Source organism: Sus scrofa, chromosome 3 (genome assembly GCF_000003025.6).
Source record: "Sus scrofa isolate TJ Tabasco breed Duroc chromosome 3, Sscrofa11.1, whole genome shotgun sequence".
Classification (NCBI taxonomy): Eukaryota; Metazoa; Chordata; class Mammalia; order Artiodactyla; family Suidae; genus Sus; species Sus scrofa.
This window is the reverse complement of record NC_010445.4, coordinates 21,841,573-21,976,039: the sequence shown is the minus strand read 5'-3', so window position 1 is coordinate 21,976,039 and position 134,467 is coordinate 21,841,573. Positions and strand designations below refer to the sequence as shown.

Sequence of the window (134,467 nt, the reverse complement as noted above, 5' to 3'; positions counted from 1 at the left end):
TGGGCAAAATAGCCAAGAGCAATTTGAAAGCGAAGAATAATTAGGGAACACGCTGAATACAGATATTAAAATGGACTATAAAATCCCAAAGATTAAAATAGCATAGTGCATAAATATTGAAACATAGATCAATGGAATAGAGCAGATAGCCCTGAGACTATCTTTCATGTACCTGATTTTATTGGATAATAAAAGTGGCTATCCAAGATTATGGAGAAAGAAGAAATATTCAATAATGACACTGGGACAATTGATTAATATTGAGGGGGTAAATAAAGCAAAATTAAATCTTCACCCCACTAGACATTAATGTAAATTCCAGATTGATTAAAGAGTATAAAGTAATTTAAAAGTTAATTGAAACGAATAAACAATCTAGGCAAAGTTTTGCATAACAAGACAACTTGATCACTTGATCATAGGAATCTAATACCTACCTACTCCTTTCTCCCAGATTCTCTTGTTTAAAAAAATAATACATGTACAGATGTTATATATTTTTTATATTATTACTTTTTTAAAAAATTAAAGTGCAGTTGATTTACAATGTTTTTTTAATTTTTTGTCTTTTTCTAGGGCCACACCTGGGTCCATTCGGAGCTGTTGCCACCAGCTTACACCACAGCCACAGCAACGTGGGATCCGAGCCACGTCTGTGACCTACACCTGCAGCTCAGGGAAATGCCGAATCCTTAACTGAGCCAGGTCAGGGATGGAACCCACAACCTCATGGTTCCTAGTCGGATTCCTTAACCACTGAGCCATGACAGGAACCCCTACAATGTTTTTTAAAGAATAGGGGCAAAGCCTCATCTGTGCTGACAGTTATGGCAGGCTGCCATTCGTATATTTGAAAGTTTAAAATATTTATACCCCAAAATGATATGGATGGGACAAAATTTACACATGGATCTTTGGTGATGTTGAGGGTCAATAAAAAAGAAATAAATCTTTGGAGTTCCCTGGTAGTCTAGAAGTTAAGGATCCAATGTTGTTACTGCTGTGGCTTGGGTCACTGCTGCGATGCATGTTCAATCCCTGGCCTGTGAACTTTCACATGCTGCATGCACAGCAAAAAAAAAAAAAAAAAAAAAAAAAAAAAAAAAAAAAAAAAAATTATCAATCTAATCAAGGAGAGAAAGAGAGACAAGCACCATTAAGAGAGAATTACAGTTCAGGAAAATAAATTAAAATGAAGAATTATGGAATTCCTGTTGTGGCTCAGCAGTAACTAACCCAACTAGTGTCCATGAGGATGCAGGTTCAACCCCTGGCCTCTCAGTGGGTTAAGGATCCAGCACTGCCATGAGCCATGGTGTAGGTTGAAGATGCAGCTCAGATCCCATGTTGCAGTGGCTGAAGGCTGGCAATTGCAGATCCGATTCAACCCCAGCCTGGGAACGTCCATATGCTGCAGGTGTGGCCCTGAAAAAAAATTAAAAATAAAATGCAGAAGATATTATGTATAACTTCATCTTGATCAATTAGAAAATTTTGATGAACTAGATTATATTATAGAAAAACATATATACAATGGCCAAAAACTTGATTCCAAAAGGAGAATTAAAAGGTCTAAGTAAAATAAAAAATCAAAGTGAGAAGTGAAAAATGAGTTAAAGAATGACAATTGGTCCAGTTGGTTTCATAGAAGAGATCATACATTTAAACAAACTGAAAGGAGTTGGCAGAACCTATACTTCTATGTGTTTTATTTTACGCCAAGGGTCCTGCTGGAGCCAGGCAGGTGACTTAGGAGTGATGTATTTTATTTTAGGCCAAGGGTCCTGCTGGAGCCAGGCAGGCGACTTAGGAGGACCCTAGGGAGGACTGGAGACTGTGGTAAAATTATGCAGTTATGCCTCATTGAAGGGGCCAGATGCTACTCTCCTCCAACCCGTGGCTGCAGGCACGTGGGCCCATAATTTAATTCAGGGCAAAGCAAATTGTAAAACTAGGTAAGTATAGGAAAACAGCAACAGAGTGAGCAGAGCCAGTGAGCTACCTGTTTGCAAGTTCTCCTGGAAAGGCTATAAATACATAGGATTTAGAAAGTGATGACTCCGTACCATGGTCTGGAATCATTTTGAAAACTGTTTCTCAGAAAAGACACTTACCCCAATCAGTCCTTCAAGGGGGGATGTTTTGCTGAATAACTCTGGGTCAGCACCAAGGCAAACCAATTGAATAAAAGAAAGATTTCATCTTTTGCCTCAGTCTGAGCACCTCTCAGATTGTGATAGAGGAGGGCTGGCTGATTCTGGAAGACTAATTTATTCATTTAATCAACAAATATATATCAAGTACCAACTATGTGTTGGGTGCTATCACCCATGTGGGGATAGAGCAGTGAATGAAATAGAAACACTCTCTGCCCTCAATGAACTTTATGTCCTAGAGATTGTAAAAATAAACAATGAGCAGAACTCAGGGTCTTCTGGTCAGTTTCAACGTGAAGAACCTTAGTTTTGTAACAAGGACTCACCTGCAGGCATTCAGAAGCCCAATCCATATCTGGGACTTGCTTCAAAATAATTCAGTGGGGAGGGGCATATGAGACATAGAGATGAAAGAGGGTTGGTCATGGGTCAATGACTTGCAGTTGGGAATGGTACCAGGGCAGTCATCCATTCATTCTACTCCCTCCCTCCCCACTTTTATATATGTTCGAACATTTGCATGATGAAAATCCTTTTAAAGTCCAATTCAGTTGAAATCAGAATGTGAACCTCCTTCAATTCAAAGTCTTTCCTTCTCTCTGGTCCCAGCCTGACCATGAGTGGAGGGACTCTGTGTGGGAGGGGGAGGGGGTTGGGATGTCCTTCTCTTCTACTCTCTTCTCTTGTTCCTGGGGCTGAGGAGGGGAAGAAGGGCAGATGGAGGGGTGGGATGGGTTGAAATTCTTACTTAGAGGGTGCCATCCATGGTTCTTTTTTGGCTTCCGATGCCCTCTGCCTTGTTAGGATTCATATGCTGTTCTCTCGTGAGTATGGTCCCATGGAGAGAGTTTGAGCTCAGTTAATTTCCTCAGTATCCACCTGTACCCAGTACATCTTTGCAACACTAAACCCTAGGAGTCAAGGCTGCCTTCCTGATGCCCTTTCTCCTCACCCAGCTAGCCTTTTGCCTTCACAGTTCTCCAGGCAGGAATCAGGTAGTAGCCTCTATATTCATGTGTTCAAGCAAGTCCAAACACCTGACAACACATGTCGATTTCTCTCAAGTGCTCCTCCTGGTGCTGGGTTCCAGCACAGGCTGTGTTCCAGGTGCCAGCCTAGAGCCTCCACGTGGAAAAGCACTCACCAGGGAGTGAGGCATCATTTTTCCTTCTTGCAAGTCCCTCTTGCCATCAATGGCTGGACTGGACCTCTTCTTCCTTGGCTTGATGGGGAGGATCGGATGAAAAGAGCCAAAGCACTTTCCTCTCCCAGGCTCATGGCTCCTTGTTTCCCCAACTCACTGAACTCCAGTCTTCAGTCCATATAATCTGGAGAGAGGTCATCAGAGGCAAGACTGCAGGACCTGTCTAGCCAGCTCTTCATGAGCCCTGGAGAGTCATTTGGCAGCTCTTGGACTCTGGATGTGGGAATATTTCATGCTTACTGTTTTCAGCTTTGGGGCTTTGGCCAATGTTCCAAGCCAACAGGAAAAGCCCTAAACCACATCCTGTTCTACTGATTTTAGGAAGGTTTCCAAAGTGGTTTTAAGCCTCTTAGTTATCTGTTGAGGTGTTTATCTCACCTCTCAATAAAGACACCTTTTGAATCTCCAACTGCCTCTTGGGTCATTTTGTTTTCCTGGTGCTCAAGTCTCATGGAAAGTGATTAACCACGTAATAGTCAGCTGTTTGTTATTCTGAAGGAGGCAGATTAAAACAAATCTCATTAAGAGAGCTGGCTTCTTTGGCATCATTGTTTTATTTATAGCTGCATTTGACATTTATTAAGGACTTGTATGTGCCAGGCACTGTTAAGCACTTATGTGTATTATCATATGTAATCCTCACTATACAATAAGGAGGTCTTATTGACTTTAGAAATAGGTCCTATTGTTTTATTTATGAGGAAATAGAAGCACAGAGGGATTAAGTAATTTTCTCAAGGTCACACAGCAAGTGATGCAAGTAGGACTTGAATCCAGGTTTCACTGACTCTAAACTCCATATGCTCTACCAATACTTATTGCCACGCACCAAGTACAGAACCTTATATCTCTTCTGTAGATATAAGGTTCTGTCTCCCAAACCTGTTAGGGATTAGAAAAGAACAAAGTCTCTTTTTCCAAGTTCTCTGGTTATGTTTGTCTGGGACCCCACTGGGGAGTCTCTACCTTGAGTTTGACCTTCTTATTCAGGTCTTGGAGAGAGAGAGGTGCTCCCCTCCCTTATACCTGGACCAGGAAGGTAGAAGGAAAGCAGATGCCCTGGGGAGGCTTGGGGCCAAAGACTCTGTGATTTTCTTGTCATCTTCTTGGTCTCTGCTATCATTTCTATTCCATGGAGCAGAACCAAAGCTCTGATGTACCCCTAAAATTCTACAAACCTGATCATGTCACTTCCTGCTAAAACTTCACGTGGTTTCCCATGACCTTTGGGGAAAAGGCATATTCCTTAACCATCTCTAGCCCAAGTTAATGCAACAGCCTCCTGATTTGTCTCCTGGTTTTCACTCTTGCCCCAGTAGAGTCAAACCACTCGTGACTAGAGTGAAATTTCCAAAGTGAAATTTCAGATCATGTCCCTCCCCTGCTTAACTTGTGCAATGGCCTTACATTGTTAAGGAAGACCCAACCTGTTTACCCACTCCCTCTGTGTAATCTAGCTCCAGCCCACCTCCTTGATCTCTTTGGCTATGATTTTTCCTTGTGCTTATGAGAACCTCACCACCCTATCCTTTCTTTCCTTCAACAAGCCATTTCCTTCATCCTCATTTCACTTGATGCTTCTGCTGGGAATATTTTCCCCAGATCTTCTTCTGGCTGACTCCCCCTCCATAATTGACTTTTCTCAACTCAAAGTCACCCTCCTTGACCATGCTCCTTAAAGCAGTCCTTCTTCTACTGCCCATACTACCCCATTGCATTACCTTATTTTATTCACAGTATTGATCACAAATTGCATTTTTTGTCTGTGTTCACTGGCTGTCTCCCTCACCTAGAATGCAAGTTCCTTAGGTGCAAGGAGTCTGTGTTGCTCACTAGTGCGTCCTACAGCAGGGCCTGGTTAACAAGGGAGTTTTTTTTGTTTGTTTGTTTGTTTTGTTTTGCCTGCCCTGTAGCATACGGAAATTCCCTGGCCAAGGATTAGATCTGAGCTCTTGCAACCTATGCTGCAGCTGTGGCAATGCCAGATCCTTTAACCTACTATGTGGGCAAGGGATCAAACCTATGTCCTGACACTGCAGAGACACCAAACAAGTGGGAACGTCAACAAGTGAATCTTGATAGATATGTATTGAATGATCCAGCCCGGCTAAAGTGTCCTGTGTGACCTGACACCTACCTGTCTGCAGTGCACAGTGGATATTATTTTTTCCTTCCTTTTTCCAGTAATAGCACCTTCAAATTCCTCAAAGAATCACCCCTTTACCCACAATCAGTCCACATGGATTAAGATGAGGCTGATCTTCCTCCCAATGTGTCCAGAGACAGAATAAGAGCACAGACCTGAAAAAATCAGTGAATCTCATTTCCTGGCCACCAAGATTGATTCAGGTTTGTCCGAACCAAATGGGTCAAAGAGAAACCATCCCCAAGACATTTGTTCTAACGGCTGATGGAGATGTGTACTCTTTCTCCTGCTAGGATGCAAGCCAGAACTTCTCAGTAATTGATAAGAGAGGCAGGGTGAGAATGGAGACAGTGGTGAGGGAGATAGGGCTGAGATGGAGAGGCAGATCCATTGTTTGAAGCCCTGGATCCAGTAGCTCTTGAGCTCATCTACTTTTACACTTTTAAGCCACAGATACTGATTGATTGCTTTTGCTTGTTTTACACACCATGAGTTGGGCTGTTGTCAGCTCCGATTAGAAGTTCCATGATTAGTAGATTACCTCTCTATTCCACTTCTCTTCATCTGCGTGATTTAGGAATTACCATTGATCCTAAAACAACATGCGTTTGATCTGCACCAGTCTACTTACATGTTTTTGTTTTTGTTTTTGTTTTTTATCAATAGTAAACCCTACAGTACTATACAATCCAAAGTTGGTTGAATTTTTAGGAGTTCCCATTGTGGCACAGCAGAAATGAATCCGCTAGTATCCATGAGGATGCAGGTTCGATCCCTGGCCTTGCTCAGTGGGTCAGGGATCTGGCGTTGTTATGAGCTGTGGTGTAGGTCGCAGACTTGGCTCAGATCCCGCTTTGCTGTGGCTGAGGTGTAGGCCAGCAGCTGTGGCTCTGATTCGACCCCTAGCCTGGGAACTTCTATAGGCCTTGGGTTCAGCCCTAAAAAAGCAATAACAAACAAACAAACAAACAAACAAAAACAAAGTTGGTTGAATTTTCAGATGCAAAACTGGAAACTTGGATACAAAGGAAGTGCATCTGTGTACAGGAGGGCAGAATGAAAGTTATTCATGGATTTTTGACTGAGCGGAGTGGTGGTACCCCTAATCCTTCCATTGTTTGAGGATATGTTCATCTGCTAAAATTGAAAAGGAGTGAAATAAATTAAGGAATCTATCTTTGTCATATAATTTTGGAGATAAGCAGTCCTGGCCTTGGATGATGGTTCGCATAATGCTATTGGAAACTCAGTCTTCTCCAAGTTTATTTAATTTCCAGCCATCTTGAACATGGGCTTTTCACCTTATGGTTACAGGTCAACTGGTTGACCTAGGGCATGTGTTCCAGTTCCAGGTAGGAAGAAAGAGAAGGATAAGAGCAATACACTGTGGGTTAGCAAAGTATATGACCACCAGTTCCCTTGAAGGAGATTTTACAGACTACATTTAAAAAACAGTGGTGGGATTTCCCTTCGTGGCTCAGTGGTTAACGAATCCAACTATGAGCAATGAGGTTGCGGGGTTCGATCCCTGCCCTTGCTCAGTGGGTTAAGGATTAGGTGTTGCTGTGAGCTGTGGTGTAGGTTGCAGACTGACTCGGATCTCACATTGCTGTGGCTCTGGCATAGGCCGGTGGCTACAGCTCCAATTCGACTCCTAGCCTGGGAACCTCCGTATGCCGTGGGAGCGGCCCAAGAAATGGCAAAAAGACAAAAACAAACAACAAAAACAAACAAACAAACAAACAAACAAACAAAAAACAGTGGTGGAGCTCCCACTATGGTGTAGGGGATTAAGGATCCAGCGTTAAGGTAGCTGGGGTGTAGGTCATAGCTATGGCTCAGATTCAGTTCCTGGCCTGGAAATTCCCATATGCCATGGGTGCAGCCAGAAAAAAAAAATTGTGGTAAAATATATGTAACATAAAATTTGCCATTTTAAGTGTACAATTTAGTGGCACTAATTACATCCACAATGTTAGGTAACCATCACTAGTATTTCTATAACTTCTCATCACATGAAACAGTTCCTTAATCTTTAATCAATAACTCCCCATTACCCTCTCCTCTTAGCCCTGATAACCTCTAATCTACTTTTTTTCCTCTACAAATTTGCCTGTTCTAGGTACTTATTATAAATGAAAGATATATTTGTCCTTTTGTGCCTGGCTTATTTCACTAAGCATAATGTCTTCATTATGTCATAATGTCTTCAAGGTTCAATCATGTTGTAGCTATCCAAACTTCACGTTTTTTATATGGCTGAATAATATTCCATTGTATGTATAGAACACATATGTTTATCCACTTGTCAGGTGATAGACACTTGGGTTGTTCCCACCTTTGGGGTAATTTCCCACAAAACAACTTTTAATTTATGTTTTATTTGTCAGAATTTTGTTGCGGAGCCACCCTTCTCTTCAGGGAAGACTGAAAAATATGACTTTCTTTCAAGTAGACAAAGAGCATCCCCAAACACAGCCGGAATTTTATCAATTAAAATGAAATGCAGAAAGGCCATTAGGGAAGTAACTAGCATCCTCAGCAACAGTCCGCCCCTTTGCCAGCAAATGCCTTTCCATACATAGAACACACTCACATTTTCCCAAAGGAGTCAAACTCAAGACTCGTCCACCAAAATGGTAGGATCTTTGGACTATGCGTAGTCCTCTTCAGCAGGTTAGAGTGTATCTTCTCTTGTCTAAACGAAAATATAACATACTTGCTACAAGCACAACCATTATTCTATTGCCCAGATGGATCCGGATAACCACTAAGAGCTTCTTTTATTTCTTTTTAAGATAGAATATGGACAGAGTTTCACATGTTTCCAAAAGGCCAAACAGAATGAAGTTCATACAATGGCAATTGGATCTGGTAATTAGGAGGCCTGTGGTGACCTTGGAGAAAATGTTTTCAATACAGTGTTGCGTTTAGAACCAAAATAAAACTTTTAGTCAGACTTTTTGGTTTCCATTTAGACAGGCATCATCAATAAAAAGCGGAAAAGGGTGAAAGAAGGTGTAGTATTTTTCTATTGTCGTGATGAGCTTCTTTTAAATGCAGAGATTGAGGTACACAGAGCAGCCACAGGTTCATAGAAAGCGGGAATAACAAAATAACAAAGTTTCCTAGATAGCAAGAAGGAACTCCCTTATCTATTACTTTCCTTCACCTTCTCTCTGCCCTCTGGAAGATTCTTCTCTGTCCATTTCTCTCCCTGGACTCCTCTGAGGTAGAGTTTGGGGAGAACAAGCTTCCTATTGGGCTCAAGGATCTTTTAGAGATTTATCGGTTTAGAGGTGTAAGAGTCACAGGTTGCTAACCCAAGCTTGGGAAATATTTGGCAAAACAGTTTTTCCAAAAAGCTAATAAGCTTCTAATATTTTCTGGAAGCATATTCATGGCCAAACATCTCATCTGTACCTAATACTCAACACAAAGAGTCTGCCACACTAACCCCACATCACACTGCAGCCACATTCAACCCCTTAATTCCCTCAAGCCCATAATGCATCCTGAATTTTCCCATGCAAGTTCAGCTGCCTGGAACACAGTTTTCCCTGATCCTCACTTGGCTACTCATCCTTGAGGCATAGGTTTAAATGCAGCTTCCTCTGTGAAGCCTTTTGCAATGACCCCCCACCCCCAGTGAGAAGAATTGTCCCTGACTTGCACTTCCCTTAGCAAGAGCGCTTACCAGCCTTCGCTGATGTTTGAGGTAGAGTTTCCTAGAAGCCAGAGCCCAAGGCAGGGATTCAGAAGGAGTGCTCTTTAGGAGACATTTGTAAGGGAGAATGGAAGCTGGCATAAGGAGGGGCAGTGATCCTCCATTTTTGAGAACCACAGCAGAAGGGACAAAGTCTATTAGGGATGTGGTATTAGGTATTAGCTTCATCCACGGAGGACTCTGGAGCATTAATTGCACCTGCCTCTGGCAAGAAGGCAGGTTTTTTTGCATTCTGGACTCTAGGCTGTCCCTGTTGGGTGAGGCAGCTTCTTTAAGCTGAGAGCAATTCTCCCAAGAAGGGCAAACCAAGGGCTGACCGAGGGGGTGGGGAGGTCCACGTTGGAGCTTCAAATGCACCAACTATGGAGTAGTATTCACAGCATCTACTCAATTGTCGTGGTTCAATTTTCTCTGTGCTCTCTATTAGACTGAGAGTTCCAGATGATCAAGAGCAATGTCTTTTTGCTTATTTACTTACCAGTTCTAATGCAGTGTGTGAAATATAACAATTATTTATTTGGTTACTTGATTAATCAAAAGCTTATTGAGTGCCTACTATACCCTGGCACTGATGCAGGGTCTTGTAATTTATTTTTAAAATTTTATTGGAGCGTAGTTGACTTACAACGTTGTATTAGTTCCAGGTGCACAGCAAATTGAATCAATTATACATATACATATAAGGATTTTTTCAGGTTCTTTTCCCATATAGGTTTTGCAGAATATTGAGTAGTTTTGTCTGTGCTATACAGTAGGTCCTTGTTAGTTTTCAGGGTCTTGTAATTTAGATGTGAATTTTTTGCTCTAGTGTGGAGGTGACAATAACACACAAACACATATACATATATATGTACATATATGCACATGTACATGGGACAATGTCAGATACTGATAAAGCTACAGAGAAAAACAAAGCAGAGAGGACAGGGAGAAGAATGAGGTATTATTTTAGAGCAATTAAAGAAAGACTGAGAAGGTGACATTTGAGCTGAGATATGAATGAAGTGAGGGGATGAGCCATGAGAAAGAACATCTGGTGGCAGCCACTTCTATGTAAATTCAAAATTGTTTCAAAATAAATGTTTTCTTATAAGAAGGATCTCTCCGAGGAGAGCATTCCAGGCACAGGGAATAGAGGGATGAATCACAGGAAACACCTGGCATTGCTATACTGATAAAGCAGGAGGGGGCTGGGAGAGATGGACAGGTGGCAAGCTGCTTACTGTTTTCATTTACTTTTTAATTGACTTTAAACATTTATCAACCTGTACATGCACAAGATTTTAAAAAATCAAATAGATCAAAAAGGGCAGCTCCTGGTCCCACTCCAGCCCCTCTCCCCAAGGGGGCTACCACAGTTAGCCATTTCTGTCTTAGTTTAACTTACTTCACCCCAAATATCGTTGTTGAAAATGGTTCCTCTATTGGCTATCTTTGTAACTTCCAGTGACATAATCCAACTCTGGTTCTTCCATCAACAATAGACAATATATCGTGGCTGTTCTCTGTGTAATATCAAGATGTGGCATCCTTACCATTCCCCCATTACCTTCAACCATTCAACTCCTATCACTGTTGTAGACAGTAGGAACAGAACTTGCAAGTATTTAGGTATGATAGAGAGTATTTTGGTTACTAGAGAATAAGGCTAAAATTTAAGTATTAATATGAGAGTGTGTTTTATAACCATATTTCATTTCAATGCTTTTTCTATAAAGTTGAATTTAAAAATGGAAAACTAATAGCACCAACACCAAGGGGGAGGTACAGGATGGCAGACAGTACACCATCAGTCCACATCTGCTTGGTTTTCATCATGTCAGCTCACACTCATGTGGATGACTTTATTGCAGAGTTTTTCTTTTTTAACTTATGTTTCTTGGAAGAAGGGCATAGACAAAGGTAAAGCTGGTTGGTACCACTGGAACCCAGCCCAGCTCTGCCTCTAGCAGAGGCTCCAGTGTCTTCAGAGGCCCTACATCCTGCCATGTTGCTGTCTCATTCATGACCATGTTTTACTGCTGAGTCCCTGGGCATCAACAGAATGGCTCCAAAAGTGAATCACATGGACCCTTTGTAGTAGTCTTTTGAGATGTCTCAAAAATTCCTCCTATCCGAGAATTGTTCTTCCCTCCCCAACTCACAGTGGCTGGTCCCAAAAACCACGTCTATACTACATGCTCCTGTCTCTTTGACCATAGCTGGTTGGGCCAGGAAGCAGCACATAACACAGTCAGTTTGCCTCTCCTGGAGGAATTCCCCCCCCCGACATAAATTTTAAATTGAGACTAAAACTTCTCAGTTGGGTCGGGTGGATCTCTTGGATAGAGAGACATAAAAACTCAAAATCGAGCTTCCATTTTGTGGCTCAAAGAGTAAAGAAGGAAAAACACTTTTTTTCAATTAAAAATATGGAAAGAGGCAGAGATGAAAGATGGAGTGACTGTCGAGGCTCCTGATGGCTTTTGTTCCCTGCTTTGGGTTCCTTGCTGAGGCCTGATAGTGTCTTTTCTTAAAGGTTTCTTGAAATAGCACCATATCTTCATAACAAATACTCCAATTTTTTAAACAAGCTCCAGTGAATTTCTGCCATTTGCGGTCAAAATGTACTAACAAAATATCCACTATTATGTAATGGGCTCTTTGGGGAAGTAGGAGCCATATCTTTGTATTTTCCAAACTGCTAAGCAGAATGCCTTGTACACAGTAGGCCCTCATGAAGCATTTATTGAGTTGAATCAGCTATTAGTACTCCTTCCTAAATGACACAACCACAATGAGGGGCACTTGACCTCTACTGAGGTGAAGGTAATTCTGACGTATGAGAGAATGAACAGAAAAAAAGCACAGATGAGCTTTGTTAGCTATGCTACTAGCTCAGAGTCAATGGCTGGGAGTGGGGGAGGGGAAGAAGCATTAATAACAGAATCAAATATCAGTTTCAAACTGTCTGAGTGCCTCCCAGTCTTCTGCCACATTAGTAGGATCAGAGAAGTTCATCACTAAACACAGAGAAAGAGCCTGGCTTCCTCACTCTAAGGAAAGATAGGGTTTGGAATCTCTTGGGTCCCTGATTGATCTGGTGAAAGAGTCCTCTAGTGGTAAAAATGAGCAATTACATCTAGGCGCTGACGCTGATTCTACACACCCATGTACACACACCTACACATTCAATTGAATGAAAGGATGAGGTCACCCCCTAGTAAGTGGGGAGGCATCGCTGGGAACTAACTGCTGGCCTCCCTGCCTCTGCACTCCCACTTCAGTCAGGTGTTCTGACTCGCTCCAAATGCAGGTTCAGGACTTCCCATATTCTGTGATCAGATTTGACCCTGAGCAGAAGTGGCAAAGGATAACTCTGCTTCATCAAGCCAAAGGCTCAGTATGAAGTTCCATTCTTATTATGTTGATCTTTTCTCTCCTTCAGAAAAATTGTCGACATCCTGACCCATGATTGTCACCTTCATCTGCCTGAGCATCTGACCTTTCTCCCCAACCCTGTACTATCTACCTGGATAATTAATTCCTTTTGGAGAACCACACCTTGCCTGTCTAGGCTTATGCCACAGAGCCTAGGAAGTAGAGATGGGGCTGCTTTTGTTTTATGGTGGATCTGGTGAATGAAGTAATCAGAGCACGTTCTCCCAAAGCCCAAAGCCCATTGACCTTCCAATCACATGATCTTGCTTTGGGAAAAGAACTTTCTCACGTCTATCAGAGGAAGGGAAGAAACAAACAGTTCTTGGAATAGCTGCTTTGGTCATTGCTATTTCACATTATTTAAGTTTCTGAGATAGGGGAAAGAAAATTTCACTAATTTGGTAACCCTTCTCAGGTTTACTTTACCTCCATGTTATACATGGCTTTTTCCTTTAAAAAAACAAAGCAATACACTTTGCTGAGAGGACAATTTTCTTTTCAGGAAGGCAAAAACCATAAGTAACTCATAGAAGGCCTTTCACATCTTTCCCCATTATTTCATATCATTCTTCTGGGGTACAGCTAGCTGTGGTCTTGGCCCCAAGTTTATATGTTCCATTTTCATTTCATGGCAAATATTCAATATTTCAACTTCCTGCCTACAAATCAGTGTTTGTATTCCATGAGACCTACATATGTAAGTAAGTGCACACACATGCACAAACCTGCAGTATACCTACACTTAGGCATATACACCCACAAATGCACACAGGTATGCAATGGCAGCAAACATAGCCTGTGACACCAAAAGCAGGTACAGTTACATATTTACACACCAGCTTTACTTCTACAACAAATTCCCAGGCACTCAGAACTCATAACTAAATTGAACACAGCACAGGTAAACATTCAAACATAATCACACAATGACCATATATTCAAACTTACACATGCATGTGCAGGAATATTGAACACCAAGAATCAAGCCTTTGAGTGAACTTAAGACCAATAACAAATGAAGAAGAAGGAGGAGGAAGAGGAGAAGGGGAAGGAAGAAGAAGGAAGAAGGAAAAAGATGAAGAAGGAGGAGGAGGAGAAGAGGAAGGAGGAGGAGAAGGGGAAGGAAGAAGAAAGAAGAAGAGGAAGAAGGAGAAGGAGAAGAATCAGGGGGAAGAAGAAGGAGAAGCAAAGTCACCCAGAAGTTGTGAGCTGCACTTGAGAATTCTTCCATGCATTGCTGCTACTCAGTCATCTGGATAGATTCTCTCAGATGAAGAGCAAGAGATGACACCAGGGGACTGCATGTATCTGTGATTACCTACCATTATATTTTTGTCCAGTTAAATAACATTCAAATGTGACAGTTAGTTATGGACACATCTCAGGGACTGCAGAAACAACCCACTGCCTCAATTCCAAACACTCAACCTCTGGGTATCTGACTAATTATGGCATAGGTAAAAATAACGAGGGCATTCTGTGGATTGTTCTACTCAGTGTATGCTCAAGTATATCCCAGAATACATAGTAATAAGAGGCTGGTTAAATTAAATGCTGACCCTTTGCAAATTGACTATTTTCAAGGAAGAATCTCACTAGCTTTCAGGTATACAATGATATGTGCCCTTTGGACTAACAAGGAAAGTAGACCTAACTTCATCTGTCTCCTGGTCTTAGACAGAAATGTTAACAAATGAACATCCCAGGGACATTTGGAGAGAATCTGACATTTTCAGCGACTCTCCTACATTGAGTCCATCACCACCACAACCACCCCCAAAAATGTAGGATTGTTAAAATGTGTAAGTGTATTCAGAGACCAGTATCTTCCACCCTTGCCCCAAATCCCTGATTTGTATACAATAGAGTGTACATACTTCCAGCTTCGTTTGTCTTTTAGGAATGCATGTTCATTTGTATATGAACAGTTCCGGGTCTGATCTGAGCACGCTGTCTCCGGTGTAAACCAGGGCTCCAGAGAAAGGAGGGTAGACATATTGGTTTGTTTTCTGGGGAACCAAATTGAGGCAGACTCTACACAGATGTGCCTGTGACAACACTTTTTGCCCGCCCAAGCGAGCCATAGAACCATCGCCCAGAGTCGCTGGCCCCTTTAAGAAGACTCGGTCTTCCCCAATGGGCTCCAGCTGCGCCCGCAGCAAAAGGCAAACTTGCCTGGCTCATTGGTGGGGGGGTGGAGGGGGGGGAAATGCCGCGTTGGGTGGGAGCGGAGAGAGCGCCAGAGTGCGCTGCGGGCTCCTTTCCCCTACCCCTTTCCTTAACCCTTCCGAGAGAGGGAGCGGAGGAACAGGGTCGTGCTGCAGCACTAAGGAGCCGGGGCGCTGACTGCCCTGGGCTCCCGAAACTTTGCGCGGAGCGTGGGTTTGACTAGGCAGAGCCCAGACAGCTGCGTGGCCTGGGAAGGGACGGGGGAAGGGCGAGGGACAAGATCGACCCTTCAGCACCCCAGGTCTCTAGCCCCGGCGCCAGAAAGGCGGGGGTGCAGCAGCAGCGGAGGAGCTGTCCCTTCAGCACCACGGACCTACAGCTCGGGCATTGGGAAGGCGGAGGCGGGGCAACAGGCGGGGAGCTGTCCCTTCAGCACCGCGGACCTTTGCCCTCCGCTGAAACCTCCGGTCCCCGCCCCAGGACTGTCTTTTCTCCAGTTTGAGCGGGGGTGTCAGGAGCAGGCGGAGAGCTTTCCTGGGAGGCTGGGGAAGCAATGAACACTCTTCTCAGCGACTCGCCTCCCAGCAGTGCTATTTTTTGCCATCCGCCCTCACCCCCAGCACACGCGCTCGCACACACACGCACGCACGCACACACACACACATAGACCTCACTGGATTTCTTTGCCTTGAGTCTCCCGGGGCTGTGAGGAGCCAGGCGCATCTCCAACCGAGCTGGCAGCTCCAGGCTCCAGAGCCATGCCCTGCACGGACCCTCATCCTTACCAAGCTCCCGAGGAATGAAAGGGACCCAGGGACCTTCAGAAGGCAGCAGTGATGTGGACCAACCCCCTGGAGCCTGCACCCTTTGGAGGGCCATAGGAGACCCAGGGAACTGGCGAGAGCTCCAGACAGGAAACCTCAGCTTTCCCAAAGTCCCTGTGGATGCCGACAAAAGGAGACCGAATTTTTGGAAGAACCTGTCCTAGGTTATCCAGCTGCAGAGTGATTTTTCCCCTCTGGCATTGCACCTCCCTCTCCAACCCCCAGCCGTCCAGAGTACCATGAAGAATTATGAGGATGTGTGACAGAGGAATCCAGATGTTGATCACCACTGTGGGAGCCTTCGCAGCTTTTAGTCTAATGACCATTGCAGTGGGCACGGACTACTGGTTATATTCCAGAGGTGTGTGCAGGACTAAATCTACAAGTGATAATGAAACCAGCAGGAAGAATGAAGAAGTAATGACCCATTCGGGGCTGTGGAGGACCTGCTGCCTAGAAGGTATTTACAAATTCCTCTCAACGGTCCCAAATAATACAGTTTCTGACATTCTGCTATTCCAGTGTGTGGTTGGGGTGAGGGAGACAGTGATGGGGAAAGAGGTATAGTTCAAATTATTGCTGAGAATGTGCAGATGTCCAGACTGTTCTAAGCAAGAATGAGCTGTATGGGATGAGGGGTCGAGTCTTGTTGATTGTTTTTGGTTAGGCTTCATGAGATGAAATTTTGTGGCACTCTAGGCAGCTTCTGCAGTTGAGAAAAGTCTTCAAATCTAAAATCCCTAGGCATATTGTGAACTGCTTTGATCTCTGGCTTGAGATGGGGTCTTTGGCTCTGCTTAAATTGCATTTCAGTGGGGGAAGGATAAAGGAAGGGGGAGGGAGGGAAGGAGGGGGAGGGAGAAAGAGAGAGAGAGAGAAAGAGAGAGAGGTTGATTCTGACCTAGCCTGGTGCACTCTGAGCTATTTCCTTATTTCTCAACATAGTCTTATCAGTTTCTTCTGAGTTTGGTCTAACTAGATATTTTAATGAATATTGCCAACCAGTTTAAGACTAATATACAGGAAACTCTACACACACACACACACACACACACACACACATATTTTAAAGAAAACTTAATCATGTTTCTCCACTTGGGTTCAAAGCAAAACTGAAGTCTTGGTATTTGATATCCACCTGTCTTCTTTCCTAAACATCTGAAAACCCAACAAATACATTTCTATGACATTTGCATAGGATTGGTTCTCCAAGAACTGCAGCATATCACTTCTAAATAAAAAAATATTAAGGATTCATTTTATTATAATGAAGAGATAGAGAAATTTTAGAATGCCAAGCCCTTGGGTAGCCTGCCTCACTATTCAACTTGCTTTCAGTATACCAGCAGTCACTCTCAACATCATTGGGCCATGCCTCGATGTCAGCAGGAGTGAACAGAAACATCAGATGAGGAAATTAAAGCTCTTCAGAGTCTATGTGCCTGAGGGAAGGCACGGGATTAGAGGGGAAGAAGGGAGTTTTCTCAGGCTTCTGAGGAATCCGTGAAGCTTGTCACATTGATGAGCAAGGAAATCTGGGTTTCCTATGTGCTATCTTGTCCTGCTTGCCATTGGTTCTTCATGCCTGCATTCCCACTGGCTGGCATTTGTCAGGGCTTCTTGAGAACTTGCATTTATGTAAATTGCTTAGGAAATCATGCTATGACATCACTTGCTAGTGTAATATTGCATCATTCCCTGGCCTTCCTCCCATGTCCTGACACTCTGAACAACTGCTCCTCTGACTGTAGCACTACTAGAGTTATTCTGTTTCCAATGCAAATTTGCAACTAGTGGAAAGCCCGGATAGGAGAGGACTACTTTAAATGCAACAAGGATTACTTACTTGAAGGCTGAAGACCTGGGTAATGCTGCAAACTATTTGTGTGACCTTGGCAAAGACATTTACCCATCCCTCAGTATATTAATCTGGTAAATGATTAATTTGAAATAGGGGGGCCATGAATTAGCACTATACAATGCTCTTAGTGTATCCAATGAACTCATGGACATTCTCTCCTAAATACTGACAAAAATCTAATATCTAGGATTATTTGTGATCAAATGTGAAGTCATTAAGGAAATTCCAGAATTCCCTTTCCTGTGTTGACAAGAAGGAATTGAGTCATCTTTTATAAAGCTGTGATTTGGTGGCTATTTTGATGCCTACAATGGTTCTAGGGATGGCATTAAAAAATCTGAGGCTCCTCCCAAGCCAAAAAATGGTACACATGTAGACCATGTTTCAGTTATTTCCAATTCTTCTGCTTCTTTGATGTAAACCTGGGAATTCGCCATTAAACTCAATTTGGCTTCCCCCATTAGGGCCTGAAATTCCTGAATCCTTGCTCAGAATTTCTCAACTGATGGTTTCTCTTTTCTCCAACATCATGTCCTACACCCACAGTTTGTATAATGCATTGGAACCCCACCCAGGCATTCTGTGTGCTTAGTGGGAGAAGTGAGAATTTGAATCAAGAAGGAACTGGATGACTCTAAGATTTGTTCTTAGTCAGGTGAATTCTTCTGAGAAAATTTCCTGCAGTTTCCATGCAATTTGGCCATGCTATTTTTTAAAACATTTTGAAGTATTAATACAATAAGATGCATACATTTTAATGAGCTACAATCAATTTTAGCTATGTGTCCACTCATATAATGAACACCTAGACAGGTCTGGCTGAAATCTGAAACCAAGATTTTCTTTCATGTACTAAACCTATTAAATGCTCAAGGAATTTGCAGGAGCCTCTGATTTCTGCATGGGAAGACACATGCAATAGGCAGCATCTGTCCTTTGCTGGAATAAAAGTGTATAGCCATCTCCTGTTCAGTATCACCTGTCTTCCAAAGCCTCAGCATCCTCATTTTTCTGGTCCTTTAAGTGTCAAAAGATAATAAGGAGGGGGCATCCATACTTTTTAAGAGTCATGAGAGAACGTGGCTATTTCATCCAAAAGAAGAGACTGCTCCAGAGGGACATGACAGCTGTCTGCAAATATCTGATGGGCTGTCATATGGAAAAGAGATTCAAAATGTTCTATGTGGCCTCAAGGGATTAGAAGTAGGAGCTAGAAGAAAACAGGTTTTACCTCCATATAAGTAACTATCCAATATGGCATGGAAAACTTTCGGAGGTTATGAGTTGCTACCACCAAAGATATTCGAGTATAAGAAAACTACATCAGTGGTGTCCCAACTTAACTAGTCATCAGAATCACATGGGGAGCTTTAAAAAATAGATTATTAGGCCCCACAGGTAGGTTCTTTGCCTCCATAGGTCTGTGGTGGACCACTTGGAACCTTAATTTTCTCAAAGTCTTCCAAGTGATACAATATTAAAGCCAACACATATTGACTCTTTACTGGGAATGGCCACATGTGTTAAGGAAGGATCAGGTCTCTCAAGTGATGAGAAGAGATGTTTCCAGCTTTCATTTCTACAAGTCACCAGAATGTCATTTATAGGTAGCCCTCGAGGTGCTAGGATTGTGCTAAGAATTTTAAAAAATTAACTCTTTCATCTTCAAAGGCACTCAATGATGTTGGAAAAGCAGTATCCTCACTCATAGATGAGGAAACTGAGGCTGGGAGAAGTTACGTAACTTGCCCAAGGTCACAAACCTAAATTCAGCAGACACTACTTCACCTAAGCCATGTTGCTTCACCGAGCATTTGCTAGAGGACATTAATTCATGCTCTGCTGGATAGGTTGCTACTGGTACAAACATCAGCTGTGAGAATGCCCAGACACATGGGTTTTTCCATTCAGAAGCCCCAGATCCCAGAATACTCAGCATGCCTGTGCAGTGTCTGCAGGGGTGCAGGAACCACCAGACAGGCAAAAACTCAGAGGCAGAAAAGGACATCCTTTGAATGAAAAAACAATCGACCTATGTAGAGACACCCACACTGAGAAACCCGAACGAATGCCTGACTCAATAGCTGGAAAGCAGGCAAGGCATTCACAGAGCAGCACTGCAACCTGCTGCGTGCTTTCAATGGCAGCATGTGAATTTGAATGAGAACATGTTCGATACGTGATTCTCCCATTAAGAAAACTCTTAAAGTCCTAAATATAATTCAAGTGATGTATTTAGATAGTGGAAAGACCACTGGGCTAGTAGTAAGGAACCCCGGGTGCTACTCACATTTCTGTCTCCAACAGCTCTGTGAACTGTGCATGTTAGTTCTTCCTTTGAACCTCAGGTTACCTGGTTCTAAAATGAGAGCTTCAGATAATATTAGGAAATATCAAATCCAAATGTCCATGTGAACTCGGCTGGTAACATGTGAAACATACATTTCACAGTCCTCTTAACTCAGTTGTATTGGTTGGGGGTGGGGGGTGATAGTGCATTTGAGAAGATGCATGATAACCAAAACTTGGTCTCAATATGGGGGCAACAGGGAGTGGTGGGGACTGTGGCAAGTTGGAAACAATTACTATATGGCTAATTTTTACTCTGGGGAAATGTGTACTAAGCCCAACCAAATATTCTGATTTTTAAAAAGCCAAATGAAGTGCCCCTGTGGTGCAGTGGGTTAAGGATCTGGCATTGCTGCAGCTGTGGTGCAGGTCCCAACTGCACTACAGGTTTGATCCCTGGGCTGGAACATTCACATGCTACAAGTGCTGCCAAAAATAAAAAAAATAAAAAAAAATTTTTTAAGCCAGATGAGTTTAAAAACATATGCAACTAATTTTACTTAAAAAAAAAAAAACCAAAAACACAGTTCCAGCCAAACTTAACTCACCTTATAACTGAATCTGACCCATGGACTTCCAGTTTTGAGCCCTGGAAATTATCTAAAGGGCCCTTCAGATCCAAATTTCTGATATTTTTCATTTTGTATTACTACATTACTCTTTATTAGTTAATAATCACTTTTTCAATTCATTAAAAAAATTCCTACTAAGAAAAGAAAGCCCACTTAAGATTTTAGGACCGGGAACTTAAAATTATGGAAAACAGGTTCAATAAATTGCTATTTCTGCTACAGATGGGCCTGGATGACATCAAACATCTGGCTAAAAAACCGAAAAAAAAAAAATTAGCCAGTCATTAGAAGTTCTCCCATATTTCCAAATCTCCAGATGGTTGACTTTTTCTGCCAGATGGGGTTCCAGCTTTATTTATGTGCTCAGAAGCCTTCAGGGAAGCTTCAATGATGTGGTTGAGGACAGGGGTGGGAGAAGGACATAAGTATTTCCTAGGGGCCAAGCCAGGGCTAGGTGCTTTTACACATATTAGCACATACTTTTCATATCTCCTATCTGCCCCCAGAAGAACAGAGACTCCATAAGGACAGGAATTTTTTTGTCTGTTGGGGGCACTACTGTATCCCTAGAGAAACAGTACCAAGTAGTCACCTTCTGGTCTTCCTGTTCTAGACTTAGTGCTCCCTCTTCTCTTAGATGCGGGTACAGAATACATTAGAACTCTCCAACTCTCTTCCTACTTCTAACCTTCTCTTTGTTCCTTTCCCACCATTCTTCTTCCTTGATCCTAAAGCCTAAGAGGCAGATAGAAGAGAGAAATGGGCTGGAGTTTTGAGGCAGGATGGGCAAGAGTGGCCATGACGGTGTTTGGGGTGGGGGAGGGTCAGGACTCGGAAGGTGCAGAGGTTGAGGTGTGAGCATGACTAACATTTAGCCAGAACACGCTTGTATAGATATACCCGTTGTTAAAATGAAATACTTCCCTACCTCTTGGTTAACAGCCTCCAGTCCACGTCTCTTGCCAAACCCCTGCATTAGCCCTAGCCCTTCATGGAACCTGCCAAACAGCCACAAGATCCACCAAGTAAAAGGTTGAATCCTGGCTCAGCAGAGCCATCACAATCCTGTTTTAGCCCAAGGGAGGCGTCCGTTCTAATGGGCTGGTCTTTGTCCTATTGGTGGTTAAATATATTTCAGCCGTACTCTTAAGTGTGTTATCCTTGATGGAAAGGACTTACTCGTCTTTTTTTTTTTTCTGCTTCACACGTAGCCTTCCATCCTCCAATTCTAGGATTCTACTCATTTCATCCTTTGAAATTTTATCTCTGGACTGCAATAAGGGCAGCCACGGTTGGCTGACCAATATGGGTTATTAGCATGGATGACTAGTGTGGGTTATCAGCATGCATCAAGAAAAACTAAAACTGGGTGTTCCCTTCATGGCTCAGCAGTTAACAAACCTGACTAGGATCCATGAGGATGTGGGTTCGATCTCTGCCCTTGCTTAGTGGGTTAAGAATCCAGCGTTGCCGTGAGCTGTGGTGTAGGTTGCAGATGTGGCTTGGATCTTGCATTGCTGTGGCTGTGGTGTAGACTGGCAGCATAGCTCTGATTCAACCCCTAACCTGGGAACTACCATATGCTGTGGGTGCTGCCCCTAAAAATCAAAAAGAAAAAAGAAAAAGAAAAACTAAAACAAGAAAAAAGGCAGAAAGATGAACGTGTCCTTTTAATATTTAACGTCATAGAGCAGTGTCTAACGAGCTTACCCAAGTGGTCATCTAATTAGCTGGGGGAACGTAACTTTGTTTGCCTTAGCTTTTATTATAAATCCAGGCCCAGTTGTACAGTTAGATGTTTACTTGTTAAAAACTTGGGAAGATGCACATATATTTTTTTGTTTGGTAGAAGTACAAACAATTACTGTTCACTAGAGGATTTAAACCCAAATCTTGTGGACTATTGCCCACCCTCTAGAGCATTAATCAGTTTTACGTATAACTTAACAATCTTAGTTCAGATTTTTTTTATTGAAAAAAACATACAGCATCTTCCTTGGAATTAGCTTTGTCATTCTGCCGGTTCCCTCACTGATGCATTGACTAAAGTTTAACATGAGCTCACTGTGTATGTTAGAGGAAATTATTATTTTAACAATTTGAACATTATATTCTGACATGTGGAAGTACCCCCAATGAAACCAATGTTTCTGAGACTAAAGAGAAGCCTAAAGGTTGTTTTTCTTTCCCTCCACCCCACAACTCTGCCAGAACCCCCCACACACACTTTTCTTTTTTGCTTTTATTTTTGTTACGGCCGCATATGGAAGTTCCGAGGCTAGGGTAGAATCTGAGCTACAGAGAGACAGCCACGCAGGATCCAAGCGGAGTCTGCAACCTAGACCACAGCTCACGGGCCATGCCGGATCCCTAGCCCCCTGAGCGAAGCCAGGGATTGGACCCCCATCCTCATGGATACTAGTTGGATTTGTTTCCACTGCGCCACAACGAGAACTCCCCAGAGCCCACTTTTTTTAATGGAAGAGCAAATGGGCCTTTCATAATTTATGGGAGACTACAGAGAATATCAGACAAGAGCAGGGGCTTTGAGGTCAGGTGCACCTTACCTTAATCCTGCCATTTACTGGCTATGAGGCTTTGGAAATGGCTAAATTCCAGCACGAGTTTTCTTAACAGTATAAGGAAGGAGCAAAAGTAGCAAGTGCTTTCATTTGTTTCTGTCTTACATCTTAGTTTTTCTTGTGATTCCTTCATACCTCTAAATGACCTATTGACCAGTAGCCCTTGATTCATGCATTTTAGACATTTCACACATGGCTAAGACAAGTAGGTGTGTTTTTTACTTTTTAGCTTTTTAGGGCCACTCCTGTGGCATATGGAAGTTCCCAGGCTAAGGGTTGAACTGGAGCTGCAGCTGCCAGCCTACGCCACAGCCACAGGAATGCCAGATCCAAGCCATGTCTGTGACCTACACCACAGCTCATGGCAACTCTGGATCCTTAACCCATTGAGCAAGGCCAGGGATCAAACCCACGTCCTTATGGATACTAGTCAGGTTCTTAACCCACTGAGCCACAATGGGAACTCCAAGTTTGCTTTTTTTGTCTTTTTGTCTTTTTAGGGCTGCACCTGCAGCATGTGGAGGTTCCCAGGATAGGGGTCTAATCGGAGCTGCAGCCACTGCGGGCCTGGGCCACAGCCACAGCAACGTGGGATCCAAGCAGCATCTGCGACCTACACCACAGCTCATGGCAATGCCAGATCCTTGACCCACTGAGCGAGGCAGGGATTGAACTTGCAACCTCATGGTTCCTAGTCAGATTCGTTTCTGCTGTGTCACTACGAGAACTCCCCAAGTTTGCTTTTTTATACCACTGCTCTTCCTCCCAATACTTTTAGCTCCTCACTGAGTTACCTGTGATTCCAAGAAGAATCATTCATATAGGTTGAGGGTGGCTGGCATCTCACACCTGGATTGGATACCAGTTTAGGCCATCAGAGCTGCTCATCTGCTCTTGTGTCTATTTCAGCAATGAAGTGGGGAGGTAAGACCAGGACTGAGAGAGGGAATGGCAGCGGGGCAGCCTCTTTGGAAGGAAGGGGTCTATGAGTTGAGTGTATCTGGGGGTGGGTAGCTGAGCCCGAGCCATTTTGTCTGTATCCCACTCAAGAGAGCAGCTGTTAGGTAAGGACACCCTGCCCAGGGCTACATGCTACTCATGAAGATGCTGCCCCTGCGCAAGGCCACTGGCCTAGAGGTCAAGCAAGGGCAGGGTGTTTGTTGATCCAGAACTGAGTCCATCTAAAGGGAGGGTGGCCTTTTAAAAATGTGCACAGCATAGGAGTTCCTATTATGGCACAGTGGTTAACGAATCTGACTAGGAACCATGAGATGGCGGGTTCGATCCCTGGCCTTGCTCAGTGGGTTAAGGATCCAGTGTTGCCGTGAGCTGTGGTGTAGGTCACAGACTCTGCTCGGATCCCTCGTTGCTGTGGCTCTGGCGTAGGCCGGTGGCTACAGCTCTGATTAGACCCCTAGCCTGGGAACCTCCATATGCCACGGGAGCGGCCCTAGAAAAGGCAAACAGTCAAAAAAAAAAAAAATGTGTACAGGGTATTGTATGGACCAACTGCAGGCCCAGCCACTTGGAGTTGTAAGTTCTCAGTGATGGGAACCAAGGTGGGATGGGAAAAGCTGACCAGATTCAGGTATTTCATATCAGGGAAGGAAGCTGCAGTGGGAAGGCCCCACAGGGCCTCCAATAACTGGTGCATGTGCCTCCTAGAAAAATCAACATCTCAGAGTTCCTGTTGTGGCTCAGTGGTTAACGCATCTGACTCGCATTCATGAGGATGAAGGTTCAATCCTTGGCCTTGCTCAGTGGGTTAAGGATCCGGCATTGCTGTGAGCTGTGGTGTTAAGTCGCAGACCTGCCTTGGATCTGGCATAGCTGTGGCTGTGGTGTAGGCCAGTAGCTGCAGCTCTGATTTGATCCCTAGTCTGGGAATTTCCATATGCTGCAAGTGCAGCCCTAAAAATCAAAAAAAAAAAAAAAAATCACCATCTCAACTTCTGCATTCAGAAAACCCTGATGACCTGTTAGCTGGAGGAACAGTATCAATGAACAATAAAGGTCTGCACCTTTATTGTAAAAGATGCAGCTGACTGCAGTTACCCAACGAAATGAATCGGATTTGGGCCTTTTTATTCTTCCTGGTCTTGGCCACAGCACACGGCACTTACTCCCCTCTGAAAGAAGGAGGGAGAGGGATACAGGTTTACAATTGGGTATGCATGTGGAAGTTTTATTCACCAAAAGTGACTGCAAAGATGTGAAACCTTCCCAACATATTAATAAGGAAATGAGGGATTGGACGTAACACAGTCGAAAGCCAAAATAAAACAGATGCCTGTTTATAGGCCCCTCAGAGGAGATATTTCAAGAAACAGGGTATTTCTCTAAAATTCTAAAAGTTGAAAAATTCAGTGAGGTGTATGTATGATGATATATAATTATATCTCAGGGGTTAGCCAAGTACTGCCCATGGGCCGAATCTGGTCCATGGCCTATTTTTGTGCAACCCACAAGTAAGAAGTTTGCACATTTTCAAATGGTAGAAAAAAATAAATACTATCCAAAGATATTTCATTACATGTAAAAATGGTAAGAAATTCAAATTCCAGCATCTGTAATTCTGACTCTTGTCAATTTTAAAATTATGCAAATTTGCTTTTCCCTACTATTGTATTAATACCTTCACGGTATCCTCAATTCTGCTGCTTGGCCTGCAAAGCCTAAAATATTTACTGTCTGGCTGTTTAAATTTTCTGTAGATTTTTCGGTAGATTTTTTTGCCTATTCCTGTTATATCTCAAAGCAGAGAGTAGGAATCTACAATTGCATTATTTCTAGAAGTCCCTCTGTTTTCCCAAGAGTGTTGAATTGCTTTCTTTTTTTTCTTTTTCTTTTTTTTTTTTTTTCACCATTTGACTTTATCATAGACTCTTCACCTGATCAGGTACACTGTTGGGTCTTCTTTTCTTTCCTGAAGCACTCTCACTTAGCTCTTTGCCAGGCCGTCCTTGTCTTCCTCCAGACTCATGAAGAGGTTAAAAGAAAGTCAATGACATATGGATGGCTAGTAGGCACATGCAAAAGAGCTCAACATCACTAATTATTAGAGAAATGCAAACCAAAACTACAATGAGGGAGTTCCTGTCATGGCTCAGCAGAAACAATTCTGACTAGTACTCATGAGGACACAGCTTTGATCCCTGGCCTCGATCGGTGGGTTGAGGATCCAGCGTTGCCCTGAACTGTGGTGTAGGTTGCAGATGCGGCTTGGATCTGGCATTGCTATGGCTGTGGCTTAGGCTGGTGACTACAGCTCCAATTAGATGTCTAGCCTGGGAACCTCCACATGCTGTGGGTGTGGCCCTAAAAAGACAAAAAAAAAAAAACAAACAAACAAAAAACCAAAAAAACCCAAAACTTCAATGAGGTACCACCTCACACTGGTTAGAATGCCATCATTAATAAGTCTACAAAGGGTATGGAGAAAAGGGAACCCTCCTACACTGTTGGTGGGAATGTAAAGTGGTACAGCCACTATGAACAGTATGGAGGTTCCTTAGAAAATTAAATATAGAACTGCCATATGACCCAGCAATCCCACTCCTGGACATACATCCAGACAAAACAATATTCAAAAAGGTACATGCACCCATTTGCTCATAGTAGCACTATTCACAATAGCCATGACATGGAGGCAACCTCAATGTCTATGAACAGATGAATGGAGCAAGAAGCTGTATATATATATACAGTGGAGTACTACTCAGCCATAAAAAATAACAAAACAATGCCATTTGCAGCAACATGGATGCAACTAGAGATTATCATACTAAAATAAGTAAGTAGTAGAGATCCCATCATGCTCAGTGGTTAGCGAATCCGACCAGGAGCCATGAGGTTGCAGGTTCGATCCCTGGCCTTGCTCAATGGGTGAAGGATCCGGAGTTGCCATGAGCTATGGTGTAGGTTACAGATGCGACTCAGATCCCACATTGCTGTGGCTCTGGTGTAGGCCGGTGGCTACAGCTCTGATTCAACCCCTATCCTGGGAACCTCCATAGGCCACAAAAGTGGCCCTAGAAATGGCAAAAATACCAATCAATCAATCAATCAATCAATAAAGTAAGTAAGAAAGAAAGAGAAAGACAAATACCATGATACCACTTATATGTGGAATCTAAAATATGGCCCAAATGAACCAATCTATAAAACAGAAACAGACTCTTGGACATAGGGAACAGCTCTGTGGTTCCCAAGGGGGAGGAGGGGAGGGAGAGGGATGGATTGGAAGGGAGTTTGGGGTTAGTAGATGCCCACTATTACACTTAGAATGGATAAGCCGTGAGGTCTTATTGTTTAGCACAGGGAATTATATCTAGTCTCTTGGAATAGACCGTGATGAAAGATAATAGAAGAAAAGGAACATATACATATGACTGGGTCACTTTACTGTGTCGTAGAAATTGGCACAACATTGTAAACCAACTATACTCTAATAAAAAAAGAAAGAAAGTTAATGAGATCTTCCTCTCTCTAAAGGTTTCTAGCCCCTGCCTGTATACATGGGGAACAATATATGTTGGAGCTAGCAAAAGAAGAAAGCTTTGGTAGCCAGTGTTCTGAGGACAATTAAAAAAAAAAAAAAAGACCTATAGACAGATTGAAGACAGATTCGATCAGACATGCCTCCTTGGGGGGTGAGGATGAAAAAATTGAGGTCCATAACAGGGAGTTGGTATTGGGTCTCTAGATAAAGGTACCCATCCATGTAGTTTTATGGATGAGGTTCATATGAAACTTCATGAAAAATACTCTGTGAATGGGCATTTTTTTTTGGGGGGGGAAGGGTTATCTGTTAAGAATCACTGATACAGGGGTTAGGACACAGATGAAGCCTGGGTTGACCCTTAGGATCATCCAAGCATAGATGGTAACTAAAAACAGGAAAACACACAAGACGTGCCAGAGAAAACCCAATGACTAGAAAAAAGGAAATTGACAGAACCTTAAGCAATATTAACACTACGGGGCAAGGACCGGAGGAACCTATGAAAACTGAAAAACAACAACAAGAATCCAGAAACAAAAAACGGAAACAAGATGAAGGAGGAGAAAGAATTCAGGATTTAAGGATCATTTTGAGGGTCCCCTGAAGTTGGCTCCAAAGTAGTGCAGATGAACAGAAATGTCTGGCACTAGAATCTCTCTGGCTTAAGAGAGCTCCTGGAAAGGCAGAGACTCACCTGTGGCCTCCTTCCTGGGTCTGCATGAGGGCACTGCTTCCGGGGGAGGTCTGCCCTTCGGTCCTGGGATGGGTGAGCAGGTGAGATGCCCCTGGGGATCCTGGGGGTTTCTTCCGAGGAAGCTGCAGCCGGAGAGACTGGGTCATGAGAACCCCAGAAAGAGGTGCCAAGGAAATAGTAAAAATAATAATTAGCTAACACTTAATGAACACCTTCTGTGTGCCAAGCTATGATTACTGGGGCAGATTGAGCATTCATTTCTGGGCTAAATCCTGAGCATTTATTTATTTAACAGACACCTCCTCTATGCCAAGCGCTATGCTAAGTGAGCACTTGACAAACATTATTTAATCCTCAGGGCTTCTCCAGAAAGTGGACACTATTATTATCCCCATTTTATAAATGAAGGCATGGAGACCCAGAGGGCACATGGTTAGTCAGAGGCAGAGCTAGGATTCCAACCCTACCCTGTACTGCCTTTCATGTCTGTACGACACTTTCTGGGATAAGTACTTAGTATAAACAGATGCAATCAATTCTCATAGTAGCCCTGTGCATAGCTAGCAAGTCTGTTCTACCAATATGGAGACTGAGGCTTGGAGAATTGCAGTAGCTGTACTTCAGCTGAAATAGCATGAGATCCACCTGCTAGGTGGTGGCAGGACTGGACTTGAACCAGAAGCTTCATCCTAATCCCCACACAGCACTGCCTTAATTTAAGAGCCCAGACCTGGTGGGGGCCAGGTCTTCTCCACTTTGCTCACTCTTGTATCCAGGAGTTTGATGTCCGTCCCTGGCTCTGAACCATTCAGCCACAGGAACTGCAGTGAAAAATAATTCACCCAGCCTCTGCCAATTTTTATGCCAAATCCAGAAAGCAAGGTCAAAGAAAAAATAGGGTAAAACCAGCAAGATTTTGGAGCTCCCATTGTGGCGCAGTGGTTAACGAATCGACTAGGAACCATGAGGTTGCAGGTTCGATCCCTGGCTTTGCTCAGTGGGTTAAGGATCTGGCGTTGCTGTGGCTGTGGTGTAGGCTGGTGGCTACAGCTCCGATTCTACCCCTAGCCTGGGAGCCTCCATATGCCACGGGAAGCGGCCCTAGAAAAGGCAAAAAGATTAAAAAAAAAAAAAAAAGCCAGCAAGATTTAGACAATGTAGCAGGAGGCAGCAAAGAAACATCACCTCTGGAGATCAAATGTAAATTAAAAAAAAAAAGACAACAGCAATCATTTGGAAGAGCAGAGTTTCTTTTCCAAAGAAACTGGATGCAGGTGAGCAAACTATTGGAGATCCTTGCATCTTCTACATTGGATTTGGGGTGTTTCCAGACTGGAGGGTGCCATTAGGTTCGTGGCTGTCCCACTTTTTTTTTTTTTTTTTTTTTTTTTTGCTTTTCCTCCGGCCAGATCCACGGCACATGGAAGTTCCCAGGCTAGGGATCAAATTGGAGCTACGGCGGCCAGCCTACACCACAGCCATAGCAACTCAGGATCCGAGCCACATCTACGACCTGTACCCCAGGTCACGACAACATTGGATCCTTAACCCACTGAGCAAGGCCAGGGATCGAACCCGCATCCTCGTGAATGATAGCTGGGTTCATAACGCACTGAGCCACAACAGGAACTCCTGTCTCACTTCTTGAGGACTAGACTTGGGTTTATCATTTATGTGACTTCTTGGAGCTTCATATTCTGTGTCAGGCAAGAGTCAAGTTTTCTGGCTTGGATAACTCTAGTACTTAGGGATCTGCAGCCTGACTTTCATGCAGCACTTAAAACCAAATACATCTTCAAAGAGCACCCAACCCCCACCTCCTCACCCCCCACCCCCACCCACCAGACTTGCCATAGTCCAATGTACCACCAGGTCTGGTTCTTAGTGACCTTGGGCCTAAGGAGGCTAGTTGGGGAAGGCAAGGTTTAACATCACCTTTCCACCTTTTAACCTGTATGTTCTTTTTTTTTTTTTTTTCCTTTTGTCTTTTTGCCTTTTCTAGGGCTGCTCCCACGGCATATGGAAGTTCCCAGGCTAGGGGGCTAATCAGAGCTGTAGCCACCAGCCTACACCACAGCCACAGCAACATGGGATACGAGCTGCATCTGCAACCTACACCACAGTTCATGGCAACGCCGAATCCTTAACCCACTAAGCGAGGCCTGGGATTGAACCCACAACCTCATGGTTCCTAGTCGGATTCGTTAACCGCTAAGCCACGATGGGAACTCCATAACTTGTATGTTCTAAGAAATATTATCACATATCTTGTGCCACCCAAATACTCTATCCGCCACATTTCCCTGAACAACTAGTCTTGAACCAGAGCCTGGCACATAGTAGATGCTTAGTAAGTATACACTGAATGCTTGAGGGTGGGTAACTTAATTACCTTAAGCTTCTCTTAGCGAATCCACGCTAATCCCTAACAACCATTGTTCTGCTCTTAAGTGCTTACAAACTGCTTTTTAAATAATAGATCCTCTAATTCCTGCCACAATGGATGGTAATGCAGCAGCGCAGCAGCCTGCATTTTGACCGCGTCTGACTGGAAGATCTCAACATTGCTTGTCCATCCCTTATTTTCCATTTTTTTTCCCTCAAAGATTACCCAGAGGCAGTTTAACAGTCTCCTTTAAAAAATTCCCTCAATACCTTGGGTGCAAACTTGGGGAAAGAATAAAGAAAATACATGTTGTAGGGGACATATTGTGGACAGATCCAGCAGGCACTGTTTCTCTTCTCTGTGTTTCAGATGCTGAATGTATTCAGTTACCTGCACGTTTAGGAAATGGAATTTCCACTACTCTGTATTCTGCAGCAGATGCTATCAGCATCATGCATTGCTGCCTTGGAATATAATAATACCTACCTGTTAAATTAAAGTGATTCAAAAACCCAAGGGTAACTGTTGAGGTGTCTTCCATAACCTCGTCTATTACAAAACTCTACTGTCACCTGTGGAAATTGATTTTGGCATTGAGCAGTTAATACAGATGCATATATACCACAAATCATTGTGACCCTTTGCAAATCACAGGACAGCCGAACCAATTAGCTGCGTATCAGTGTACAGTACCTTAAAATATATCTTACCAAGGAAGTCCTGGTTTTACAAAATATTGCTTTTTACCAAAGACGAATCTGGCTTGCATTCAAAATGCCCTAAGTGTTTGGAGAAAAATAAAAAGATCAAATCAAGAGGCAGTGATGTTAATCTGAGTCAAAGGTCTGACGCACAGCATAATAATTGCTCTTTTCTGCAATTTCACTCTGTGGTGAGTGATGGCTTCGCTCTGAGCAGTGGGGACATGGCAGGGGTTGGGTTCTAAGAGATAATAAGGTCTGAACCAAGGCAAATTCAATCTGGGCCACCCCCAAAGATGATTTTGCAGGTGGAGTCCCTGGGGCTAAACCTAGGACATGAAGTGTCCTCACTCTGGACGTCGAACTTTTTCCAAACTCTCCTAAAGCAGGTGGGGAGGGAAGGGGGATGCAGTTGTAGGTAGTGAGGTCAAGGTTAGCTTCCCTGAGAAGGTGACGTGTAACCCCAAAGCTGAAAGACGTATGGAATCAAGCCAGGCGGGAAGAGCCTTCCTTCCAGGCAGAAGGAACAGCCGGGGCAAGGGCTCGGAGGTGGGGCTGTCCCTGGGGTGTTTAAGGAGCAAGGGAGCCAGTATGGCTGAGCAGGATAAGCAAAGGAAGAAAGGAGACCAGGTGAGGGTGTTGGAGGCCAGGCGGAAGCTGTAAGAACTTTGGACTTTGCCTGACCCAGAAGCCTTTGGAAGCGTTTAAGCCCGGGGAGTGACGTGTTCTTGACTTTGCCCTGTCTGAGTCTTCTCCACAACGGCATCATTTGCTGCTTGATAGAAGGGGCACTTTGTCCTGTGAGCTTCCTGCATCCTGCAGGCAAGACCTTCAGCCCTAGCCTCTAAAACTTTCATTTCACCTTGCCTTCCTGCTTCTTTAAGACTGAGCACAGTGGAATAGCGTCTCTTCAGCATGGTCTTCTTTGCTCCCTGAAAACAAGTCATTGGCCCTTACTGTTTTCAGGATTGCGTTTCTCATTGTGGGGAAGTGGGGTTTAAACAACATGACAAGGATGTGGAAGCTTCTAATGCTTTACGGTATCGTACCAAGCTCTTGGAGTCATCATTCCTGTTGGGCAGCCCTTTTTCAAGCTGGCGTCTTCTCCAGTGCTGGCCCCTCTTCTCAGCCTGGAGATGCAATAGGAGCTGGGCAGTAAGCAGTTTGCATTAGAGGGGACTGCCCCTCCACCTCCTGCTCTAGGAGGGCTTACTTAGCACCTATGTGCCAGACCTTGAATTGGGGGCTGAGAATTCAGCACAGAATAAAGTAGACAAGTTCCCATTTTTGGAAAGTTCCAGTTGTATAGGAAGATGCTGAGTGGACCCTGGTGAACAGTGCAGGATGCTCCTTAGGCAGAGCGCAGGGGGACCTCAATAAGTCAAGGCGAGAGGCCACATGTCACGGAAACATCTTGGGGCTTGTGTGTCTCCAAGGTGCCCAACCTCTGGTAGGTGCCCAAAACACATTTGTCAAATGCACCAAAAGGCTGGTGAAGGGCACACGGAGGAGAAGTGACCTCTCCCAGGTGCTGGGGGCTGGAGTGGAAATGAATTCAGAGCCTCAGGCTTCTTATCCTTAAGCAGAGGGGAAAGACAACAGAAAAACAAACTTCCTCTAGAGGTCCTTGGAGACAAATGGAGTGATGACACATGTCTCTGTCTTTTTAAATTTTTTGAAATTTCCTTCTTTCTTTCTTTCTTCCTTCCTTCCTTCTTTCTTTCTTTCTTTCCAGATAATCCTGGATATTTGACTTCTGTCATGTTGTTTCACATGGCGTGTCTTTTCCTATTGTATTTTTTAATTAAAACACTTTTAATATAAAAGGAATACAAAAAATCCAGTCTCAATATCAATTTTTAAAATAAAATAGATGGGGCAAGGCGTTCCCCTGAACTCTTCTTTTCTTTTTTCTTTTTTTTTTAATGGCCGCACACACAGCATATGGAATTTCTAGGACCAGGGCTCGAATCTGAGCCTCTGCAGAGACATGAGCCATTATAGTCAGGTTCTTAACCCACTGTGCCACAGAGGGAACTCCCTCCCCTAGACTCTTACAGCGATCTCATCCCCTCGCCCCCAAAACTACTACAATGCCCAGTTCGGTGAATCTCTAATAAATATCTTTTCCCTGGTTTTTTGCTCTACCGTGTCAAGAGATTAGAAAGGGTATATTTTTCTCTTCCCGTTCCAATTATTCATAATTTACTCAAAAGCTTTTAAAAATATGTTACAATTGATTAAGACATTTAATCATACACCCTATTAAAAAATCAAATCATATTGAAGGGCTTTTACATAAGCATCTGCCTCAAGGGGGTTCACCTCGTCCCATTCCAGCTCCATTTTTTTTTTTTTTACCACACCCAGAGCACGTGGAAGTTCCCGGGCCAGGAAATTGAACCTGTGCCACCGCAGTGACCCAAGTCATAGCAGTGACAATGCCAGATCCTTAACCCTGTGGGCCAGCAGGGAACACAAATGTTGTGGGTTTTTTTTTTTTTTTTTTTTTCCGAACCATTTCTGACTTGGTTCCCCTGGTAGTTATATCCACATCTCTAAATGATATGTCTATCTTCTATTTCTTAATTTATAATCTATTGACTTCCTGCCTTAATAGGTGAGGATTTAGCCAACACACTCCACCCTCTGAATTGATTACCTTTCTAATTTCTAAAAATAATATTAATCTTGGTTTCTTTTTCCAACTACCTTGGGTAGAATGTCTTCGCTTCCCACTTTGTAGAATGAGGATGTTTGCATAGCCCCCACTCCTACCTACCCATGTCTGTTGGTGGTATTTTTACTTTTTCATGGTCCAAATTCATTCCATTTGCATTCTATTCTATAAATATGCTAATGTCTCCCATGCTGGGGCTATAGATTGATTCTGGAATTTGAAAACCAATGAATAGAGTTCCCATTGTAGCTCAGCAGGTTACAGATCTCACTAGGATCCATGAGGATGCAGGTTTGATCCCTGACCTTGCTCAGTGAGTTAAGGGTCCAGTGGTGCCATGAGCTGTGGTGTAAATTGCAGACACGGCTCAGATCCCGCATTGCTGTGGCTGTGGTGTATGCTGGCAGCTACAGCTCCAATGTGACCCCTAGCCTGGGAACTTCCATATGATGCAGGTGTGACCTTAAAAAAAAAAAAAAAAAAAAAAAAAAAAGACTTAAAAAAAAAAGCAACAAAAAAAGAAAGAAAACCAATGAAAAATATAATAATTATGAAGGTAACGTTTGATGCAAAGCTAAGCTGTCTTCTAGGATTACGTGTTTTTCCTTATGATTTCAATGTCATTGCAATCTCCTGAGTCATTCAAAGACAAATGTCCACATGGAGTCTCCATTCTAACACTTACTGACTTGTTCAAAATTACGCCATGTATTTGCTTGGTCCAGTTTTCATTTTTCCTGGAGTTTCTGATTGATTGACAGGGTTTTTTAAACAGGTCACTTCAGAGCCAAATTAGGCTTTTTAGACAGAAGCCCTGTGGTGGGGAAAGGAAAATTTTGGAAAATTCCCCACCCCTTTCTTTTTCCTGTTTCCTCAGTATGGTGTAGTTGTTAAGAACTCAGCCTCGAAGGTCAGATTGCTTGGGCTTGAATCCCACGTCAACCACATACACTCGTAGGACTGTAGGCAGGTTACCTAATCTCTCTGTGTTTCAACTTCCCCATCTATAAAATGGGGATTACTGCATGTACTCATAAAGTTGCTATAGGGATTTAATGAGCTAGTCTTTGTATAGCACTTAGAACGGTGCCTAGCACACACACGTAAATACTAATTTGGTATTGGTTGTTACCCATCTTCCAGACAGAACCTTCCCATTTGCATTATCCTGCCAACAGCAAGGACTTATCCAGTTCTGCTAGTCCCCAAGAAGTTTTTGCTTCCCTGAACCAATGATTTGATTGATGGCGACCTTACCAGGAAACGAGATTCATGCTCTTTGGTGATACATCTTCGGCCCGATTCCTTTCATACTGGTTGATGAAGGTGGTCAAAACCTTAGGGAATATGGGAGGTCCTGTTGTGGCTCAGCGGTAATAAACCCGACTAGCACCCATGAGGATGTGGGTTCAATCCCTGGCCTTGCTTGGTTGGTTAAGGATCCGGTGTTGCCATGATCTGCAGTGTAGGCTGAAGACATGGCTTGGATCTGGCATTGCTGTGACTGTGGTGTAGGCTGGCAGCTGTAGCTCCTATTCAACCCTCAGCCTGGGTACGTCCATAGTCTGCAGGTGTGGCCCTAAAAAAAAAAAAAAAAAAACCTTAAGGAATATGTATTCTAGAATATCCTCCAGCTGAGTTCCATTGAGCCATTAGCACTTGATAAATAACAGTAGCAAGGGCATACTGCTTATCTCACTTAGTCCTCTCAAGAGCCCTATGGGGTATTACACCCATTTTACTGGTGAGCAAATGGAACCTAGAGAGGTAACAGTCCCAAATTCTCACAACTTCATGAGTGATGGTAGAAATAGGGTTTAACCTCGGGGCTTTTAAATTAGAAAACGAATGCCTTTAATGCAGATGTTATAGCCTAAGTTTCTCAAAGTCTGTTCTTTTAAGGGGACCCTCCCAAGACCATTTCACAAGGGTCTGCAAAATCAAAACTATGGCATAGGGGTAATAAGACGTATTTGCCTTTTTCACTGCGCAGATGATGCAAAAGCAATGGTGGGTAACACTGCTGGGAGCCTGATCATGAATAATGTTGACGGCGCCAAATCGTCCAAGGGTCATCGTCTCCACCACCACCACTCACAGCGAAAGAAAGGGCTGATTTCACTCTGAAATAGCCTGTCCCAGTGAAGTAGTGAAAAGGCATTTGATTCTATTACATTGTATTGTCTTGAACTTTGTATGTAACAAAATGGGAAGGACAGGTAAAGCACTTCGCTATAAACCAAAAGGCACTGCCCGCCTCCAGCAAAAGCATTTGTGCAACTGAGTTGTGAGCTGAACTTTTTTTTTTTTAACCCTGAAACACCATATTGACTTGAAAGAACGACTGACAGGCAAATTATGGTTATTCAGGCTTGGGTGTTTGGCAGATATTTTCTCAAAAATGAGCTAAGTGAGCCTGTCACTTCAAGGAAAGCAACTGACAATGTTTACTGCCAAGAAAAAAAAGTCAAGGTTTCAAGTAAAAATTACAATTTTGCTTCGATCTGCCCTCGTGAGTGAATGGACTTTTTGTTTTCTCTTGTGCAATGAAATGGGCCACATTTGGAAGGTCTGTGTGTAACTCCATAAGTGGATATTTTCCAAATGACCAGTGCATTGATGTTAAAAATGCTTCTTGGGTAAAAGATTCATGCGAATGCAGGATTAGAAAGAGCAATGGATTTTAAGGTACTGCAACACAAAATTCACAGATATGTTTTCAGATTCCATGTTGCAACTGGCCATGAGGAAATGATCACTGGTTGAGTTTTGGTGTATTATCAAAGCACAATATCCACCATTATCTTCAAAGTTTATTCAGATGCTTCTATCTTTGCCAACCACCTATTTGCATGAAACTAGGTTTTCTACATAAACTTCAACAAAACTACATTTGGCCGCAGATCAAAAGTAGAAATAGGTATGAGGATCTATCTGCCTTCTTATGAAGCTAGACACCAAAGAGATGTGCAAATATAGAGAACCAAACGCCACTTTTCTCACTCTTTTTGCCTGAGACAAATCGCTACTTTTCTCATAAATACATCACTTAGGTTAGCATGCAATTAGGTCTATCATTATTTTCAAATGAGTTTTTTAATATTTAAAAATTTTTGGTTTTATTTTTCCTTTTTTAATGTTCTTATTTTTAAAAGATTTTTATTTTTTCTGTTATAGTTGATTTACAATGTTCTGTCCATTTCTTCTGTACAGCAAAGTGACCAAGTCATATATATATTATATGTGTATATATATATATGTGTGTGTGTGTATATATATATTCTTTTTCTCACATAATCCTCCATCATGTTCTATCACAAATGGCTAGATATATTTCCCTTGCTATACAAGCAGGATCTCATTGCTTAGCCACTTCAAATGCAATAGTTTGCATCTACTAACCCCAAACTCCCTTCCAATCCATCCCACTCCCTCCCTCTCCACCTTGGCAACCACAAGTCTGTTCTCCAAGTCCATGAGTTTGTTTCTTTCTATAGTTAGGTTCACTTGTGCCATATATTACATTCCAGATATAAGTGGTATCAGACGGTATTTGTCTTTCTCTTTCTGACTTACTTCACTTGGTATGAGCGTCTCTAGGTCCATCCACGTTGCTACAACAACTTGATACTTTCCGCAAGTTTATACAAAGGAGTCCTGAGGCCCCCACATTGGAGAATCTCTCTACAGCTGAATTTCACTCTGTTGACAAACCTCAAGTGGTTGAGGAGAGCAACTAAAAGAGCCCTTTTCATGCTTTTGTCAGAAGATTTCCTTCTAGTTCTGCCTTTTCTTCTTCCCTGGGAACTGAAACCCAGTCCCTTGGGGGTGATCTCTTTGGTAGCAGCTAAGCTCAGCCATTGTTCTGCCATCACTGGGATGTAAGAGGCTATGTGAGAATCCAGCCGGCATTGAAAGAGGTGTCTTTGATTAAAACGCAACCCTGCTGGTATCAAGTTTGACAGGGCCTGAAGGATTCATTGCGTCTTGTGCCTTTGTCACAGACACCGCTAAAGCGTAACTACGTCTCCTCAAAGGGGCGAAAGCTTGGCATTTGTGGTGAGATTCCTTACATGTCAGACAAAGAACAGGGTAGGAAAACTGAGCTGGGTTTTTGTGGATGGGGCTTTAAATTGATTGTCTACCTTCTACCTCACATTGACAAGAGAATGGGTGTGAAGGTGGAAAGTTTAGGGAATGGAAGGGATGGTTGGGTGGTCACCAAACAAGTCTTGTGCCTAGTCCCAGAGCTCGGCACTGGGAAACAGAGAGAAATGGGGGATCCAAGAGAGGCTTGGGGATGCTGCCAGGAAGGTCTGATCCTGTTTGTGTGCTGTGTGGCCAGCCCCGCATCCATCCTCCTTCTTCTGGTAACAGGACTCTGATTTTCCTTTTTGGTGACCATGTCACCCTGCCACTCTATTTTCTCCACATGTGGTTTGGGTGGAAGTGACTCTAGCCTGGCCCATGGGATGAGCATGTGACCCAGGAACAACCTTGAGGATCATCATAAGGCATCAGGAGTGTAGACTAAACCATAGTCCTCCATAGGGGCTAATTTTGCCCCCCTGGGACATTGGGCCATGTCTGCCAACATTTTTGGTTTGTCACGACTTGGTAGGATGTGGAGGAGTGCTCCTGGCATCCAGTGGCATCAGGGATGTTGCTAAATATTCTGCAATGGACAGGACAGCCCCCACAATGGAATTTTCCAGGGCGGCATGTCAACAGTGCCAGGCTTGACAGCCCTGATGGAAAGGGATTGAGAAGCCATGGAAGGGTTTTAAGAAGAGTGATGTGATTTGAACTGATGCTTTTCAAATTAAAGTCAGGTGTCATGTAGAAACAGATTTTAAAGATTTGAATGGAAGGGAGAGATACGCCAAGGGGGCTATTTCCATAGGACTCTGGATGGTTGAAAGGAAGTTTGATCTGGAAATACACATTTGCAAATCATCAGTGGCATATAGGATAAAACTGTGGGTGAGAATAAGAGTATCGAATAAGGGTGTGAAAAGGAAGAGACTAGAACCAAAGAACCACGTATGGTGCTAAAATAATGGTAATATCTAGGAGTTCCCCGTCATGGCTCAGTGGTTAACGAATCCAACTAGGAACCATGAGGTTGCGGGTTCGATCCCTGGCCTTGCTCAGTGGGTGAAGGATCTGGTGTTGCTCTGAACTGTGATGTAGGTCACAGATGCGGCTCAGATCCCCATTGCTGTGGCTCTGGTGTAGGCCGGTAGCTACAGCTCCGATTGGATCCCTAGCCTGGGAAACTCCATATGCTGCGGGAGCGGCCCAAGAAATGGCAAAGAGACCAAATAATAATAATAATAATAATAATAATAATAATAATAATAATAATGGTAATAACTATTATTTGACAGTTTATGTGCCAGCCACTATGCTGAGTGACTTACATGATCACATTTGATCCATTTCACAATGCTGGAGTTCCTGCTCCGTGGTAATGAACCCAACTAGTGTACGTGAGAACTCGGGTTCCATCCCTGGCCTCGCTCAGTGGGTTAAGGAGTCAGCGTCGCCATGAGCTGTGGTGTAGGTCACAGACACGGCTTGGATCTCATAGCATTGCTGTGGTTGTGGTGTAGGCTGTCAGCTGTAGCTCTGATTGGACCCCTAGCCTGGGAATTTCCATATGCTGAGTGAGCGGCCCTAAAAAGCAAACAAACAAAAAACAAGAAACAATGCTTATCATCACCATTTTACAGATTAAAAAAAACTTTAGGCACAGAGAGGTTAAGTAACTGGCCCAAGGTCACACAGCTAGCTATTGTCAAGATAGAATTTGAACTCAAATTATATTGACTGCATAGCCTTTTCCCTTAACCACCAAACTGCCTCCATGGACTAAGAATTTTCCAAAATAAGAATTACAGTTCTCACATGAACTGAAGGATGAATGAGAGTGAGTGAGATGAAGGGGTGGGGTAGTGCTCCAGGGAAGAGGGAATAGCCCATATGGATGTCTGGAGGCTGGAGAGAGAATGGCATATGAGGGGAACTAAAACATTCAGCATTAGCTGGAGGAAGGTATTCATTCCAAGGTGGGGTGAGTGCAGAGAATGGCAGGGCCCATGTCATGCAGATCCATGATTAGACTTTATCTTGGGGCAGCATGAATCCTTTGGAAAGTTTAAAATGGGAGTTTAAAAATCTGACATGGAGTTCTCATCATTGCGCAGCAGAAACAAATCGACTAGGAACCATGAGGTTTTGGGTTCGATCCCTGGCCTCGCTCAGAAAGTTAAGGATCCGGTGTTGTCATGAACTGTGGTGTAGGTTGCAGACACAGCTCGGATCTAGTGTTGCTGTGGCTGTGGCATAAGCTGGCGATTGGACCCCTAGCCTGGGAACCCCATATGCCACGGGTGCAGCCCTAAAAAGACAAAAGACAAAAAATAAAAATCTGATATGAGGAGTTCCCACTGTGGTGCAATGGGTTCGGTGGCATCTTGGGACACAGGTTTGATGCCCGACCAGGCACAGTGGGTTGACAGTCCAGAGTTGCTGCAGCTGCAGCTTAGGTGGCAACTATGGCTCTAATCTGATCCCTGGCCAGGCAGCTGCTGGGGGGTGGCCAAAAAAGAAAAAAAAAAATCTGACCTGGTAAAGTTGTCATTTGTGAGGCTCATTGTAGATGGAGTGTGGACAATGGAGGCGGGGGGGTGGAAGAATATTTGAAGGCCAGTTGAGAAGTTGGTTTCTTTTTTTTTTTTGTCTTTTTGCCATTTCTTGGGCCGATCCCGCGGCATATGGAGGTTCCCAGGCTAGGGGTCGAATCGGAGCTGTAGCCGCTGGCGTATGCCAGAGCCACAGCAACAAGGGATCCAAGCTGCATCTGCAATCTACACCATGGCTCATGGTAACGCCGGATCCTTAACCCACTGAGCAAGGCCAGGGATCAAACCCACAACCTCATGGTTCCTAGTCGGATTTGTTAACCACTGAGCCACGATGGGAACTCCGAGAAGTTTTAATGCAATAATCCAGGAGTAATAATGGATTCCCCTAACAGGGAGGTGACCATGATGTTTGGAGAGGTTGACCGTCACTTTGGGAGGCAGGTAAAAGCTGGAATCAACTGAAGTTCCTGTTTGTTGCTTGTCAAGGGTGAGGAAAAATAAAATCAGGGGACTCTGGTATTTCTGGCTTTCGCCTTTGGTTGGGCAGTCATGCCTCTTACTGATGGAACATTTGGAGAGGGAGATGGTGAGTTAGATTTTGAACATGTTGAATTTACGGCTTCCTGTTTAACATTCAAGGAGGGGGTGGTAGTGTTAAGAGGGTCACTGGATACTCTGATCCAGAACTCACATGACAGGAGTTCCCGTTGTGGTTAACAAATCCAACTAGGAACCATGAGGTGGTGGGTTCAATCCCTGGCCTTGCTCAGTGGGTTAAGGATCCAGCGTTGCCTTGAGCTCTGGTGTAGGTTGCAGACACGGTTCGGATCCTGCGTTGCTGTGACTGTGGCGTAGGCCGGCAGCTACGGCTCCAATGAGACCCCTAGCTGGGAACCTCCATATGCCGAGGGATCGGCCCTAGAAAAGGAGAAAAAAAAAAAAAAAAAAAAAAAAAAGACAGAACTCACACGATATTTCCTGTCGAATTCCTTCCCCACATACGTAGCCGTGCTTTTTGATCAGGAAACAAACATGTCCATTCCAACCTCTGCTGATTCTAGCAGAGGCAACCAGTGACAGGTCTTTAGATGAGGTTCGATGTGTTCAAAGTCTGAAGGCAACATCCGGAGGTCACTGCCAGTCTAACTGGGCACAGACGGAGTTTACTGGGTCACGGGAAGTGTGTGACCATCCTTTCAGCCCCCACTCTCTTTCCATCTCAGACTTGTCATCGGGTTTGGGGTGAACATTTAAGAATCTTTCCATAAATGGTGACCTTTTGAAATGTGAAATGATGGTTTCTGGTTAATTTCCATTGCAGCCCTGCCTGAAGGTCATGAGCTCGAAGCTCTAAACTTGCCTCTAGCCCCGTGCTCGCAACCAGAATTGGAAAAGGGCAGTGTTGTTTTTATCCTTAAAATGCCCATCATTTGGATAGAGGATTGTCATTCATAATTGTGTGATCACACACTGAGGATGAAAAAGTGCTGAGTTTTTGTTACTAACAAGATCCAATCTGCTCTTTTCTGGAGAATTGGGGAACGACGTGTTTGAGGTCACACCATAATACTATTGTAACAATCGTATTATAATAATACTGCAGCATCACCTAGAATTCATTCAATTGCAAGTGACAGGAAACCCAATTCTAATTGACTTAAGGAAAGAGAGAGAGAGAGAAGTATCTACTGGCTTATATACCTGGACAGTAAAGGTATGGCTTGACACATCAGATTGACAAATACACTGTTTCTCTTGCCATTCTTTCCCCTGCTTCCTCTCTGTTGATTGCAGAGTGATGGATGAGAGATTCAGAAATAAGAGATACATAACAGCAGCTCTCAGGGCTATATACGTCTATGCTTGGATCGACAGAAGAATATGAGTTTATTTCCCAGCAAGTATGTCTCATTGCATTTCATTGGCTCTGATTAGATCCATGTCTATTATTGAACCAATCACTGTAGACAAGGGATCCCCAGGGGCTCATTGGCTTAGCCCTGAGTCATGTGCTCCATCCTTGGAGTTGGAGAAGCATAGATCCCCAGAGATAATTATGATGATGAACAGCAAGCTCCAGTGACTACTTGTCAGCACTGTTCTAAGCAGTAAGCATGCTTTTTCATTTACTATTTGGAACAACCTTTGGGGTCGTACTACTGATATCACCTTTTTTCTTTTCTGTGTGTGTGTGTGTGTGTGTGTGTGTGTGTGTGTGTGTGGTGTGTGTGTTTAGGACTGTACCCATGGCATACAGAGATTCCCAGACTAGGGGTCAAATCAGAGCTACAGCTGACTGCCTATACCACAGACACAGTAACATGGGATCCAAGCCTCATCTGTGACCTACACCACAGCTCATGGCCACACCAGATCCTTAACCCACTGAGCAAGGCCAGGGATTGAACCTGCATCCTCATGGATACTAGGCAGGTTTGTTAGTCCTGAGCCATGACAGGAACTCCTGATATCATCCTTTAAATGATGAGGGAAGCCCACATACAGTGAAGTTAAGGAACTGGTCCAAGGACCTACAGTTTAAAGGACAAAATCCAGGTACAAAAAAGTGGAGGAACATTCTCCAAATTCCACCGATGGTGGATGATGAAGCCACAGTGCAACAAACTCAGGCAGCTTCTCACCACAGCCTGGCTCCTAAGTCCTGTGATAACACCCTAAATTAGGGTAGGTTGTGAGATGTTCCCTACCATTCAACACTTCACTGTTACAGAGAGCTTTCGTATGGAGTTCATTTTTCCTTACGTATGGAGTTCATTCACAGCGTAATGAATGAATCGGGACCTGCGTGCCTTATCCCCATTTTCTGATGCAGAAATTGAGGATCCCGTTACCTGAGTGATTTGCTCTAGGTCCAACATCAAGTAAATAGTGGAAGGGGGATCTGAATCCCATGCCTGCCCTTTCTGACCCCGCATTAATGTAGCCTGAAGGGTTTAGTAATGTTTAGGGAGCCACATATTGGGCCTGGAGACTCATCTTGGGCTCATTGCAGGCTGATTCTGAGGACTCACCCCTCAGCTGCCACCATGTGAATTTCCTTCTGTCAGTTGTTGGCAGATGGAAGAATCCCAAGAACCTGGATGCGAAGTAGCCCTCCATAGTTAAACTGCAGATTAACCTATTGATGAAATAATTCTTCCACATTGAATTGACTGGTGACCTTTTTCTTTGACTGCATTCACACACACATGTAAATGCATGGGCACGCATGCACGCATGATGGATCTGTTCTGTTTCTGGACTTTTATTATTTATTTATTTATTTGTCTTTTTGCCATTTCTTGGGCCACTCCCGCGGCATATGGAGGTTCCCAGGCCAGGGGTCTAATCCGAGCTGTTGCTGCTAGTCTACGCCACAGCCACAGCAACTCAGGATCCGAGCCGAGTCTGCGACCTATACCACGGCTCACGGCAACGCCAGATTCTTAACCCACTGAGCAAGGGCATGGATCAAACCCGCAACCTCATGGTTCCTAGTCGGATTCGTCAACCACTTGCCACGACAGGAACTCCTGTTTCTGGGCTTTTAAATTTTATTTTATTTTTGTCTTTTTAGGGTGGCACTCACAGCCTATGGAGGTTCCCAGGCTAGGGATCGAATAGGAGCTATAGCTGCTGGCCTATGCCACAGCTATAGCCATAGCCATGCCACATTTGAGCACCATTTGCCACCTATACCACAGCTCAGGGCAATGGCAGATCCTTAACCCACTGAAAGAGGCCAGGGATCGAACCTGCGTCCTCATGGATCCTTGTCAGATTTGTTTCCGCTGAACCAAGATAGGAACTCCTCTGTTTCTGAACTTTTTATTCTTTACTTTTCATCCATACTTCTGTTTCTGAGGCTCTATCATACATTTGTTTAAATTAATACCACAGGTTTTTAAGACTCTTAATACCAGAGGGGCATGTGCTTCTTTACCAATATGATCTTAGTTCTTTTGCTTTTCCTAGTGAATTTCCTGACCCTTCTGTCAAGTTGCCAGATAAATGGAATATTAATAAAAATGTAATTAATAGACTTTCTTGGGCACAATCAACCTCTTTGGAATAGCGAATCCTCCTCCTTTAAAAAACATAAAAATCTCCTGTGTATTGACATTTCTTTTTATGTCTTTTAAAGAAGTTTTGCCATTTTCCTCATTCAAGACTGTATATTGATTGGGTATATTATTTTTATTATTTTTGTTTTTTATTTTTATTATTTTTGTTTTTTTTAGCGGGGCACTTGCAGCATATGGGAGTTCCCAAGCTAGGGATCCATTCTGTGTCTCTGTCTCCCTCTGTCTCTCTTTCTCTATCACAACACACACACACACACACACACACACACACACACACTCTAAGGCTTTGGAATCAGACTTCCTGGGTTTAAATTTCTGTATTTCTGTTCCACCGCTTCCTAGCTGTGTACCCTTGGGCCAATTACTTTGCCTTTCTGTGCTTTCTTTCCCCATTTGAAAGTAATAGCGGTAATTGAGTCGTAGGGTGGTTGTGACATTAAGTTAATTAATATAAGTGAAGTGCCCAGGGTCTGGTGAATAGTAAGCACTCAGTAAGTGTTAGTCATTATTGTTAATTAATTAATAGGAACATAGAAATAAGAAAACAGAAAATACTATCAGAATCTCATTGCCCAGAGATAATCATTCTAGAAAAATATGTTTGGAGATTTTCCTTTCTTTTTTTAAATTTTTGCAGCTTTATTTATTTATTTATTTTTCACTTTTTAGGGTCACACCTGCGGCATATGGACATTTCCAGGCTAGGGGTCAAATCAGAGCTACAGTTGCCGGCCTACACCACAGCCAAAACAACGCAGGATCTGAGGTGCATCTGCGACCTACACCACAGCCCATGGTAATGCCGGATCCTTAACCCACTGAGTGAGGCCAGGGATCCAAACCCACATCCTCTTGGACACTAGTCAGGTCCGTTAACTGCTGAGCCAGGAAGGGAACTCCAGGATATACTATTTTTAGGTAGTTTTTATATTCCTGATTGTTAATGGGTAGTGTTTTCCAGGATATTTTCTCAATGGTTAGTATTACTGATATGTGAGGAAGTTATTGATCTGTAATTACCAATTTTTTTTTTTTGGTCTTTTTTGTCTTTTCTAGGGCCGCACCCGAAGCATATGGAGGTTCCCAGGCTAGGGGTCCAATCGGAGCTGTAGCCGCCGGCCTACACCAGAGCCACAGCAACGTGGGATCTGAGTCACGTCTGCAATCTACACCACAGCTCATGGCAAGGCTGGATCCTTCACCCACTGACCAAGGCCAGGGATCGAACCTGCAACCCCATGGTTCCTAGTCGGATTCATTAACCACTGCGCCACGACGGGAACTCTCCCGGTCACATTATTTTATTTGCTGTTTGGCTAGGGGTCCAATCAGAGCTGTAGCCACCGGCCTACGCCACAGCCACAGCAACGTGGGACTGAGCCAACAGAGCCACGAAGGGAACTCCCTTTGATTATCAGTTTGTCAGCAGCTTGAACTTCCTTATTGGTGCCAATTGCGTTGTCATTAATTTCACTTGGTTCCCAAGTAACAGTCATATCGTCTGCAGATAATATAGAACTTATTTTCTTCCTGCTGTCTTTCCTTTGAGCCTTAGAGAATCGTGGTCCAAAACGGTGGTGCTTAAAGATCACTTTGCCTTTCTCCTCACTGTAGTTGTGATAACTATGGACTGTGTTTCTCAAAGTGTGGTTACAGATCTAGGTTTCAACCCTAGAATTTAGGCAAACCTAGTCATCGGCATTTTAGCAACCCCCAGGGGGATTCCTGCTTCCCTGAAGTGAACAGCTGTTTCAGGGTTTCAGCAAGAAGCATGGTACTGGCTATTGGTTTAGAAAGGTTTGCATCCTCATGCTAAGGGAGGCATCTATTGGATGTCTAACTAAAATTTTTAATTGGGTATGGAAGCTTATATTTTTGGATCACGAGTTTTTTCTTTGGTTCGTTAATAAGATGTGTTCATCCCTTTCATAATGGTCACTTTTGTAACAAGTGCTTTTGAACTAGATTTTATTCTTGATAGTACAATGCTGAAAGAGATCCGCTACTATGTAACTTAGAACTTTTCTCTATATCTGTCAATAACATTTTTCTATAGTTTGCCTTTTGTATGCTATTTGTGTTAAGTTTTGATATCAGAGATGCAGGAGCTTGTTAAAATGATTTTGTGTGCTCTGAAATAGATTCAACAGCATGGCAACTTTCATGTAAAACCCTCTGGTCCTGGAGCCTTTTTAAAAGTCATTTCTTTGACAACTTCTTTTGTATCCTGTTTGTCTGTATCAGGCTTTTTTCTGGAGTCATTTTTGTTTCCTAGAAAATCATTCCCTTCATAGAAAAGAGTAAATGTTTTAGTATAGAGTTGAAGAGTGTCATTGCTCATAGATTATGTTCTTCCAAGTCTATCTGTTTTCTTTATTTTCTCATTTTGTCTCCAACTGCATTTACAGTTGGTGTTGTGGCTTCCAAGATTGTGCCATTGAGTTGTCTTTCAGCCTTCAATTTTTAAGCTTGGAGTTTTCATCTCTTTCTGGGTTTTTATGTATTTTTTAAGAAGCTGGGAAAAGCTGTTTGAAGGCATCTAGCCAAATGCATTTTGAGCAACATGCTTTTGCCCTTGGGACTTTTTAACCCAGATTTAAAGTTTTATCTTGTTCGGGTTGGCAAGTTTTAATGCGAAGATGTCCTTTTGGGGATCCCAGCTCTCATCCAGCCAAGGCACTGGAGTTCCCAGCTAAGTGTCATCGGCCAGTGTGATTGACTGGAGGCCACTCCAATTCGCACAGAGGCATTGATAAAAGGATTGAAAAGAAAAAGTTCAAGAACATAGCTCTGCGGTAATAATAATAATAAAAAAACCATGCTAGTTTAAGCATGATCATCATCAGAAGACTCATCTGCATATAAACTCACTTCAAGTTCAATGAGCTCACTGAACAGCCAGAGCCCCGAATGCTAAGTAATAGCTGAGTAAATGTTATTTACTCATATTTCACACTCACTGAGTAATCTCTCTGGGCAAGGAAAGCACCTTGCTGGTCTTAGACATACAAAGTGGAAAAGATGTGACCCCTTTCCTTAGGCACTTAGGCTGTGAAGAAAATCCTTCCTCAGTTCTGGGATCTCCCAAGGTTACTTCGCACCATTATTTTTTGCCTTACATCTACAAACGCAAATTAAGGCCCCTCTTCAGAATGCCAAGATTAATGTGTTTACTGGCACCAGTGAAATTATCCAAAAATGGAAAGAGAAGAAGTAATAATACACCCTGTTCTGTTCCTACCCTGCCCCCACCCCACCCACTCCAAAGTAACCAATGTTCACAGCTCAATATGTTTCTTCTACATTTTCTGCACCCTCAAAACACACACATACAGGTACACGGAGTGGGCATGGTCTGATTTTTAAACTGGAATCACACTGGAGATATTATCTGTCTCTTGCTTTTCTCCTTCAAGACATCACGGATATCATGCCAGGTCAACAGACACAAATTAACTCAATCTTTTTAATAACTACATAAAATTCCATAGAATGGAATCACTTCAATGTATTCAACCATTTCCCCATCAATGGATATTCACCTTATTCCTGGTTTTGCTTTGTTTTGGTTTGGTTTGGGGCATTCTTCTGCAGGAGTGCTTATATCTTTTATAATAAAAGCACGTGTTTTATTTTTATAGGCTAGATTACCAAAAGTGAGATGGCCGGATCAGTAGAGATATGGGCTTATAATCTTAGGTGATACTGACAGATTATTATCTTGAAAGAGGAGTTCCCACCATGCAGCAGAAGGTTAAGAATCTAACTTCAGGAGCTTGGGTTGCTGCAGAGGCACGGGTTTGACCCCAGGTCTGGTGCAGTTGGCATTGCTCCAGCTCTGGTGTAGGTCACAGCTGCAGTTCGGATTCAATCCCTGCCTGGGTATCTTCGATATGCCGCAGGTGTGGCCATAAAAACAAACAGCAAACTTGAAAGATTTTAGCAAGTGGGGTGGTTACCAAGCAAATATCTTTGCAGTTTATTTTTTGTTTTGTTTTTTGTTTTGCTTTTGCCACACCTGGTGGCATTCAGAAGTTCCGGGGTCAGGGAAGAAACCCAAGTCCCGCAACAACCAGAGCACAGCAGGGACAACAGCGGGTCCTTAACCTACGGATCACCAAGGAACTCCCCAAAAGTCTTAATTATTAAAATAAAAAGCCAGCCCCCCACACAAATTCAAATACTTTTGCTTTGAAAGGAGACTCACTAGAGTGGGTTGTGTGCAGAAACAGCCCCGAGGGTTCCCTAGCACCAGCTGTTGCCCCCTCCATGCAGCCCTCCAGGGTGTAATGCTCTGAGAATAATAAAACAATAGCAAAGCCATTTACTGAGCGCTTCCCAGGTAATCAGCCAGTGCCTTAAGTGTACATCTTTCACTTCACTCTCACGGCTATAGAAGAGATTGATGCTATTCACTGCCATCCTCACTTTACAGAGATGGAAACTGAGGCTTAGAAAGTTCAAGTCACTTACTCAAGCTCATACATCTAGGAGGTGGTGTAGCAGGTAAGACTCCCGTTCTGCACGACGCCAAGACCTGTGCTTGCAACCACTGCGTGGGATTTCTTCCAAGGATGTCATGGCCCAGACTATTTTATGAGAGCCCCCAGAGGCCATGAGCTTTGACATTCACCTTGAAGAGGTCAAGGCATGCCTCCTGCTAGGAAGGAGGAACACGGAAGGAAGTCGAACCTCTAGTAAGAGGCCCAATTCAAAAGGAGCTGAGTGAGCTCATGGCCTCCCAGGACAGGAGATGGACACATCTGTTTGCCCCTGAACACAACTCCAAAGCCAGCTTTCTCCTCTTCTCTCTCTTCTCTCCTTGCCTCCCCTTCCCCCCTTTTTCTTTCTCAAAACAGAGAATTGAGGAGTTCCCATTGTGGTTCAGTGGGTTAAGAATTCAACTAGTATCCGGGAGTTCCTGTCGTGGCTCAGTGGTTCACGAATCCAACTAGGAACGATGAGGTTGCGGGTTCGATCCCTGGCCTTGCTCAGTGGGTTAACGATCTGGCATTGCCATGAACTGTGGTGTAGTTCGCAGACGAGGCTTGGATCTGGCGTTGCTGTGGCTCTGGCGTAGGCCAGAGGCTACAGCTCGGATTCGACCCCTAGCCTGGGAACCTCCATGTGCTATGGGGTCGGCCCTGAAAAGACAAAAGACAAAAAAAAAAAAAAAAAAAAAAAAGAACTCAACTAGTATCCATGAGGATGCAGGTTCAATCTCTGGGCTTGTTCAGTGGGTTAAGGATCTGGCATTGCCATGGACTTTGGTATAGGTCACAGATGCGTCTCTGATCTGGCATTGCTGTGGTTGTGGCTGGCAGCTGCAGCTCCGATTTGACCCCTAGCCTGGGAACCTCCATGTGCCACAGGTTCAACCTTGATTAAAACTAACAAACAACAGAGAACTGAAGCAACTAAGAGAACCTGGGGAAACTTTTGGCCTCTCTCCATCTCTCACCATAGCCAACAGATAGTTCTGGTTAAAAGTGTTGACTTTGGAGTCAGGATGATCTGGGTTAGAAACCAACTGGCTACCCTTAAGCATATTTCATGAGATGCTCTAAGTCTCTTGGAATCCCTGGCAGCATCACCATCCCACTCAGTGTCTTGTCTTACCTATTAGAGCATTAGCTCCTTGGGACACGTCCATGTCAGTGCATCTCAGTTTACAAGTCCTGAGGGAACCTGCACGATGCTGGGCAAATATTGATTCTCAAGACCTGAATTCAATGATGTTTTAAAGTATGGCTGAGGAGGAGTTCCCCTTGTGGCTCAGCAGAAACGAACCCGACTAGAATCATGAGGATGAGGGTTTAATCTCTGGGCTCGCTCAGTGGATTAAGGATCCGGCATTGCTTTGAGCTGTGGTGTAGGTGTCAGAGGCAGCTCAGATCTGACATTGCTGTGGTTGTGATGTAGGCTGGCAGCTGTAGCTCCGATTCAACTCCCTAGCCTGGGAACCTCCATAGGCTGTGAAAGCAGCACAGCCTTGGGATTTAGCAAACATGAACTCAACTCTGTGAAGTGGGCATCATGAGTCCCATGGTAGACAGGAGAAAAATGAAAGTTGGCAGAGCCAGGATAATTTTGCAAGGATTTCAGAGCTAGAAATGATGGTGGTGGTGGTGGTAGCTACTATTTCCTGAGCATCTGGTGTGTGTAGGAACGAGGCTCAGCCCTTTGTTTTTACTGTTATGTAATCAAAACAACCACCCAACAGGCAAATTCTAGTCTTACCCCCTTTTACACATGAGAAAACTGAGGCCCCCAAAGGTTACGTGACATTTCAAGGGCACTCAATTAGTATGTGTGGGAACTGGGATCTGAACTCAGGTCTTTTGGATTCCTTAGGTGTATATCTTGGAATTCCCTGGTGGTCTAGTGGTTAAGGATCCAGGGTCATCGCCGCAGTGTTGTGGGTTGGATCCCTGGCCAGGGAACTTCTGCATGCCTCGGAGGCAGCCAAAAAAGAAAAAAAAGAGAAAAAAGAAGGCATGTCTTGCTCTTGCTTTGTTAGTGAAGGCCTGGGTGGCAGTTATTCAAAGGGAAACATTCAGCTTCTTGGACCATTTCTGAAAGGAGGGTCATGCAGCTGTACCGAAGGCCAAGCCTTTTGGAAGACGCAACAGATTCCATCCCATCCATCATCATTCCTTCATCTTCGGTGGTGTGTGGGCATCCTTTTCATGGCAAGATTCTGCATCCTGTCACGCGGCCACGCGGACCGTCTGCGCTTGGCACAGCCTGCTGCCTCCCTGGAACATCTGTGGCTCCCTACTACTGTGAGTGATTCTATTTTGCACACATCTCCGGCTCGTTCGAAAGCAAGGCTCCTATTTGTTGGTGGATGTTTGCAATCTGAAGCCGAAACACTGCAAAATGATGATTGAGCTGATTCACACCAGGGGAGAGTCTGTGACACATAAACACACACACTCACACACACATACATACACGTGCGTGAGACACTTCATTAGTGAGGACTGAGCTAGCACCTGGTCCAGTGGGTGCAAAAACATTGTCCACTGAGGCCATCTGGCTCCGGGTGACAGTTGCTAAGCTGGAAGCTTCTCAGGTAGCCATGGTGGTTGGTTTTCCGTGGTCAGGGCTGCCGTCCCAATGTCCTCAGGGCCGCCAGACTAGCTGAAGCGTCTGTGTCCTAGAGAAATACCCTAGGACCTGTCACCTAAAGTAATGAAGGAAGCTGAAATAAACAACATCCACCCCCCGCAGACCCAGGGCTCAGCAGAGAAGAAAGAGCTTCCCCTCTGAACGCATCTTAGAACTTCCTCGGTGTTCCTCCCAGATTCTCCACTTCTGGTCTTTGGCCAAATGCAATCTTTTAAAAATACACATTTGGCAAGAATCTGCGAAAAAAAAAAAAAAATCCCTTCAGATTGTTATATGATGGTGGGGAAAAGACACATTTTTTTTGAACTCTAAAAAAAGCACCTTAGCATTTGTAGGCTTTTATAATTCTGAAACAGCTGAAATGCTAAAACTTTCAAGTTGGCAGGATTGAAGCTGAAATCTGCAAAGCCGGTTCAATTTGACAAGAGTGGGAGCCTTGCGTTTCAGAGGGATTTGATGAAGGCTGTAGGCCTGAGCCATCAACACAACGGGTGGCCACCCACTCGCAGGGACCCCTTTGTGCCTGGGTCCTCGCCTCGCTTCCGGCTTCCGACAGGGCTCATTCTCAGGGGCTTAGTCCACCAGGGCTGCCTGGCTGCCCTCTCGGAGCGGCTGGGAGCCCAGCACCGCACTTAAAAATTTGGGCTGTGGGAGTTCCCATTGTGGCTCAGTGACAATGGATCCAACTGGTATCCAAGAGGATACGGCTTCCATCCCTGGCCTCACTCAGTGGGTTAAGGATTGGCATTGCTGTGAGCTGTGGTGTAGGTCACAGACGAGGTTTGGAGCCTTCATTGCTGTGACTGTGACATAGGCCAGCACCTTGTAGCTCCAATTCAACCCCTAGCCTGGGAACTTCCATATACCACACATGTAGCCCTAAAAAGAAAAAAAAAAAAAAAAGATTCAGGCTGTGAAGCCAGACTGCCTGGATTTGCCATGCTGATTCTGCCACCTACAAACTGTGGGACCTTACTAAGATTCCTTAATTCTTCTGTGCCTCAGTTTCCTCATCTGGAAAATGGGATTGCTGTGAGTTATGTTTTGAAAGTGTCTTAGCACAGAACCAAGTCCACAAGAAATGTTTAATAATGTTGGTTGTTATTTATTAGCAGAGAAAACTCAACCACACAGAAAGATTTGGGATCGTGGCTAAGAATGGTGGGAAGCCCGCTGCTGGGGGATTAGACAGGCTTGGGATCTAGCCAGTCAGGAGCAAAGTTAGGACAAAAGTCATCATAGATTATAATCAGGCCCTACTATGTGTCAGAAGCTCTCCAGGGATTCAAAATGATATTTAATATATTTGTTGACTTCTGGCCTTCTTCCATAAAGAACTTAAGGCAGTTTCTAGGTACACAAAATAAGAAAAGAGAGATCCAATTTTTCATTTGACCCAAGAAAGAAAAAATGGGGACAGGACGGAGCCAAGCCTGAGAGTAAAATGCATCTCATAATGAAATATGTTCTTGCCAAGGGTCGTTTGTAAGGCTGCCTGTCAACCAGGCTTCGTGGAAGACCCTGGACTGGGGGAAGCCAGGTAAAATGCATGGCCACAGAGCTCAGAATGCAGGTCAGCCCTAAGCAGACCTCCAGTCAGGCACCCCTGGGCTCCCAGACAGGCTCCATGGCTTGTCTCTAGGCATATGACTTAATCTCTCAGAGTCTGAGCTCTTTAACCTGTCCTGGGATAACATGTGTAGTCATGGGGTGATTCCGGGGGTCAAATGAAATAATAGATGGAAAGCATTTATCACAGAGCCCGCCACTTAGTGTTTGATACATCACTGTTAAAAGCAAGAAATTTCTGCTACATACCACTCTCTTTGGTGCCAAGAACCGATAGGAACATCTTCCTATCCGTCCCTCAATGCAGGCGGATGGCACATCCCCAAAGCCACGGAGCACAGCTGAGGCGCACAACCGAAGTACAAGTTCACGTTCAAGCTCTACGGCTTCCTGGCAGTGTGACCTCAAGCAGGTCGCTTCACTTTTCCTGGACTCAGGTTACGTGTCTGTAAATGGGCAGAACACGAGTACCTCCCTTTTATACAGTGGTTATGGAAATTAAATGAGATAATCCTTGAGAAGGTCCTGGGCACAGTTTGGGCTTGCAGGTAGCGTGCTATGGCCACGCTGTGGTTTGCTGCTGATGTTGACAGCGGGGGGATTCATCGGCGCTGGTCTGGCTTCATCCAGCGCGACACGTGGCATACCCGGGAGATGGAAGGTCTGTGTATCCTTCCGCCCTTGTTGGATATTCTCCTCTGCGTGAGGACGCCCTTCCTGCCACCACTTTCAGGCGAACGTTGAGCTAGATTATCTTGTCAACGGAGGACAAACTGGATAGGCTTAAATACTCAAGCGAGGGGTAGAAGAATCCTTCAGGAGATGACTCTCTGAGGCCCTGGCCTGAATGAAAGGCCATGTTTGTATCCTCCTTGGACAGAACGATTGGGTTGGTGAAAACTCGCTGCGCAGGGTTGAGGTATTACGGCTTCACGGTTAGGAAGGAGCATTGCAGAGGGGTCAGACTGCTCTGGGTTCAAACCTGCTTCTGCCACTTACTGGCTGTGTGACCTTTGACATGTGACTTAACCCCTCTGTGCCTCAGGGGCCTCATCTGACCAGTAAAAGGGGAGAGACAATAATAGCACCAACCCCACATGGTCATGATAGGGTTAAGCGCTTGGTACACAGAAGAGGCATCGATCAGGCACACCAGTAAAACCAACCTCCGTGTTAGCTATTATTATCACAGAGGGAATGGCAGGTGAGAACCTGAAGAGGGTACGGCGGTGGAGGAAAGGGTTAAGGAGGTTGCCCTTCCGAAGGGAAGCAGAGTGGTGTTTCAGGGTGAGCCGATGGAGAGAGATTTGGTAAACGAAGGGAGGTTATTGATGAGGTAAGGACTTGGGGGCGACAGACGAGACGGTCTCCTGGGCACAGGTGGAGCGGATAATCGGGCATGCGGAGGTGGAAGGCATTCAGGATGAGCAAGGTGGCAGCTAAGTTTAGCTCTGGAAGGGAGGGATTTGAATATGCATGAACTGTCCTCCCGCTGAGCCAAAGGAATGGCTGGGTTTCTCAATCATTCCTCAAGGGGACTCATGAATGGGGGAACAGAGTCAGCAGGAATCCCTCACTTGGAGGGTTCTCTGGGTCATTTTCTTCTGGGGGCTGGCTTCCTGCTTCCCACCCCCCTTTAGGAGACCAGAGTGGGGATGCGCGAGGAGCAGGGCATCCTCTTGGACATTAACCAGCCCTGGTCTTGGGTGGTAGCTTGAGTGCGTCCAGAAATGGGGAAGGGTCCTGGCTCATTTCCCAGCATCTTCCGTGGCGCTCCCATCCCCCTCCTCCCTGTCCTGCCCCCACCTCCTCTTCTCTCCCCCACCCTCCCCCAGCCTCTCTCTTCTCCCCTTCTTCCTCTCTACCCCTCTTCTCTGGCTCCCTCTTTATCTCTCTCCCACAAATCTATATTCAGTTTCTGTCTTCCAAAAAGAAAAAGTGAGTAGGAGGACAAATTGTTTAAAAGCAACGCATCTATTTTAACAAAATGCTTTTTCCTTTGAGTCAGTCCTAAGAAATTTGGGTATAATCTAAGCCAGAAAGAACCAAACAATAATCCTGAAAAATGAAATGGGATAGGGGAAAGAGCCTCAATGCCCCCCAAAGGATGGGGAACAAGGAAGGACCAAGAAGATGTCCCTTTAGGGTGTTGGAGAGGAAACCAAGCCAAGGTGTTTGATTGGAAGACCTGAGTATCAGGGAGAGCGTAAAACATCTATCCAGTCTTTGGGTTGTCAGGTCCATCTGGTGCCAAACATCCAAGCTCTTGGAAACATTTGGATGATTTCTCGTGTAGACCTGACCTTTCGGATCTTGGCCGCTCTGGACATGGGGCCCCATCCAGGTCAAGAAGTCCTTCTCCCCTGGATTTAGTTTCATTTGTTTCATTTTTTAAAAAAAGTTTTATTGAAGTGTAGTTCATCTACAGGGTTGTGATCATTTCTGCTGTACAGCAAAGCGACCCAGTCATACCTATACACATATCCATTCGCTCTCAGATGCTTTTCCCACATAGATTATCACAGAAGACTGGGGAGAGTTCACTGAGCTAGATACAGTAGGTCCCCGCTGGCCTGGCATTCCATATACCTCAGCGTGCATGTGCCAATCCCAAACCCTGATCTTGGTGCTGTCAGGAAAATATTAAAGTCTTCTCCAAGTTCCCATTGTGGTGCAGTGGAAACAAACCCAACTAGAATCCATGAGGATGAAGGTTCGATCCCTGCGTTAAGGATCTGGCGTTGCCATGAGCTGTGGTGTAGGCTGGCAGCTGTAGCTCTGATTCTACCCTAGCCTGGGGACTTCCATATGCTGTGGGTGTGGCCCTAAAAAGGAAAAAGAAAAGAAAATATTAAACTCTTCTCTATTGGAAAATCCAGAATCTTTGTTCTAGTCTCAGCTCTGCCCCTGCTTTGCTCTGTGCCATGGAATAAACCATGCCCCTTGGGAGCCCTGTTTCCATCTTTACACAATGAGATGCTTAGGCTGGATGACCTCAAGGGTCCTCCAACCATCCCCTTTAGTCTCTGGTTCTCTGTGACCTTGGCACTCCACTTGACAGCCGGTTCAGAGCATGGACTTTGGAGCCACGCCGCCAGCATTTGAATCTTGCCTCTATTCCTGGCAGCCGTGAATCTGTACAAGTTACTTTGAGCTCTCAGCATCCTCGGTTTCCTCATCTGCAAAATGGTTAACCGGGGGTTGTTGACTTCACTTGTCTTTCCTGCTCCACTCCGAGAGCATATCAGAAAGCAACTGAGTAAGAACAGGACCTGCCTCAATTTATAAAAATAAAAAGTATATCCCTTGCATATTTTGGGGCTTACACCGCCATTGGTAACAAGATTCTTGGGGTATCCTCTACAGTCGGCAGTGAAATATTCTGCAGCTGAGGTTTGCTGGCTCCCCTGATTGGGTTCCCTTTCAGTTTCAGCTTGAGAAAGGTGGGGACCAGAGAGACAAAACTATTTGCCCAGCATTGGCCAGCAGATGTTTTTGAGTGCTGGCTGAGAGGGCCAAGGGAGAGCTAGAAAGTGGAAGTTCTCATTCCTAGACCCTGCATCTGGTTCTGGGATTCCTATTGGAAACATTACTGGAGGTGGGCAAAAAAAAAAAAAAAAAGACCCTTGAATCAAGAGCTTTCCAGTCCTCCCGCCTCTTATCCCCATCCATCTGTTCTGCTGCTGCTGCAGGAATGTGGTCCCATAGAAAACTGCTCTTGCCTTATCTCCCTTCTGAAAAAAATTCATTGCTTCTGAGAAGATATATTCTTCCCACAAGCTCTGTTTTGTGCACCTTGATCAGAGATGTGGGAGCAGGAAGGCAGATCTAGGTAAGTAAAATTGCTTCCTTTTGCTCCTCTGCAAACTCTTAACTTAGAGAGGACATTGGAAGAAGACACCAGAACATCTTTCCTTCAGGCAGCTGGACCAGAATCCCCTTGGCTTGGGAATGAGAAATCCCCTGAATTAGCCAGCATGAAGAGACACAGCACTATCCCTGCTGACAGCAGAGCCACCTGTGCCAAAGCCCCAAGGTTCCCAACCGCTGTTCATTAAGACTGCCCACAGGCTTCAAGAGAAGTCCGTCTGCTCTGATGGGCAGAAGGTCCAGGTTCCAGGGCAATGGAGGAGATAATTGTCTTTATAGCCAGGGGATGCTTGGCAAGGAGGTCAAATGACTTTACACACTCCCAGAAAGTCTAGGCGAATGACAGTGATGAAACCATACTGTCCTTAACTCCTGGCAAAACAAACAAATGAAAGGTATTTTGGAGGCAGCGTGCGATAGCAGAAAGAACAGGGTGGGGTCTGAGACCTGGGATCTTGCCAGTTATGAGTCGGCGCCGGTTTATCTGGCTAAATGAGGTATATAACCCTTGTGCTGCCTATTTCCTAGGGCTGTTAGGAGAATTAAATGAGATACTAGGTATAAAGCATTGCGTGTGCTTCATTGTTCATTTAAGTGATGGATGCTGAGTGTCAACTAGATGCCATGCACTAGAGACAAGGTGGCACTTGGCGATACCTTCTCTCACGTGCAGGTGGGGGAAGCAGGTGTCTCTGCAGGTAGGAGACGAGGCATGGTTTCTCCAGAGCACCCTCCAGAGGCCAAGTTCTTGCCCTTTGCCTGCCAGGGTAGCTAGGAGTCCAATTTCTTTCCTTGGGTCTTTTTCTAAGTCTCCTGGTTTCTTCCTGGCATCCCAGGGGTCACTCAGGTTTCTCCAGACTTGCAGCCAGATATGCTTCCTGGAGGTGTTGCTGTATCCCAGCTGCCACTGGAGATAGCAGCTTCAAAAGGGACCTCCATATAACCATGCCACCCAGCCTGCTACTGGATTCTCAACTTGCTACTCCTGGCACAGACGGCAGCCTGATCAGAGTCCCCAGAGACAGTGCAATTTCTACCCAGGCTGCTGTAATCCTTTAAGGTGTGAATAAGGAAAACAATTGACGTTTATTGAGTGATTCAGCAGTTTATGGACTGGGTATGATTCTAAGCGTATTTCATACAATAGCTCATGTAATCCTTAAAACAACTCTAAGGGGGAAATATTAAGATTATCCTCGTTTCACAGGTAAGGAAACTGAGGCTTAGAACTGTTAAATAACCCTCCTAGGGCACAGCTGTGACAGGGCCAGGATTTGAACCAACACCATCACCTCCAAGCTCTACTGGTGGAGCGAAAGAGAGGAAGAATTCTGCACAAGGTGCATCTCACCATACAGATCCATAGATTCAAGTTCAAGTCTGCCCTCAGGATGGCAAGGTCGGGATTGCTCCCAGTGTCCACCAATCCCTGACTGTCGTTCCCCGTCAATGACCTCCATCCTTCTGCCTGGGGTGACTTCCATCTAGGGGTCCACCCTGCCCTCCTGCAGCACCTGCAGGACCAGTTTGCACCGAAGAGGGTTCCCCAACTTCTCACTTTGGTCTCCCCCTGTGAATTGGTCCTCTGAATGTGCAGCTCCTCCAGAAGCATAGATCAACTATTTCTCTTGCAGAAAACAAAATCTAACCTCTTCTTTACCAGACACCCAGCTGTGCACACACACACAAGTTAATCAATTACTTTTGAGATAAGAGCTGCAGAGGAGAAGCTCAGGGGGCCATGGCAATACCGCTGCTATCTCTCAAGACACTCCTCAGCTATTCTCTGAAAAGGGAAGCTGTGTTTGCTGGGGAATGTATGCTCATTCTAGTGGATGTTTCTTTTTCTTTTTTTTTTTTTCCTGTTCTTTTCTTTTTTTTTTCTTTTTGCTGCACCGATGGCATGTGAAAGTTCCCGGGCCAGGGATTGAACCTATGCCACAGCAGCAACCCAAGCTGCTGCAGTGACAAAGCCAGATCCTTAACCCACTGAGTCACAGGAGAACTCCCTGGTGGATGTCTCGAGATCTACAGGCTCCCCCATAAAGTGTCTCTCTCTCCCTCTCTTTCTCTATCCCCCTTCACTGAAGATATTAAAACATTAACTCTCTTGTTCCCTGATGTATATGACAACTACTGCTGTGTTATAAAACCAGGATCCTCCGGAGTTCCCATTGTGGCTCAGCAGGTTAAGAATCCGACTAGCATCCATGAGGATGCGGATTCGATCCCTGGCCTCACTCAGAAGGTTAAGGATCCAACACTGCCGTGAGCTGCTGTGTAGATCACAGATGCGGCTCAGATCCCACATTGCTGTAGGGTCTACAAATGGCCCTCAAACAGGAGCTGAGAGCACAGCTCGCAGCAGTGTCCTCTGTCCTGGACACACAGATGATGAGACAGGAGGTGCTTAAAGGTACCGATGCCTGCTCCCCCCTCCTGCCGTCCCCAGACCTGATTAAGCTTGAATCTGAGGTACCTGCTTGTTCTGAAGCTGCTCAGGGGATGGAAGGGGGCAGCCAGGCTGGGATGAGGACCGCTGTGCTACGGGAGCAAGTCCTCCAAAAGCCAGAGGCAAGAGCTTCTCAATTAGAGAGAGGGATGCATGCTTCATCATCTACCCAATAAGAGTTTATGGAGATCCTACCAAGAGTTCCCCAGACTCACCTGCCTGAGCAAACTTCTCTGAGGCCTAGGACTCTGAAGGTCATCCCAGACAGGACCCCAGAGAGATGGACAAGGAGGGGCTGTGGGAAGATCTCTGTAAGGTCCTGGAGCTGCTCCACCCTGTATATGCCCTTTTGTCCAGTTTCCCAGATGTGTTCAGCCACAAAACTCTGGCACTGAAAAGACCTCCTTGTGTTTTTCCAGTTGCCTTGAGAAAGGGAAAGACTGGATCTGGCCCCATGGGTGCATGACACCGTGGGCTGAGTGAGAGTCCATACTCTGGGTCTGAAAGCCTGTGGTTTTTCACATATATAATTATACATACATTATAGTATATATTATATTATTGTTATATTAATATATCATGTATATTTTTTATTATACGTCTATATAACTGCTTTTCTTTGTTACTCTAGAAGCAATGTATCATTCACTATAGAAAACGTAGAAAGTAAAAATTTAGTTTGGGAGTTCCCGTCATGGCTCAGTGGTTAACGAACCTGACTAGCATCCATGAGGATTCAGGTTCGATCCCTGGCCTCATTCAGTGGGTTAAGGATCCGGCGTTGCTTTGAGCTGTGGTGTAGGATGCAGACGTGGCTCGGATTGTGCATTGCTGTGGCTGTGCTGTAGGCCGGCAGCTGCAGCTCCCCTTAGACCCCTAGCTGGGGAACCTCCATCTGCCATGGGTGTGGCCTTAAAGAGACAAAAAGACAAATAAATAAATAAATAAGTAAATGAAAATAAATATTTAGTTTGAGGAGTTCCCATTTTGGCTCAGCAGGTTAAGAACACAACTAGTCTCCCTAAGGATGTGGGTTCAAGGATCCTTACTCAGTGGGTTAAGGATCTGGCGTTGCCATGAGCTGTGGTGTAGGTCACAGATGCGGCTTGGATCTGGCATGGCTGTGGCTGTGCTGTAGGCGGGCAGCTGCAGCTCCAATTCAATCCCTAGCCTGGGAGCTTCCATATGCTGCAGAAGCAGTCATTAAAAAAAAAAAAAAAAAAAAAGACAAAAGAAAAAAAAATTAGTTTGAAAGTAATTCGATCCCTGACCCGGGAAAACTTGGTATGCCATGGATGCCGCCAAAACCAAAACAAAACCGTAAGTAATAATAATTATCCTGATCTTCTAGCTCAGATCCAACCCCCACTGAGTATATATATTTACATATTCTACTCTATGTAGTTTGCCCTTATTTTTAACCCAAATGGCATTATCCTCTGCGTTTTTTGTAATGTACTCTCTCATTTGCTAAAGCATCGTAACCATCTTTTCTACATTGACAAATGTTTTCCTGCATCATCTAATGACTGGATAGTATTTCATTGTACGAAGTGCCATAACTTATTTAGTTAATCTCCTATTATTGGATATTTAGTTAGCTTCCAATTAAAAACAGTAATGCACACACCATCGCACACCGTTGTAAATAAATTCTTGCATGCATTCATTATAATTTCCTTATGATAGAATTTCTAGAACAGAAATTACTGAGTCCGAAGATGAGCACATTCATAAATAAATGTTTTACTTAGCATGGTTTTTGATTTACAGAAAAGCTGCAAAGACACACAGCAAGTTCCTGTGTACCCCGCATTCATTTTCCCCTGCGGCTAAGATTTTATATTACTAGGATATATATATTCCAACTAATGAACCAATATTGATACATTATTAACTAAATCCCATACTTTATTCTGATATCTGTAGTTTTTACCTCATGTCCTTTTTCTGTCCCTGGATCCCTTCCAGGATGTCATATTATGTTTAGTCATCACATCTCTCTAGGCTCCTCTAGATGGTGACAGTGTTTCCACGTTTTTGATGACCTTGAGAGTTTTGTGAACTACTGACATGGTATTCTAGAGACTGTCCCTCAATGTGGCTTCGTCTGATGTTTTTCTCATGCTGACATCAGGGGTAAGGGTTTGGAGAGGAAGACCACAAAGAGTGCCATTCTCATCACATGTCAAGGGTACGTGCTGTTCACACGACCTCAGTGTTGATGTTGACCTTGATCGCCAGGCTGAGGTCGTGTTCATCCGATTTCTCCATTGTGGAGCGATTCTCTCACCCCTCCCCATGTTATTTAGAAGGAAGTTACTCTGTATAGCCCACACTCGGGTTGGGGAGCTCTGCCTCCCGCTTCCTTGAGAAAGCAGTATCTACATAAATTATTTGGAACCCTGCTGTACAGGAGAATGGCCCTCCTCCCCCATTCATTCATTCACCCATCCATTCATTCCTTTTCATCAGATGGACTCATGTATGTTATCCTTTGAATTGCAATCCATCCCTCCGTTATTTATTTCCTTTCTTCCACTGGCCACTTGGGCTGTTGGCCCATTCACTTGGCTCCTGTGTCCCCTTGATCTTCCTCCGTGGCTTTGGATATGAGCACATCCTTATCTTCTGGCCTACGGGATGCTCTGGGCTCATCCTGTCTACTCTCTGCCTGGAAGAAGTCATTTTCCTCCAGGATTCCTGATTCCTTTCACTGGAGGATGGGATTAGAAACCAAGACTGCGGGCTGGTTATGCTCATTGCTGTTTACTCCTGGGCCACTTGGCAGACGGAGCTTCGAGAGGAATGTGTGTGTGTGCAGTAAGCCATGTTATAGACATATCTGTAATTGTTTCTGTTTTTATCTATCTGTATCTATTTTAAATTCAAAAGAGTTCACATTCATGTCTCCGATTCTAATCCCATATGACATGATTTACTCTAAACTTCTTCCTCCTTGAAATTAGCTATATATATATATATGTATGTATATTGCTTTTTTTTTTTTAGGGCCGTACCCATGGCATATAGAAGTTCCCAGGTTACGGGTCAAATCGGAGCTGCAGATACGGGCCTACGCCAGAGCCACAGCCATGAGGGTTCCGAGCTGCGTCTGTGACCTATACACCACAGCTCACAGCAACGCTGGACACCCTACCCACTGAGAGGTCAGGGATCGAACCTGCATCCTCACGGATACTAGTCAGATTTGTTTCCACTGTGCCACAACAGGAATTCCCTGTATATGCATTTTTTAATTGAAATGTAATTGATATACAATCTTTTGTTAGCTTCAGGTGTACTACATAATAATTTGACATTTGCATACATTATGAAATAGTCACCATTGTAAGTCTAGTAACCATCTGTCCCTACAACAAAGTTATTACAATATTATTCACCATATTCCTTATGCTGTATATTACATCATTGTAAATTATTTTATTTATTTATTTAATAATTTTCTTTTAACCACTGCACCAGCAGCATAGGGAAGTTCCCAGGCGAGGGGTCGAATTGGAGCTGCAACTGAGCCCTACACCACAGCCACAGCAACCCTGGATCCTAGTCACAACTGCAATCTACATGGCAGCTTGTGACAACCTCAGATCCTTAACCCACTGAGTACAGCCAGGGATCAAACCTACATCCTCATGGACGCTAGGTTGGGTTCTTAACCTGCTAAGCCACTGTAGGAACTCCCCTGCGGCTTATTTTATAACTGGAGATTTGTATCCCCAACATGCATTTTGCCCCCACCCGCACCCCCTCCCTTCGGCAAATATCTTTTTTTTCTCTGTAGCTATGAGTCTATTTTTGTTTCATTTACCTGTTTGCTTGGTTTTTAGATTCTACATATAAGGGAGATCATTTTGTGTTTCTTTCTCTGACTCATTTCACTTAGCACCATACCCTTCAGATGGATCCATGTTGTGCAAATGACAAGATTTCTCTTTTTCATGTCTGAGTAGTATTCCATCGTCTACCAATACCACGTCTTTATCCTTCCATCTATCAAAGCACAGTTAGGTGGCTTTCATATCTGGGCTATGATAAAGAACATTGCTGTGAACCTCGGTGTGCCTATATCTTTTAGAATTTGTGTTTTTGCTTAGAGGATAGCTATATTTGAAAGGCCTTCCATTTTCATGGCCATACTGCTTTCCACAACCTTCTTTTTTGGAGCATGAGAGGAAGACAGGCGTTAAAGCCACCTATTTGCTGCCCATCGGGTTTTAACAAAGTTGATGGCACGCGCACGCGCGCGCAGGACAGCGTGACGCATCCTACGCGCGCGCAGGATAGCGTGACACATCCTAAGATAACCTTTCTCATGCTCTGTAAGGGATGTACCATCCTTCAAGCTTGACGAGATCAAAATCTGAAAGTACTTGTGTGCGCAGCTCTTCCACTTTGAGAACCAGAGACCACTAACATCAGAGAGGTGCTCCAAGTGGAAAGCTATGATTATTCCTACCCGCATTTCTCTCTTTGTAGTGCGCTTTTTTGAGTCATGACTGCGATCTTTGATCTGAGTGGCTTCTAAACTGCTTTTAAGTCCAGATAAAGAGGTGCATTTTTTGTTCCCAACTTGCGGACCCAAGACCTCATGGGGCAAACAATGGATTCAAAATCTGTCGACAGAGTTGCAAAATGCAGGTGCCTGCAGAGCCAGGGGTTATACATGAGGGAAGTGGCAATGGCCAACTGGAAATCTCACGGCCTCTTTCAGAAAGGTGGGCCCGTGTTTGCCAGGTCCTCGGAGTTTTTGGAAGAAGCCAGACATCTAGATTTTTGGGGTGAACCCTGCAGTGTTTAGACATCAGCTATGATTGGCAATCTTTCCAAAACTCTTTAAAAGCCAACCAAAAGGAGTTCCCATGGTGGCTCAGCAGGTTCAGAACCTGACACAGTGTTCAGAACTTGAACCTGTGAAGATGCAGGTTCGATCCCTGACCTTGCTCTTAGTGGGTTAAGGATCTAGCATTGCTGCAAACTGCAACACAGGTCGCAGATATGGCTCAGATCTGGTGTTGCTGTGGCTGTGAAGCCCACAGGCCAGCAGCTGCCACTCTGATTGGACCCCTTGCCTGGGAACCTCCATATGCTGCGGGTGTGGCCGTAAAAAGAAAAAAAAAGAAAAAAAAAGAAAAAGAGCCACCAAATATGTCCTCTGGCAGGAAATCACCTTCAGAACCCCTGTTTGGGACTCTGGAATTTGTGCTCGCATGTTCATAGAAAAACCGTAACAACTCAATTATGTGGGAATCCCTGACCCTCTTTTTGTATTATAAAACCAAGTTTGAGTTACTTTGGGTTACTTTGTCTTGCAAAAACATTCGTTCGCCTTTATTTCTTTCCTGGGTCAATGAGTTTCCAGACAAGTTAGCATCCAGATTCTCTGGAGGATGGGGGATTAATACCAGAACAGAGCACACCATCAGCAGCAGGACAAGCCAAGTCAACTTCTCCAGACTGTGTTGGGGCAAGCACGACGTCCCACTGCCCAGCCTTGTCACAGCGAGTGTGTGAGCAGGGAGGGACCTCTCCCCACCCTGTCAAGGCACCTCTCTTGTCCCCCATGGTCTTCGTTGTTTCTTTTGCTTTTCTGACTCATGACTCTCTCAGGGCTGGGGGACTGGTTTGAAAGCATCCCGAAAGGCAGGGAATGGGGCTAGGGGAACTATTTTCCATCTAGTAAGATTAAGCCTCCAAATGAAAACCATACCTTTTTCGTTGTCTTGGCACGCAGACTCAGTTCTTTCACCCAAGAGAACGCTATTAGTTGGCAACGAAAGAGGTGAGATGTTCAGAATCATTTTCTTATCGTTTAAAACACTATATGTTCTTCCAGTTTTCTGTGCTTCCCCAGATCTGCGTCTCCTTTCTGTTCTCGGAGATCCCAGGGGTTGGGGCATAGATCTGGGTTTGAAAGTCATGGCTTAGATGAGTTAGTGCTCATGGAAGAGTTCTGAGTGTTGAATGAGATGACACAGGGATTCTAGACTACAGCCTCTATGTTCCTTTTCTTTTCTTTCCTTTCCTTTCCTTTCCTTTCCTTTCCTTTCCTTTCCTTTCCTTTCCTTTCCTTTCCTTTCCTTTCCTTTCCCTTCCCTTCCCTTCCCTTCCCTTCCCTTCCTTTCCTTTCCTTTTTCTTTCTTTTCTTTCTTTTTTTCTTTTCTTTTCTTTCTTTCTTTCTTTCTTTCTTTCTTTCTTTCTTTCTTTCTTTCTTTCTTTCTTTCTTTCTTGTCTTTTTATGGCTGCACCTGCAGAACATGGAATTTCCTTCTTTCTTTCCTTCTTTCTTTTTCCTTCTTTTTCTTTCTTTCTTTCTTTCTTGTCTTTTTATGGCTGCACCTGCAGAACATGGAATTTCCTTCCTTCTTTTCTTTCTTTCTTTCTTTCTTTCTTTCTTTCTTTCTTTCTTTCTTTCTTTCTTCCTTCCTTTCTTCGTTCCTTTCCTTTCCTTTCCTTTCCTCTTTCTTTCTTTCTCTCTCTCTCTTTCTTTCTTTCTTTCTTTCTTTCTGTATTTCTTTCTGTCTGTCTTTCTTTCCTTCTTTCTTTCTTCCTTTCTCCCTCCCTTCTTTCCTTCCTTCCTTTCTTGTCTTTTTATGGCTGCACCTGCAGAATATGGAATTTCCCAGGCTAGGAGTTGAATCGTACCCACATCTGCAACCTACACCACAGCACACAGCAATGCCAGATCTATAACCCACTGAGCGAGGCCAGGGATGGAACCCGAATCCTCATGGATCCTAGTCGGGTTCCTTGCTGCTGAGCCACAACAGGAACTTCAAGCCTGTGTATTTCTAATCTCTCTCCTGCTGCTATCCCCACACCCGGAATCTCCAGAGCTTTAGGCAACATGGAAAGCAAGAAAAGTCACTCAGCTTTTTTCTTTTTGTCCTCATCTCATATTGTCTGGTATCCACTCTTTTCTCCCTCCAGTTCGTTTTCTTCATTGTCGCCTGAGTAATCTTTTGAAAGCACCCATACAGTTGAGCTCTCCTTTTGCTTAATACTCTCCAGTGGCTTCTCATGGCTCTTTAAACATAACCCACCTTGGAAGTTCCTTTGTGATGCAGTTGGTGAAGCATCTGGTGTTGCCTCGGCTGTGGTGCAGACCCCAACGTCTGCGAGAGTTTGATTCCTGTTCCGGGAACTTCTGGTGTGGTAAAAAGAAAAAAAAAGAAAAGAAAAAAAAAAAGTAAGCCTCCTTATCCCAGCCCAAATCCTTGATTCTCAAAGTGTGGTCCATGACCTGAAGCATTAGCATCATCTAGGAGTTTGTTAGAAATGCAGCAGCTAGGAGTTCCCGTCGTGGCTCAGTGGTTGGCGAATCCGACTAGGAACCATGAGGTTGCGGGTTTGATCCCTGGCCTTGCTCAGTGGGTTAAGGATCCGGCGTTGCCGTGAGCTGCGGGGTAGGTGGAAGATGTGGCTTGGATCCCGAGTTGCTGTGGCTGTGGCGTAGGCCGGTGACTACAGCTCCGATTTGGCCCCTAGCCTGGGAACCTCCATATGCCACGGGAAGCGGCCCTCAAAAAGGCAAAAAGACAAAAAAAAAAAAAAAAAAAACTGAATTGTGCATGCAGAGCAGTGCACAATTGAACGTGCATGCAGAGCAGCTCAGATCCCGCATTTCTGTGGTTCTGGTGTAGGCCGGCGGCTACAGCTCCCATTGGACCCATAGCCTGGGAACCTCCGTATGCTGCAGGAGCGGCCCAAGAAACAGCAAAAAAGACAAAATAATAATAATAATAATAATAATAAATAAATATAAATAAATGTGATAGGCTCAGAGTCGACCTCAATCTCCTTTTGGATGCCAGGTAATGGATGGGGCTTCTTATATTTTGCACCATGAAAGCTCAGGCTTCCTGTTCTTCCTTCCGGGCTTTTCATTTTTTTTTCCCCTTCTGGCTGAGGAAGCAGCCGTGCTGAGAAATGAGAAAGGTAAAAAGGTTGAGTGACAGTTTCAGAAGCAGAGAGGTTCCCTGTGCAGCAGGTGTGTGGGACGGAGGAGGGCACTGGTCCTGACCTCAAAAGACCGGGACCACCGGGCAGTCCGAGGCCACCTTCTCACCACTGTGCTATTCACTATGCCTTCTAGCCATTTGCGCCTCGCCCACTCCGCACCTTTGTGGTACCGTGGCCAGGTACCACGGGGTCTGCAAAATTCAATTGTCCCCATATGGAAGAAGATTTCCTGGATGCAAACCTTTCCATCCCTGACTCCCGCCCCTCCCCCACCTCCCAAACACACACACAAACACACACACACGCCACGATTTGCATTCGGTATGATATTCTGCATATGAGGCATAACAACAATCTCCCATAACATTGCCATGCTCTGTGCTAAAAGCTTCATCTGCGGGCCCCTCCTTTAGCCTTCACCCCAGCCCTCTGATGCATCCCCTGGCCTTGGCTCCCTTGTTGGGGTAGATGGGGCTCCTGGAGCTGGACTTATCCAGTGTGTCTCTGCTAGTCAGCGGCACAGCTGTGATGGACACCCCCAGTCGGTTTGACCTGAATGACAGATGCCCCGGGGTGCCCTCCTCCCCCAGCTGCTGGACACAGCCCTTCACAGCTGGAGCCCCTCTCTGGAAATTGCCCTCAGCCTCAGGAGCCGCCTCGGCTAAGGTCACGCAGCCCTTCTCAGGGGTACCCCACCTCTGATGGCTGCTCAAGGTGGGAGTCCCAAGAAACCCCCCCCCCCCTGGCTTTCATTCAGGACATCTCTAAAAGCCATCTCAGCTCCCCAGTCCCCGTGGCCCAGACTGAGCCCACATGACGAGGGCATCACAGTTCCATTCACCCTCTGGCCAGCCCTGCCTCCCTCACTCCCCCACCGGGCCGGGATTATTCCCCACAGCCCATCTCAGGGAACCTCAGGCATGCAAATCTCTAGGATCTGTGTCATGGGAATACACACGAAGACAACGCCCAATCACATATGACCATCCAGCCTCTCCTATAAATGATACCCCATCCCAGTGCCCAGCAGACAGAGATGGGACAGTCAGCCCCAGCCCGCCTCTTCTCTGTGCACCTCTTGGAAGAACTGGAGGTCCCCATACAATGGCTGTAGGAAATGGTATGACCAGGGAAGGAATCCTGCCTGGGGTGTGACCGGCAGGGACTCTCACTGCATCATCTGCCTGACTCATGGCTCTACTTCTGGTGGTTGGCGGCATCTCCCAAACCTGGAGGTGGGGTGGAGAAGCCGCGATTCCCCCAGCAGCCCCAGGCCTGCAATAGAAGGAGCGCTCTGCGTCCGTCCAGGGGTGTGAGACTTTCTCTGATCTGCACCTTGCTGCTGCAGCCGCTCCCCAACTCCACGCTGAACTCTCCAATGGGCTGTAAGTGGCTCCCACTTATTTGCATTATAAACTCCAGGGCCGTTGATTTCGTGGACACTCAGACCACATGGCTTGAGTGAACAGATGAGCCAGGGACCCAGGAGGAAGGCCGATAAAGGTGGAATGTCCACACATGATGGGGGGTCACCCCTGCCAAAGCCTCTGTTCCATTGATGATAATTGTCTCCGCCCCTATGGAGCAGGCTCAGATCCACGCCTCGTGGCTTTGCATCTGGATGTGGCTGTTCCTGAAGCCATCTGCTCCACCAGGGCTGGCAGCGGTCAGGGCCGAGGAAGAATGCCCACTTCCCTCCTTTGCCCTTGAAAATCTGCATGGTGGGAATTCCTGTCATGGCTCATGGGTAAGGAACCCGACTAGGATCCATAAGGATGCAGGTTTGATCCCTGGCCTTGCTGGTTGGGGATTGGCGTTGCTGTGAACTGTGGTGTAGGCTGGCAGCTGCAGCTCCCATTCGATCCCTAGACTGGGAACGTCCATATGCTGTGGGTACAGTCCTCAAAAGCAAAAAAACAAAAACAAAAACAAAAAAAAAGGAAAAGAAAGAGAAAAACTGCACAGCCTGTGCAACTTCACTGGCTGGGCCCTTGTGTCTTCCATTCCATCCGTCTTCTCTACACACTGTCCTTGCAGCTGTCCTGTGTCTTTCCTGCCTCTGTATTCCCACATCTTCCTGTCCAGCCCTAGCTCATAGTAAGCGCTTCATTGATTAATATTATCAGTGGTAGTTCCCGTTGTGGCTCAGTGGAAACGAATCTGACTAGCAGCCGTGAGGACACAGGTTCGATCCCTGGCCTTGCTCAGTGGGTTAAGGATCTGGCGTTGCCGTGAGCTGTGGTGTAGGTCACAGATGCGGCTTGGATCTGATGTTGCTGTGGCTGTGGTATAAGTCAGCAGCTACAGCTCTGATTCAGCCCCTAGCCTGGGAACCTGCATACGCCACGAGTGCAGCCCTAAAAAGCAAAATAAAAAATATGTAGATATAGATATAAAATCAGTGGTAAAAGCCAATGGTTTTTAAGCATTTACTTTGTGCCACTGGGCTAAATACCTTTCCTGGATGGGCTTGTTTAACCTTCACAACAGCTCTGTGTTCTCATTCGGTAGTTGCAGAAACTAAAGCACAGAGATGTGAAGCAACCCGCCGGAGGCCACACAGCTAATCAAGCAGTGGAGTCAGGCTCTGGGTGCAAGCACTTCACCACCACTTTATATCTCTCCAACATGCACAATGTTAGGGCATTTGGACAAAGAAAAAAGCACTGACGAGTAAGTAGGGTAAAAGAAGACAGTAAACAGGAGTTCCTATTGTGGCTCAGTGGTTAACAAATCCGACTAGGAACCATGAGGTTGCAGGTTCGATCCCTGGCCTTGCTCAGTGGGTTAAGGATCCGGCGTTGCTGTGAGCTGTGGTGTAGGTTGCAGCTGCAGCTCGGATCCCGCATTGCTGTGGCTCTGGCGTAGGCTGGCGGCTACAGCTCTGATTTGACCCCTAACCTGGGAACCTCCATATGCTGTGAGTGTTGCCCTAGAAAAGACCAAAAAAAAAAAAAAAAAAAAGAAGAAGAAGACAGTAAACAAATGCTATTCTGAGCCTAGTATGAGCTGGTACAGTCTTTTTTCTCCCAATGATAGCACAATGAGACAGGGAAGGCATAGAGAGGTTTAGTAACTTCCCCAAGGTCCTCACAGCAAGTGCCATAGTCTGGATTCAAACCTGGACCTCCCGACACCTGCTGAAGCAACTTCACTCTTTATAGAAATGAAGTATTTTCAGCGTGTGAAAAGCACCAGAGAAGCTTCTAGCTCAGGCTGTGACCTCCTGAGGGATCCGCAGCTTACTGGTTTGTCTTGGTTTTGCACACGCTTCCTAGAACAAAGCCCACTGAGGGAGCAGGTGAATTACAGGTCACATACTTGCGTGCAGGGGGGGTCTGGTGCCTGATGGGATTTGATAGAACAGGGGAAGAGCATACAGCAGATATAAGGATTTCTCCACAAAGCAGCCAGAAAGATCTTCTGAAAATAAATCAGATCATTCTCACTGTGAGACAGCAGGAAGGGCCTTTCTGAGGAGGTGATATGGGAGCTGAGAACTGGGTGGGCAGAAGAAGTCGGCTGTGTGCCAATACAGGGGAGACATATTCCTGGCAGAGGGGGATGGCTTGTGCTAAGGCCCTGGGGCAGCGAAGAGCTTGGTGTGTTTGTAGCTGGCTTGACTGGGACACAGGGACCAAGGGACTAGCAAGGGTAGGAGATGAGGGCTGCCTAGGAGACGGGGACCAGACCATGGATGGCATCATGGGACGTGGGGGGGGACTTCTGATTTGGTTCTGATAGAGTGGAGCAGTTCCCTGGTGGCCTAGCAGTTAAGGATCCGGCATTGCCACTGCTGTGGCTCAGGTCGGTCACTGCCCCAGAAGTTCCACATGTCACGGGCCCAGCCTACATAAATAAATAAGGTGGGAAGCTCTTGGAAGGCTTTAAAGCACAGCGTTCATGCGAAATGGTTTTCTTCATAAAATATCACTCTGGGGCCACTAGGAGGAGACAGCCAGGGGAGAAGGGATGGAGGCTTGGACCAGGGCGAGGAAGATGCCTTTCAAACAGTAAGAAGCTTTGGAGATTGAGTTGACCCACACTGTTGACAAGCTGGATGTTTGAGAATGAGAGAAAGATATCAAAAAGTCTGAAATAGGAGTTCCTGTTGTGGCTCAGTGGTTAACAAATCCAACTAGGAACCACAGGTTTGCGGGTTCGATCCCTGGCCTTGCTCAGTGGGTTAAGGATCTGGTGTTGTGTGAGCTGTGGTGTAGGTTGCAGACACGGCTCGGATCTGGCATTGCTGTGGCTGTGGTGTAGGCCGGCAGCTATAACTCTGATTAGACTCCTAGCCTGGGAATTTCCATATGCTGCGGGTGCAGCCCTAGAAAAGACAAAAAGACACACACACAAAATAGGGAACTACCAATGATGAAAATAGCCATCACGTAGCGTTTACTGTGTGCCATTCCAATGACTTACCATATATTACCTGTTCATCCTCACAGCCACCTGAGGAGGAAGGCAATGTGGTCATTCCCCATTTACTGATGGGGAAAGCTGAGGTACAGAGAGTCTAAGTGACTTGCCCAAGGTCACACAGCTAGTGGGTGGCGGTGCTGGGATTTGAACCTGAGCTCTGTGATTCCGGACTCCATGCACTGGTATTTCCCCTCGGATTCCTCCCCTCAAAGAAGAAAGTTCACAAAGCAGGGGGCTTCTGGGCTCCCTTCACCCTGCTGTGAGCTGTCAGTGTGCACAGAGCGGCTCAGTGGAGCTTCTGTCTTGGGGATGTTTGCACTCAAATGGAAGCAGACACTCCTCCTGGATTTACTCCAGGCGATGTCCCTTCAAGATGCAAAACCAGGGACTCCACAGGGCCCTGCTGCCTGACCCGCTCTCCAGCATGGGCATTTTCCAGGCCTTAGGGCATTTTCAAGCTGTTTCCTGGAGTTCCCTTTGTGGCTCAGTGGGTTAAGAACCTGACTAGTATCCATGAGAATGTGGGTTTGATCCCTGGCCTTGCTCAGTGGGTTAAGGATCCAGTGTTGCTCCATTCAACCCCTAGCCTGGCAACTTCCATATGCTGCAGGTGTGGCCCTGAAAAGAAAAAAGGAAGCAGGGAAGCTATTTCTCTTTTCCATGTCAGGAAGCAGGAAGCCAGCCGCAGGATGCTTGGATGGCCTCTTTCCGCCACAATGTGAGGAAAAATTAAGAGCAAACACTCTACAGAGAGAGTACAAAGGCACATTACTTGACCGGTCTGGGTCTCGACTTTCCCATCTGTAGAATGGGGACAGTATTGTTTATCATTATACAGTTATAATGAGAATATATATGTGTATGTATAATGCTATTAAAAGGTGTTTGGGAGATTCTCGGAGTTTTTTAAGTGTGTGCGAAAGAAATAAAATGTGGTGGGGAAGGGCACAGAAGAGAAGTAAGGCTTCCCTAAGCCCACACCATCATCCGAGAAGATCACTCAGTGTCTGACACTGGACCTGACTTATTTGGGGGTTGATTTGGAAAAATGTTCAGGTCAGCCGTCAACACACCTGCTCTAAATATGAAATCAGAGCCAACAAAAAGGAATAGAGAGGAGTTCCCACCACGGCGCAACGGGAATGAACCCAACTAGTATCCATGAGGATGCAGGTTCGATCCCTGGCCTCACTCAGTGCGTTAAGGATCCGGTGTTGCCATGAGCTGTGGTGTAGGTCACAGATGCGGCTTGGATCTGGCATGGCTGTGGCTGTGGCGTAGGCTGGCAGTTGCAGCTCCGATTCGACCCCTAGCCTGGGAATGTCCATATGCTTTGGGTGCAGCCCTAAAAAGACAAAAAAAAAAAAAAAAAAGAAAGAAGAAGAAGGAGGAAGTGTTAGCGGCTGGGCTGGACTGTACTAGGCAGTGGGAAAATATAGTTTATAGGACCTGAGAGGCTGCAGGTCTAAAATGGTGTGAACGCAGCTCAGCATCTCCTCCTGCCCCATCAAAACAATCTGTGTCCTGCCTCAGTGTGGGTGACTTTTGTAACAAAGAGGAGCCCAGCATGCAAGTCCAGAGCCAGCCCACCTGGGTTCAAAGCCCAGCTCTGCCGTTTGCTTTCTGTGTTGCCTCGTGCAATTCACTTACATTCTTTGTGCCTCAGTTTTCCCTTCTGTAAAAAATTGGGCAATAATAATATAATAATATGTATCTTATGGAGCTGTAGAGAGGATAAAAATGAAAGTATGTTTCTAGCATGAGTTAACTACTGAATACATAACAATGGCAGTGTATACAACAATTTGCCTTTTTAAAAAAAATAATAGTAACTCAAATTCATTATTCTAAGAACTTAATATTAGCTCACTTCTCCTACCAATCCTCTGAGATAAAGTCAATTTTTTTTTTTTTTTTTTTTTTTTTTAGGGCCATACTCAATGGCATATGGGATTCCCAAGCTAGGAGTTAAATCAGAGCTACAGCTGCTGTCCTACATCATAGCCACAGCAAGGCCAGATCCAAGACACATCTGTGACCTATACCACAGCTCATGGGAAGGCCGGATTTTTAACCCACTGAGCAAGGCCAGGGATCGAACCCACATCCTCATGGATACTAGTCAGATTCTTAACTTGATAAGCCACAATGGGAAATTCCAAGCCTATTATTATCTCCAATTTACAGATGAGGAACATGAGACTCAGAGAGGTTAAGCAACTTGCCCAAAGTCACACAGCTAAAAGTGTCAGGGTCAGGATTTTTTTTTCCTAAAGATTTTTTCTTATTATAGTCGCTTTACAATGTTCTGCCAATTTCTGCCATATGGCCAAGTGACCCAGTCACACATATATATACAATCTTTTTCTCACCTTATCCTCCATCATGCTCCATCACAAGTGACTAGATATAGTTCCCTGTGCTACCCAGCAGGATCTCATTGCTTATCCATTCCAAAGGCAACAGTTTCCATCTACTAGCTCCAAACTCCCAGTCCATCCCACTCCTTCTCCCTCCCCCTGGCAACCACAAGTCTGTTCTCCAAGTCCATGAGCTTATTTCTTTTCTGTAGATAGGTTCATTTGTGCCATATATTATATACCAGATATAAATAATATCATATGGTATTTGTCTTTCTCTTTCTGACTTACTTTACTTTGTATGAGAGTCTATTGTTCCATCCATGTTGCTGCAAATGTCATTATTTTGTTTTTTTTATGGCAGAGTCATATTCCATTGTGTATATATACCACATCTTCTTAATCCATTCATCTGTAGATGGACATTTAGGTTGTTTCCATGTCTTGGCAATTGTGAATAGTGCTGCAGTGAACATACGGGTGCATGTATCTTTTTCAAGGAAAGTTTTGTCCAGATATATGTCCAAGAGTGGGATTTCTGGGTCACATGGTACTTCTATATTTAATTTTCTTAGGTGCCACCATACTGTTTTCCATAGTGGTTTTGCCAATTTACATTCTCACCAACAGTGTAGAAGGGTACCCTTTTCTCCACACCCTCTCCAGCATTTGTTATTTGTTGACTTGTTAATGATGGCCATTCTGACTGCTATGAAGTGGTACCTCATAGTAATTTTGATTTGCATTTCTCTAATAATTAGTGATGCTAAGCATTTTTTCATGTGCCTGTTGGCCATCCATATGTCTTCTTTGGAGACATGTCTATTCAGATCTTTTGCCCATTTTTCAATTGGGTTGCTGGTTTTTTTGCTGTTGAGGTGTATAAGTTGTTTGTATGTTTTAGAGATTAAGCCTTGTCAGTTGCATCATTTGAAACTATTTTCTCCCATTCTGTAGGTTGCCTTGTATTTTTTTTTTTTTATGGTTTCCTTTGCTGTGCAAAAGATTGTAAGTTTGATTAGGTCCCAATGGTTTATTTTTGTTTTTATCTCTTGGGAGACTGATCTAATAAAACATTTGTACGGTTGATGTTTGAGAATGTTTTGCCTATGTTCTCTTCTAGGAGTTTTGCAGGGTCTTGCCTTAAGTTTAAATCTCAGGTTGGAGTTCCCGTTGTGGTTCAAAGTAGGGAGTTAAAAGCAGCATATATAGAAGTTCCTGTCGTGGCGCAATGGTTAACGAATCCAACTAGGAACCAGGAGGTTGCGGGGTTCGATCCCTGCCCTTGCTCAGTGGGTTAAGGATTCGGCATTGCCGTGAGCTGTGGTGTAGGTTGCAGACACGGCTCAGATCCCCCGTTGCTGTGGCTCTGGCGTAGGCTGGTGGCTACAGCTCCAATTAGATCCCTAGCCCAGGAACCTCCACTTGTCACAGGAGCAGCCCTGGAAAAGGCAAATAGACAAAAAAAAAAAAAAAAAAAAAAATCTCAGGGTCAGGATTCGAACCCAGGGGTTCTGGCTCCAGAGTCAAGACTCAAATCCCACACTAAGAGTGTTTGTTGTTGTTTTGTTTTGTTCTTTAGCACATCTATATTTTTAAACATCTTTATTTTTCTACACCTTTTAGGATCATCTTAAAAAAGTTGAGAAATTCCTGTTGAGGCTCAGTGGGTGAAGGGCCGCACATAGTGTCCATGAGAATGCAGGTTTGATCCCTGGCCTCACTCACTCAGGATCTGGCATTGCCACAAGCTCTGGGGTCACAGATATGACTTGGATCCTATGTTGCCATGGCTGCAGCTCTGATTCAGCCCTTAGCCAGGGGAACTTCCATATGCCACAGGTACAGCCATTCATTAAAAATATATATATATAGATATATATATATCTATATCTATATATATATATATAGCATGTCTTCAATGCCCCCAAAACAGAGTTCTTCTCCAGATGTAGGTTACTGGTGTATGAACAGGAATAGATCCACAATGTAGTGGATTCTGTGCAAAATGAAAATGTTTTTCATCGCTCCAAAAATATTTAAAATTTCAAGGCAGTAAGAGCAGAGCCTTCAACCAAGCCCAGGACTCTTCTGAGCCAGGGACGCTATGGGACTATTCTGTGCCTACATCCCCAAAGCTATGCTGTGGCCTGGATCCCCTCGGCCCCCAGGCCCGCCCAGGGGCCTTGGCTGAACCTCAGTTGCCTGAGGGCTCTGCGTGGCCTTGACCTTTAGCCTCAGGGTATCAGGATGCGGAGAAGATAGGAAGCCTTGCCCTCATGGAGGATTCTAGAAAACAGACTCTTCCTTAGGTCCTTACCCAGAATTTATTTTTTTTTTTTCCTTTTTTGGCTGCTCCATAGCATATGGAATCTCCTGAGCCAGAGATCAGATCTGCCCATAGCTGCAACCTAACTTCAGCAACGCAGGATGCTTAACCCACTATGCCAGGCTGGGGATCGAACCTGCCTCCCAGCACTCCCAAGACGCTGCCGATCCCATTGCGCCACAGCAGGAAGTCTCCTTACCTAGGATTTATTAGCCATCAAAATGTTCTACCAGTGTGGACCGCCCCAATCCTCACAGTGTAGACATAGAAGAAATCCTTGTGTTCTCACCAATTCCTTAGCAACAGTGTAGCAGCTTCAATGTGAAACCTGGCAACATCTCCAAAGACTCTCCTACCCACTCCTTCCTCCTCCTCTCCCTCCTCCTCTTCTTCCCCCTCCTCCTCTCACCACCCCCACCCAATCTCCCTCATCTTCATGCTATCCAGAAGCTTCCCCCTTCGCAATCAGGAACTCCACATAGGATGGGAGTGGAAAATAGGAGCCGTGGGCTCTGAGCATTTTGTGATTGAGACATCAGAGAGTTTGCAAGGCTGTGTGAGGAAGCTGTGGGCTTGTGCTGGCTGCTTTTATTCTCTGCCAGGGTCCCCCATCAGTGCCCTGGCTCAGGCCCAGTCTCAGGCCTTCCTTCTCGGCCCTGCCCCAGTGTCCAGCCCCCTGGGAGCTCTTCGGATCCCCGAGCATGCCTTCCGGCTGGATTCCCTCTTTGTGAGTCTGTGCTTCTCTCACCAATGAGACAAAGCTCCTGCGGGAAGGTCCTGGCCTGCTTCCCCGTGTCCCCACAGAGCCAGCATGCCACCATGTTGCTCGCTGGGGCGACAACTGAATGACCCATCTGTGGCTTCGTTTTGCTCTGGCCAGCTTCCCAGACCACCTCCCAGCAGCCTGGCTGAGACATCCGAGACTCTACCCCCCCGCCACCCCAGCAGCCCTGGAGCCCCCCAACCCTATGCAGCCTCTGTCCTGTCTGCCCTTGGTTCCTGGGAGGGAGGGACAGTTTGATATCTCCAAGGTCCTGGTATGGTGGCCCCAAGAGCAGTGGAAACAAACCGACCTGGGTTCAAAGTCCAGTGTCGCTACCTGGCTGGGTCATCGAGCCTTCCTTCGCTTCCCAGATATGTAGTCTCCTCACCAGTGAAATGTGGATAAAAATGCACCAATAGGAGTTCCCTTCATGGCTCAGTGGTGAACGAACCTGACTAGGATCCATGAGGACGTGGGTTCAATCCCTGGCCTTTGCTCAGTGGGTTAAGGATCCGGTGTTGTCGTGAGCTGTGGTGTAGATCACAGTTGGGGGTGCAGCCCTAAAAAGCAAAAAAAAAGGCACAAATAATTTTTTAAATGCACAAGTGGTAACAGAGTAATCACATAACAGGGGAAGTGCCTGGTGGAGTTCCAAGGACACAGATACCGCGACAGTTAGGGACAGCTTCTGAAACTAGGGAATGAATGAAGGGATCCCACAGGAACCCACCAGACTGCAGAGTAACCATTGTCCTGCCTACTGTCCAGAGAGCCTCTGCCCAGAGAGGCTATGTGCTTTATTTCTATAATTTAATTGGCTATTCTAACGTTCTAGATGAGGAACCTGCAGCTTGGAGATGCTAAGATGTTTGAACAAGCTTGTAGGGGAAGAAAGAGGCAGAGAAAGCTTCGACTTGGGGTTGGCTGTGCCTGAGATCTTGTGTGTGTGTGTGTGTGTGTGTGTGTGTGTGTGTTTGCATGCATGCGCACATGCACGCGTGTGTCTTTTTGGGGCCACACCTGCTGCATATGGAAGTTCCCAGGCTAGGAGTTGAATTGGAGCTGTAGCCACAGCCACAGCCACACCAGATCTGAGCTGCATCTGCAACCTACACCATGGGTCATGGCAACGCCAGATCCTCAACCCACTGAGCGAGGCCAGGGATCGAACCCATGTCCTCATGGATACTAGTCAGGTTCGTGACTGCTGAGTCACAATGGGAACTCCCCCTGAGTTCTTCACCAGAATTATCCTGCCAGGCCGGCTCTCTCTGAGGCCCTTAGGTTACACCAGGGCATCGTGGAGGAAGCAGATGTTGGGAGCAAGGTGGAGAGAGCAGAGGGCTGGGTGTCTTCGGCAACCCGCTCCAGGGACCACAGACAGGACTCAAAGGATGCTTGAGACCTGAGGCCCAGGTCTTGTTACCTTGGATCCCAGAGTCACCACCTGCAGAGAGGGAGTCTCCTTGTTTCTGCTCAGGCCAAGGCTGGGCTCTGGCAAAGTGAGGGCTGGAGAGAGAGAGCACACAGCCTGGTTTGGCATCTGGAGCACCAGGACTCCAGATTTGGAAACTGGAAAAACTGCACAGCCCCATCACCCTGGGCAGGGAAATCTGTGTTTGTCAATGAAACACAATGGCTGTCAGAAAGTGAGGAGCTTCCCCCAAGGGGCATGTTAAAGGGAGTGGGGGGTGGTGGGGTGCAGGATGGAAAGACCCCAGACCAGCAGCCTTCAGCAACTCCTGGGAGCTGGTTAGATATGCAGAACCTGGAGTTCCCATTGTGATGCGGAGGAAACAAATCCGACTAGGAATCATGAGATTGTGGGTTCGATCCCAGGGGGTTAAGGATCCAGCGTTGCCTTGAGCTGTGGTGTAGGTCGCAGACATGGCTCAGATCCTGCTTTGCTGTGGCTGTGGTGTAGCCCGGCAGCTACAGCTCTGATTGGACCCCTAGCCTGGGGTGCCACAGGTGCAGCCCTAAAAAAAGGAGACATAAAGGAAGGGAGGAAGCCCAAATGGGCAAAGAAACATCTCATGTTTAAATTTTTCATCTTGCCATAAAATATGAATTGTATTTCATCACAGGGTTAAACTATTTTGCTATGTTTGCTCCCTATTTGTGTGCACACCACGAATCTAAGTCCTTTGGTGATTTTTCATACTTGGGTACTATTATCTCCGTATCTGAAGTCTTCTTACTGATGGAGTTCCTGTCATGGTGCAGTGGAAACGAATCTGACTAGGAACCATGAGGTTGCGGGTTCGATCCCTGGCCTTGCTCAGTGGGTTAAGGATCCGGCATTGCCGTGAGCTGTGGTGTAGGTCACAGAGGTGGCTTGGATCTGGCGTTGCTGTGGCTGTGGTGTAGGCCGGGGGCTACAGCTCCGATTGGACCCCTACCTGGGAACCTCCATGTGCCGCGGGTGTGGCCCTAAAAAGACAAAAAAAAAAGAAAAAAGAAAAAGAAATGCAGACCCTCAGGCCCACCTCAGACTGACTGATCAGAATTTCTAGGGAATGCGCTAAAATGCACAAGCCCTCCAGGAGGTCCTGTATTCCTGATGGTTGGGAAGCCCTGCCCTGGAGGGTTCCAGCCTCTAGGCCTTTGCCTTTGTTGGTCACCCCGCCAGAATGCTCTCCCTCTTATTCTTGGCCCACCTGGTTCCTGTTCAGCCTCCAGCCTCAGGTCAGACACTCCTTCCAGAGCCTGTGACTGGCTGTCACGGCATCTGGCTGATTTCCTTCAGAGCATGGTCCCCAAGCGCTAATGAGCTTCTTCCTTCTTTTTCTCTCCCCTGCATCCACCAGGATGGAGATTTTGTTTATCCAGTGTTCCTCTGCCTCCCTAGAGCGGGGGTGATGCTTAGCACACAGTAGGCTCTCTGTAGATCTTTTTATGGAAGACTGAACAAACACACCCCAGCTTCCTACCTGGCACCAGCTTCCAAGCTCGCTGCCCCCTGGTTATCATGTGATGGTTTCCTTAAGGCAAAATCTTGGCAACACAGCCCCAAGGGCCTTACCGATCAGAAGGAAATTGCCAGTTACAGATGGGATAGCGTGGCTTCGGGCAAACTCTGGCTGCTGTAACCATGTCAAGAGCCCCTATGAATGCTGTTTATGGAGCCGTCGAAAATCAGTGCCACCCAACCCAGACAGAGGGAGGGGTTACCTAACCCTTTCCTTCTACCAGGGGGTACCTTACAGCCCACCCACAGAGGCGCCCATATGCCCATGTTTCAGAGGGCACCCACCACCGCTGATGCCTGGAATCCGGGCACGGCATTAAATAACCTCTCATGGCACGGCGAGAAAGCTATTTGCTTTTCAATTTCACAGGGTGTCGCTGGAATTTAATAGCATCATTTTGTTTCATTGTGTTTATTTTCACAGTGGCTTTCTATTTATGGTCAGAGATAGTAGTTTTCCATTTACAGTCAGGTTATAAAGGCTCTTTGTAAATAAATTTGAGTTTTAAAAAAAGTGAGTTGATTTAAAGAGACACATCAGGCAAATACTAAAAGGCGATAGAAATATAGGGAGATAAAATCAGGGGAAGCTGTGCTTTGCCATAGCTGTAGCTGCAGTCCTACACTCAGATGCATTTTAAACATCAGAAGGTTTAGGATTTGAGAAAGGGAATAGGCATAATCTCTCCAGGGCAGCACCCTGTAATCCGATGCATTAATTGCAGCAAAACCTCAAAAGAGTTGCAACAAGTGAGATCTTTAAAGACCACGGACACTTTCTCAGCTCAGCTCAGGACAAGTTTTGCCATCAACGGAGTCAAAGTGATAATCTCACAGTGTTGTTTCTAAATAAATAGCAGGGACTTTTTCCTTTTTTTTTTTTTTTTTTTTTGCAGAGATTTTTGACCTCAGAATTTGGGGGAAGGGATTGTGTGGACCTTGGAAAAAATACTCATATAAATCCTAGGCGGAAGCGAATGAGTATTTCACCACGTGGTGTGTTTCCCTTATTTGATCTCATTTAATCCTTATGGCAACCCTAAGAGTGGAGGACTGTGATTATACCCATTTCCTAGATGAGGAAACGGAGGCCTCGAGTGGTAAATTCACGTGCCAAAGTTACACAGCTGGTACGATGGTGGGACCAGAACCACAAGGCAGACCGGCCAGGGGAGGGGGGCAGAATGGCCTGGAACTCAGATGTATCCATCCCATGCCACCTCACGCCCTGCTGTTGACTCCTGCCCTCCTGCTAAGACTGAAACGCTCACAGTGGCATCAATGCTTAGCTAGGTGGGAAAAAGGAGCCACCCTCTCCAGGGGCCCCAGAGAAGCAAGCTCAGCCAGCACCTGTGAACAGCTCTAGGATCTCATTAACACCTTGAAGGAGCGCTGGTTACCCTTGGGTACCCGCCAAAAACTTCTGAGACAAGCTGTGAGCTTCACGGCCGTGGTAGCCTTTAGCCTTCTGACCTGTCCTCCCCATCAAACTTACTCGCAATCGCTTCTTTTCCCCCTTGGGTTGCTATTTTTATTGACCACACAAGCCCCATGCCAGACAGTGATCAGTTTATCACTTTCTTATACGTTACCGCTGTTTATAGAAGATTTTTTTAAATTTGAAAAATACCCACTGAGGTGCAGTGGGTTAAGAATCCAACTGCAGGAGTTCCCATTGTGGCTCAGTGGGTTAAAAACCCAACATAGTGACTCTGAGGATGCGGGTTCGATCCCTAGCCTCACTCAGTGGATTAAGGATCCAGCGTTGCCACAAGCTGCAGCATAGTTTGCAGATGTGTCTTGGATTTTGTGTTGCTATGGCATGAGCCAACAACTCTGATTTGACCCCTAGCCTGGGAACTTCCATATGTTGCAGGTGCTGCCCTAAAAAGAAAAAGAAGAAGGAAAAGAAAAAGGAAAAGGAAAAGAAAAAAAAAAGAATCCAGATGCAATGGCTCAGGTTAATAAAGAGGTGTGGTTTCGGAGTTCCCATCGTGGCTCAGTGGTTAATGAATCTGACTAGGAACCATGAGGCTGAGGGTTCGATCCCTGGCCTTGCTCAGTGGGTTAAGGATCCCGCATTACTGTGAGCTGTAGTGTAGGTTGCAGACGCAGCTCGGATCCCACGTTGCTGTGGCTGTGATGTAGGCTTGCGGCTATAGCTCTGATTCGACCCCTAGCCTGGGAACCTCCATATGCTGAGGGAGCAGTCCAAGAAATGACAAAAAAAAAAAAAAAAAAAAGGTGTGGTTTTGATCCCTGGACCACAGCAGTGGGTTAAAAATGATCCAATGTTGCTGCAGCTGTGGATCAGATTCAATCCCTGGCCCAGGAACTTCCATATGCCGTGGCTGTGTCTATAAAAACATTTTTTAAATAAAATAAAATATAGGAAAATGGAGCAAAAAAAAAAAAAAAACCCTCACTCCTCACTCATAATCTACTTTAACAAATTAGCATAAGAGACAAAGTGATCTCCTCCATTCTGTCACTCAAATTCCCCACCCCATCCTATAGAAGTAACCACTGTTGAAAGTAACCTCAGTCTTTCCCTATTCTTATTGAAACATATCTATGCCCGGATCTATATCCATGACTGTTTTTTGTCCAAATTGATAGTTATCAATCCAGGTGTTCCCGTCGGGGCTCAGCAGAAACAATCTGACTATCACCCACGAGGATACAGATTCGATCCCTGGTCTTGCTCAATGGGTTAAGGATCTGGTGTTGCTGTGGCGGTGGTGTAGGCTGGCAGCTGCAGCTCCCATTGGACCCCTAACCTGGGAATTTCCATTTGCCGTGGATGTGGCTCTAAAAAGACACACACACAAAAAGCTCTCATTGCACAAAATATCGTATATATGGTTGCTCAGGTGGTGCACTGCTCAACTCATTCACATACACTGCCTCAAATTCCACTCACACTTATGTTTTTATTTTTATTTTTAAAATCAATGAATTTTATTATATTTATAGTTGTACAACCATCATCACAACCTGATTTTACGACATTTCCATCCCAAGCCCACAGCCCCTCCCTCCCCTCCCCCAACATGTCTCCTTTGGTAATCATGTTTTTCAAAGTCTGTGAGTCAGCTTATGTTCTGCAAATAAGTTCACTGTATTCTTTTTTTAGATTCCACATATAAGTGATAACATGTGATGTTCATATCTCACTGTCTGACTAACTTGACTTAGCATGATAATTTCTATGTCCACCCGTGTTGCTATAAATGCCATTATTTCTTTCCTTTTAATAACCGAGGAATATTCCATTGTGTATATGTCCCACATCTTCTTTATCCACTCCTCTGTCGATGAACACCGAAGTTGCTTCCACGTCTTGGCTATTGTGTATAGTGCTGCAATGAACATTGGAGTACATGTATTTTTTCCGAGTCATGGTTTTCTCTGGATAGATGCCCAAGAGTAGGATTGCTGGATCATATGGTAATTCCATTTTTAGTTTTTGGAGAAATCGTCATACTGTTTTTCACAGTGGTTGCACCAATTTACATTCCCAACAGAGTAAGGGGATTCCCTTTTCTCCACACCCTCTCCAGCATTTATTGTTTGTGGATTTTTTGATGATGGCCATTCTGGCTGGTGTAAGGTGGTACCTCATAATGGTTTTGATTTGCATTTCTCTAATAATGACTGATGTTGAACATCTTTTCATGTGGTTTTTGGCCATCTGTGTGTCTTCGTCTTTGGAGAATTGTCTATTTAGTTCTTCTGCGCATTTTTTAATGGGGTTGTTTGTTTTTTGGTATGGAGCTGCAGAAGGTGTTTATATATTTTGGAGATGAATCCCTTGTCAGTCATTTCATCTGCAAATATTTCCTCCCATTCTGTGGGTTGTCTTTTCATTTTGTTGAGGGTTTCCTTTGCTGTGCACAAACATTTGAGTTTAATTAGGTCCCACTTACTTATTTTTGTTTTTATTGTCATTACTCTAAGAGGTGGATCTAAGAAGATACTGCTGTGGTTTATGTCAGAGAGTGGCCTATGTTTTCCTCCAAGAGTTTTATAGTAGCCAGTCTTATATTTAGGTCTTTAATCCATTTTGATTTATTGTTGTGTATGATGTTAGAGAGTGTTCTAATTTCATTCTTTTCCATGTAGCTGTCCAGTTTTCCCAGCACGACTTATGGAAGGGACTGTCTTTTCTCCATTGCATTCTTTTGCCTCCTTTGTAACAGATAGTCAACTATAGGTGCATAGGTTTAATGCTGGGCTTTCTATCCTGTTCCACTGATCTATATTACTGTTTGGGGGCCAGTACACTCACACTTATTTTTTGCCTTTCAAAAATGAGATGAAGCCTTTCATAGTAAACTGCACCTTCAAATATACATATATCCCTATGGAACTTCTTTCTTGGTCAACCCACATAGTCAGGGTAATGGCTGCCTGATAATCCATAGTATGGTTTCCTATCTCAAGGAATATCTATTATTTCTCAAGGAATATCTTCATTCCTATCTCAAGGAATCTTATCCTTCCCATCATTAGGGTCACGTCAGATGTTTCCTGGCTTTTGAGCTCTTACATTGTCCCTTTAATATTCGTAGCAGCCCTCTGAGAATGGCATCATTGTACCCATGTTAAGCTATGGAAACTGAAGCTCAGAGAGGTGGGATAATTTGCTCAAGGATGGACGGTTGGTAAGTGGCAGAATTAGGAAGCCTTCCCAGGTCAGTCTGACTCCATGTTTATCCAAAGCCCTTGATGCAGAGCATGGGTCAAGATCAATCCATGATGGAGACTTGACTGCCAAAGACAGGAAAGAAAGCTCAAACTAAGTCAAAGGGAAGAAAGCTCAACCTAACTTTTACTTAGCACCAGTATGTGTCCAGCGCCTTGTTGGAGGCTTTATGGACATCACTTTATTGAATTCCCTCCAAGATAAACAACAACAACAAAGCCTTTTAGAAAAATACTCCTGTCCTCCATTATAGGAAACCGAAGTTTAAGCAAGGTCACCCACCCAAGGTCACACCGGAAGTCGTGGAGCTGGGATTCCCACCTACTTCATCTTTGCTTCAATTTCTAAAGAATCCAGGTCTCAGCTCACAAACCCAAGCCTACATGAGCACAACTGTATTTTTTTTCTGTGAGCGAGTTTGCTTTCTTCATTTCCTTCCGAAACCTGCTCCTTGTCCAGTTTTCCCATCTCATTTCCTGGTACCACTATTTACCCCCTTAGACACCCTCGATGCCTCATTCCTCACATGACATCCAGCTCACCAGATCGGCTCTGCCTTCAAAGTCAGCATTAGCCAAATGTTAACCCACTTAGTCCAAGCCACCATCACCCATCGCTCTCACCCAAGGATGGCATGGTCCATCTTTCTTCTTCTCGCTCTCAAGACCGTCCTCCACCTGGCAGCCCGAGGGATCATTTTTCAAACGACCATCCAGTCATAACCTCCCTCCCAAGTCTGCCATACTTGGAGTCAGTGCTGTTCCGTGGTCCACAGCTCTCCCTCCCGTGGCCTTCGCCTCCATCTCTTTCTCCGTCTACTCTCCTTGTTCCCTGCTGGGGTCTCCTTGCCCCTGGAGCTCCCAGCTCCTTCCCACCTCGGGGCCCAGCGCTTCCTCTTCCCACTGACTGAGGGTTCCCATCCTCCATTCTAAGTGGAGCCCCCATTCAGCCCTCAGGCCACACCCCCTCAGAGACACCCCCAAAAGTCACCCTCCATCACTCCCGGAGGCGACGCCTCTTCCTGCTTGAAATTCTTCACAGCTCTGATCACTGTCTGAAATCATCTGTTCCATGGTCTTCCTCTCCCCCTAGAAGGGTCCCAGAGGTGCTCTCTCTGTCACGGAACAGTAATGGTACCTGGCATCTAGCAGGTGACTCCTAGCTATTTCTTGAGAGATGGGAATGGATTTCCTTTATGAGCCCTGTTCTCCTGGGGGCAAGAGGCAGGAATTTCATCTCAGCCAATCCCCTTCCCTGAAGGGTGCTTGAACTCCGAGGGGCAGGAAGAGGCGGGTGGTGGTGGGGTGGGGGGGACATATGGTCTGGGTCATCATGTGTGCATTCTGGCATCTGCTGAGGTTTTCTCATTCCCTGGGGCAAAAGAAAGGATTCTGGGTGAAAGGCTTGGGAGACATCAGTTAATTTATCACAAGATCACCAGTTGCATGGCTTTATCCCAATTTATTCCTCCACACGATAAGGACCAGTGCACTCAAGACCCAGCACACTCTGCAGCCCGGGCTTTCCCTGTCTTGAGTCCCAGCTGCCAGATCCCAGAGATACACAAGCTTGCCCACACCAGCGAGCCCTGCTCCTGGGGAAGGATGCTCGGCACCATTCCTGTGCCCATCACCTCGCTCGTTCTCACCGCAAGCCTGAGAAGCAGGCAAAGCAGGGCTGTTGATCCTCATTTACAAACGTGGACACCAAGACCAGAAATGGTTATGTGAGTTGCTGCAGATCTGCACTGCGGGCTTGGGGCAAAGCTGAGGCGGGGAGACCCATGTGTTTTGCTCTGGCTCCACCAGTTCTCGTCAATGGGTAGTTCTCCAGATAGTTGCTGGAAGTGGAAACCACAGAGGAGTGATGAGCGATCAGATCTTACTTGAGATCCTGGATCTAGCCATTCCTGAATCAGCTTCACCTCCTGAAAGTCAGTAACTTCCAATTGTCAATCCAGTCCTTTCGGCAGGAGGCACACTCGCCCATCTATGCAAGAAATATTTACTGAGTGGAAAGGAACAGCATCTGGATTCCTCAGATCCCCTTTCATCCCAGATTCTTAGGAACCCAGATTCTGTTCTGGGTACTGAATCCTTGGTTGGTTAGTCACAAGGGAGCACACTGAGATTTTGGAGTCAGAAGGACCTGCATTTAAGTTCCGAATATGCCCCTCACAGGCTGTGTTAATTGAGTACGATACCTACCCTCTCTGAGCTTCAATTTCCACACTGTAATAAGGTCATAACAAGACTGATCTCTTTTAAGTAGTATGGTGTGAGGATGAAATAATCTGTAGCAAACATTTCGTATAGAAAAGAGAGAGGCAAGGCAGGACGGTGATACATGTGTGGACTTCCTGAGTCTGCCACAGGTCTGATGTGTCATCTTGGGCAAGTGACATATTTCTCTATGACTCAGTTTCCTCATCAACAAAAAGACTTCCTATCTCATAGAGTTAGACCGAAAGTACTTAGAACTGGGCTTGGCAAATAATAGGATTTTTACCTGTGAAATCAGATTGTTATGATCATTATACAACTACAGATGTGATCAATTCATCTGAGTAATACAAAAAATAAAAAATAATAATAGGATTTTAAATCTGTCAATATATAACAGTTACTACCATTCCGAGAAGGTGATCCTATATTTGTGCAGTCTCTCAATTGCAAATGACAGAAACCCATCTCAAATAATCATCATCAGCCTGAGGCGCTTATGTAACGGAAATACCCAAGGGTTACTTGATTCAGGTATGGCTGGATCCATGGGTTCAAATGACGTCACCAAGATTCAGACCTCCAACTTCTCTCAGTTCTACCTTTCTGTCGTGGTTTCACCCTCAAGCTGGTCCTCTCCAAGAGGGGCCCCTGCCAAGCTCCAGGTCCAATCTGCCACCTTAGCCACCCAAGAGGAAAGAACATTTTTCTTTCTTAATAGTTTCAGCCTAGGCTCTAGGACAATCCTTCCCAGAGCTACTTGGTCACTTGCCCATCCTGGAACCAATCACTCTGGTCAGAGGTGGAATGTGTTGATTGGTCAAGTCCAGGTCATGTGCTCTCCCCTTCAGCCAACCACAAGAGCCAGGCCAATTTGGAATTGTGATTGGTCATCACGTGCCCACCTCTAAGCTAATAATGGGTGACCTTTCTCCTCTCTGCCAACACACAAACTGAAGTGGGAGAGAAATGATTTCCTCCAGTGGAATTGGGGTGCTGTTACCAGATGGGAGAATGGACACTCTCTGCCCCCTAATCCTGAACGGGCTGCTGACTGACTGCAGTCTCCAGGCCTGAGGCTGGCTGGCCACGCTCAGGAAACAGCACTGCTAGCTGAAGGGGCCACAGTGAATGTGCCATGGTCCTTGGCATCCACCTCCAAGGAGCAGGCTTGGCTTGAGGACTCCCAGAGAAAAACCACAGTCCTGGGGGAGGGATGAGGAAAAAGGGGAAATTCAAGTGCCCAAGCTCCAAAAGGCTCTGGAATAAGAGGATCTCAGGCAGCAAAGAGATGCTAATACAAAAAAAAAACTGGGAGGAGGAGTTCCCTTGTGGAGAAGGATGCAACATTGTCACTGCTGCAGCTCAGGTTGCTGCTCTGGTGCAGGTTCAAGCCCTGGCCTGGGAACTTCCACATGCTGTGGGTGTGGCCAAAAAAAAAAAAAAAAAAAAGAAGAAGATGAAGCTTCAAGAAGAAGTCAGACTTGGAGGAGATACAATACACATCCTTTCATTTACTTACTTGTTTATTTCATGACCTACTGTGTGCCAGACACTGGGAAGACAGCAGTAAACAGGGAGGCGATGCAGTCCTGGAATTTATGGTAGCAGAGACTAAACAGACATGTAATTCAACCCATAATTAATTATTAATAATATGTCCCCTAAAAGAAAATCATGGGGTGCTGTGAGAGCAAACAATTAGATGGCATCAGCCTAAAGATGAGTGGATGGTAAGCTCTTAAGGATAAGCAGGCACAACAGAACAAAGGGAGAAAAAAAAATGTACACATGTAAGTGTAACTTGGTCTCCATGCTGTACAGTGGAAAAAAATAAATAAAATTAAATTAAAAAAAAAGGATAAGTAGGAATTAGTCAAACGGGCAACGGACCGAGGAGGATATATGAGGCAGAGAGACTGTAGGTGCAAAGGTCCTGAGGCCAGTGAGGAAAACAAAGCTGGTGCAGGAGGAGTGTGAGAAGAAGAATCTGGAGATTGGACAAGGGCCAGATCACCCAGGACTTGGTAGGGCTTTTGTCCTTGTCCAATAGGAAGTCCCCTTGTCTAAAATTCCCTCGGATGCAACACACAGCAGACAATATTTGATAAGTACGTATGAATCACCTACTACGTACCAGACTTGGCACAAGATGTTTGAGATAGAGTAGGGCTTATATTCTAGTGAAGAAGTCAGAAATTAAGGCAATAAATATAAACAAGATAATGAGCACACTGACACATAATCATAAGAGTGAGAAGGAAGTGACTAAACGTGTTCCAGGCAGGTAGAGCTCTAAATGCTAAGAAGGAGGAGTTCCTGTTGTGGCTCAGTGGTTAATGAATCCGACTAGGAACCAGGAGGTTGCAGGTTCGATCCCCGGCCTTGCTCAGTGGGTTAAGGATCTGGCAGCGTTGCCATGAGCTGTGGTGTCTGTTGCAGACGTGGCTCGGATCCCGCCTTGCTGTGGCTCTGGCATAGGCTGGCAGCTATAGCTCTGATTAGACCCCTAGCCTGGGAACCTCCATATGCTGTGGGAGTGGCCCAAGAAATGGCAAAAAAAAAAAAAAAGACAAAAAATAAATAAAATCATGAGAATGAGACAGCTCCGTGAAGGGCCAGAAAAAAGGGGTCCAGGCAGAGAGCCGGGATTCTCAACCTCCTGCCCATGAAAATTACCTGAGGGAGCATCTAAGAAAGACTGGGCCCCATATCCGGAAATTCCCATTCCACTGGCCTGCAGCAGGGTCTGGGCAGCAATAGTCTGTTAGAGCTTCTAAGGTGATTCTGGGGTCAGCCAGGACTGAGAACCCCTGGGCCAGGCCAGCAGCATTCATACCATCTCGGAGCCGGTTAGAAACCCCACAAGGGGCAGCAGACAGAAAAGACAATTATCATATGATATCACTTATATGTGAAATCTAAAAAAAAAAAAAAAAAAAAAAAAAAAAAAAAAAAAAAAGATACAAATGAACTTATTTGCAGAACAGAAATAGACCCATGGACATAGAAAACAAAATTCTGGTTATTAAAAGAGAAAGGAAGACAGGGGCAGGATAAATTAGGAGTTTGAGATTAACGTATATATACTTTCTGTACGTAAAACAGATAACCAACAAGGACCTAGTATAGCATAGGGAACTACCTTCAATATCTTGTAATAGGAGTTCCCGTCGTGGCGCAGTGGTTCACGAATCTGACTAGGAACCATGAGGTTGCGGGTTCGATCCCTGGCCTTGCTCAGTGGGTGAAGGATCTGGCGTTGCCCTGAGCTGTGGTGTAGGTCGCAGAATTGGCTCAGATCCCGCGTTGTTGTGGCTGTGGCATAGGCCAGAGGCAACAGCTCCAATTGGACCCCTGGCCTGGGAACCTCCATATGCTGAGGGAGTGGCCCTAGAAAAGGCAAAAAAAAAAAAAATCTTGTAATAACCTACATGGGAAAAAAATCGGAAGAATATATACATGAATATTCTTTTATATGTATATATTACACACACACACATACATGTATATTGGAATCACTTTGCTGTACACCTGACACGAACCCATTGTAAATCAGCTATGCTTCAATTAAAAAAAAAAAAAAAAAGAAATCCCAGAAGAGGCAGAATCTCAGTCCCCTTCCCAGACCTATGGGTTTGCAACCTGCATTTTTACAAGGTGCCTAGGCTACTTATGTCCATGTTTGAGCCTGAGAATGGCTGGTCCTGAAAATAGTGAGCAGGAGGGATGTGAGTAGGACAAGGTGGGACCGGAGACGATGAGATGGGTGCTCCTCTCAAGGGGCCTGGTTTCATTCCAGGTCCAGCACAGGTACGAATATACCGCACCCCAAAACACACACCCTCAGCAGCACACAGACAGCCTATCAACACATGGGCCCCAGACCCGTTCATAGTCTCTGCTTGTCTAAAATATATTTGCATCCACCTCTGACAAGCTCTGCGCCCCTCTCAGGGTAGATAGGGGTGTCCCTTCCCCATCTCTCTCTCTCACACCCACCCACTTGCTCTTAGGCTCATCCCACCTGCCTGCCTCGCCCCCATCATATCGCAACTCAGAAAGACAATGGTAGGTAGTGCACAGGGAGAAGGGGGAATCTAGAGGAGGCGGTGCCCCCAGCCCCTCACTTCTTTCTCCTGCCCAGACAAGGCAAGAGGTCTGGAGGGTAGCTCAGATTCAGGGGAGAAACCACGACGTCCACCCCACAGGTTACGGGGAGGCAGCCAGGCTCTTTACCTTGCAGAACTAAATCCCAGGGTGGTGTTTGCTCTAAACGCCAGAACTATTCCTGGATGTCAGGTGCAGTTAATGGTTGCCATGGCAACTGCCCATGCTTAATGAATAGAAGAGAGTTAAAGATGCTGGATAAATGTCAGGGCCTGGGATGGATTTGCTTGGGAGCAAATCTGTTAGCACTGGGCAGAGCTGCCCAGTGAAGGTTGAAATGAGCCGTCCAGGGTCATTGGAAACAGATCCAGGAGACTCGCTCTCCTCCGTCTCAGACTTAAAGAGTCAGAATGGCACAAAATGTCCAAAAGTGGTGTGGCTTTGTATATGAACAGATTAAACACCGACTCCAGGTTTGTGGATTTGATCCTGAAACATGTTCACAGAAATTGCATGGGGAAGAAGTCTGTGCCCATATCTCTCAAGTGTTAAAAGTTGCCAGTTCCCAGGCCAGGAGTCAAATTGGAGCTGCAGCTGCCAGCCTACACCACAGCCGCAGCAATGTGGGATCCAAGCCACATCTGTGACCTACACCACAGCTCACAGCAACACCATTGGATCCTTAATCCACTGAGTGAGGCCAGGGATCGAACCCACGTCCTTGAGATACTAGGTGGGTTTGTACAACGAGAGATAGATTATATTTTTAATGAAGAATATGCGGAGTTCCCATTGTGGCTCAGGGGTTAACGAATCCGACTAGGAAAAATGAGGTTTCGGGTTTGATCCCTGGCCTCGCTCAGTGGGTTAAGGATCCGGCGTTGCCGTGAGCTGTGGTGTAGGTCGCAGACATGGCTCAGGTATGGCGTTGCTGTGGCTGTGGTGTAGGCCGGGGGCTACAGCTCTGATTGGACCCCTAGCCTGGGAACCTCCATATGTTGCGGGTGCGGCCCTAGAAAAAGAAAGAAAGAAAGAAAGAAAGAAAGGAAGGAAGGAAGGAAGGAAGGAAGGAAGAAAGAAAGAAAGAAAGAAAGAAAGAAAGAAAGAAAGAAAGAAAGAAAGAAAGAAAGAAAATGCCAAACTATAGTTGAAAAAATAAACTTTTAGAAAGACAATGTCGGGGGAAAAAACTGTAACTGCAATGTATACATCTAAGGATGACCTGACCCCCTTGCTGTACAGTGGGAAAATAATAAAAAAAAAAAAAAAAAAGAAAGACAATGTCAAGAAGATGAGAAGGCAAGCAAAGACACATCTGATAAAGGACTGTTCCTCCAAATACACAACTCTTAAAAACCAACAATAAGACTATAAAGAACCTGATTTTAAAATGAACCAAAGGGGGAGTTCCCCTCATGGCTCAGTGGTTAATGAACCTGACTAGCAACCATGAGGATGCGGGTTCGATCCCTGGCCTTTCTCAGTGGGTTAAGGATCCAGTGTTGCCGTGAGCTGTGGTGTGGTTTGCAGACACAGTCAGAGCCCGTGTTGCTGTGGCTGTGATGTAGGCCAGAGGCTACAGCTCCGACCCCTAGCCTGGGAACCTCCATATGCCACAGGTGCGGCCCTAAAAAGCAAAAGAAAAAAAAATTAAAATGTAAAAAATTACAATAAGCATTCCTGTAGTGCAATGCAATCAGTGGCATCTCTGCAGCACCAGGATGTAAGTTCGATCTCTGGCTGGCACAGTGGGTATAGGATCTGACGTATGTCACAACTGCAGTTCAGATCTGATCCCTGGCCTGGGAAACTCCATATGCTGCCGGGTGGCCAAAAAAGGAAAAATAATAACATTTCGAATCCCACATAGTCACTTATTATATTGCACGCATGCCATTTACACGTTGCTTACAGGAGTTAAAGAACAAGTGAGCAGCTCCAGTAATGAGGTGTGCATTCCCCAATCAGTGCGCCTCAGGTCTGTTGGTGTATTTCTGTGACCACATGTGGAGCCGCGTTTGGGAACAATGCCGGAGTCCACTGGCACCTGGGAAGTTGAAGGCCAAGTCCAGGGGACAAACTGCTCTGAGCTCACAACCGGGGACAGGGACGCAGAGCTCTGCGATATTCACTTGTTGGGAAAAAAGCCTTGTACAGCTTCAACCTCAATCATGTAAGAAGGAATCCCTTGCCACAAACCCGCCAAAGCCCCAACTGGATCTGTTCCCTCAGCCAGGTGTTTGTGCGTATGGCATTGACCGTGTGTTCATCTGGCTGGTGAATGCAGACTCCAGTGTGCAACGGAATCCTGGTGGAGCCTTCTGAAAAGCCGTTTCTGGAGTTCCCATCATGGCGCAGTGGTTAACGAATCCGACTAGGAACCATGAGGTGGCAGGTTCGATCCCTGGCCTTGCTCAGTGGGTTAAGGATCCGGCATTGCCATGAGCTGTGGTCTAGGTCACAGACGTGGCTCGGATCCCGAGTTGCTGTGGCTCTGGCGTAGGCTGGCAGCTACAGCTCCGATTCGACCCCTAGCCTGGGAACCTCCATATGCTGAGGGAGCGGACCAAGAAATCGCAAAAAGACAAAAAACAAAAAACAAAAAAGCAAAACAAAAAAAGCTTGAAAAGCCATTTCTCACACTCTACCTAATTCACTGCATCCGATAGGGAGCCCAGGAATGCACATTTTTTTTCCTAACGAGGGGCTCAGGTGATCCTTAGGTGGGTCCAACTTTTCCAGGCACCCCTGGAGGGGAAATGTCACCACTTACAAGCAGGAGAGATGAAGGGGTCATAGGCTTCCCCCAACAGCCACTGCCAAGGTCAACGCCACCTGTGTGGTCTGGAAAGAGATGTGGTCTCGACTCCCACCAATGCTTGCCAAGGCAGGATTAAGGTGATTTTTATTTTTTTTTAATTTGTGTATACATATACTTTTTTTTTTTTTTTTTTTTGGCTTTTTAGGGCCACACCTGCGGCATATGGAAGTTCCAGGCTAGGGGTCTAATGGGAGCTGCAGCTGCCAGCCTGCACTACAGCCACAGCAACGTGGGATCCAAGCTATATCTGTGACCTACGCCACGGCTCATGGCGATGCCAGATCCCCGACCCGCTGAGCGAGGCCAGGGATTGAACCCTCATCCTCAAGGATACTAATAGGATTTGTTTCTGCTAAGCCACAGCAGGAACCCCAAGGTGATTTTTAGAAGCACTAAAATGATGACAGGACTATCCCACCCTCACAGATAATCCAACATTAAAATAACAATGCTGAGCTATTACATAAGGAAGATCAGCACATTCTGGATTTTTTTCTGTGTTGTTCTAATGCTCTTTGGTAACAGTCAAATATCAGATAATTTCCAATTCTCATTCTCTCTCTCTCTCTGCACCCCTGCTTTCCTGTTACTCCAAACACTTGGCTTTTTCTGCCTCGTTGGTTAATCCTACACCAGTGCCGGTGAAGTTCCAGTTCCAGGTTGGGTGCCAGGCTGCAAAGGGGATCTGGAACATAGAACTGGGTGGAACTGCCTTCTTGGCTAGGATGGGTGGGGCTCTTGACACTGTGCTCCAGGACCAGCTGACATGGACTTTGGGCTAGGCTCCAGGGCCACACTTTCGGCATATGGAAGTTGGGCCTGCCATTAACCACATAATTCAGGACCAGGGAAAGCATTTTACCCCAAAGCCACCCAATGAGCTGATCACGCAAAATGCCCAACACCAATCTTTTCAGAAATACATCAGGTGTTGGAGTTCCCGGCGTGGCTCAGCAGTTAACCAACCTGACTAGTTTCCATGAGGACGCAGGTTCAATCCCTGGCCTTGCTCCGTGGGTTAAGGATCTGGCATTGCCGTGAGCTGTGGTGTAGGTTGCAGATGCAGCTTGGATCCCACGTTGCTGTGGCTGTGGTGTAGGCCGGTGGCTATAGCTCTGATTCAACCCCTATCCTGGGAACCTCCATGTGCCAAGGGTGCAACCCTAAAAAGACAAAAAGACAAAATATATATATACATATATATATATACACATATATATATCAGGTATAGAAATAGATGCAGAGAAGAGCAGGTATCACCCACAGTGCCCTCCTCTGAGCTCAACTTCCCACAGTTGGTTCCAAGGCAGGACCCTCTCTCGATGGAGCATTTCTCTCTGGGTGAATGTGGCTAGACTCTGGCTGGATTTCCATTCCTCTCCTACCACCAGTTTTGTCTGCAGAAGATTCAGGATGGCTTGAATGATTCCTCTGAAGATGCTCTTCCCTGCCTACTGCCCTGCAAAGCCCCTGCATCTTCTGTGTGATCTTCTAAAACTAAAAAATCAGACCGCGTTGCTCACATGCGTAAAGCCCTCCAGGAGCACAGACCACACGCCTTTCCAGCTTCCGGCCCGGGGCCGGAAGTCACTCTGTCCTCTGGCTCCTTCCTGGACCTGGTCTTATTCCGCCTCCCCTTCACGCTGCTTCCTACGCCTCCCTTTATTCCAGAAACGCGCTAAGTGTTAATCTTCCCTGGGATCTTTGCACTTGGGATGCCCCCCTCATAGAAAGCTCTTCTCCCAAATCTTCCCTTGAGGGACTTCATCCTGTCACTCGGTCCCCTTCTCAAAGAGACCATCCATCCAAACTCATGATCTGCCCCCGCCCCCAGACACCGTCTCTCCAGGGCTTATTATTTTCATGGCATTTATCCCTCTTTGAAATTACTTTTTTCCTTTTTACAGAAACCTTTGTTTCATGTATCACTCTTTGACATACACTTTTCCTTTTTTTTACAGAAATCTTTGTTTCCTTTATTTACTCGGTCCATGTTATCTCTCCTCACTAGACTCTCACGGTCTGGAGATCCGGAACCTAGTCTGTTTCATTCACTGATGACTCCTCTGTGCCCAGGACTCTGCTGAATGCAAAGCAGGCACCTCAGTAGACGTCTGTTGAGCAAAAGACCGAATCAGGATGTGTGCGGACAGCAGTTCAGGAACATCAGAAGAGGCTGTTTATTTCCCCTTAACTCATACACTCCTGTGGGTCTCTCATTAGGAGCTGGGAGCTGTAATTGCTGTGCCCCCAAGTGCTCCGTCTTGCTCAGAGAGACCAAGTTTGGTTCAGGGTCCTCATTATCGATGAATTTATTATCCGAATCCCTGTACATGCAAGGTTGCTAGGATAAGCTGGCAAATGCCATCTTCATAAGAATATGTGCATTCATGGTCTGACCATTTATAAAACCAGTGGGTACTCAAACACCACCCCAACCCCGTTCCACACCCCCACTGCGTTTAATACCCTGTGATTCACAGTCTTTGGCAGGCAGCCCTTCTGATGGCGAGCTTTTGTCAACACGGGACCACAAGATGCACATAGGAGGCCAAAACAATCACAAAGTAAGATTGTGTAGCTCACAGAATGCACAGGGCTTCATGAGCTGGATGTGGGGAGGGTTGGGGAGTCGGCTGGCATGACGTGACATGACATGCCAGCCGTGGGTGGCCAGAGCCAACAGAGAGGCACCGGTTAAGAATGGGGGGAGAGAAAACCAACAAGAGTGATGATGGCATAGACACATCCAGTGATTTGAATATCAAAGGATTAAGAGACGCCCTTGAGAAAATGATGACATTGCTCAAATTATTTTTGCAAAATGACCCACTTTGTGATCTTGCTCTGAAACGCAGACTTTATAATCCAGCCAGGAAAGTTAAGGATTTCATATTGGACCATCATGCAATTTTATCAAAGGATGCTCCCTCCACCAAAAATCCACACAGCTTACTTTTCTCTTCACACTACTAGTGCATCATTAGAAAAGACAAACATATTCTCATAAACAATCATTTCATTGTCAAGATAAGGTTGGAAACAGAGCTTTGCACTCTATTATTTGCTATGAAATAATGGTCCCTACTTTTAAGGGGACTCCCTTGAAGACTGTGGCTCCCAGTCTTAGCTGAATAGTTAGACTTATCTGGGAAGTTTGGAAAACTCCAGAGGACCAGAATAATTAAGTAAAAATCTCCAGGTATAGAACCAAGCATCAGCTTTTTCTAGCCACACCACCAGCCCCCATAATCCCCACTTGCAGCCCATGTTGAAAGCCACTGGTTTTTTTTTTTTTTTTTTTTGGTTTTGGGTTTTTGGGTTTGTTTTTTGGTTTGGGGTTTTTTGTTTGGTTGTTTGTTTTTGTTTTTTTGGTTTTTGTCTTTTTAGGGCCACATCTCTGGCATATGGAGGTTCCCACACCAGGGATCAAATCGGAGCTGTAGCCACTGGCCTACACCACAGCCACAGCAGTTCCAGATCCAAGCCACGTCTGCGACCTACACCACAGCTCACGGCAATGTCAGAACCTTAACCCACTGAGCGAGGCCAGGGATCGAACTTGCTTCCTCATGGATGCTAGTCAGATTCATTTCCACTGAGCCACGACGGGAACTCTTTATTACAGAGGCATGATAGAGGCAGGAACCCAAACATCCTTACTTTTTGCTTTCTTAACACAAGTATTCCCAGGGCACACACACACACACACAAAACTTGATGTGTGTTCTTTCCTGATTTCTCAAGGCAGATTCACCGCAGTGGGGACTTAACTAAAGACCCATATCATTGGACCCAGAGTCCTGGTCTCCAGTGTGCCTCGGTTTTAAGCTCCAAGCTGGACATTGGGGGCCTATCTAGCATTTGGTTGCCACATCTGGACTTGTGGCTGAGATGTGCTGCCCTACCATCCACCCTCTCTCAAGGTCAAATCCCTGCTAAAGAAGGGGCAGCCTCTGTTTCTCCAGACTGCAAGACCCTGACTCGTTTGTAAAATTTCCCTGCAAAGCAGCCTAATCCCCCACTTTGTGACTGTTGATGGTCTTTTCCCGGCATCAAGCTGGGCCTGCACATTGCTTGGATCTGATGGAGACGGAGGCAACAAACTCGGAAGCACGGCTTTCCCTCCAGAGAGGGGACAAGGGCTTTAAGAGTTAAAAACACGATGTCTCGTTTTCCAGGCTCCCTCTCCACTCCACTGGCTGCCTTCTTTGGATATCTGGCAGCTACTCAGGACCGTGTAGGTCCTTTAGGTGGCCCTAAAGGAAAAGATGGAGTTGACATGGGTCCTTGGGCAGCCCAACCTCCTAGATATTCCAGAGACCTCCATGCTAAAGGGACAGGTAGGAAGGCAGTTGATGGGCTGGGTGACACCACCACAATAAGCCCCTTTTCACCCACTCACCTCCCTTCTGTCCCCCAAACTAAATTCATTCCCAACTCCAGAGCCTGTGCCCTAGCAGTGCCCACAGCCTGGAAAGCTTTGCCCTGGCTTCACACAACAAGCTCCTTCTCTTTATTCAGATCTGAACTCCAAGGTCCCCCTGGACCCCCTCCACCCCAGTACCAAGTCGCCATCCCTCCTTTGCAGGTTTCCTCCAAAGCACAGCTGTCTTGATCTTTTATTGACTGGTTGATAGACGCTCTTTCCTGGTGAGAATATAAGTTCCAAAGACCAGAATCTTGTCTGTCTTGGGCACTCGTCAATTCCTAGGACTTAAAATAGCCCTGGCACAGTGTGGGTGTGTTTGATAAATGGGAGGGAGGAAGGAAGGAAGGAGGGAAAAAAGGAAGGAAGGAAACAGGTTGAGCCAATCCAACTGCACAGCCCAGTTCTCATATCTGCCCTACCCCCAGGTTCCCATGACGTTTTCACCTGTCCCCAGTGACCCCCAGATCTGTCCCCCAGACCAACCACCATTCATCCTCTGAACGCCTGAACTACTCCAAGACCCCCGATGAGTTTTTCTCTCATTTCCACCCTCTCATCATCTCACATGCTCTTCCACTCTAGTGCCTTGGAGCAAAATACCTCCCTCACTCTGATGAACTTTTCATTAACCTTCAGCTCTCAGCTTAGATGTGATTTCACTCAACATTCAGTTAACAAAAATCACTCTGTGAAGTTATCAAGTGGGAGAATTTTCAGTGATGAGGGAAGCACTTTTCCCTTCATCTCATGCCTTTCTCCATAAACTGTTTGAATTTTCTAATGACGTATGTATATTCTTTTAACTTAACAGGGATTATCTGAATGTGGCATAATGGACTGCTTCTGAGTTTCTTTGTAACATTTCTCGGCTTTGAAAAAATAGCCTAAGAAAGGTTCTTTTCAAATGTCGATACCACAATGACTTAATTATTACAGCTTTATCGTGTGGTTTCATATCTTACAAAAAGCCACCTTCCTGACTTCTTTCATTCATTTTCATTTTTTTTTTTCCTAGCAAATTGCCTCCAGCTTTGCAAATAAACTATTCTATTACCTGGGGAAAAATGATAATTTTACCCTATATTTTTCTATTGCCCATAACTCAATTCTGTCTTATTTCCTCCCGCACTGGATCTTGTAGAACCATCATAAGTAACAGCGGCGATCGTGGGCATTCATGTCTCATTCTTGATTGTAACGTGATTATTTCTAGGGTTTGACCTTTGAGAAGGATTGTTGGTTTACAGGAAGTGCCTTCCTCATTGAAAGGAACTATTCTTCCATTGTTTGAGCCAGAGATGAACCAGTAGCACAATCTTCTCTGCCCAGGCTGAGGCTCACTGTCACCCCGAAGCCAGTCTCTGTAATTACACTTCAACCCTTCAGGAAATCTCTCCTGGCTCTACATGCCATTTCAAACCTCTTCCTGAGGATCCTGGGGTCTGTGGCTTCTCACTAGCTCTCTTACCTGCCCTACCTTGGCTTTGCATCACCTGTCACCTGGAGCCACGGCATCTATCTCCCAGACCAACCACCACCTTCCTTCTCTTGGTTCACCACGTTCCTGGTTTCTGCTTCCCTCTGCCCCGGTGCCTTAAACTGTGCTAGGATGGTGCTTATCTCTGTATCCTGACTTCATCCTTGCAGGCTCCATGTTTTCAGCATCTCTCTTGGCTCCATCCTCTGCAGTTCGTGGGCAAATCCAATCCCATCCTCTTTTTCTGAAATTTACTGATGTGGGGACACACTCATGAGAAAAAGTAAGGGAGAAAAGGAACAGCATGATCTCTATTTTATAAAACCATGTGTGTGTGCAAGCCTGGGGGGAAGGGGGCATCTGGAAGGAAGGACACAGACGTGATAAAGAGTGGTTATTTCTGGGAGCTAGCAATATGCTACTTAGGTGAATGGCCGAGTTCACTTTTTTTTTTTTTTTTTTTTTTTTTTTGTCTTTTTGCTATTTCTTTGGGCCGATCCCGCGGCATATGGAGGTTCCCAGGCTAGGGGTCAAATCGGAGCTGTAGCCGCCGGCCTACGCCAGAGCCACAGCAACGCGGGATCCGAGCCGCGTCTGCAACCTACACCACAGTTCACGGCAACGCCAGATCGTTAACCCACTGAGCAAGGGCAGGGACCGAACCCGCAACCTCATGGTTCCTAGTCGGATTCCTTAACCACTGCGCCACGACGGGAACTCCCGAGTTCACTTTTTGATGAGTGTAAGTCTTACGATGCCAACAGCTTCTATCTTCCTCGGGGAAATTCTTGATTCCCTTTCCTTTTATATTGCTTTTTAACATCTCACCCTGGCACCCATGTGTCTTTTCTGGTCCTAAAATACCTACCCAAACCAACAGTAGTAATTGCTATAATTTATTGTGTTCTTACTACGTGCCAGGAGCTGTGCTAAGTGCCTTGTGTCATTGCCTGATTACAAGAGTCCTGCAGAAAGTGCTGAGCACAACGCCGGTGACTGCAACGTCTCTTACAACTTCAATGAATTCTCCTGACAACCTCATGAAATTATTATTGGAGAGGTGATTCTCCGTAGGTACCGCAAGTGGTGTAGGGTCTGCTGGGGACTTTGGCCAACTAGAGAGCTTGTACCCACACTAAAGGGGACTGCTGATGCCCAGCTGCTAGGGGTAGGTTTCACAAGGAAATGTGGGACAGAGGTCCCCATTTTTAAAGAGAAGCTGCAAATCAGGTTTCATGTAACTATATTCTGAATTTTAAATTGTAGCAACAGGAGTTCCCATCATGGCACAGTGGAAACGAATCCAACTAGGAACCGTGAGGTTGCACATTCGATCCCTGGCCTCGTTCAGTGGGTAAAGGATCCGGCGTTGCTATAAGTGGTGGCATAGGCTGACAGCTACAGCTCTGATTCGACCCCTAGCCTGGGAACCTCATATGCCACAGGTGCATTCTTTTTATTTTTATTTTTGTCTTTTGCCTTTATAGGGCCACACCTGTGGCATATGGAGGTTCCCAGACGAGGGGTCTAATCAGAGCTGTAGCCACCAGACTACACCACAGCCATAGCAATGCAGGATCCAAGCCGAGTCTGCAACCTACACCACAGCTCACGGCAAGGCTGGATCCTTAACCCACTGAGCGAAGCCAGGGATCAAACCTGCAAGCTCATGGTTCCTAGTCGGATTCGTTTCTGCTGCGTCCTGACGGGAACTCCCACAGGTGCATTCTTAAAAAGACAAAAAGACAAAAAAAATTTTTTTAATTGTAGCAACATATTTAATTTTTTTTTAATCCAGGAGTTTCCCAGTGGCTCAAAGGATTAAGGACCTGGCATTGTCACTGCTGTAGCTCAGGTCATTACTGAGGTATGGTTTCAACTCCTGGTCTTGGAACTTCCTCATGCTGTGGATACAGGAGAAAAAAACAACAATGAACAAACAAAAAAACAGTAAGGGAGTTCCCATTGTGGCTCCCTTGTAATGAATCCAACTAGTATCCCTAAGGACGCTGGTTCCATGCCTGGACCCTGTTGGTTCAGGATCTATCCAGCATTGCTATGAGCTGTGGTATAGGTCACAGACATGGCTTGGATCTACTGTTGCTGTGGCTGTGGCATAGGCCAGCAGCTACAGCTTGGATCCAACCTCTAGCCTGGGAACCTCCGTATGCCACAGATGCGGCCCTAAAAAGACAAAAAATAAAAATTAAAAAGTAAAATACTGTAAGTAAAAAACAAACAAAATGAACAAACAAAAACACCAAAAAAAAAAAAAAACCCATTCCACGACTCAGATTTTCCCTTGATGAGCCTTATCTACATTAGAAGCACCAGCCTGAATTACATCCTCCAAACGCAAGAAGGCTCAAATTCCTCTTCACTCCCCACTTTTGCCCTCCCAGAGTTTGTGCTACTGCCCAGGACAGAAATCTTTAGATCAGCAATCAGCAAAATTTTCTTTAGCCAGGAAGTCCATATTTTGGGCTTTACTGTCTCTGCCACAACTACCCAGCTCTGCCATGTGGGCACAAAACCTGTCAACAAATGGGCATGGTTGTGTTTCAATACAATTTTATTTACAGACACTGAAATTTGAATTTCCTGTGTTTTTTTTTCATGTCACAAAACAATATTCTTCTTTTGATTTTTTTCCAACCATCTACATATGCAAAAACCAGCCTTGGCTCGTGGGATGTACAGAAACAGGTGGCGGGCTGCTTTAGACCATTTAAAATTAGTGACTCTTTCTCCAGAAGCTACTGATGTTTGCTGGCTCCACGTCCTAGTTTCAAAGCTGCCTTAAGCCACCTTAGGTAAGGCCCATTTCACAAGCAGATGCAGGCACATGTGTTGTTCCTTCTGCTCACATGGTTCTGACTGGTCGGTTTCAGTAGCATTCATGTTAAATCTTCAGCTGAACTTTTCCTTCCTATGATAGCTTTCATGGAGAATGTTAAACAGCTAATGATGGTTGGTCCTATAACCTCAGTCCTTGCTCAGCTCGGTGGCCCCTGATGTATATAATGGGAAAAAGCATGGTGGATGGAGAAACCAACTGGTCCAGTTCACTGCCGTGATTGATCACAAAGCCACCTGGCAAAGGACTTTGCTTGCAACTCTACAGCGTGTTGATGAGAATGCAATTCTTAGTCATGGTTACGAACTTGGCTTTGGAGCCCAGAAGACTTAACAATTGAGTGTGCCATTTCAGCTGTGTCCTTAGGGAAATCACTTACTTCAGATTTCCTCATCTGTAACATAGGGCTCATAATACCAGCTCCCTCACCAGGCTATCTGGAGAGCTAAAGAGGATAAAACATATGACGTGTTTAGAATGACACGTGGTATGTGGTAAGTGCTTCCTGCGTGTGATTTATTCTGATGTGATATCCAGCCAGCTGGAAGGGGATGGGGCTTAAACACAAATGAAAACTTGTGTATGAAGCTCTAAAATGGAAACAAGAAAAAGGAAGACCTTTTGAAAGGGAGGAGTTCTGAATCTGCCTTTCTTCCAAAAATGTCCTTGAGTCTTCAAGCCTTCTCCAAGACACTGCTTTCTTGATTCTGAGTCCCTTCTGTGCCTGGTAAGCAGAATATCAGAACCAAGAGGATGGGTTCATATCCCATTGAATTTATTATGAAATGCCTCTGGTTTAGAGTCTACTTATAGTATGGGTTAAATACATGGCACTCTTCAAGACATGGAAGCAACCTAAATGTCCATCGATAGATGACTGGATAAAGGAGATGTGGTTTAGGAGGAGTCCCGGGTGGCTCAGTGGGTTAAGGATCTGGTGTTGACACTGCTGTGGTGCAGGCTTGATCCCTGGTCTGGTTACTTCTGCATGCTGCAGGCATGGCCAAAAATAAAAATTAAAAAAAAAAAGATGTGGTGTAAATATATACAATGGAATGGGAGAAAATAATTTCAAATGATGCAACTGATAAGGGCTTAATCTCTAAAATAGATAAACAACTTATACACCTCAACAGCAAAAAAACCAGCAACCCAATTGAAAAATGGGCAACAGACCTGAATAGACATGTCTCCAAAGAAGATATATGGATGGACAACAGGCACATGAAAAAATGCTCAGCATCACTAATTACTAGAGGAATACAAATCAAAACTACGATGAGGTGCCACTTCATACCTGGCCATCATTAACAAGTCAACAAATAACAAATGCTGGAGAGGGTGTGGAGAAAAGGGTACCCTTCTACACTGTTGGTGGGAATGTAAATTGGCACAACCACTATGAAAATAGTATGGCAGTGCCTGAGAAAACTAAATATAGAAGCACCGTGTGACCCAGCAATCTCACTCCTGGGCATATATCCGGACAAAACTTTCCTTGAAAAAGATACATGCACCCGTATGTTCATTGCAGCACTATTCACAATTGCCAAGACGTGGAAACAACCTAAATGTCCATCTACAGATGAATGGATTAAGAAGATGTGGTATATATACACAACGGAGTACTACTGAACCATAAAAAAAAATAATGCCATTTGCAGCAACATGGATGGAACTAGAGACTCTCACACTAAGTGAGGTAAGTCAGAAAGAGAATGACAAATACCATATGATATCACTTATATCTGGAATCTAATATACGGCACAAATGAACCTTTCCACAGAAAAGAAACTCATGGACCTGGAGAACAGATTGTCGTTGCCAAGGTGGAGAGGGAGGGAGTGGGATGGGCTGGGAGTCTGGGGCTAGTAGATGCAAACTATTGTATTTGGAGTGGATAAGCAATGAGATCCTGCTGTATAGCACAGGGAACCATATCTAGTCACTTATGATGGAGCATGATGGAGGATAATGTGAGAAGAATGTATATATGTGTGTAACTGAGTCCCTTTGCTGTGTAGCAGAAATTGACAGAACACTGTCAACCAGCTGTAATGGAAAAAATAAAAATCATTTAAAAATAAAAATAAGAAAGAAGATGTGGTATATATATATATATATATACACAAACACTCACACACAATGGAATACTACTCAGCCATAAAAAACAATGAAATAAAGCATTTGCAGCAAAATGGATGAACCTAGACATTATCATACCAAGTGAAGTAAAAGTCAGACAGAGAAAGATAAACACCATATGATATCACTTATAGGTGGAATCTAAAATATGACATAAACAAAATTCCATGAAACAGAAACAGACTCACAGGCAGAGAACAGACTTGTGGTCGCCTGTCTGTGAGGGGAGGTGAGGAGGGTAGGGGAGGGATGGATTGAGAGTTTGGAACTAGCAGATGCAGACTGGTCTATATAGAATGGATAAACAACAAGGTCCCATTGTATAGTCCAGGGGACTATATTCGATACTCTGTAATAGACCATAATGGGAAAGAAACAAAAACAAACATATATATATAAAATGTTTTTTGTTACCATCGTTACAATGTGCCTATTGCCTTGCACACATCATTTCCTCTTCACACATGGCTGTGTTTAATTCTTACAGTTACTGCTCTGTGTGTGTGTATGTGTGTACCTGGATCACTTCTCTGTACAGCAGAAACTAACACGGCATTGTAAATCCACTCTCTTTGAATAAAATAAATTTTAAAAATACATGCATTCATTATTATGAAACCATAATAGACAGCATCATAATGGCTGCGATTCATAGTATAATGTAAAGCCCAGATTCACATATTGATTCGTCACCTCACCAGCTGTGACAGCTCTTACTCCTCTGTGATCCTTCGATGCTTCATCATCAAATGTCAGTATGAATAATCCCTACCTCCCAGAGCGGTGGACAAGCACACATGAGAGAAGAACGTAGGTTGCAGCTCTGTGCTTAGACCACTGGAAGCACTTAAAAAGTGCTGGCCGTTCTGATGATGTGCTTATCGCTTGGCAAACATTATCTCCTCTTCAAATATGGACTTATTTAATTCTTACGGTTATGGCTCTGAAATATACACCCAGCTATATGCGAATCTAAACCTTGTACGCGTCCACGACACCCCCCCTGCCGCTCACCTCCACGCCTTCTCTACAGGCAGGGAGAAGAACAATAATGCATGATTTCATGCTGTATTGTGAGAGGTTCTGAAATTGTGTGTCATTTACAAGACCTGGCAGGGCCGTGAGCTGCCCCCGAGATTGGTTAATTGGCTAGTTAACCAACACGCACCACCATCATCAAACACCCACGTGTTAAGTGGGATGTTGAGGAAAGAAAAGGAAAGAAGATGCCGACTGTCATTTTCCCCAGGATGGATCCGTGCGATTCTATGCGTCCTGAAGGTGTGAGACACATAGCAGAACCCGGCAAGCTGTGACCCCGGGAGAGGGGAGCACCCTGTGTCAGATATGAGCATTTATCGGGGAGAGCAGGTTACTCCGGAATCCATGCCTGGAATCCACACTGAGAAGTTCACAGACCCTGATTGGAATTCTGGCTCTACCACTTAGGCCTATAAGCCCAAGCAAATTCTTTTTTCTTTCTTTTTTGGTCTTTTGCCTTTTTAGGGCTGCACCTGCCGCATATGGACATTCCCAGGCTAGGGGTCGAATCAGAGCTACAGCTGCCAGCCTACACCACAGCCACAGCAATGCCAGATCTGAGCCTTGTCTGCGACCTACACCACAGCTCAAGCAGCATCGGATCCTTAACCTGCTGAGCGAGGAGAGGAATCGAACCTGCATCCTTGTGGATCCTAGTGGGGTTCATTAACCATTGAGCCATGACAGGAACTCCCTCAAGCAAAATTCTTAAGCCCAGTTGCCTCATTTTAAAAATGGGAATATAAATTAATATATATAATATAACATATTAATATATTATAGCATAAAATTATAAATGTATAATATATAATTAGTGTAAATTACAATACATAATATTTTATTAATGTATAATATATAAAATGTTATTAATGTATAATTCATAATCTTTTTTTTGTCTTTTGTCTTTTTTTAGGGCTGCGCCCATGGCATATGGAAATTCCCAGGCTAGGGATCAAATTGGAGCTACAGCTGCCGACCTACACCACAGCCACAGCAACACAGGATCCAAACCACATCTGTGACCTACACCACAGCTCACGGCAACGCCGGATCCTTAACCCACTGAGCAAGGCCAGGGATCGAACCCACATCCTCAGGGTTCCCAGTCGGATTCGTTTCCACTGCGCCACAACGGGAATTCCCATAATATATTCTTAATGTGTAATATAATATATCGTTAGTGTATAATACATATAATGTGTGTTTATATGTGTATGTGTGTATATATACTCCACTTTCTTTTTCCCTCACTAATTGTTTTCCCAATTGCATTTATTGTGCAATTTCCCAAAGGAAAAAGGTAAGACAAGGCAATTCTTATAAAGAATGCTTATGCGTTCTAGCTCTTTGCCTGTCTAAATAGCTCTCAACATCATGCAAAATCTAGGAAGCAGAAAGGTTCTGCCATGGTCTTTATTTTTTTATTATTTTTCCCTCTACTCGTCTCCTTTTTGTGCCTTAAGAAAGATGCTGATGGGCAGGTGGAGGCAGAGGGAGAAACCACAGCAACCCTGAAGGCTCTTCACCCTGGGGCTGAGGACCCAGGCTGGGCCCCAGAGGCTCTCTGTGTCCTCCCAGCTCAGGGGCCACCTTTGTTTCCACAGGGGCGTTCCGAGGTGTGTGCAAGAAAATCGATCACTTCCCTGAAGATGCTGACTACGAACAGGACACGGCTGAATATCTCCTGCGTAAGTTCCCCTGTCGCAGGTCTCCCCCGGGCAGGGGGTGGTGGTGAGGAGGGGTGCCCCGCAGGTGCCCAGCTGCCTCTGAGTGTGAGGCTCCCCAACACCCAGCCCCAGAAATGGATCTGTGTACAAACAGCTTTGGGAAAAGCTTTTGCTACTAGACAGAGACATTCCGGAGGCTCTGATGCCGGAGTCCCTTGAATTTCAATGCACAAGACATAGGGGTGGCGGGGGGGAGGAAGTGAGTCAAAACCGAAAAGTTCTTGAATGCTTAGGAGAAAATCTAAGGAATTTTCGGAGTTCCTGTCGTGGTTCAGCCGTAATGAACCCGACTAGAATCCATGAGGAGGTGGGTTCCATCCCTGGCCTTGCTCAGTGGGTTAAGGATCTGGCCTTGCTGTGAGCTGTGGTGTAGGTTACAGATGCGTCTCAGATCCTGCATTGCTGTGACTGTGGTGTAGGCTGGCAGGTGTGGCTCCTATTTGACCCCTAGCCTGGGAACTTCCATATGCCAGTGAGTGCAGCCCTAAAAAGCAAAAAAAAAAAAAAAAAAAAAAAACTATGGAATTTTCTTCAACTTGGATACACGTTGTCACCTTTCCCAGAGGGCGGATTTGAGGTGCTAATGGGCAGAGTGCTAATGGGTGAGGTGCTAACAGGAATGAGGTGCTAGTGGGCGAGGTCCTAAGGGGCAAAGCTTGAAAGAATTAAAAGCAAACCAAAGTTCGCCCCTCTTCAGTTCCAGTCCGACTGGGGAAGAGCCAGTGTCTCCCCCGAGATGGTCCCAAGGTCAGTAACCCGGATGTGACATGGAACTGTCACAAATGCAGCATGTGAGAGGCAGCAGTGTGCTGGCTTAGAGCAAAGGGGTCTGGATTCTGGTCAACCCAGGCTTTTATTCCTGTCTGATGCCCTGCTAGCTGGGTTGGGCCTGAGTCAAGGTGCTTTACCTCTCGTCTCTCACCTTTCTCTATAGTCAGAAGTGAAGTTTACCATGTCATCCACCTGACAGGGTCATGAAAATTAAATCAGCTAACACACACTCACACAGCCCCAGGCCAGCAGGTACTCATGAAGCCACAGGTGCGGGTTCTTTTTTCTTTTTTTCTTGTTTTTCTTTCTTTCTTTCTTTTTTTTTTTTCTTTTTTTTTTTTTGTCTTTTCCTTTTCTAGGGTCGCTCCCGTGGCATATGGAGGTTCCCAGCCTAGGGGTCTCATCGGAGCTGTAGCCGCAGGCTACACCAGAGCCACAGCAATGTGGCTGCAACCTACACCACAGCTCCCGGCAACACCAGATCTTTAACCCACTGAGCAAGGCCAGGGATCGAACCCGCAACCTCGTGGTTCCTAGTCAGATTCATTAACCACTGCGCCATGACAGGAACTCCCTGGTTCTTTTTTCATGGCGTGGGATGAGCAATGGTGAAGGCCAGTTGCAGCCACTGGCCTGACATTGATCCAGGCACAGAGAGAATTTGGGATTGAATGTAATTGAAATAGAATTCCTTCAACAAGGGTGTGTATCGAGTTCACTCAAAAGAAAAATTCTATGACATTGATTAATTTACTGTTAGGCAAGGTTAAATGTAAGAGCATTTTTTAAAATGCTATTATAAATAAAAACTTCAAAAAATTGTGCTATTCAGATGATGCTTGTAACTCAGAGCTCAAGAAGAGTGTTTTTGGGAGTTCCCGTCGTGGCGCAGTAGTTAACGAATCCGACTAGGAACCATGAGGTTGTGGGTTCCATCCCTGGCCTTGCTCAGTGGGTTAACGATCCGGCGTTGCCGTGAGCTGTGGTGTAGGTTGCAGACGAGGCTTGGATCCCGAGTTGCTGTGGCTCTGGTGTAGGCCTGTGGCTACAGCTCTGATTAGACCCCTAGCTTGGGAACCTCCATATGCCGCGGGAGCGGCCCAAAGAAATAGCAAAAAGACAAAAAAAAAAAAAAAAAAAAAAAAAAGAAGAGTGTTTTTGGAGTTCTCATGATCGTGCAACGGACACGAATCTGACTGGGAACCATGAGGCTGCAGGTTCAAGTCCTGGCCTCGATCAGAGGGTTAAGGATCTGGCATTGCCATGAGCTGTGGTGTAGGTGGCAGACTCGGCTCGGATCCCACGTTGCTGTGGCTCTGGCGTAGGCCGGCAGCTGTAGCTCCAATTGGACCCCTAGCCTGGGAACCTCCATGTGCTGCGGATTTGGCCCTAAAACAAACAAACAAACAAACAAAAGAGTGTTTTTATGCTCAGCGGGTTAAGGATCTGGTGTTGTCACTGCAGTGGCTCTGGTTACCGCTATGCTGCCATTCAGTCCCTGGCCTGGGAATTCCACATGCCACAGGAGTGGCAAAAAAAAAAAAAAAAAAAAAAAAAAAGGAAGAAGAGTGTTTTAAATAAAATCATGTTCAGGGAGTTCCTATTGTGGCTCAGCAATAACAAACCTGACTAGTCCATGAGGACATAGGTTCCTTGGTCAGTGGGATCCAGCATTGCTGTGTGTTGCCATGAGCTGTGGTGTAGGTCACAGATGTGGCTCAGATCCCAAGTTGCTGTGGCTGTGTTGTAGGCTGGCAGCTGTAGTTCCAATTGGACCCCTAGCCTGGAAACTTCTATATGCCCCGAGTGTGGCCCTAAAAAAAAAAAAAAAAATCATGTTTAGCTCTACTGATGCTTCCTAGTCTTCAGACAGGGTCTGCAGATGGGCTGTGGGTTCTATATCTGAGCCTTTAATCACATAACAGTGTCCCGTGGTGCAGGGGGCCAGTTTGAAAGAAACAGTCATTTCTAAGCTAAGGGCAATACCCAATCGGAGCCACATCTGCAACCTACACCACAGCTCACAGCCACATCAGATCCTTCACCCGCTGAGCAAGGCCAGGAATCAAACCCGCAACCTCGTGGTTCCTAGTTGGATTTGTTAACCACTGCGCCATGACAGGAACTCTTCATGATGTCTTTTATATGCTATGTAATGTCGCATCTGCTCCAGCATGCGGATGCTCAAGGGGAGAGTGCATAAGTTTGCAGGTGCCTAGCGCTTGCCCCCAACTGGACTCTCCCCATGTCCAAGCCCAGGCCCTCGCCAGGAGCCAAGGGTGGCAGTGGTCAGCCTGAGCTGGGCGAATGGACAGCTTGAGGACCCATCCTAAGGAGAGGGGGAGGGGGGAAGTGGTGGGTGGTGCGATGCCACAGGCGTCAAGGCTCTAAGCCTGCAGCGCATGCTCCTCGGACCCATCAGACTTACTTCCAAAACACAAATTCAAAGATAAAATCATTGGCGTTCCCACTGGGGCGCAATGGGATCAGCAGCATCTCTGGATGCAGGCTCCATCCGCAGCCCCAGCACAATGGGTTAAGGATCCAGTGTTGCTGCAGCTGTGGCGTAAGTTGCAACTGTGGATCTGATCCCTGGCCCAGGAACTCCATATAGCGGCCAAAAAAGAAAAGAAAGCAAAAACAAAAGCCAACAAACCAAAAAAATAAAATAAAATAAAATTATTAAGAACATCAGGATGGTGACTACAGAGCATTAACCCCAACAACAGGGCCCTGAGCCACAGCCCTGGTCTCGCACCTGTTTTTTTTTGTTTGTTTGTTTTGTTTTTTGTCTTTTTGCCTTTTCTTGGGTTGCTCCCATGGCATATGGAGGTTCCCAGGCTAAGGGTCGAATCAGAGCTGTAGCAACTGGCCTATACCAGAGCCACAGCAACTCAGGATCCGAGCTGCGTCTGCAACCTACACCAGAGCTCACAGCAATGGATCCTTAACCCACTGAGCAAGGCCAGGGATCGAACCCGCAACCTCGTGGTTCCTAGTCGGATTCGTTAACCACTGTGCCACGACGGGAACTCCTTGCACCTGTTGTTAAATGCAGTGTTTGTCCTTCTGCTCACATGCTGTGCCCCAGCCAGGCACCCCCAGGCCAGGGAGGGTGGGTCCTGGGGCTGGCTGGGTGCAGGCGGGAGCCTCTCTGCTTGTCTCCACAGGGGCTGTGAGGGCCTCCAGCGTCTTCCCCATCCTCAGTGTCACGCTGCTCTTCTTCGGCGGGCTCTGCGTGGCAGCCAGCGAGTTTCACCGCAGCAGACACAACGTCATCCTCAGCGCAGGCATCTTTTTTGTCTCTGCAGGTGAGCATCTGGCCCCAGCCCTGAGAGCTTCACAGGTACCAAACCTGAGCCGGGACCACGGGGACAAAGCAATATGATTCAGGGTCCCCTCCAGGGAAGGAGCAAGGACATGTTCAAATTGTGTGTTAAGAATGAGAACCAAAGACTTTCATTAGAACCAAAGATTCTGACACATGAGTGTACCTAGGGGTACCTAGCTCAGCTCAGAGAGTGGGAGAGAGAATGATTAATAAGAGTGGCATGTAGGAGTTCCCGTCGTGGCTCAGTGGTTAACGAATCCGGCTAGAAACCATGAGGTTGCAGGTTCGATCCCTGGCCTCACTCAGTGGGTTAAGGATCTGGCGTTGCCGTGAGCTGTGGTGTAGGTCACAGACCCGGCTCGGATTCTGTGTTGCTGTGGCTGTGGTGTAGGCCAGTGGCTGCAGCTCTGATTCGACCCTAGCCTGGGAACCTCCATATGCCACGGGAGCAGCCCAAGAAATAGCAAAAAGACAACAACAACAACAACAAAAACAAAGAGTGGTATGTATATACCTACACATGGGGGCAGGGGGCATATATGATGTCCATAATATGACCTGAAAGATGGGTTCAGTGCATTTTAAAGGTGTCCAGGAATTCCAATGTGGCTTAGCGATAATGAACCTGACTAGTACTCATGAGGATGCAAGTTCAATCCCTGGCCTCACTCAGTGGGTTAAGGATCTGGCGTTGCCGTGAGCTGTGGTGTAGGTCACAGTTCACCTCGGATCTGGTGTGGCTGTGGCTGTGGTGTAGGCCAGCAGATGCAGTTCTGATTCAACCCCTTACCTGGAAACTTCCATATGCCATGGGTGTGGCCCTAGAAAGACCCAAAAATAAAATAAAAATAAAAATAAATAAAGGGGTCCTACTTTCTGTTCACTTGGACACAGTCACGCACGCTCTCTGGCCCTTGAAGACCTGAGTTTGCTGGTTAACTCTTGTTCACAGCTCTTCAAGGGCTCAAATCCTCCTACTGCTCCCAGCATCTCTGGGAACAAGGTAAGAGCCAGCAGCCCCAGATGTTCTCAGGAACGACCTTATCATCAGTAACAGCCTTGTCGCTTGAAGGTGACCGAGGGCGGCAAGGAGGATGAGTGATGGGCTCTGGATGGGGTCCTAGTTCTGCCTTCTCTCTTCTCCCTTCATCGCCATCCTTCCTCCTCCTTCCACGGCTTCCCCTCTTTCCTCTGAGTTTCCACTCCTGCCTCTTTAGTCCCTCTTTGCACCCCACCACTCCATCAATGCTACCTGGACAAAGTGCTTTAGAGATGCAAAGAACGAGGTGAGAGTGAGAGAGAGGGGAGCTTGGCTCTTTGGTATGACTTCCCACCTTTGACTAATAACAGTATTTCCTGGGGTGGAAACAGTGGGAAAGCATATTAAATGGTGGGTAAGGAGTTCCCGTCATGGCTCAGTGGTTAACGAATCTGATTAGGAACCTTGAGGTTGCGGGTTCAATCCCTGGCCTTGCTCAGTGGGTTAAGGATCCGGCGTTGCCCTGAGCTGTGGTGTAGGTTGCAGACGAGGCTCGGATCCCAAGTTGCTGTGGCTGTGGTGTAGGCCAGCGGCTACAGCTCCAATTAGACCCCTAGCCTAGGAACCTTCGTATGCCACAAGAGCGGCCCTAGAAAATGGCAAAAAGACAAAAAAATTAAAAAAAAAAAAAAGGTTGGTAAGAGAGGCTTACCCTCCTAGATTTGAATTCTGCCTCTACCCTGGGGCTGTGGGAATGTTCCCAACTCCCTACAACTTGGTTTCCTTGACTGTAAAATGGGAAATAACAGTATTACTTCTGTCATAGGGTCTCTAGAAGGAGGTTGAACATAAAATGCACAGTATTATTTTCTAGCATTGGAAAAGCAACACCGTATACCTCCAAAGCTGGAAGCCCAGCACCCCGGCCCCTCTAAGACCTTGCTCGGGTTTCTTCCCTACGGCTTTCCCTTCTTTGTTTTTTGTTTGGTTTCGTTGGTTGGATTTTTTTTTTTTTTTTTTTTTTTTTTTTCTCTTTAGGGCTGCACCTGCAGCACATGGAAGTTCCCAGGCTAGGAGCCAAATCGGAGCTGCAGCTGCTGGCCTACACCACAGCCACAGCAAGACAGGATCCCAGCTGCATCTGTGACCTACACCACAGCTCAGGGCAATGCCGGATCTTTAAGCCACAGAGCGAGGCCAGGAATCAAACCCGCATCCTCATGGATACTAGTGGGATTCATTTCTGCTGCACCATGATGGAAACTCCTTGCTTTCCCTTATTTGAAATGGAGAAGGTGGATGGCATCCCAGCTCTGAGTCTCTAGGAACTGAGTCAGGCACCTTGTCAAGAGAATAAGATCAGCTGAAAGGTGACACGGTGGACAGAGGGTAACAGCTGGCAACTCTGGAGATTTGTGTAGCTTTGAGCCACTTTTTAGGGGCCGGTGGGCTATCCAGACCTCCTGGGCTCTGACAGACCCAGGGGATGCTGTGTTGTGCTGACGTGAGAGTTTCCTAAACAGAAGATCATTTATTTGTCTGCCAAGGGGATTGTTAGGGGAGAGCGTGTTACCAGCCACTTTCCTCTCGAAAGGGGTTTTGTGAGAGACGGCAGGTGGATTAGACACAAGGGAACAGAAAAAAACACAAGGGACAGTAGCAAAGCCCTGAGGGGAAGCCAGAAGCTGGGAGGGGATCTAATCCTAGATATCACCCCACCACGGATCTTCCAAGGACCCCAAAAAGCCTGTTTTTCTACCTACAAAATGAAGGTTTGGGAGGAGTCTGCATTGTCTAAGGCTCTTTGCTTGCTCAGCTATTCTAAGGTTCTGGGGTGTCAGGCAGGCAATCAACAACCCTTTATTTTTTTTGTCTTTTTGTCTTTTGTCTTTTTGTCTGTTGTTGTTGTTGCTGTTGTTGCTATTTCTTGGAGGTTCCCAGGCTAGGGGTTGAATCGGAGCTGTAGCCACCGGCCTACGCCAGAGCCACAGCAACGCGGGATCGAGCTGCGTCTGCGACCTACACCACAGCTCATGGCAACTCCGGATCGTTAACCCACTGAGCAAGGGCAGGGACCGAACCCGCAACCTCATGGTTCCTAGTCGGATTTGTTAACCACTGCGCCACAACGGAAACTCCAACAACCCTTTATTAAGCACCTACTATGCACGAGGCACTGGGCATGAGGCTCCAGACCATGGGCTCTGAAGCCAGGCTGCCCTGGTGCAAAGCGTGGCTCTGTAACTTCCCAGCTGGGTAACCTCAGCAAGTCTCTTAACTACTCTGCCCTTCACTTTCTCATCAGAAAACTGAAGACAATAATGGTTCTACCTCTTAAGGCTGTTCAGAGGAGGAAAGGAGCAGGTATATGGAAGTGTCTAGAACTGCATCCAGCATGCCAATCACTGCTGGATACATAGTAGCTGCTCCTATATACATTGTACCCCTTAATTCTTGTGCCCACTTAACTCAAAAATATACATTGTGCTCTGGCTTTGGGTCGGGCTCTGGGCAAGGAGCTGAAGCCATATCTGTGAACAAAACTAGCCTCTGTCTGCCCTCAGGGAGCTCACAGTCTTGGGGTTGGGAGAAAGCACCCACTTACATCCTGTTCTTCCTAAATTTAGTGACTGGAACTCAAATCCACCTGTGGCTAAGAGGCAGTCCCAGGTTCAAATTCTACCCTCACCTTTTCCCAGCTGTGTTGACTCAGGAAGTTACTTCTCTTCTCTGTGACCCAGTTTCTGCACCTGTAAAAGAGAGGAATTTTTTTTTTTTTTTTTTTTTTTTTTTTGGTCTTTTGCCTTTTCTAGCTGCAGCCACCGGCCTACACCACAGCCACAGCAACTCGGGATCCGAGCTGCGTCTGCAACCTACACCACAGCTCACGGCAACACCAGATCCTTAACCCACTCTGCAAGGCCAGGGATTGAACCCGCAACCTCATGGTTCCTAGTCGGATTCCTTAACCACTGAGCCACGATGGGAACTCCGAATTTATTTATTTTTTTAAAGTGGGCCTGTTGCAATGATTAATTGAGACTCATGCTTATAAAGTCTTTGCCCAGTGCCTGGTAGATAAGCCACGCCCTAGAAATACACAGCAACTCGCTTGACTTTTTGCCTCCTTTAACCTGGTCTGACATCTGAGCTTCTTTCTTTGAGCTTCTTTTGTTTTTTTTCCAGCAAGACTTCCTTTGGGGGCTTCTCAAACTTTGCCTCCAAAATTTCCCTGAGGGCAGAGGAGAGCGAAAACATGGCCCTGGGGAGTCAGGGGGCATCACCAGAAGCCGCCTTCTTCGAGCCGAAATGTCTTTGAAGTCTCTCTCCCATTTATACTTAAAAATTCATGTGAATTCTGCTCTCTCCTCCTTATTATATCCCTGTTCATTTTAATATAAAAGAATGTGTCTTCTCTACTCATCTTCAAGCCAAATTGACGCTCCAGAAAGAGGAGCCATTTTTCATCCTGTGGTTTCCTGCCACCTGACACAGGGCTGGCTGTGTCAACTCCCATAGTAAGAAAGAGTTCAGGGATTAGAACTCACTGCCTGTCTGCTGAATGCCTGGGCTGGGTGATGCCCAGAGGAGACAGGGAAGAAGCAGACCCTGGCCCTGCCCTCTAGGGGCAAATCCGTGATGGACTATGGCCAGAGAGTATATTCAAAATACAAATTCCCCTTAATACCTGTGCACCAGCCAATCTGGGTAACACTGGGGAGCTCCCACTGTGGTGCAGTGGGTTAAAAGATCCAGCACTGCTGCAGCTGTGGCCCAGGTCACAGCCATGGCTCAGATTTTCCATCCCTGGACTGGGAACTTCCATATGCCAGGGGCGCAGCCATAAAATTAAAGTAGAGTGGGGTGGCCCTTGCTAGAGATGAAGCTTTAACCCTTTGGTTGCTGGGCTAGGGGAAGGCCTTGGGGTCCACAAGAAGAGTACAGGGCATTGAAGGAATGAAGAGAATACTTAGGAGGCCATTGGAAGTTATTTACCAACTGGTGCTATGACCTGTAATGAGGGGCAGCCTCCATTTAGAACCACCCTACAGGAGTTCCCGTCGTGGCACAGTGGTTAATGAATCCGACTAGGAACCATGAGGTTGCGGGTTCGATCCCTGGCCTTGCTCAGTGGGTTAAGGATCCGGCGTTGCCCTGAGCTGTGGTGTAGGTTGCAGACGCGGCTCGGATCTGGTGTTGTTGTGGCTGTGGTGTAGGCCGGTGGCTACAGCTCCGATTCGACCCCTAGCCTGGGACCCTCCATATGCCGCAGAAGCGGCCCAAGAAATGGCAAACACACACACACACACACACACACTCACACACACACACAAAAGAACCACCCTACAGGTGGCCTGAATTTGAAGACAAGGAGACGCCAGCAGATGTACCAACCTCCACAAGTCATTATTGATATCAAGGGCCAGCTGAGGCCTTTAAAGAAAAAGAAAACAGAGACATTCCATCGTTAGAGCAAAAATGTGAGAGAACCCAGGCCCTCGGGTTCTATTGTGTCTTCTTACTACTCACTAAAGAATCAATTTCTCTCCAAGATTTCCAGGGCTATTCATGGACACTTGGGGACACCAAGTCAGCAGTCCTTGATTTTGGGGACAACAGCTTCATGTTCCCCAATTCCCGATGCTCCAACATCTTTGTGTGTGTGTATGTGTGCTGCTTTTCATTTTTTTAACTCAATTTATTTTATTACATTTACCGTTGTACCACGATCATCACAACCCAATTTTACAGCATTTTCATCCCCAACCCTATCAAACAACATCTAATCGAAAACGTTGGAGTCCCCTAGTGGCTCGGCAGATTCAGGATCCAGCGTTGTCACTGCTGTGGCTTGGGTTCGATCCCTGGCCCTGGAACTTCCGACTGCCATGGGCGCGGGCAAAAATTAATAATCATCAAAAGCATTATCGTATTCTGTGCAGATAAAAGGACAGGGTTAGCTATTGTACCTTCCCCATGGGCTCATTAGTTCCCCAAGTATAGCCCCAGACCCACATATGCCACTGGGACGCTACATTTAGACAATAAGCATTTCCAATTCAATGTATCCACAAACATCCTCTTCTCTAAGCCTGTTCTCTTTGCTGCCTCTTTTTGATGTACTTATTTACTTTAATTTTGCAGCTGCATCTGCGGCATATGGAAGTTTCCAGACCACAACATGGGACTCTTTAACCCACTGCACAGGGGACTGAACCCCTGCCTCTACAGAGATCTGAGCGGCTGCAGTCAGATTCTTAACCCCCTGCACCACGGCAGGAACTTCCCCTGCTGCCTCTTATTTTAGCTCAAGATGCCATCAACTTCCCCATCATCACCGTACTAGTCACTCATTCTCAATTCCCTAGTCAACCTCCTTTCATCTCCTCTATTCAATGTTCAGACCCAGCTCAAGTGTCACCTTGTCTTCGGAACGAGGTGGCTCAGTCATTCTCTCTCTCTCTTTGCTCCTGAACCATTTTACATGTGTCTCTGGCACAGGCTTTTTTGCACTTTGCTGTAATTGCATTTACATGTCAGTTTCTCCTCCTAATGCTAAGAAACTCAAAGGCTTGTTCGTTTTACCTCCCTCATGACTTAGTGCTGAAGAGGAAGTGTCGATGGGTTGAATTGCTTCTAAAGGAACACACACGCATTCTGAGTTCTACTGCACTTGCTGTAGGAGTGAGTTGTGTTCTTTAGCTGAACGCCTTCCTCCCCTAGGATGTAGCGGCAGAATTCTTCATTTCCCAAGAGACAGACCCTGCAGGCAGAGCTCCGCAGCTGGATGTGCTAGCCATAAATCCATCCTCCTCTCTCCCTGTCACCTCCACATTTTTAAAAAATAAATATTCCAAGCCCTAAAAGTGACCGTTACCTCTGAGATTTATACAAGATGTATTTTTCTTTTTTTTTCCCCCTTCTCCATAGGGTTAAGCAACATCATCGGCATCATAGTTTATATCTCAGCCAATGCTGGAGACCCCGGGCAGCGTGACTCCAAAAAGAGCTACTCCTATGGCTGGTCCTTTTATTTCGGAGCCTTCTCTTTTATCATTGCGGAAATTGTGGGCGTGGTTGCCGTGCACATCTATATAGAAAAACATCAGCAGTTACGTGCCAAATCCCACTCGGAGCTCCTGAAGAAATCCACCTTCGCGCGCCTTCCACCCTACAGGTATCGATTCCGGAGGCGGTCAAGTTCCCGCTCCACGGAGCCCAGATCCCGAGACCTGTCCCCCATCAGCAAAGGCTTCCACACCATCCCTTCCACCGACATCTCAATGTTCACCCTCTCCCGGGACCCCTCCAAGATCACCATGGGGACCCTCCTCAACTCTGACCGGGACCATGCTTTTCTACAGTTCCACAATTCCACACCCAAAGAGTTCAAAGAGTCATTGCATAATAATCCGGCCAACAGGCGCACCACGCCCGTCTGAACTGACCTCTGCCCTCTGCCCTCCACCCCGGCTCAGCCCCAGGGGACGTGGACAGAGGCAGCTCTGAGGTTGCATGGCATGGTCCTCGTGATGGTATTACTTTTTACAAAGAATGAAACCAAATGGACTCGGCCCCTTCTCCCCCACTTTGCCTCGCACCCAACCCCCAGGTCCCGCCCCTCCGCCCCTGCCCACCTTTTCAAGCCAATCCCCCCCCCCATGTCGTTTCTCTCTCTGTGGATCTGTGCCAGATGTTCTCCTTTCTTCCTTCTTTACTGGAAGGACCTCCACATTCTTCCCTCCGTCGAAGAGGACTTGACGCAAAGTCGCGGGTGGTGGCTGGGGTTGGGTCTCCGAATCCCCAGGCGTGTGCGTTGTGGCCCCCCCATTGTCCATCCATCCAAATCCTCAGGACACCCACTGCCCGGGTGGCCCTGGGGGGAGGCATTCACCTTTCTGTGTTAGAAAACCATGACCAGAAATCAAAGATGTCAGAGCCCCAAAGCAGCTAATGTAATAAGCACTCATGTATTAAAGGTTTTGCCTTGTCGTAACCAACCGAGCCGGGGTGCTTTGTTTCTTCCTGGTACTTCCTGCACAACTTCACTGCCCTGCCCTCAAAATGACTCACGTCTGTGTCGGAAGCCGAGCTTTGCTCATCATCCACACCCTGGCCCCTGGAAGGATCCTCTTTTACCTCTTAAAGCCAGCAAGGTGCTCCCACCAACACCAGAGTCTTTGGGCCCCTCACCTGAATCCTTGGAAATGACCAGGGATAAACCTGTATTCCAGAATCTGGCTCTGGCACCCGGGAGCTCCAGGACCTTGGGCAAGTTCCCTTGACCTTCAAGCCTCAGTCTCCTCATCTGTAAAATGAAACATGGTCCAGAACTCTTCATCGCGGAGTTGTGAGGCTTAAATAAAATGATTAGCGGAGTTGCCATCATGGCTCAGTGCTAGGAACCGTGAGGTTGCGGGTTTGATCCATGGCCTTGCTCCGTGGGTGAAGGATCCGGTGTTGCCCTGAGTTGTGGTGTAGGTTGCAGACGTGGCTCGGATCTGGCATTGCTGTGGCTCTGGTGTAGGCCGGTTGCTACAGCTCGGATTCAACCCCTAGCCTGGGAACCTCCATATGCTGTGGGAGCAGCCCAAGAAAAGGCAAAAAAGAAAAAAATAAATAAAGTAAAATAAAATAAAATAAAATGATTAGCACATTGCAAATAATCAATAGGTTGTTTTTTTTTTTTTTTTTTTTTAACTTGGGAATGAATGCTAAGTTGAATGAGCATCATCTGAATTGGAGCTGCCATCACAGAGGTGATAGATCGACGTGGCTAAAACAACAGACATTTGTTTTTCACAGCTGTAGAGGCTGGGAAGTCCAAGATCAGGGTGCTAACAGATTTGGGTCTTGGTGAGGGCTCTCTTTCTGCCCGGCAGACTGCCACCATCTCACTGTGTCCTCGCAGGGCAGAGCCACTTACTCCATCACAAGGGCCCTCTCCTCATGATCTCATCGTCTAACCTTGATTATCTTCCAAACCCTAATTACCAGGGCTCAATTATGGTCACATCAAGGGTTAGGGCTTCAAGACCTGAATTTTGATGTGTTGGGCCCATTCAATCCACAGCAAGGATGATTGCAGGAAGATAGAGACCAAATGCAAATGTTTTTTTTTTTTTTTTTTTTTTGGCGGGGGAGCCCTCGAGGCATGTGGAGGTTCCCAAGCCAGGGGTGGAATCAGAGCTTTAGCTACCGGCCTACACCACAGCCATAGCAACCTGGAATCCAAGTTGCATCTGTGAATTTGCACCACAGCTCATGGCCATACAGTATCCCTGACCCATGCATCCTTAGGGATACTAGTCAGATTCATTTCCATTGTGCCACCACAGCAACTCCACAAACTATTCTTTATTGGGAGGAGGGGTGTACTTTGCACCAGCTCTGAGGGGTGTGGAGTGGGGGTGGGTGGGAAGGAGGTGGCAGGGCATTTGGATATTTTCAGAAAGCATGAGCGATCAATGTCACCTCTGCCCTGCAGTGCTGTGGCACACACCAGCCCCTCACACTTCCAGAGAGCATCCCACGTGGGGCTCCAGACACTCAAGGGGGCAGAGTTAGGGTCATAGGAGCTCACGCTGACCTGGCACCAGGTTGTGTTTTAGGACACTACACGTGGTATCATTTAATGGTCCCAGTAATATACCCATTTTTCCAAGGAGCAAATTGAGGCAAGAGAGGGTATGTGAGGAGTTCCCGTCGTGGTGCAGTGGAAACGAATCCAAGTAGTATCCATGAGGATGCAGGTTCGATCCCTGGCTTTTGCTCTGTGGGTTAAGGATCCGGTGTTGCCATGAGCTGTGATGTAGGTCGAAAATGTGACTCAGATCCCGAGGTGCTGTGGCTGTGGCATAAGCCAGCAGCTGCAGCTCTGATTGGACCCCTTGCCTGGGAACTTCCATATGCCATGGGTTCAGCCCTAAAAAGCAAAAAAAAAAAATGGGGGGGGATGCAATTGTCTGGACTTCATCCTCACTACGGCTCTAAGTCCTGGCAAGCCAGTCACTTGCCCACACTCACACCCACACTGAATTTTATTGTAAAGCACAGACTTGTAACAATTTATGTTGTTTGACACTTGAGCATCAAGGCATGCAAGTTACACATGCACATTCAATCATCTCATGGAATCCTTAAAACAATCCCATGTGCAGCTGGAATTACCATCCACATTTTGGCAGGCGATGACATAGAGGCTCGAGAGTCTTAGGTGCCGAAGGACAGACCCAGCATTTAGAGCCAAGCGTCTGCTTCCTAATGTGACGGATCTCCTCCCTCTGCCAGCATTTCCCAAACCTCAGTCATTTGAGTTCAGCTCTTCTGAAGTGTCTCACATCCACGTACCACCTCGACTATTATTCATTTAATGTTTCTCTTTATTTATTTTATCTTATTTTATTTTATTTTATTTTTGTCTCTTGTCTTTTTAGAGCTGTACCCGTGGCACATGGAGGTTCCCAGGCTAGGGTCCGAATTGGAGCTGTAGGCGCCAACCTATGCCACCGCCACAGCAACATGGGATCTGATCCACGTCTGCAACCTACACCACAGCTCAAGGCAATACCGGATCCTTAACCCACTGAACGAGGCCAGGGATCGAACCCGAAAAATCTCATGGTTCCTCGTTGGATTCGTTTCCGTTGCACCACGACGGGACTCCTTACGTTTCTCTTTAAACTGATTTGCTTTTTCCAAAAATAAAGATACCTTGAAAGTGAATTTTATACCACCACTGTAAAAAGAACACTGGGATTTCTTGCCATAAGCAACCGATAGCTGGGAAAATAAATACAGTAAAAAAAAAACAAAACAAAACATGATCATACTCTATTCTAGCTACTGCCTATTCTAAGCTGAAGGCTGGCTGCCTGCTCCTTGCAAAAAAAGGGAAAGCTTGGGAGTTTCCGTCGTGGCTCAGTGGTTAACGAATCTGGCTGGGAACCATGAGGTTGCGGGTTCGATCCCTGCCCTTGCTCATTGGGTTAAGGATCTGGTGTTGCTGTGAGCTATGGTGTAGGTTGCAGACACGGCTCGGATCCAGCGTTGCTGCGCCTGTGGCGTAGGTAGGCCGGCGGCTACAGCTCCGATTGGACCCCTAGCCTGGGAACCTCCATGTGCTGTGGGAGCAGCCTAAGAAATGGCAAAAAGACAAAAATAAAATAAAAATAAAAATAAGTTCAGGTTTGATTCCTGGCCCAGGAACTTCCATATGCCATGGGTGCAGCCACTAAAAAAGGCGGGGGGGGGGGACTTGGAAGTTCCCTGATGGTGCAGTGGTTTAAGGATCTGGCGTTGTCATTGCAGTGGCTGGGGTTGCAGCTGTGGCACCGATTGGATCTCTGGCCTGGAACTTCCGTATGCCATGGGCCTGGCCAAAAAAATTAAAAATTGGGGGAGTTCCGGCTGGGGCACGGTAGAACGGGTAGCAAGCATCTCTGGAGCACTGGACGCAGGTTTGATCCCCAGCCCAGCACAGTGAGTTAAGGATCCAGCATTGTGGTAACTGCGGCTCAAATCTGATCCTTGGGAGTTCCTGTCGTGGCTCAGTGGTAAACGAACCCAGCTAGCATCCATGAGGACACAGATTTGATCCCCGGCTCAGTGGGCTAAGGATCCGGCATTGCCATGAGCTGTGGTGTAGGTTGCAGATGAGGCTCAGGATCCTTCATGGCTATGGCTGTGGCTGTGGTGTAGGCCGGCAGCTACAGCTCGGATTGGACCCCTAGCCTGGGGACCTCCACATGCCGTGGGGGCGGCTCTAAAAAGACGGGAAAAAAAAAAAAAATCTGATCCCTGGCCCAGGGAGCTCCATGTGCCAAAAGGCAGCCAATTTTTTTTTTTTTTTGTCTTTTGTCTTTTTTGTCTTTTGTTGTTGTTGTTGTTGTTGTTGTTGCTATTTCTTGGACCGCTCCCGTGGCATATGGAGGTTCCCAGGCTAGGGGTCGAATCGGAGCTGTAGCCACCGGCCTACACCAGAGTCACAGCAACATGGGATCTGAGCCACGTCTGCAACCTACACCACAGCTCATGGCAACGCCGGATCGTTAACCCACTGAGCAAGGGCAGGGACCGAACCCGCAACCTCATGGTTCCTAGTCGGATTCGTTAACCACTGCACCACGACGGGAACTCCCAATTTTTTTTTTAATGAAAAAATTTTTAAAATAGGAGTTCCCATCGTGGTTCAGAGGAAACAAATCCGACTGGGAACCATGAAGTTGCAAGGTAGGTAGATCCCTGGCCTCACTCAGTAGTTAAGGATGCCGTGTCGCTGTGAGCTGTAGTGTAGGTTGCAGATGCGGCTCGGACCTGGTGTTGCTGAGGCTATAGCTCCAATTAGACCCCTAGCCTGGGAACCTCCATATGCTGCCCATGAGTCCCTAAATAGCAAAATAAATAAATAAATAAATAAAAATTTGGGATTTAAAGTGATAAAGCAAATGGGGCAAGATGATAGCAACTGGTGAATCTGGATAAAAGAAGCCATAGCCAAAGCCACACCAGATCCGAGCCAAGTATGCAACGTACGCCACAGCTCAGGGCAATACTGGATCCTTAACCCACTGAGCAAGGCCAGGGATCAAACTTGCGACTTCATGGATAGTAGTCAGATTCATTTCCACTGAGTCCTGATGGGAACTCCTCTTTTTTTCATTCTTGTAATTTTTTCTATACACTTGACATCTATCAAAATTTAAAGTTACCAAATAACAATAAAGGGAAAATGGGAACTTATACATAAAAGCCAGATTTTTGGTTTCCCCCGAAAATCAGAAATCTGGGGAAACTGGGTCTATATTTCTGCAGAAAATAAAAAGTAGATCCAATAGTAGCGCCCAGACCTCTGATCAAATACTTTCAAGGCATCAGCATCGTTGTCTGGAGCTCAGGTGAGTCTTAGAATCAGCCTTGGGAATCACTCTCTGGAATCCTCTCCACTTTGATTCAGTTTCTCCCATCCTGTTGCATCCTCTTCCAGCCTCTAAGTATAGCTTGGATTATTTTCTGCCAAACCCAGCACCTTGCACTTGCCCACACTGAAATGCGTCCTTGGCAGCTCCCCTGCCCACTCACACAGCCTGGTGAGATCTCCCTGTGACGTAGCACCAGCGGCTTGGCATTTCACTACCTGGCACAGCGAAGTGTCATGGGCGCATGTGGCGCTCTCAGCACTCACTCCTCCAGATCAGTCAGGCAAATGTCAACTAGGACCAGACCAGCGTTGACACCCGCTGTGCTCAATTAATTAATTAACTAACTCCTAACAACCCAACTAGGTCTCCACTTGCAAGCAAAAGAAGCCAACTGCGGTTAACAGAAGCAACAGGAATTCCGTGTTAAGTCAGAGCTTCTCAACGGTGGTGTGATTGATATCCGGGGGCCGATGACTCTGTTGCCTGGCCTGTCCCGCGCTTAGTAGGATGTTTAGCGGCACCCCTGGCTTCTACCCACTAGATACCAGCAGCACAATTGCCCTCCCCCACCCCAGGTTGTAACAACCAAAAATGTCTCCAGATATTGCCAAATGTTTGGATTGGGGTGGGGGTGGAGGTGAAAGTCGATCCCAATGGAAAGCTGAAGAACTAAGCCTTAGAAAAGACGGCAGTTTGAGATGCGGTAGGGTTCAGACAGCAAGGACTAATAGATGATTGAGTTTGAATCCAGGCTCCACCATTTTCTAGTGGTGTGACTTTGGACAAGTTACTTCAGCTCTCTGTGCCTCAGTTTCCTCATCTATAAAGAGAGATAATCAGGGTAAATTGAGTTATATGGTGGAAATAAATAACCCCAAATATCAGCAGTTTAAAATGCACATTATAGGAGTTCCCATCATGGCTCAGTGGAAACTAATCTGACTAGCATCCATGAGGACGCAGGTTCGATCCCTGGCCTCGCTCAGTGGGTTAAGGATCCGTTGTTGCCATGAACTGTGGTGTAGATAACAGACTTGCTGACATGGCTCAGATCTCACGTTGCTGTGGCTGTGGCATAGGCCAGGGACTATAGATCTGATTCGACCCCTAGCCTGGGAACCTCCATATACAGCAGGTGAGCCCCTAAAAACAACAGCAACAACAACAAAAACCACAGGGTCACCTAGGGTTTTGCTTATGTTGCCAATTCCAGAACACACAAGCTGGTAGAAGGTTCCACCATCTAGACATCACTGGTCAAAATGACAAGGAGAAAAGAAGGAGGTGATAAAGTGGCTCTTAAACATTTCTCCCTGGAAATGATACATATCATTCTGTTCATAATTCATTGATCAGAACAAGTCATGTGGCTATACTGAATTTAAAGGGGATAGCACAGTAAAAACCTACCGCATGCCCAGAGAAAAGAGAAGAGGAAATATTGGTTGATAAGCAACACTCATGTTGGGAGTTCCTGTTGTGGTGCAGTGGTTGACGAATCCAACTAGGAACCATGAGGTTGTGGGTTCAATCCCTGGCCTTGCTCAGTGGGTTAAGGATCCAGCCTTGCCGTGAGCTGTGGTGTAGGTTGCAGATGCAGCTCGGATCCCGTGTTACTGTGGCTCTGGTGTAGGCCAGAGGCTACAGCTTGGATTCGACCCCTAGCCTGGGAATCTCCACATGCTATGGGAGCGGCCCTAGAAGATGCAAAAAAAAAAAAAAAAAGAAGAAGAAGAAATTCTGCCTGTGGATAGCAGCATCAGCTCCTGCCCAAGAGTTTCCAGGCTGCCCTTCCTAACAGCCTGCACTATGTTGCCCAGCCTGGGAACTCTCGCTGTGGCTTAGCAGTAACGAACCTGACTAGTCTCCATGAGGGCATAGGTTCGATCCCTGGCCTCGCTCAGTGGGTTAAGGATTTGGTGTTGCTGTGAGCTGTGGCGTGTTCACAGACATAGCTTGGATCCTACATGGCTGTGGCTGTGGTGTAGGCCAGCAGCTGTAGCTCTGATTAGACCCCTAGCCTGGGAACCTCCATATGCTGCAGGCGTGGCCCTAAAAAAAGAAAAAAGAAACAGCTGGTGTTAAGAGAGACACTTTGACCCTTCTCTGTGTCTCTCTGGAAGCAGGAAATAAACCTAAAAGTGTCTGGAGGTAGAAGGGCACCCTTATCATCAGAAATGGGACATTGGGGGTAAGAAAACTGTATTAAAATAGCTTGTTAACTCTTTACCTTACTACCCTAAGCCCAGGCTCTGTTTAGATCTTTTTTTTTTTTTTTTTTTTTTTTTTGTCTTTTTGCCATTTCTTGGGCTGCCCCCATCGCATATGGAAGTTTCCCAGGCTAGGGGTCTAATTGGAGCTGTAGCCACTGGCCTACGCCAGAGCCACAGCCACGCGGGATCTGAGCCACGTCTGCGACCTACACCACAGCTCACGGCAATGCCGGATCCTTAACCCACTGAGCAAGGCTAGGGATCGAACCGCAACCTCAGGGTTCCCAGTCAGATTCATTAACCACTGAGCCACAAAGGGAACTCCCCTTTTTTTTTTTTTTTTTGCTTTGCTTTTTAGGGCTGCACCCAAGGCATATGGAAGTTCCCAGGCTAAGAGCTGAATCAGAGCCACAGCTGCTGGCCTACGCCACAGCCACAGCAATGCCAGATCTGAGCCGAGTCTGCAACACACGCCACAGCTCACAGCAATGTCAGATTCTTAACCCACTGAGTGTGGCCAGGGATCAAACCCGAGTCCACCTGGATCCTAGTCAGATTCGTTAACTGCTGAGCCATGAAGGGAACTCCTAGACAAATACCAAGGCCTAATTTTCTTTGTCCTGTCAATTCCTTGGACATTGATGGCCTTTCTTTGTTTAAAATGTACGAAAGCTGCCTGCTTTTGAAACTGACAATATTAATGGCCTGAACGTAGCCAAAACCCAGATGGGGACTCGAACCCTCGTTTTCACTCACCCACTGTCTGCACTTAGTGAGGTTCTGGTTCTTTATGGCTCTGCTCAGAAGGAATTCAGTGAGAGACAAAGTGATAGGCAAGAAACAGATTTATTAGGATGGAACGATGGTAAGGGATGGAAGCAGACAAGCAAGAGGGCTCTGCCTCCAGGATCCGGTGGGCTACGATTTTATCATCCGAGGGGAGTGGGGATGGGAAAAGCCTGCCTCTTCCTCTCTGGGAGTACTAGCTCCTCCTTGGTATAAGGTAAGATACGTATTCAAATCCACAGAAGGGAGGTCCTCAAACTCTCGCCCTTTGTCTGATATGAATGCAGGTGTAATCCCATCCCCCACCCAACGACCTGAGGCAATTCTCTCGGCTCCACTCAGGAAGTGAGCCTGCCTTGTGCTGATGGTTTTCTTGAGCAATTTATTAATTTACAGGAATCTCCCAATGTCCCCTAAGTTTCCCTCTTTAAATATGGTCCTCTATCGGGACATCTACAACTATCTGTGGCTGCTCTGTCCCCATCACTTTGACTGCGTCTGAGGTCCCATTTCTATGAGACGTCTATGCACACGCTTTAAAATATATTTCTTTTTTTCCTGCTATTCTGTCTTGTGTTCATTTCCTTAGGAGTCCAGCCACAAGAACTCACGAGAGGTAGAGGGGGAGATCTCCCCCTCCCTGGCAATGACCCTGACCACATTGCCTTGCACTTGAAGCTCTGTCTGCTGCCCCACCTTCCCGATCAAGTTTGTGCTCTGTGACTTTAGGCAAGTTGCTTTCCACACTTCGGTTTACTCAGCTGCAGGAGGGGATCAGGATATACCATCGCGAAAGATGCCACTTCGGCAGAAGGATTATTTTGAGCTGAAGGCAATCAAGAAACAGCAGATGCAGAGAAAGCTTTTCATCCTCCCCCTTTCTGCCTAATAGTCAGGCATAAATTTCCCTTTGTGAAGGTGTTTGCCCCACCCCCAATCCTGGCAGTAGCGTCGACTTGAATTTGCATGAAGAAACCGAACTGAAATAACCCTGATCTTCTCTCACGTCCCCCAGTATACTGCCTCTAGAAACCCAACCTCGTTTCCTTTGTCCTGACACCTCTCTACACTTTGTAAAATGATATATAAGTTCTCAGGCTTAACCACTTCTTCGAGGGTTTACTTCCTTTTCTGTGAGATCCCCTTGTACAGGTAAAACAATACCATATTAACAGGAAGGAGTTCCCGATGTGGCTCAGTGGGTTAAGGACCTGACTAATACCCATGAGAATGCGGGTTCGATCCCTGGCCTTGCTCAGTGGGTTAAGGATCTGGTGTTGCCATGAACTGTGGTATAGGTTGCAGATAAAGCTGGGACCTGGTGTTGCTATGGCTGTGGCGTAGTCTGGCAGCTGGAGCTCCAATTCAGCCCCTAGCCTGGGAACTTCTATATGCCACAGGTGGGGAAAAAAAATGGTATGTCTTGTAGGAGAGCAAAATTTGCTACCCCAAAATATGTCTCTTTGGCGTGAGGATAAATGATTATTAGCTTCACAATTTTTAAGAAATGGAACACTCAGGAAGAAACTATGACCTCACTCTTAGCTGCCTAAAAAAACATAGATAAAAGGAATTCCTGTCATGGCTCAGCAGGTTAAGAACACTACTAGTAAGAGTTCCCATCGTGGCTCAGTGGTTAACAAATCTGACTAGGGACCATGAGGTTGCGGGTTTGATCCCTGGCCTTGCTCAGTGGGTTAAGGATCCGGCATTGCCGTGAGCTGTGGTGTAGGTTGCAGACGCGGCTCGGATCCCACGTTGCTATGGCTCTGGCATAGGCCGGTGGCTACAGCTCCGATTTGACCCCTAGCCTGGGAACCTCCATATGCTGTGGGAGCAGCCCAAGAAAAGTCAAAAAAAAAAAAAAAAAAAAAAAAAAGAACACTACTAGTTTATGAGAGGACTCAGGTTTGATCCCTGCCTCACTCAGTGGGTTAAGGATCTGGCATTGCCTGGAGCTGTGACGTAGGTTGCAGATGCAGCTCTGATCCTGTGTTGCTGCGGCTCTGATGCAGGTTGGTGGCTGCAGCTCCGATCTGAACCCTAGCCCAGGAACTTCCATAGGATACAGATATGGCACTAAAAAGACAAAAAAAAAAAAAAAAAAAAAAAAAAAGGAGAGAGAATGTAGATAAAAGATCTGTAGATAAAGTACTCTAGCTATCACCATAGGTCACTAGAGTAAGACCTCTTAGGTTTGTGGATAAGGAGGAATGTATCAAGGTCTGTTGTTAAAATTCCCACTCTCCGCAGGGACCAGTAAACATTTTCTAGACATTGGCTTTTCCAGCTCCATGTGAACTCTCTTCCTCGCCTTTGAAGTCCCAAACCACCACAACAGCGCAGGATCCGAGGTGCATCTGGGACTCATAGCCTTGAGGATGTGTGTTCAATCCCTGGCTTTGGTCCATGGGTTGGGGATCTGGCAGTGTGGTGAGCTGTGGTTGTAGGTCGCGGATGAAGCTCGGATCCTGTGTTGCTGTGGCAGGCAGCTGCAGCTGCGATTCGACCCCTAGCCTGGGAAATCCCATCAAACTCAGGGGTGGCCATAAAAACCAAAAAAAAAAACAAACAAAAAAATTGAAACACTTTATTCAAGCCAAACGGAGAATTCAAGCACAGTCATATAAGTTTTTGAGACAGAGGGCTGTATATTAAAGGATGTATTATTGACTATTTACACAATCTAGACCTAACTGTACAAAGGGGGCAATGTGTTAGGGGTCACTGTGGGTCCTTATAGGATTAAGAAGTGATAGGGATAGAATAGGATAGTCAAGGAGTTCCGGTCGTGGCTCAGTTTTGACAAATCTGACTAGGAACCATGAGGTTTCGGGTTTGATCCCTGCCCTTGCTCAGTGGGTTAAGGATCCAACATTGCCGTGAGCCGTGGTGGAGGTTGCAGACATGGCTTGGATCCCGTGTTGCTGTGGCTGTGGTGTAGGCTGGTGGCTACAGCTCCGATTCAGCTCTAGCCTGGGAAGTTCCATATGCTGTGGCAGCAGCCCCAGAAATGGCAAAAAGACAAAAAAAAAAAAAAAAAAAAAAAAATAGGATAGTCACACAGGTTATGAAGGAGCAGTTAGTGTTGTAAGCTTGATGTCTACTGGAAGAACAGGGAAAAGGGCAGTCTTTTCCCCCTCTCCTACTTTCTTTGGATTGTAAAATGCAGCCTACCTAAAGCTGGTTTGCATCTCTTGCAGGAGTCCTATCTTTTTTTCTTTTTTTTTCTTTTTAGGGCCACACATGAGGCATATGGAGGTTCCCAGGCTAGGGGTTGAATTGGAGCTACAGCTGCCAGACTACGCCACAGCCACAGCAACTTGGGATCTGAAAGAATCTGCAGCCTACACCATAGTTCATAGCAATGCCAGATCCTTAACCCACTGAGCGAGGCCAGGGATCAAACCTGCAACCTCCTAGTGACTAGTCAGGTTCACTACTTCTGCACCACAATGAGAACTCCCAAGAATCATATCTTAATAAACCTGTTTCTTGCCTATCACTCTGTCTTTCACTGAATTCCTTCTGCACTGAGATGCAAAGAATTTGAACCTCATTAAGTGCAGACACCAGGCAAGTGATTCTGTAGCCAAATAGAAACAAGAAACAGTTTTTGAGTGAAGGAAAAAAGATAGCTTTATGGCTCTGCCAGGCAAAGGGGGCCAGAGCAGGCTAATGCCTTAAAGACTGCCATCTTAGGAAGGGTTTAGGAGGTGGCTTTATAGTGGGGGGAGTGGAAGACAGTGACTCAGATAAGGATCAGGGTAAAGGCAAGCTTGTATTGCCTTTTTTTTTTTTTTTTTTTTTTTTTTGTCTTTTTGCTTTTTCTAGGGCTGCTCCCTCGGCATATGGAGGTTCCCAGGCTAGGGATCGAATCGGAGCTGTAGCCACCGGCCTACACCACAGCCACAACACCAGATCCGAGCCGCGTCTGCGACCTACGCCACAGCTCACGGCAACGCCGGATCCTTAACCCACTGAGCAAGGGCAGGGATCGAACCCGCAACCTCATGGTTCCTAGTTGGATTTGTTAACCACTGCGCCACAACGGGAACTCCTGTATTGCCTTTCAAAGGTGGTATTTTAGTGGCCCCCAGGACTGGTTCTGGTAGGGATGGAGTAAGCACAGGCAGTTGTAGAAGTCCCAATAAAGGACCGTAGATAGAGACGGAAACCTAGGCAGCTTTGGGAGATCACTGTTAAGTTAATAACTGCTGAAGAAAGCCATCAGAACAGGGCAGGCTTGCTTGACTAGTGGACGCATAAGATTTGCCAGGTCCTTTGGGGTTGGGTGGAGGATGGGATGAGGCCTGCATTCAGGTTCAGACTGAGGACAGGAGTTTAAGGACCACCTTTCTGCTGATTTGAATACCTGATGCCAAGGAGGAGCTACTATTCCCAGAAAGGAAGAGGCGGTCTCTTCCCATCCGGACTGTCCTTAGATGATAAAACTGTAGCCCACCGAATCCTGGGGGCAGAGCTTCCTTGCCTGTCCTATCTTAATAAATCTATTTCTTGCTTAGCACTTTGTCTCTCACTGAATTCCTTCTGCGCTGAGGCACAATGAACCTGAGCCTCCGTAAGTCTAGGTACTGGGTGAGTGATTCGAATTTAAAACAGTGGATTCAAGGGAGTTCCCCTAGTGGCGCAGTGGAAATGAATCTGACTAGGAACCATGAGGTTGTGAGTTTGATCCCTGGCCTTGCTCAGTAGGTTAAGCATCCAGTGTTGTCATCAGCTACAGCTAGGTTGCAGACGCGGCTTGGATCCCGCGTTGCTGTGGCTGTGGTGTAGGCTGGTGGTTATAGCTCTGATTCGACCCCTAGCCTGGGAATCTCTGTGTGCTGTGGGTGTGGCCCTAAAAAGACAAAAAAATAAAAAATAAAACAGTGGGTTCAAATCCCAATCTGGGGAGTTCCCGTCGTGGTGCAGTGGTTAACGAATCCGACTAGGAACCATGAGGTTGCGGGTTCGGTCCCTGCCCTTGCTCAGTGGGTTGAGGATCCGGCGTTGCCGTGAGCTGTGGTGTAGGTTGCAGACGCGGCTCGGATCCTGCGTTGCTGTGGCTCTGGCGTAGGCCGGTGGCTACAGCACCGCTTGGACCCCTAGCCTGGGAACCTCCATATGCCGCGGGAGCGGCCCAAGAAATAGCAACAACAACAACAACAAAAGACAAAAAGACAAAAAAAAAAAAAAAAAAGAAAAAAGAAAAAAAATCCCAATCTGGGTTCCAGCCAGGTTCAGCCATTAGTGCTGTCGGTTTCAGTTCTGGTGGTCCTCCCTTCCAGGAATGAAGAATGCTCCATCAAGCAGTCATTCATGGAGGGTTTTCGTTCTGCAGAAAGGCTCAAAGATAATTGTTCTGTATATTCCTTGAGGAGGAGCCAGGACCCTACCCCCAGGCTGCACGATTGTCTCCGGACCGCTTCTCCCTGGTCTCTGCATCCCCTCCCTTCCCTGATGAGCAACTAGGCTTTGGAACTCATGGAAAGTCCTGGATGCTGAGGCTGATTCTCTTTTAACAACAGCAGTGGAAGACACAGAAAGGCTTGTGTGCCTAGGAGCCCCACAGGACACTAGCTTGGTTACAATTCTAATTAAAAACAAACAACGACAAAAAAACATGGATGCAAGTCCCAATCTGGGTTAGGCTGGGTTCCAGTCTTGGTGATAAGGATGGAGTAGGCACAGGTAGTGGTACAAAGTCCCAATAAACAATCATAGATAGTGAGGGAAATCTAGGGGACTTTGGGACATCACTATAAGATAATAAATTGCTCAAAAAAGCCATCAAAACAGGGCTGGCTTGCTGGACTAGTGGAGCTGCCAGACATTGGATTGGGGATGGGATGAGCCCTGCATTTGAGTTCAGAACTAGGGTGGGAGTTTGAGGACCGCCCTTTTGCTAATCTGAATACACACCTTACCAGATACTAAGGAGGTGCTGCTGCTCCAAGAAAGAGGAAGAGGTGGTCTTTTCCGACCCCCACTCCCCTTGGAAGCTAAGCCTGTAGCCCACCGGATTCTCGGAGCAGAGCTTCCTTGCCTGTCTGCTTGGATCTCTCACAAGCATCCTCTCTGAATAAATCTATTTCTTGCCTCTCACTTTGTCTCACTGAATTCCTTCTGCGCGGAGACAGAAAGAATCTGAACCTCAGTGAGTCCAGATGTCAGGTGAGTGCTAATTTAAAACGTGGGTTCAAGTCCCAATCCGGATTTTGGCTAGGTTCCGGCTGTTAGTGCTGTCAATTTCATTGGCACACGGGTTCAAGGCCCGATCTGGGTTTAGGCTGCGTTTGGGTTGGAAGTATTTGGGTTTCGGCAGGAAGGTTATCTCTTATGCTGTCTCTGTG

The 134,467-nt window shown here is 45.8% G+C and overlaps 1 protein-coding gene across 1 annotated transcript; it reads left to right on the top strand.

The window, feature by feature from the left end:
- Positions 14,849 to 120,193, top strand: CACNG3 (calcium voltage-gated channel auxiliary subunit gamma 3). Its single transcript, XM_003124542.5, has 4 exons — positions 14,849 to 16,106; positions 107,988 to 108,071; positions 112,052 to 112,192; positions 119,123 to 120,193. Exons 1-4 carry the CDS (start codon positions 15,896 to 15,898, stop codon positions 119,632 to 119,634), a joined length of 948 nt encoding a protein of 315 aa, XP_003124590.1. The 5' UTR covers positions 14,849 to 15,895; the 3' UTR covers positions 119,635 to 120,193.

What these genes read in the sequence shown, in the direction of transcription:
- CACNG3 (XM_003124542.5), top strand. Translation starts at nt 15,896, where the DNA reads ATGAGGATGTGTGACAGAGGAATCCAGATGTTGATCACCACTGTGGGA. An exon ending in GAGGACCTGCTGCCTAGAAG is followed by an intron (nt 16,107 to 107,987) that starts GTATTTACAAAT and finishes TTGTTTCCACAG; the next exon opens with GGGCGTTCCGAGGTGTGTGC. An exon ending in CATCTTTTTTGTCTCTGCAG is followed by an intron (nt 112,193 to 119,122) that starts GTGAGCATCTGG and finishes CCTTCTCCATAG; the next exon opens with GGTTAAGCAACATCATCGGC.